A 130,542-nucleotide genomic window follows, 5' to 3' on the forward strand; every position below is an offset into this window, starting at 1 on the left:
GGATATCCGCAAAACACCTGGCTAAGATCATGAAATTTCGCAAAAATAACAATATAATATCAGTAATTAAAGAGGGGGAGAAAGTATACACTAAATCATCAGAAATCAGAGAAGCATTCCTTAAATATTACCAAAAACTATACTCCAGAGAAAGCATAAATAGGGAAACTAAAGAGCAATTCTGGAAAGAGATAAAAGTTCCTGCGAATAACTCAGGAGGCACTGCAACAGATCAACGCATCAATTACCGAAACAGAAATTTTAAAGGCAATTCAAAAAGCCAAATCTAGCAAGGCGCTGGGGCCAGATGGCCTCTCAGCAGAATTCTACAAAATGACATCAGAGTTAGTAGTAGAGACATTAATTAAGCTGTATAATGATTATTAACTTAAAAAATAAATGAACTCACCTTTTTTTTCTGATTTGGGAAATTACATACATTTTTAAAAAAGTGAAAGAGGCAGAAAAATTATCCTCATACTGCCCAATCTCACTGCTAAATCAAGACTATAAAATATTGATGTCAGTTATTGCTGAAAGACTTAAAAAAATAATTAGTGAATTGATAAGTCCAGATCAGGCAGGGTTTATATCTGGAAGAAACTCAGTTCGCAATATGAGTATTAACTACGCTGGATTACTTTTATCAGGTCGACCGGGATAGTTGGAGGCAGTCCAAATATAATAAGGATAGAGACATCGCAATAGTGACAGTAGATGCAGAAAAAGCTCCCTGTGTGTCTTATCTGTCTATTTGTGGGAACCGAAGTGTTAGTGTGACTGCTCATCGGAGTCTAAAAAATTTATTTGAGATCATGGGAGAAGCTGGCAGTCAGAAGCTGAGAGTGTGGGAGATGATCTGCGAAAGTAGAAGCTTCTGGAGTGGTAGCTGTTTCAGATGTGTTTCAGTGCATGATGTGTGTGTCGTGAAATACTGCAATAAGGCTACTTAACCTTCTGTCTGGCTAAAGTCCTCTAGAGAGGGTATAAAAGGAGTTAGGCAGCTTAAAGGGTGAGAATAGAGGCTGAGAACAGTGCCGTAGGTGTAGTGAAGGCTGAGAGGCAGATACAGGAGTGTGTGAGTGAGATGCTGAGGACAGTGAGGCTGTAGTTACTGGAGTGTGAGTGAAGTACTGAGAAGAGTGAGGCTGCAGTAACTGGAGTGTGAGTGAGGTACTGAGAATAGTGAGACTGCAGTCAGTTACTGGAGTGTAAGTGAGGTACTGAGAAGAGTAAGACTGCAGTCAGCTACTGGAGTGGGAGAGAGGTACTGAGAAGAGTGAGGCTGCAGTTACTGGAGTGTGAGTGAAGTATTGAGAAGAATGAGGCCGCAGCTACTGCAGTGTGAGTGAGGTACTGAGAAAAGTGAGACTGCAGTCAGTTACTGGAGTGTGAGTGATGGTACTTGACATTGCAGAGGAAACTTTAAAGGGATATTAACAGTAAATAACTTTAAAGGGATATAACCAGTATAATACAGTATATATAAACAGTAAATTATGTATTTAAAGCAAAAATCAACCTTAGAATAATATGTACAGTAGATGTATTTTTACAATTATAATAGTTGTTTAAATATTGCAGATATGAGTGAAAATGTTTAATTTCTATAAAGTACTCAAGTTTATATAAAGTAATTGGGGCTCCAGTATTTGAACTAGTTTTCTGTTTATCTCTTTATTCGGCTGAGAACAATTAGGGACAGATACACATTAGGCAATAAAATAATTTGTGTGGAAACCCTGTTAGAAAATCTTTTGTTCCACACAGCCTTGTTTGGACAGTCTCTTTATTTCCTGTTTTGTTTCTTTCCCTATTTGTCCTCAGCAGCAGAGTGAGATTTTTTCTTTTTGCTTATTAGTCTGTGCTTCTTTGTGCCTGTGTGTGTATCTGGGTCTTTCTCTGTGAGTGTTTTTGTATTTTTGAATGTGTGTGTGTGTCTTGAGTTTTTTGAGTGTGTGTGTGAGTATTTCTGAGTTTCTGTTAGTGAGTACATCTTTCTGTGTGTCTGTGAGTGTTTGTGTGCTTTTGAATGGTTCTGTTTGTGTGTGTCTATGAATGTGTGTGTGCCTTTGAATGTTTTTGTTTGTGTGTGCCTTAGTGTTTCTGCAGACTTTTAAGTATCCAACAATTGAACCTCTATTTGGTTCATATGTGTGTTTAAATTTAATTGCGCTCGAGCATTTACTTTCACCTTGTAATCCGCACTTCCAACGCGTGCAAACACCCGTGATAAACCCCTTATCGCTGGCCCGCAACTGTTAGAGTGTCACTCGTAAACTAGCCCTTAAAGTGTAAACACCACCTCTTGTTTTAGAGAAGACTCTATAACCCGAAACCATATCACTTCAGTAATGTTATGCTAATTGCATACGTCCTAATAACACCGCAAGAATATTAATTATATCACAGAGGATTACAGTTTTATTTAATGTATACACTATGACAATGTGAACGGAAAATACAGATCCCACCCTTACACTATAATATAAGCTAAAATATTTTCCTCATTTCTCATGGCAGCAAAAATATTTCAAACTGAGGAAAGACCACAATCGAATCTGTAGCCACATATGTCTGTTTTTCCTGATTCCTCATTCATCTGCTTACCAGGACTTTCCATTTGGCAACCACAGCTAATGCGGAATAATTTCCTCACTGTATCTGCTCTGAAAACCACAAACTGACTGCACACTCCTGTTTATTAGGCATTGAATGCTGTGCAGTTTTGCTGAGATTTAGCCTTGAGCTGGACTTTCCTGAGGAAAGTTATACAGTTATATAGATGCAGCAATTTATTTGTTTTCATTGGCAGTTTGTACAACTATTAATTTTTCTACGTTTACCCTTAGGATTTAGGTTTTGTTATGCACTGGAATCTGTGCTGTATGCTAAGTTTGCCTTACTGAAATGTCATCAGTCCTTCATTATATAAAGCATGCTTTCTTTTTTAATTATTCCCAGACAGATATCTTGTGACCATAATGCATAAAGTCACTCACATGTGATGTTACTTTGCTTTTTATACTCAATAGATACTAAAAAGTTAATAAATTAAATGTTTGCTGACTAAATGTTAGCTTGTACTGTGTTACTGTGCTCATACTGTACATAATAACAGTTCATGAGACCAAGGCATACCGTAATAAAACATCAGCTGGATTACTGTTCAGTGCTGCCAAGATTATTACACTAATATCCAGCTCCCCATTTCATGGAGTTTAGGCAACCCAGTGGTGTATCTAGGTTTTGTGCTGCCCTAGGCACTCAAAATTCTGCTGGATCTCCACCACCACCACCACCACCACCACATTTTAGGCCTTTTACTTTAGGCCTTTTATGGACATAATATTTTTTGGTGAGGGTGTAACGTGAATTTTTTTTTTAATGACAATAAATGTTAATGTTGAAGTGGGTGTGTGTGTGTATATATGTGTATATTGTGAGTGTGTGTGTTTATGGTATGTGAGTGTGTGTAGTGCAGTGTGGGTGTGTAGGGCAGTGTGTATATGTGTGTGTGTAGTGAGAGGGTGTGTATATGTGTATATGGTGAGTGTGTGTACTGCAGTGTGGGTGTGTAGTGCAGTGTGTATATTTGTGTGTGCAGTGAGTGTGTGTGTTTATGATGTGTGTGTGAGGGAGTGTAGTGCAGTATGGAATGTTACTGCAGTGTGTAGTGAGTGTGTGTGTGTATACAGTAAGTGCGTGTGTTTATGGTGTGTTTCTGGTGTGTGTGTGTGAGTGCGTGTAGTGCAGAGTGGGTGTTTATGTGTGTGTGTGTGTATAGGGTGAGTGTGTGTGTGTGTGTATAGTGAGTGTGTATATATATATTGTGTGTGTGTGTGTTTATGGTGCATGTGTGAGTGCGTGTAGTGCAGTGTGGGTGTGTAGTTCAGTGTGTATATTTGTGTGTGTAGTGATTGTGTGTGTGCGCGTGTATATGTGTGTGTGTATATATTGAGTGTGTGTATTTATGGTGTGTGTGTGTGAGTGCATGTAGTGCAGTGTGGGTGTGTAGTGCACTGCTTATATTTGTGTGTGTGTCTGTATATGTGTGTATGTGTATATGTGTGTGTATATGGTGAGTGTTTGTGTTTATGGTGTGTGTGTGAGTATGTGTAGTGCAGTGTGGGTGTGTAGTGCAGTGTGTATATTTGGGTGTGTGGTGAGTGTATGTGTCTGTGTATATATGTGTGTGTATATGGGATGTGTGGGTGTTTATGGTGTGTGAGTGCGTGTAGTGAAGGGTGGGTATGTAGTGCAGTGTGTATATATGTGTTTGTGTATGTATATGGTATGTGTGTATGGTGTGTATGTGTGTTTATGGTGTGTATCTGAGTGCATGTAGTGCAGTGTGGATGTGTAGTGCATTGTGTATTTTTGTGTGTATTAAATAAAAAAAAGAAAATATAAAGTACTAGAGAAAAGCACTCTTGCCTCAAACCTTAAATAGAGAAAAACAATGGCCATATATTGCTATGACCATCCATACTGGTGGAGTAAAATATCAACACACATGATACATGTGTCAAAATGATTGGTTTATTGCACTACAAAAATAAAATAAATAGTGTATGTGAACTTACATACAATACATTTTATAGAAACCCCTGATGAAGCCAATTTGGTGAAATGATCGTAGGCAAATTTCCTTTCAAAATCCCTGGAGCAAGTGTTATCAGTGGTATCATCACTGAACTGGGACACAACTGTTGCTGAATCACAGTAAACTTATGTGGCTATCAGGTTCTAGTTACCAGCTTTATTGGGTCTGTTTTTTGCATGGTAGTATTAGCAGTTTAGTTTTGGTATTCCAGAAGCTCTCTGGCTGCTCAGCTGTTCAGTTTGGCGGTTGTATACTGCTAGCTTTTCCGCGTAAGTAGCAGAGCCTTACTTTACAGTCTCTCTCCTTGCTTAATGGATTGTGAGCCTGGTTTAAATCTAGACCTGTTTTTATATGCCCATAAAGAATGAAGATTGAGTAGTGCTTAATTACAAGCAGGAACGATACCAGGATTACAATTGTTTTTGTCACTATTTATTTCCTTTATCACAACTGGGAAAAAAGGACATTAACAAAAGACTTTTTGTTTCTCTTGGGACTTACCAACACAGCATTCAGGAAAACAACACTTCAGTGTGGTAAACTGTTTATGGACATTTTATTTAGAACACTTATTATTATTTACAGGGTTCTCTTTGTTTAATTCCTAAATTCACTGCTTTATTTAAAATGTATTGTATGTAAGTTCACATACACTATTTATTTTATTTTATAGTGCAATAAACCAATCATTTTGACACTAGTATCATGTGTGTTGATGTTTTACTCCACCAGTATGGATGGTCATAGCAATATATGGCCATTGTTTTTCTCTATTTAAGGTTTGAGGCAAGAGTGCTTTTTTCTAGTAGTTTTCATTTTCTTTTTTTAATTTAATATTTTATAAATTTACTAGACCACAGGTTTTTTATGACTCTTTGCCTGACTACACTATACGTGTGCCCAGTTATTTTGTTATTTTGTATATTTGTGTGTGTAGTAAGTGTGTGTGTGTATATGTGTGCGTGTGTATATGGTGAGTGTGTGTGTGTTTATGGTGTGTGTGTGTGTGTGTGTGTGTGAGTGCATGTAGCGCAGTATGGGTGTGTAGTGCAGTGTGTATATTTGTGTGTGTGGTGAGTGTGTGTGTGTGTATATGGTGAGTATGTGTGAGTGCATAGAGTGCAGTGTGGGTGTGTAGTGTGTATATTTGTGTGTGTAGTGAGTGTGTGTATATGTGTGTCTGTGTATGTGGTGAGAGTGTAGTGCAGTGTGTATATTTGTGTGTGTATGTGGTGAGTGTGTAGTGCAGTGTTTATATGTGTGTGTATATGGTATATGTGTGTATATGTGTGTGTGTGTGTGTGTGGTGTGTATGTGTGTTTATGGTGTGTGTCTGAGTGCGTGTAGTGCAGTCTGGGTGTATAGTGCAGTGTGTATATTTGGGTGTGTAGTAAGTGTGTGTGTGTGTATGTGTCTGTGTTTATGGTGTGTGTGTGAGTGCATGTAGTGCAGTGTGGGTGTGTAGTGCAGTGTGTATATTTGTGTGTGTAGTGAGTGTGTGTGTATATATGTGCGTGTGTATATGGTGAGTGCGTGTATTTATGGTGTGTGTGTATATGGTGAGTGTTTGTGTTTATGGTGTGTAGTACAGTGCGTAAATTTGTGTGTGTGGTGAGTGCGTGTATATATGGTATGTGTGTGTATATGTGTGTGTGTATGGTGTGTATGTATATTTGTGTGTGTAGTGAGTGTGTATGTGTATATATGTGTGTGTGTATATGGTGAGTGTGGGTGTTTATGGTGTGTGTGTAGTACAGTGCGTATATTTGAATGTGTGGTGAGTGCATGTGTGTATATGGTTTGTGTGTGTATATGTGTGTGTTTATGGTGTGTGTGTGTGAGTGTTTGTAGTGCAGTGTTGGTGTGTAGTGCAGTGTTTATATTTGTGTGTGTAGTGAATGTGTGTGTGTGTATATGGTGAGTGTATATATTTATGGTGTGTGTGAGTGCATGTAGTGCATTGTGGGCGTGTAGTGCAGTGTGTATATTTGTGTACGTAGTGAGTGTGTCTATATGTGTGTGTGTGTGTGTATATGGTGAGTGTGTGTGTTTGAGTGCATGTAGTGCAGTGTGGGCGTGTAGTGCAGTGTGTATATTTGTGTATGTAGTGAGTGTGTGTGTATATGGTGAGTGTGTGTGAGTGTATGTAGTGCAGTGTGGGTGTGTAGTGCAGTGTGTATATTTGTGTGTGTAGTGAGTGTGTGTGTGTGTGTGTATATGGTGAATGTGTGTGTTTATGGTGTGCGAGTGTGTGTATTGCTGTGTGGGTGTGTAGTGCAGTGTATATATTTGTGTGTGTGTATATGGTGAGTGTGCGTTGCGAGACTTAAAAAGTGCTGCCCAAAAATATGCTGCTGTCCTAGACAAGTGCCTTGCTTGCCTAGGCCAAAAAACGTCCCTGCAGCAACCATTAATATGTTTATTCCATCCAGCAACAAAGCCAGTCATTTTCTAAGGCAGAAGTATCTCTCCTTTCATAAACTTGGAAAAGCAAAGATTTATTTATTTTATGTTCCTGAGTCTAAGACCAACTCATCAGGAATTTCAACTACAGACTAAATTTATCTTTAGATGCTGCAACTTGAGGAGAGTAGAAATATGGTTACAAACAGGTTGTTTATTATTTAATTGCAATTTGAAAGACCTATGAATCAGCTCCTGACTTTTAACATTATACAGAATGTTTCACTCTACTGAATAAAGTTAAAACTAAGGGGTTAATTTATCAAAGGCTTCACATGCCTTTCGACCCCATACGACTGCATGTTCTCACAAGAAAACATTGCACCCCATATTTAACAAGCAGCGGTCATCAGACCACTGGTTTCCTAACCTTTCGCCACCTCTAAAGTGACAAATTTTATATTCCGACTAGGGAGATTGACAGTTCCTGCCTGCGTTCGATTGGCTGTGTGCGGGCAGGGGGCGGGATTGCACGCAAGCGCAAAATAGCGCTTGTGTGCAATGCTGAATTCTGCCAGGGGAATTCAGCCTGCCAGAGGCGAGCTGTGGCAGATGGGGGCACGTATGTGCGCCCCTGTCCGCCTCAGCTTGATAAATCGTCCCCTAAGTAAATTAGATTGTCATGCCATTCTTTATTTGTACCAAAATGTTGTGTCAGCATTCAACAAGGATGATGCTTTCCATCCAGATTTATCCACGTCACCTGCCTACCATTTCATGCCATTCCTGCATTATTTACGCCAATATTGCACTCCTGCCAGTGCCTTGTTTTGGTCTCTACTATTAAGTATATTGGTGCATTCTACCATGATTACCTTACTGTTGCCCATCTTTGGGCTAGATTACTAGTGGAGCACAAACGTTTGCGTCCGAACCATAATGGGTATATCTTGATTGTTTGTGCTCATCAGGCTTACCGCTCGTATTATGAGTTGAAAGTAAATGCGATCGCTTGAGTGCAATCATGATTTATGCTAGAATGATTACAGCGACTTTAGAGCTCTGGTTAACTGTTTTGCAAAACTATAAAGTTGCACAAAACGCATAAAAAATACATTACAAAGTACACTTTCACTCATAATAACACTAATAAAAAATATTGGAAAAAAAATATTGCACAGAAAAGTTATAAGGGCTCAAACATATGAGGTCTCAGGTGTTAGAAAAAAAAGGCAGGCAAACATAGAGATACATAAATATACATGTATATGTTTATGTGTATATGTATTTACAAACATATATACACATATAAACACATAAATACATATGTACACACATAAGACATATATATAAGTGCATTGGAGCCCTTTGCCGTGAAAGGGACAGTCAACACCAGAATTTCCGTTGCTTAAAAAGATAGATAATCCCTATTTACCAACTCCTCTGTAATTACCTTGTATCTAAGCCTCTGCAGACTGCCCCCTTATTTCAGTTCACTTGACAGACTTGCATTTTAGCCAATCAGTGCTCCCTTGTTGGTAAATTTACGTGCGTGAGCTCAATGTTATCTATGTAAAACACATGAACTAATGGTGAAAAACTGTCAAAATGCTTTCAGATTAGAGGCGGCCTTCAAGGTCTAAACAATTAGCATATGAACCTCCTAGGTTTAGCTTTCAACTAAAAATACAAAGAAAATAAAGCAAAATTGGTGATGAAAGTAAATTGGAAAATTGTTTAAAATTACATGCCCTATTTGAATCATAAAAGTTTTTTTGGACTTGACTGTCCCTTTAAGCAGATGAAAACATGTAAAAGCATATTTATACAATATTCATTTTTAATAAAGGTTTGTAAAATGTATTTACTGTAAATTTTTCACATTCCAATGTTCTGCACATAGCAGAATATGTTCTATGTATTTATAAATAGATATTCCTATATATAAATATATAGGTATAGATATATATTTTACCAACAAAAAACACATCAGAAATATGTAAAAATATTTATTTATGAATTAATAGAACATATTCTGCTATGTGCAGAACAATGGAATCTGAAATATTCCTATTTTCATGTCGGTTTAGCGCAAATAAGAATATGTGATCAGGTTTGCTCGAGAGTAAGGTGTGTTTTTTTTGTTTTTGTTCTCCAATAACAGCTACGTGGGAATACGTGAACACGCACATGACATTCTAACATTGGATTTTTGTGCTCGTCAGGTTAGCGTGAGAGCGTTATCGGTTTACTTTAAAATCCAAATACGAGCGCAACCCCACGAGCGCAAAAATCGTACTTCTAGCGCAATTAATGCTCAAGCGGAAGCATTAATTTGCGCTCCACTTGTAAACTGGCCCATTGTGTGTTTATCTGACCGGCCCTTGCCTGGTGATTCTGCTTTATTAATTGTCTACTGTCTAAGATCCCTCCTCTACCTGACCTGTCTTTGCCTGAACAGATACACTAATACTTGATCTCTTGCCTGCATTAAATATGCTTCTGTCAAATGACTAAATCTATAGTGAGTCGCTAGCCACGAGAGCTATTGCAGACTTTTGCCTAATATTTGAATTTACTATAGATAAGATCATCAGAATTATGGAAATGTATTTGTTTCCAGTATCAAGCTCACTATATGCAATAGTGGAAGTTTATGGGTAAATATAAGGCTAAATTTTTATTTCAGATGATCATATTGTACGCGGAGAAGCTAAATATCAGTTGAGCAGTTTTATAATAAGTCAACATCCAACAAATATTTAAATTGATAAAATAAAAAAATGAACTATAATTAAAGAAATATTTATGAACAAAATAGCAGTGACAAAACACAGTATATAGCGCCAATACTTGGATGTTACTTTGTAAGGGATATTTATAAAACTTAATCCCTTACCAAACTGCTTTAAGGAGAATAATATAAAACTTCTAAACTGTGATTACATTAGGAAAATATACCTCAGCCTCTTAACTCAACATTAGGTGATAAAGAGTATGTACATCTATATATATAGGCTTATTTTTTATAAATCATCTGATTGTGAAAGAATAAATTATTATGTTTTTTTCTTTTGTGATTCAGATAGAGCATGCAATTTAAGCAACTTTCTAATTTACTCCTATTATCAATTTTTCTTCATTCTCTTGCTATCTTTATTGGAAAAAGAAGGCATCTAAGCTAAGGAGCCAGCCACTTTTTGGTTCAGACCCTGGACAGCACTTGTTTATTGGTGGGTGAATTTATCCACCAATCAGCATGAACAACCCAGTTTGTTCACCAAAATTGGGCCGGTGTTCTAAAATAAGATGTATACCATAAGAATGCGGGCACTACGTCACTTACGGTGACGTAAAATCAGCTGTTGAAGGCGTGTGGCGCTCACTGCGCATGCGCAAGAGGCCCAACCTCCCTCAAACAGCTGTTTAAGGCGACTTATTTTAGAACAACAGGTCGAGGAATTCTATGGTCCGTAATCTTCATTGCGCATGCGCAAACAATGCCTTTGTTGTCAAGACAGTGACTACATGGACCAATCAGATAATGCAGTAATGCTTTTTTCTATGTATTATCTGATCGGTCCGTAGTCCGTTTGATTTGCCCACCTCCATTCAATTTCCAAATTGGTCAATCCCACCCCACCGACTTGCCGTGCCGAGGGGGTGCTTATGGGGATTGCAGGGGGTGCTGATGGGGCTCCTCCTCCTTTAAACGCTCCCTAAAGGCTTTTTTGTTGAGGGAAGCCTATCACGAAATCAGTAACAAATTAATTCTACTTGCCTAATAGTTGCCCTCTTCTAACTCCACACTAACATCATTATCACATTTGCAGTCCCCACCTCCTGTTTCTCAACCTCCTACCCATCTAGATTGTATGTTCCCACAAGAACAGTGCCCTCAATTCCCCCTTAATTTGTTTGTTTAATTTTGTCCGGTGTCTTATATTATATTATATTATATTGTATCACTGTTGTACTTTTATCTTTGCACCCATGGACAGCGCTGCGGAATCTGTTGGCGCTTTATAAATAAATAAATATTAATAATAAATAGATAGATAGATAGATAGATAGATAGATAGATAGATAGATAGATAGATAGATAGATAGATATAATTATATATAGTTATAGATTTGTATAGGATTATTTATTTAAAAATGCATAGAACATATTCCCTTATGTGAAGAACTCTGGAATGTAACATATTTACAGTAAATACATAGTTAAATATTTCTTAAATATGAATATTGCAAAAATATGTTTTTCCATGTTTTTAGCTTATTGGCTGAAAAGGGCTCCAATGCACTTATATATATGTTTATATATGTATACATAGTTATGCATGTGTTTATATGTATATATATATATATATATATATATATATATATATATACTATATGTCTTTAAATACATATATGCGCATTTAAATACATAGATAAATACGTACACACAGATGAATATATATATTTAGACATATATGTATGTATCTCTATTTTAAAACCCTTTGCAGTCCTTTTTTTCTTAACTCCTGAGACCTCATATCTTTGAACCTTATAACTTTTTTATGCTATTTTTTTTTAATCAGAGTTATAATGATTGTTACTACTTTTAAATGTATTTTTGATGTTTTTTTGTAACTTTTTAGTCGAGCGTAACAGTTAACCAGAGCTCTAAAGTCATGCTATCCCAGTGCAACACACTTACTTTCAACCTGTAATACGCATGCTACTTCTAAGGCACGATAAGAGCTGCGATAAACCCCTTATCACTTGCGCACGACAGTATCGCTTGGTCGGTGTATACCATGTTAATTCTGTATCTAGGTTCTGAAGCAGGCAAGGACACTTTGGACCCCTGTCAGTTCCTGTTGATATTATGGGAACGTTAGTATAATTTGTATGTCATATATAATGCCACCACATAGGTCATTGATATTTATTTATTTCTTTATTGACTGTAACCAGTGGCATATTTAGGTTTTGTACTGCCTTAGGCATTCAAAATTCTGCTGGGAAGGAAGAAGCGAGGGGAAAGAAGAATGGAGGGGAAATAAGAAGGGAGGGGAAAGAAGAATGGAGGGGAAGGAAGAAGGGAGGGAAGGAAGAGGGGAGGGGAGGGAGAGGAGGAAGGGAGGGGAGGGAAAGGAAAAAGGGAGGGGAGGGAGAAGAAGAAGGGAGGGAGAGGAAGAAGGGAGGGGAGGGAGAGGAAAAAGGGAGGGGAGGGAAGAGGGGAGGGTGGGAGGAAGGGAGAAATGGCAACTGTGGTCCATCATTTAGTAAAGCTTGCCATCCCCGCTTTTACTGTTAAATGATGTCAGATGATCATACTGTACGCGGAGAAGCTAAATATCAGTTGAGCAGTTTTATAATAAGTCAACATCCAACAAATATTTAAATTGATAAAATAAAAAAATGAACTATAATTAAAGAAATATTTATGAACAAAATAGCAGTGACAAAACACAGTATATAGCACCAATACTTGGATGTTACTTTGTAAGGGATATTTATAAAACTTAGTCCCTTACCAAACTGCTTTAAGGAGAATAATATAAAACTTCTAAACTGTGATTACATTAGGAAAATATACCTCAGCCTCTTAACTCAACATTAGGTGATAAAGAGTATGTACATCTATATATATAGGCTTATTTTTTATAAATCATCTGATTGTGAAAGAATAAATTATTATGTTTTTTTCTTTTGTGATTCAGATAGAGCATGCAATTTAAGCAACTTTCTAATTTACTCCTATTATCAATTTTTCTTCATTCTCTTGCTATCTTTATTGGAAAAAGAAGGCATCTAAGCTAAGGAGCCAGCCACTTTTTGGTTCAGACCCTGGACAGCACTTGTTTATTGGTGGGTGAATTTATCCACCAATCAGCATGAACAACCCAGTTTGTTCACCAAAATTGGGCCGGTGTTCTAAAATAAGATGTATACCATAAGAATGCGGGCACTACGTCACTTACGGTGACGTAAAATCAGCTATTGGAGGTGTGTGGCGCTCACTGCGCATGCGCAAGAGGCCCAACCTCCCTCAAACAGCTGTTTAAGGCGACTTATTTTAGAACAACAGGTCGAGGAATTCTATGGTCCGTAACCTTCATTGCGCATGCGCAAACAATGCCTTGGTTGTCAAGACAGTGACTAGATGGACCAATCAGATAATGCAGTAACGCTTTTTTCTATGTATTATCTGATCGGTCCGTAGTCCGTTTGATTTGCCCACCTCCATTCAATTTCCAAATTGGTCAATCCCACCCCACCGACTTGCCGTGCCGAGGGGGTGCTTATGGGGATTGCAGGGGGTGCTGATGGGGCTTACATAATTTACACAGGGGGTGCTTATAGGGGATATGGGGGTGCTGACGGGGCTTATGTAAGTTACACAGGGGGTACTTATTGGGGTTACAGGGTGTGCTGATGGGGCTTATGTAGGTACCCCCTGTGTAACCTGCATAAGCCCCATCAGCCCCCCTGTAACCCCCATAAGCCCAATCAGCACCCCTTGTATCCCCTATAAGCACCCCCAATAGGGTCGAGTTGCCTGCCAGTGTGCCGCCTACGCCTTGTCTCTGATGAGTGAGGAGTAGGGCCGTGTGCGCATGCACAGCATTGTTCACGCCTACGCAATGAAGATTACGAACCATATAATTCCTCGACCCGTTGCATAGTTTTAATCAGCTGTTTTGAGGAGGTTGGGCCTCTTGCGCATGCGCAGTGAGCGCCACACACCTCCAGCAGCTGATTCACGTCACCGGAAGTGACTTAGGTCCCGCATTCTTATGCGGTATACAACTTATTTTAAAACACCGGTATCTAAACTTACATTCTTGCTTTTCAAATAAAGATACCAAGAGAATGAAGAAAATTTGAGAATAGGAGTAAATTAGAAAGTTGCTTAAAATTGCAAGCTTTATCTGAATCACGAAAGGAAAAATTTGGGTTCAGTATCCCTTTAACGCTTGCAAAAAGCCTAAGTCCAAATATTGCAACCACATTAAAGTATCCCCCCCCCAGTGGGGGGTGCTAACACCCTTACTCGCAAGCAAACCAGATTGCCAGTGCGCTAACCTGACAGAAAATATTAATATTTCATATTCCAATGTTCTTCACATAGAAGATTATGTTCTGTTTATTTATAAATACATATTTATATATATATATATATATCTGATGGTATTTTGGTACAATATATAGCTATACATATAGATAGATAGATAGATAGATAGATAGATAGATAGATAGATAGATAGATAGATAGATAGATGATAGATAGAGATATATAGATAGATCTATAGATAAATAGATCTAGAGCTCCCTTGGGCTATGTGACACTGCCCTGTCCTGGATCCACTCTTATCTCTCTAATAGGTCCTTTTCTGTCTCATTTGCTGGCAACGCCTCCTCTTCACTGCCTCTGTCTGTTGGAGTACCTCAAGGCTCTGTTCTGGGTCCTCTACTCTTCTCTATTTATACTTCCTCACTGGGTAAACTTATCAGTAGCTATGGCTTTAACTATCACCTCTATGCTGATTATACTCAGATTTACCTATCCAGCCTGCACTCTCTCCTTCTGTCCTTTCTCACATCAGCAACTGCTTATCTGGCATTTCTTCCTGGATGGCCTCTCGCCACCTAAAAATCAACATGTCCAAGACTGAGCTCCTTCTAATCACCCCCCCCCCTCTAATTCTATTCCAGTTTCTAACTTTTCTATCACTGTTGGTGACACCACTATCTCCCCATCACCCCAAGTCCGCTGCCTAGGAGTTACACTTGACTCCAATCTGTCCCTCATACCCCACATCCAATTGCTCTCGTCATCCTGTTGCAACCCCGTTTATGAGTGCTGAAACTACTAAACAGCTAATCCACTCCCTAGTAATTTCCCAGCTTGGCTACTGTAATAACCTACTAACTGGCCTTCCTCTCTCCTGCATCTCCCCCCTTCAAACCATCCTAAATGCCTCTGCTAGACTAATCCACCTCTCCCAACGCTCTGGATCTGCTGCACCTCTCTGCGAGTCCCTTCACTAGGTCCCAATTCACAGCAGAATTAAATTAAAAATTTTCACCATGACCTACAAAGCCCTTACCAACGCAGCCCCCCCTACCTGTCCTCACTCATCAACAAATATACTCCAGCCCGCCTCCCTAAGATCCATCAATGACCTGCTCCTTGCATCTTCTACCATCACCTCCTCCCATGCTAGACTACAGGACTTCTCTTGTGCGGCACCAACCCTCTGGAGCGCACTTCCTCAAGCTGTCAGACTTTCCCCTAACCTCTCCTCCTTTAAACGCTCCCTAAAGGCTTTTTTGTTGAGGGAAGCCTATCACGAAATCAGTAACAAATTAATTCTACTTGCCTAATAGTTGCCCTCTTCTAACTCCACTCTAACATCATTATCACATTTGCAGTCCCCACCTCCTGTTTCTCAACCTCCTACCCATCTAGATTGTAAGTTCCCACAAGAACAGTGCCCTCAATTCCCCCTTAATTTGTTTGTTTAATTTTGTCCGGTGTCTTATATTATATTATATTGTATCACTGTTGTACTTTTATCTTTGCACCCATGGACAGCGCTGCGGAATCTGTTGGCGCTTTATAAATAAATAAATATTAATAATAAATAGATAGATAGATAGATAGATAGATATAATTATATATAGTTATAGATTTGTATAGGATTATTTATTTAAAAATGCATAGAACATATTCCCTTATGTGAAGAACTCTGGAATGTAACATATTTACAGTAAATACATAGTTAAATATTTATTAAATATGAATATTGCAAAAATATGTTTTTCCATGTTTTTAGCTGCTCCTCCTGTCCATAATCCTCTCCCTGCAACTCCCCTTCCCTCCTCCCCCCAGCCCTAGCTCTCCCTGACATCCTCACACTACACACACTCACACACTCACACTCACTCCCACTTCAATCACACACAATCACAACCAGACACTCAGCCTTTCAAACTGTAAAAGATAAATAAAATGTGTAAGGTGTTATCAAAAGAAAGTGTTGTGTATTTTGTATATGTGTGTATGCAAAATGTGTGCAATATGTAAAAAAGTGACAGTAAATGTACAAGCTTATCAAATCCTCCAAATCCGACCTAACTAAATATTATGCAATGCGCCTCTCTCTCTACTCTAACAACTTTCTCCTACTCACTGTAGTGTGCTGTAGCTCCAAGAACCAACCAAACACACTAAAGAAAATGGCGGCTGCGCAGGGGTTTAAGTCTGAATTTTGAATCTCGTCATTACGTGGCGCATCTCTTAGAACTGGCGTTATTTTTTACGAGTCATAGGCTAATTTGCATAAAACTACACTTTATTGAGACTTTACGTGAACAAAATACAGGCGCAAGTACTTGCGACGACTAAAATGTGTATTTGCGCACATTTTGCCTGCTCGCCGGTTTTTCCTACTTACGCCAGTTTAGCATCTGACGGCGCTGAATATTGGATAGCTAGAGTTGCGAGCTGAAACTGCGGGCGACGCGGGTTACCTCGCTTGCGCCGCAAACTACGATCTATATCGGATCGCGCCCTCTATGTGCTACCTGGTAATAATGGGCCAAAATAAATCTTCAATGTAGAATTGCACACAAAATAGAATCACAGCTCCTAATGGCACTCTGCTCTACTTGCTACTGACATAGGTGTGGTTAAAAAATTATTGTTTTATCTGTTACTAGCAGAAAAAGGGGTTATATCTCTGGTTTCAGTATATGTTATCCCCAGCCAAGAGGAATAAAATGACTGCAATTTTCCATATAACTGGCAGTTAAAGAGTGCATTAATCTCTGCTCTGTGTTTTATTACCAGCAATCAATGAGTAAAATTGCTACTGGCGGCAAAGGGAATACATTTCAAAAATATTTATAACATGACTTGGGATGTGGTTGTCAAGTATTTTGTGGAAGACAGATAAATTGACTAATTGCTTATATACCTGTTATTCTCAGCAGATATGTTTGGTGTAATGGCTGATAAAATTTGTATTTTTGTCCTTGTGATTAATATGGTGCGCCTTGTTTTGCCACAGTGTAATCTGGTTATGTTCTGTTTCATCATTTCAGATGGGAATTATTCATCCTTTTTTGTAATAATAAAGTTTTGCAATAAAAAACACCATATATCATCTGAACATTCTATGCTTAATAAAATTAATGTATTAAATGTTATGTTAAAGCATATTTACGTGTCTGTCTCTAATAGAAGGTTTTATTGTCAATTTGTAAAAACTGAGCTCTGTAGCAATAATTATTTTTTCAAGGTTCAAACATCCACATTAAGGTAGTAGTATTTTGTATGGCAGGTGTATTTTTTTTTAATTACTTTTTATACTCTTGTTTCCAGCATTTAAAAAAATAATTATAAATGTAATAATCAGTAGTAGAAAAAAAACATATTTAGACATATTTAAATTAGATAGATTAATATGTATCTTATACAGAATAAAAATGTTGCCATTGAAATACCCAAGTGAGATATTAGATCAGATTATAGTGTCTGTATCCCAAATGAAATAGAGCCCAATCAACCATAACTACACCAACTAAAAGAACACACCTGCAAAAGACAGAATACTTTAATGAAAATACAAGACACAAGTACTGTATAATATAAAATATTTTTAATTTAAAAAAAAATAAAGAAATAAAGAATTCGACCAGTTAGGACCATTGCCAAAAGTGATCGGGTGCATTCTCTACTAACCTGTGCCCAGACTGTAATAATAGAGTTGCACATCATGGCCAGGTTTTCCTGGACACATAAGTTAAACATGCTGCAGGGTGTGCAGGGATAAATATGTATATTGTTGTGTATGAATAGTTTTGCCCAGAAATGCAATACATGTTCCTTCCTGCACTCCCTGCAACATGTTTAACTCATAGGTGTCCAGGGGAAAAAAGGGCTAAGGTGGCAACCCTATGTAATAAGCCCCACTCAAAATGTTATTGAACAAACTGTCATATTGTGCTGGTCATTTACAGAGTGGTTGGTGGCTGTGCTCTGGCAGATGTGAGTCAGAGGCTCACAAAGGACCTTCACAGCCCATTATATCAAGGGGCAACGGAAATATCCTCTTAATTCACATGTATTAGCTTAAATACTTATCAGGGACAGAACAGAAGGCAGACAGCTGAATTGTGAAGGTTACATCGTCTTCTGGTGTGTTTATATAAAATGTACAGTAAAAGTAGTGTCTAAAAAACCATGACACAGCACAACAAAACAGCAATATCTAATGTTTATAGAGAACTTTCCATGCAGGGAAAGTACTTGACAGTCATAAGAAGTGATGTGGCCTCTGCTGGCAGCGCTATCTTGGCACTTGTGTTGTCTGTTTTACATCCAAGGACAAGTGATTATCATCAACAGTTTTATAATAATTCGTCCAATAAGATAAACTAACTGTCTTTCCTCCTATTCTGCTCTGAATTATAATATTAAATAAGCCTGAGCTGTTTTAAAAGGACTGCACAGATTAACCAATGCATTAATGCAAGACACCAATCCTAATAATATACTGTTTTCATGTATTAGTTAACCAGGCCACTTTATCTTAAGTATATACTGATAAAGCAAAGGTGACATTTGCAATGTTTGGATTCCTTTCTTGGACAACTAACATGTTTCAGATAACTTCCAGTATGTGTTGTGGACTAATTTTATTTTGCTACAACATACACATATATAGTGTATGAACTTTGTATTGAGTATGATTGTGCTTTTCTCTCTTTAATGTTTTAAAGGGCACTACATTTTTTGAGAGTTTGCGTCATTGTTTTGGTAAATAAATATTTCTGTATTAAAATAAAACAACTTTTAGGTTTTATAGAGGTGTGCCCCTGTTCACCAATAGAAATGTGCAAAAATAATATTACCTGCTAGCTTCTGTATCAGTTTAACCAGCTTTATTTTTATTGTTTTATTCTCCTATGTTTAAACATTGTTTTCAGATGCAGGATATTATTGTATGTCTATTTGAGTATGGACTTGTTTATTATACAGGAAGGTTAACAAGAATGAAGGCTTTTAGGCTACTTTTACTCCAAGGGTCACCAAAATCCGTGTAATTTTGCCCCAATGCACAACCAACAGACAAACCATCAATTAACAGATAGTTCCTTTTATTCTTAGTTACAACAGTTTAGGAAAAGTAATGAAGACAGAGGTTTTGAACTTAGTAACCGCTTGCATTTTATTTATAAAGTAATAAATATGATGACATGTAAACAAACTGTACAGGGGCAGCCCATGTCTTGCTGTTTGATTTGGAGGTACTCGGTATGCTGTACAAGATGGATGGAAGATTGAGTGGGCTTTTTAGAAGCATTTCCTGTGAACAATGGAGGGACCAGCCTCATCGTACTCCTGTTTGCTAATCCACATCTGCTGGAAGGTGGACAGAGAGGCCAAGATGGAGCCTCCAATCCAGACAGAGTATTTACGCTCAGGTGGGGCAATGATCTAAGAGAAAACATAAAGAAGAATGAGATTTAAAATGGTTGGTGCAGATTATCTAGGACAGACGGACCGTTGCCTTTTTAATGTCTAACATCATCATGGTATTGTATAAACATTCTTTATATTGAAGGGTTTTGGAATATTTTTGGCAATTGAGGTACAAGAAGACAAAAATCTAAAGTTCTTTCCTAAAGGGCTGTAAGGGGCATTATACCCACTGACCATGCATCTGTCTGTTTAAGATGTGAAACTTTGTGGGTGGTTTTATATTGAAAACATAATCACAGACATATCTAATTAGACATGTGTAATTATTATTTTTAGAATCATTAGTTTGGCATTGGATATACTGTTGCTAAGTGGTTTATCCTTAGGAGATTTTTATTTCACATGATAAGGAATTATTTGTATAGGGCTTAGCTCAGCCAGATATCTCACCTTAATCTTCATGGTGCTGGGGGCCAATGCGGTGATCTCCTTCTGCATTCTGTCAGCAATACCTGGGTACATGGTGGTACCACCAGACAAGACGTTGTTTGCATACAGGTCCTTGCGGATATCAATGTCACACTTCATGATGCTGTTGTAGGTAGTCTCATGAATACCAGCAGATTCCATACCTGTCATTGACACAGAACATGATTAGTTAGCTGCAAGTGTCAAACTGAGAGAGTGCTAGCAACAGGTGGCAGAGTAGCTACTGCTGTATTTAACATATGCTGACAAATGGAGAGCAACTGCTACAAGCAAGCGTCACCCTAAACAGGTGCAAATCTTAAAACCAATATAGAAAGGTTCTGATTTTAAGCTGAAGCTATTGTTGGCAAGAGGGGTTGGTATGAAAGTCTTTACTGTCTCTTCAAAATAAATCTGCTCTTAATGAGACAGGAGTGTCTTTAGCCACAATATTCTTTGGTCTGGTAAAGTTTCAATGTTTAATGAAACCTACATGTTGGCCTTGTGTCTGGTGTAAGGGAGTTTGCTTAAACACATAACCAAAATCTTCCATTTAGTCTGTGTGATGCTATTATGGTTCCCACTATGATCTTGTGGCTACAGAGTCAGGGGTCAATAGTTAAGCTCTGGGGCTAACAGTTCATCTCAAGGGCTACTTACCAATGAAGGATGGCTGGAAGAGAGTCTCGGGGCAACGGAAACGTTCATTTCCAATGGTGATGACCTGACCGTCAGGCAACTCATAGCTCTTTTCCAGAGAAGAGGAGGAGGCAGCGGTGGCCATCTCGTTCTCAAAGTCCAAAGCCACATAGCACAGCTTTTCCTTGATGTCACGGACAATTTCACGCTCAGCTGTTGGAGGCAATTTAATTGTAATGTTGATTATAAAAAAGGTCTCACAATTATATACACCCTGAATTCCAATCTACTAAACTACATATTATTTATCTTGATTAAAATATAGTATTATATACCAAGTCTGTCAATGAAATCATTAGGTTGTAATTCAGCAACTGGGTTTGTTGGCACTAAGTATTAAGGTTTGCTAGTTGTTTAAAGCAATTGTATATCTAGCATGTCCCAGATAAGGATATATGAATAGAATGTATAGCATGCAAAGGCTAATTGTTTATGTAGACACAAGTGTAATGGACTTGCCTGTGGTCACAAAAGAGTAGCCACGCTCAGTCAGGATCTTCATGAGGTAATCAGTGAGGTCTCTGCCAGCCAGATCCAGACGCATGATGGCATGGGGAAGAGCATACCCTTCATAGATGGGGACATTGTGGGTGACACCATCACCAGAGTCCAGGACAATACCTAAGCAGTAGATAGAGAATTGTTTAGAATTGAGGAGCTTATTGGTTGCTCTTTTCTTTTACTAGAGTAGACATGTTTACTGTGACACTTAAAGGGTTAAAGCCTGAGCCATAAGGATTAAATACAGATACAAAGCGCTGAATCCTGCATAGTAGGAGAAAGTGGTGTACAGAAATAAACCATGGTATCTGCTAGAGAGCTGCCTGCAGACACAGGGATTATTACACCAGCAGCCTTCCTACATTCTTATCTGCTCACTGGTTTCAGGGATTTAAAGTAATAAAATGTGCAGAGTTATCAGTGCCACTTGTCTTCCCAGTAGACAGATGTTTCTACCCCGCCCAGAGGTGCCATTCCGGTGAATATAAGCTCACATTTATGTGCTTCTAAATAGGCTGATTCTAAGCCCAGACGCCCGACTCACAGCCTAAGAAGATTAAGCTCCCATCGCAGTCTGCCTGAACTTGCAATGAATTAGTGTGACTTTAATGTATTATTGGAAATTGCTTAGGAATAAAGGAGGATTTGCTAGCAGTTGTAACCCCTTTTTCCCTAGAGAAAACTGAGTGAATCTGTTTTATGGGATTTATTAAAAGATAAAACACTTCATTAAACTAGGAATGTGGCCTTTAAATGCAAAAGAGTTGTGTATGCATGGAACACCTCCACGAATAGATGGGAGCAACTACCAAATGTTTAGAAAAAATATATCCTATAACATTTATAATATATATATATATATATATATATATATATATATATATATATATATATATATATATATATACTGTTAGATGAGAAAATAACAGGTGTATAAAGCTTTATCTCACAATACAAATTAAGTCACTTGTTCTCACAGTCTGAACGTGATTAAAAACCATAACATGGAATTAGTGTTTGATTTTAACTGCTTGGGATGGGCATAGTGCTACTTTAAACAAAGATTGTCAAATTTATACTGTATCTGCTCTTAACTGACTGCTATAAAGTATAAAAACTACAGTACAGGGATGAAGACATGGCAGATGGTTCCGGCAAATCATTATCTATCAGGGTAAGAGAAAATAATAGAAATCCGGGCCCTGCAACACTGAGGATTCATTTTAGTAATCAATACCAACCGCCCTCTCCATTTCCATTTCTCTTCTTCCTCATAGACTAGGACCTAAATGCTCTAATCTGAGACATAACCCTTTACTACACATCTGTGGTCCCCTTTTATGGTGGAAGCCCCTTTTTCACTTACAGAAGTAATGGCTGTTCAGAACAACATAGGAATTGTAATGTTTATATCACTAGATTGAAAGCTTTGACCTTGAGCTAATGAGCTAAATGTCAGATCTGAATTAATAGTAACTTAATGCAACAGTGACACTTCTTGCTAAATATTATTAGTGATTAGCATTTAAAGCTCTAAGTTCTCACTGGAAGAAAGAAGTCTTAATGTGTGTGATACAAAGTTGCATCTATAAGGAACTTGTGTGGTTGTATCTAAAATGTACTTTCTCTACAGGGGGTTTGTAAATAGAGCGCTAGAAGGACAGAGACTGAAGCAAGAGTAGTAAAAAGGTGTTGCTGGGTGATGAAATGGATGGTTATTATGTTTTCTTAGTGACATGTTCTCTCACCTGTGGTACGACCAGAAGCATACAGGGACAGGACGGCCTGGATGGCGACATACATGGCTGGGACGTTGAAGGTCTCAAACATGATCTGGGTCATCTTTTCACGGTTAGCCTTGGGGTTAAGTGGGGCTTCAGTGAGCAGGGTGGGGTGTTCCTCAGGGGCCACACGCAGTTCGTTGTAGAAGGTGTGATGCCAGATCTTCTCCATATCGTCCCAGTTGGTGATGATACCGTGCTCAATAGGATATTTCAGGGTCAAGATACCTCTCTTGCTCTGAGCTTCATCACCCACATAGGAGTCTTTCTGACCCATACCAACCATGACACCCTAAAGAAGAGAGGGAAGCAGAGGGGTTATAATTGGTCCAAACAAATGCACTTATACTTTATAGTAAAATGATTTTATAATGGCACAATTCCTAATGTCTAAACGTCTTTACACGCAGTTATTATTTCGTTCATCCAGACTTAGAGTTCAAGGTGACACATCATCACTACTAGTTGGCTTCACAAATGCCAACTAGTCCCATTTTAACTATGTGGACATGATATTGGAGCCAATAAATTCCTTGGCATGGCCCAGCAGTAAGTGAAACTGATGGGCTATTGGCAAAGCTTAATTTTAATGTCTTTCGCTTCCCTTCGTGAGTATTTGGGCTTCAGTGATACTTCAGATAACATTTCAGCAATGGCAAAACCCATTCACTCTTTGCCAGCAATGACAGGGTAATGAGACCAGCTTTAGACATACAGAAGGGGAATGTGAGAAGTCTACAAACAGTTACGTTGCTACACAAGTCTAATAATATCTGGCTCATCTGATTACTGGACCTCCCAGGATCTCTCTATTTATATTTCCAGATAGAGAAGAGATAGGGGACATGCTATGTGGAGCGAAGAACCTGTTAGGAAAGACACAATATGCTCTTCTAGGAAGAAGCATCGTTTGGTGATCAGTGGCCACCAGTCTACTTAGGAACTGGATGAGTTGGCTACACGCATTTTAATTTTACAGTTGAGTTGCAACCTCATTGGACTTGGATAAATCATGAACCAGAAATCATATTTAGGGTGTCAGAGAGGCTATTGATAAGACTTTCAATATTTGTATAATTTATAGCAGATACCTGGTGACGTGGACGTCCAACAATGGATGGGAACACAGCACGTGGGGCGTCATCCCCAGCAAAGCCAGCTTTCACCAACCCTGAGCCGTTGTCGCACACCAAGGCGGTAGTCTCCTCGTCGTCACACATGGTGGCAGGTTATGTTCTGTGGGAGAGAAGAGCAGTTGCAAACATCACATCACTATCTGTAGGTGTTCGCCTTTTGTCCTCAGTAAGGTGTATATATATATGTGTGTGTGTGTGTGTATAGATAGATAGATAGATAGATAGATAGATAGATAGATAGATAGATAGATGATAGATAGATAGATAGATAGATAGATGATAGATAGATAGATAGATAGATAGATAGATAGATAGATAGATAGATAGATGATAGATAGATAGATAGATAGATAGATAGATAGATATATAGATGATAGATAGATGGATAGATAGATACATAAATCGATATTTAGATAGATAGATAGATGATAGATAGATAGATAGATAGATAGATAGATAGATATAGATAGATAGATGATAGATGATAGATACATAAATCGATAGATAGATAGATGATAGATATAGATAGATAGATAGATAGATAGATAGATAGATAGATAGATGATAGATAGATAGATACATAGATAGATAGATACATAGATAGATACATAAATCAATAGATATAGATAGATAGATAGATAGATAGATAGATAGATAGATAGATAGATAGATAGATAGATGATAGATTGATCCCCAGTGTCATTGCATAGGTATATAAAATTAAAATGGAGGTAAATTACTATATAGTCTAGTACTCCTCCCTTTTCTAAATACAATTATGAATCTCTGTATTATGATGCATACTTCACTCTGTGGCAAATAGGCATTTCTGATAAAAGTGTGTTTTTAATGCCTCACTTTGCATGTTATCTGTGTATTATATGTCACTAAAATACCGTAAGATATTTCTCCTAAATTCCTATGTAAACAGTGTGCGAGTAGTATCCGGATTTTAGTAAATCATCTTCTTTGGGTAATATAGAAATTGAAGCTATGTATCATATCTAAGTGTCCTCTCTAATTATTAAGGATCTTAGCCAATTTAATGTGCATTGTTTTGAATGATAGTGTAGTGTTTTGCTTTCTATAATATTCCCCAGTGTGATGTGTGTCAGTGCACAACATTATGTATAATTTGCACTATTGATGTCTTCATATATTTTATAGAGTTTAACCTTATGGTTGCTAAAGAGGGCTCTGCAACAAATTATAATGAGCATTCTGCAGTCCAATGCGACAGCTAATGGGTTAATACATGAATACAGTATGTAGTGCAAAAGCTGTCCTTTGTGTGAATGGTTAAAATATCCTGCAGATCGTCCTGACCTCCCTTCTCAATATCACCGCACACTTTCTGGGAACAGCTGTCTCACACATAAACGCAACCCACCCCCAACAGTTGCCTGCAAGACAAGTTTCATATGACCCCCTTCCTACACACTACATTCTACAGCTGCCACACCAACAGCACCAACTACAGCTAAATAGCTACTGAAATAAAGATAAATGCTACAATATTTAGTCTTGGGGATTTTTTTTTGCCATTTAACGATGGGTCCCTCAACATTTATAATGTGTAACCTTCCTTTTTATCAGGAGACGGAATAAATCACTGTTCTAGGTGCCTACTTATAAGACCACACGCAATGCTAATTTATTTACTTAGAGCAAGGTGAATATAGTGAATGCTTGTGCCCCCTATCGGCAAGCTAATAGTGAGACACCAATTGTACAAGCCACAAACACATATATGCTGTGTTTCTCTAGCAGGGTGGAAATATGTTTAGAAAATACAGTGTTTTATAATTCTACAGTCCATTTTGTCCCCTTCATTTCCTTAGGGCAAGAATATTAGGGAAACAATGTATCTGAAAATGAAATAGTGATTCCTACTGAGCCCTGTGTTGGTCCAGAAATTGTTTCCGCCTGCTAACCCATTAACTGAAAGAACTCATATAAAATATTGTACTGGAGCTGGATAACTTCCTCTCTGTAGAAAGTTCCATAGTAGCAAAACATTCCAAATAGTTAGGCTAGATTCTATATGCTTACAAAAATGTAGGGGTAAAAAAAAGCAAAAACATCAGTGGTATGGTTGTCTAGTCCCAAAAGTGATGAAATTATCCAGCAGGAAGAACATACACCATGTCTCTGTAGTACTCACCTGGTCTGCACAGGAGAGCTGCTTGCTGTGATTGAATTGGCTGGGTGCTGCCTAGGGGACTGAGTGCCAATTTATACTATGCCTGGAGATCAGTCAGTGGGAGCTCTAGAGGGAAAGGCAGGCAGTCTGTCCTTATTTGGTAGCTTTGGGGCCATTGAGAAGCAAAGAAGCCATTAATGGAGTAGGTAAAGGGATGGGCTGGGTCCTTGGACCCCTTAGTCCATGTATGGATGGTGTGGAGGTGGGGGGAGCACTACAAGGGGTGGACAAATAGGCATTCCCAAAAAAGCATGCTTCTATGAAGAGTGACAAAAAAAAAAACAGACAATGAAATTGTTTGTACAGCAGCAGGGTCTGCAAAGGGAGTAGACAGGTGCAGGGGGGGCTGAAGTCTGCAAGGGATCTTCATAGCTCTGCCAAAGTTCTGTTATGTTTATGTATATTGTACGGGTGCTTCACAGTAATATTGTTCCATTCTGCACTATTCACAAATGTATATTGAAGGGTTTAATGTTACTGTATGTTATTATTTGCAGAGAAGTCCATTACAATTTATTGATTGTCAGGATACAGTGTGTGTGTGTGTGATCAGTGATCACATAATCAAAATAATAAAGAAAATATATAACTGAAATAAAAAAAATCTATTTTATTAAAATGTGAATGATAAGAATCCTCAATCTAGCGTACAGTCTAAGAGTTAGTGTAAGCTCTTTAGTGAGCTGGGCCCTATATCTTTATGTATGTATGAGATCCATGTCCTGTCTTTATTTATTGTACCCTTTGTATAGTGCTGTACAATCTGTTGGCATATTACAAATATATATATTATTAATAATAATAATAGAGTGAAATATGAGTTAATGTATCCTAACCTTAAGAGCTGACTATCTAAGGGAAACAAAGCAAATATGAGCAGCAGTAACAGCATCATATATGGAAAAAAAGTTGTGTTCTGGCAATATAAAAGTGAAATTTTGCCTTAGGAGAGGAAGTTATGCCAGGTTTTTTTTCAGGGAATTTTATCCCTTCCCTCCCTCCCTGTCAGGGAGGGTTCTGGTTGCTTTACAGCATTCAATAAAGATCTTGTTTTTCTGCACAACTGAAGCATTCTGTCTGATATCACAGGGCTTGTATTCACTCATATTTATTGTAGTCACATTTTATTATCACATTTGAATTATGTGCTGTAGAAATGAATTCAGTAATTAATTATTGGAATCATTAAGACACAATGTGCTAGCAGTACAGAACCAATTGTACTTCCTGCACAGTCAGTGCTAGCCCACTAGAGCAGAACTGCTTGTCTTCTAATTCTGCAGCGCTATACAAATAAACAATAATAATGCTCAAGCAAACTTTGCACCATTTACCAGGGCCCTCTGAAGTCATGCAGTTAGACCTATCCATTCATGATTACAGCTGCCCATTTAGCCAAGTTCCCACATCGGACATTCCTGCTCACTCTTCACAAAACTTCCCTCTCTACCCCAGGTCTAATCTGGCCAAACAAGATAAAATCAGCCCAGAACTGTGAATATGCCTGGATCACACCTGTACTTCCTAATAAGTCACAAGTTACTGTCATTTGCTTACTCACAGTTTTTCTGGGCCTTCAAAATATCACCCTCACATTTAATACAGTAGAAATGTATAATTAACAAGTGCAGAATAAACAGACAATGCAATGACACTCTGAATTTCAAATAAGCAGTATATTTTTTATGACAAATGTATTTGTTTTTCTATTATTTGTCCCTTATTTGGTCCTTGTATAACATGACAACCACCAGACAATCATAGACTAAAAAACATACCCAGTGAACTTGTGCATATGCTCAGTAGGAGCAAAATTAGATAATGGAAGAAAACTAGATTTAAACAAAAAAAATGCATGTTCTATCTGAATCATGAAGTTTGACTTGAGTGTCCCTTTTGATCCACCAGATAACCAAGCAATCTCTGCAGATTAGATCTGGCATCCCCTGCAGACAGGATTCACTGGTACTTGACACAGAGTTGTGGGTACCCTGATAAGATCATATTTTTCTTGCCTGCTGTGATTAAACTGTCTCTTTCTTCCTCCCCAATCAAACCGGCCTATCCTTCCATCAGAAACAAGAGCCATGGTATTGTTATAGGAGCCTATACACCATGTGTGGCTTTGCACAGCCCAGAGACTCTTCAGAACGTCAGCATGTGTGTGCATAAGTATGTTATAAAACATAGGTACATCATACCTATTGTTGCATGTGATTAAATGCTGTGTATGTTGTATACAGACACATTTGTGTCTGACATAGGATGGGAATGTGTAGCACTATCTTTAATTTCTCACAGAACTAATCATGATAACAAAAGTCAAACTCCACCACATGAGTCCAGCAAGTACCCCAGACAGTGGCATATTTAAGTTTTGTGTTGCCCCCCACCCCTGGTTTTAGGCTTTTTTTGGCCATAATACTTTTGGGTGATGGTCTACCATTACTTTGTTTTTCATGGCTTTTCCAAAGTAAATGTTCATGTTCAAGTGCGCGTGTGTGTAGTGCAGTGTGCATGTATCTGTGGGTGTTTTGAGTCTCAAAAAGTGCTGCCCCCCAATCTGCTGCCCTAGGCAAGTGTGTCTAGGTCAAAATACACCTTGACCCCAAATCAGACTTGTCTGCCCTTCTAATACAAGTAGCCTGTAACCCTGAACATAAAAGCTTGAACAGCTCACTTCCATCACCCAATCAGACACGCATGTTCCCATCAATCTGACTCTCAGGTTAATCAGATCAGACTTGCCAGTACCACAATGTTACCAGTCTTTTACCTAAATGGAAGTGTCTGTACTGGTCAGTCAGCCTTTTTCTTGCCTAATCTGTCTCCCAACCACTGTTAGAACAGTTGTCTAGTTTTTATATATAATGTAGACTTGTCTTTCTTGTCACATTCTTGTATATTTTTTTTTCCTCATAGATTTTAAAATATAGGGTAAATATCATACAGTGACTGAACTTAATCTTGTCATTTTACCTGCACAGATAAAGTTCTGTTTGTGACACAATAAATGTGGGTACTTTATTATGATTATTATTATTATTATTATTGTTGTTTCAAGCACCAAAACTTTGAGTTTTGTAGTTGCATGATAAGTTTTATCTTGCATTTCTCTATTATTTAAGAATCAACGATATAAAAGAAGAGGCGCCGCATTTGTGTATCAATAAACAACACAAATGTATAATTCCAAATCGAACCAACTCAAAAGATCATATAAAGGTTAAAACAATGCAAGGCGTTTCTCGGCAAACTGCCATTTCATCATGCATCTTGAAATGGCAGTTTGCTGAGAAACGCGTTCTTTTTGCATTACTATCCACCCCCATCCTATTATATAAAAGGCCAAGTGTGTTTGTCCGAAGCTGTCATGCACAGTAGAGACAGCACAAGGACAAACACACCTGGCCTTACCTGACACTCCATGCTGTTTGCGTCAAAAGTGGGCGTGGCCGGGCAGGAGCATGGGGACCATAGGCGTGGTCGTACGGAACCGGGCATGGTCGGGGGACATGGTCGGGCGTGACGGGGGGCGTGGTTGGGCATGGTCGGCGCGACAGAGAGGGGAGAGAAATAGAAAGAGGGGGGATAGACAAAAAGAGATAGGAAAGAGCTAAAGAGATGTGTCAGGTGGGAGGCTGATCTCTACACTAAAGCTAAAATTAACCCTGCAAGCTCCCTACAAACTACCTAATTAAAACCTTCACTGCTAGCCATAATACACGTGTGATGCGCAGCAGCATTTAGCAGCCTTCTAATTACCAGAAAGCAACGCCAAAGTCATATATGTCTGCTATTTCTGAACAAAGGGGATCCCAGAGAAGCATTTACAACCATTTGTGCCATAATTGCACAAGTTGTTTGTAAATGATTTCAGTGAGAAACCTAAAATTGTGAAAAATTTTAAGTTTTTTTTTAATTTGATCGCATTTGGCGGTGAAATGGTGGCATGAAATATACCAAAATGGGCCTAGATCAATACTTTGGGTTGTCTACTACACTACACTTAAGCTAAAATTAACTCTACAAGCTCCCTACATGCTCCCTAATTAACCCCTTCACTGCTGGGCAAAAAACATGTGTGGTGCGCAGTGGCATTTAGCAGCCTTCTAATTACCAAAAAGCAACGCCAAAGCCATATAAGTCTGCTATTTCTGAACAAAGGGGATCCCAGAGAAGCATTTACAACCATTTATGCCATAACTGCATAAGTTGTTTGTAAATAATTTCTGTGAGAAACCTAAAGTTTGTGAAAAAGTGAACAATTTTTTTTATTTGATCGCATGAAATATACCAAAATGGGCCTAGATCAATACTTTGGGATGTCTTCTAAAAAATATATATATACATGTCAAGGGATATTCAGGTATTCCTGACAGATATCAGGGTTCCAATGTAACTAGCGCTCATTTTGAAAAAAAGTGGTTTTGAAATAGCAAAGTGCTTCTTGTATTTATTTCCCTATAACTTGCAAAAAAAGCAAAGAACATGTTAACATTGGGTATTTCTAAACTCAGGACAAAATTTAGAAACTATTTAGCATGGTTGTTTTTTGGTGGTTGTAGATGTGTAACAGATTTTGGGGGTCAAAGTTAGAAAAAGTGTGTTTTTTTCCATTTTTTCCTAATATTTTATAATATTTTTAATAATAAATTATAAGATATGATGAAAATAATGGTATCTTTAGAAAGTCCATTTAGTGGCGAGAAAAACGGTATATAATATGTGTGGGTAAAGTAAATGAGTAAGAGGAAAATTACAGCTAAACACAAACACCGCAGAAATGTAAAAATAGCCCTGGTCCTTAAAGGGACATTAAACACTGAATACATGCTAGATAGAATGATGCATTGAAAGAAAAGATTAGTCCATGACTAACATGTAGATGTATTTTTTAAAGTTTCATTAGTTGTTTAAAAAGTGACAAAATAAGTGTAAAGTTTTAGTGTCTATAAAACACTGGGAGATGCACGGGAGGGCGGCTGGGAACCGCTACACTACAGAAAAAGTTGGTGTACATTTTTTTTAAAAAAAAAGGAATAAAAATTTAAAAAAAAAAATCAGGCAGGTGGTGGGGGTTGGTCTGTGGAGGGGGGGGGGAAGCTACACTACAGAAAAAAAAATAAAAACAGAAAAAAACGACTTTTTTTTGCAAACTGGGTACTGGCAGACAGCTGCCAGTACCCAAGATGGCCGCCAAAAAGGCAGATGTGGAGGGTTAGCGAGCTGTTTTGGGGGGGATCAGGGAGGTTCGGGGCTAAGGGGGGATGCTACACCACAGCATATGTAAATATGCTAAAAAAAATAAAAAATAAAAACCTTTTATTTTAGTACTGGCAGAATTTCTGCCAGTACCTAAGATGGCGGGGACAATTGTGGGGTGGGGGAGGGAAGGGAGCTGTTTGGGAGGGATCAGGGGGTCTGATGTGTCAGGTGGGAGGCTGATCTCTACACTAAAGCTAAAATTAACCCTGCAAGCTCCCTACAAACTACCTAATTAACCCCTTCACTGCTAGCCATAATACACGTGTGATGCGCAGCAGCATTTAGCGGCCTTCTAATTACCAGAAAGCAACGCCAAAGTCATATATGTCTGCTATTTCTGAACAAAGGGGATCCCAGAGAAGCATTTACAACCATTTATGCCATAATTGCATAAGTTGTTTTTAAATAATTTCTGTGAGAAACCTAAAGTTTGTGAAAAAGTGAACAATTTTTTTTATTTGATCGCATTTGGCGGTGAAATGGTGGCATGAAATATACCAAACTGGGCCTAGATCAATACTTTGGGATGTCTTCTAAAAAATATATATACATGTCAAGGGATATTCAGGTATTCCTGACAGATATCAGGGTTCCAATGTAACTAGCGCTCATTTTGAAAAAAAGTGGTTTTGAAATAGCAAAGTGCTTCTTGTATTTATTTCCCTATAACTTGCAAAAAAAGCAAAGAACATGTTAACATTGGGTATTTCTAAACTCAGGACAAAATTTAGAAACTATTTAGCATGGTTGTTTTTTGGTGGTTGTAGATGTGTAACAGATTTTGGGGGTCAAAGTTAGAAAAAGTGTGTTTTTTTCCATTTTTTCCTAATATTTTATAATATTTTTAATAATAAATTATAAGATATGATGAAAATAATGGTATCTTTAGAAAGTCCATTTAGTGGCGAGAAAAACGGTATATAATATGTGTGGGTAAAGTAAATGAGTAAGAGGAAAATTACAGCTAAACACAAACACCGCAGAAATGTAAAAATAGCCCTGGTCCTTAAAGGGACATTAAACACTGAATACATGCTAGATAGAATGATGCATTGAAAGAAAAGATTAGTCCATGACTAACATGTAGATGTATTTTTTAAAGTTTCATTAGTTGTTTAAAAAGTGACAAAATAAGTGTAAAGTTTTAGTGTCTATAAAACACTGGGAGATGCACGGGAGGGCGGCTGGGAACCGCTACACTACAGAAAAAGTTGGTGTACATTTTTTTTAAAAAAAAAGGAATAAAAATTTAAAAAAAAAAATCAGGCAGGTGGTGGGGGTTGGTCTGTGGAGGGGGGGGGGAAGCTACACTACAGAAAAAAAAATAAAAACAGAAAAAAACGACTTTTTTTTGCAAACTGGGTACTGGCAGACAGCTGCCAGTACCCAAGATGGCCGCCAAAAAGGCAGATGTGGAGGGTTAGCGAGCTGTTTTGGGGGGGATCAGGGAGGTTCGGGGCTAAGGGGGGATGCTACACCACAGCATATGTAAATATGCTAAAAAAAATAAAAAATAAAAACCTTTTATTTTAGTACTGGCAGAATTTCTGCCAGTACCTAAGATGGCGGGGACAATTGTGGGGTGGGGGAGGGAAGGGAGCTGTTTGGGAGGGATCAGGGGGTCTGATGTGTCAGGTGGGAGGCTGATCTCTACACTAAAGCTAAAATTAACCCTGCAAGCTCCCTACAAACTACCTAATTAACCCCTTCACTGCTAGCCATAATACACGTGTGATGCGCAGCAGCATTTAGCGGCCTTCTAATTACCAGAAAGCAACGCCAAAGTCATATATGTCTGCTATTTCTGAACAAAGGGGATCCCAGAGAAGCATTTACAACCATTTATGCCATAATTGCATAAGTTGTTTTTAAATAATTTCTGTGAGAAACCTAAAGTTTGTGAAAAAGTGAACAATTTTTTTTATTTGATCGCATTTGGCGGTGAAATGGTGGCATGAAATATACCAAACTGGGCCTAGATCAATACTTTGGGATGTCTTCTAAAAAATATATATACATGTCAAGGGATATTCAGGTATTCCTGACAGATATCAGGGTTCCAATGTAACTAGCGCTCATTTTGAAAAAAAGTGGTTTTGAAATAGCAAAGTGCTTCTTGTATTTATTTCCCTATAACTTGCAAAAAAAGCAAAGAACATGTTAAAATTGGGTATTTCTAAACTCAGGACAAAATTTAGAAACTATTTAGCATGGTTGTTTTTTGGTGGTTGTAGATGTGTAACAGATTTTTCAGGGCCTGCCAGGGCACAGTGTCACACCAGTGCAACTCATATCTGGTGTAACAGTAGTGTACATTAAAAAAAAAATACAATTTTGACTGTAATAGATTGAATAGCAGTTAGTTGTCTTCAAGCGTGTGTGTCAGGCCTACAGCGTCTACTCTGCCAACTTCTGCCAGTGCACAGTGCCACTCATATCTGTTGTCACAGTAGCTTGCACGCATAGTACCACTAATCTAAAAAAAAATGACAGGCAGAGGCAGGCCACCCCGTAGGGGCCGTCGTGGTCGTGGTGCTGTGATTCCCTTTGGCCCTAGAATAATGCCCAGTGTTCAAAGGCCACGTACCCTGAACTCGAAAAGTTCTGAGGACATAGTTGACTGGCTAACACAGGACACCAAATCTTCTACAGCTTCCGCTCGGAACCTTGACGCACCATCCTCCTCCAGCTTAGCTTCGGCACCTCTCAAGTTACCACTCGCCTGCCTGCCGCCACCACCAACACTAGCACCACAGCCGCTTCACTTGATCTGTCAGAGGAGTTATTTACACATCAGTTGGAAGAAATGAGTGATGCGCAACCATTATTGCCAGAGGATGTAGATAACAGGGATATGTCTCATTCAGGCAGCATTACACACATGGACGTACGGTGTGATGATGATGATGTTGTACCCGCTGCGGGAGTTTGGTCTGTCACTGTGAAGCGAGCGTAACCCTTACACTACCTGATCGATACAACATCATACCTGATGTTTTAAAGCACGTTATTCCAAACAATTTAGGAATGTTAGGTGATTTATGCCCTTTATGGATTAAAACCAGACTCTGCATCAACTATGTAATTTTCCATGGGAGTTTTGCCATGGATCCCCCTCCGGCACGCCACAGTCCAGGTGTTAGTCCCCTTGAAACAACTTTCCCATCACTATTGTGGCCCGAAAGAGTCCCTGTGGGTTTTAAAATTCGCCTGCCCGGAGGGGCGGAGCCAGCTACTACTGAGGCAAGACGTGTGTGCAAGAAGCTCCTGACAATTCAAAGATTATTAGATTGCTAAGACTCTATAAAGAAAAACTTTTATGCTCTAAATAAGGTGCCATATGGTGCCCAGTGATATTGATCACCCCAGAAATTTAACTAGCCGTTTTGGATCGGGGTCTACTGCAGAAAGCTAACCATGTGTGCGGCCTCGAGTGACTGGCAGTCGACAATGGCGCATCTCCTTGCTGATCATTTTTCCAGCCTGCCGCTCATATTATGTAAGTCAGGTGAATCCACAGTGGCTAGTGAAGCTACCTACACTGGTGGGGCTGATTGGCTTATGGATCCTAAATATGAAGACCATGTGATTACCGCATCTAACAGCGGTTATATAGAAGCAGATGTTTCCCAAAGTACGGGCAGCCATATTGGGCAATTTCAGCATGCAGATGAGACAGCATACAGTGGTGGGGAAAGGCTACACCGTGTTGCTCACAACCATACCTGCAAAGAAAACAACTGCATAATTGATGAGAATTCTGCACTCTGGCAGCCAAACATAGTGTCTTATCCCATCGGAACCCTAGGAGCCGCATTCAGCAACTTCTTCAGTAAAGACCTTACTTTGGACACAGCGGCGGACCTAACTGAAACACACAAGCTACGATATGAATATAGAGGATCGCATCAATCACTGAGGCTGACAACAGAAAATATATAGAGCTAGCTTCTGCGGTGACCCCTATTCAGTGTCAGAAAACCGTAGGAGACAGTGAGGTGCCACGCGGCTTTGACTTTGATCATACTGCGGACGCAGTTTACTGAAGGGGGGTGATCGAGAGAAGGATCTTGACAACTAGCTCCTCACAGTTTGAACAAGGATTGCTCTGGTCCCGCAAGTTTTCAGTGCTTAGTGGGATGGAGGCCACCTCGGCCCGGAAGTTTCTGAGAGAGCCTGAACCTTATTGCAATAAGTCCGGAATTGGCTAAAAGAACTTTCTCCTGGTTATACTCTTTGCAAGGGCCGTGTTTACCTTACTATTCTGGATGAAGGCACCACACTTGACTTTTGAGTATGTTAACCCTTGGAACCCAATTAATCCGTTACTTAGCTTGCTAAATTAAGACTCTATCTAATGTGAACTTGTGCAATTGTTTATGTTTTAAATGTTTTATATTATTGCTCCTTAGAAAATTTGCTTGCTCCCTGATGTGTCTAGCTTAACTTTTTATATTTTTCAGTGACAGGCTCTCTTGTAAAATAATCCTTGCAAAGGGAATAAGATATATTGTGCACCCTTACTCACATACACCGTGGTACATTTATCTTCTGTTGCAACCTGGTCAGTTCTATGTCTAGTATAGTTATATATGGTATGGTGGAACACCTGCTTTGTAAATAATGTTGACCCTAAGCTTTGTTTTAAAATTGTATGCGCTCATGGCCTTCTTTATTACACCTTTATTTATTTTGCACTAGCAGTTTGCTATTGGTCCTTGGTACAGCTATTTTACACCTAGGGATCTGTCCTATACATATATAACCTGTCAAGTCTGTTATCATATCCACATGTCAACAGTGCTTATTTAATGTTATTCATTGTTTTGAATTTTACTACTCTAAACACTATGTAAAGTTGCCCCTGTACTTTTTATTTGTGGAGGCTTTCTTCTTATCGAAACAGCCAGCTGCCACTGGGTATTGGGCCCATGCCCAGTCGGCAAGACTGGACCAAGTGAGCTGAAATTGACCTTAGCCTATAATATTTAACGACAGGGATACATTCTCCATAATATAAAAGCATTACCCTTGTGTATCATACTCGTACAGGAGTTAATGTGTATTTCTGAACTTTTTTTTAGAAATAGTGGTATTGCACTTTCAATTTGGTTTTGACCCAATATCAACTGCCTCTTAATATTTTATGTCATCTTAGGAATGGTCTATGGCTGTGGACTTCTTTAGAGGTAATTTTTACTCTGTTCACCATGCTTTCATCTCCAGCATCTAAACATATGTTAAGCACCAGTCCTGCCATATCTCCATTATTGTTCATAGGACATAATTATCTTCTAGATTTATGGTTATGCCTTAAATTTTGGCAATTTAGCTAAAAATAGCAGCTCGCACTACTACACAAGAGAGGGTTTTATATCTATAACTATATATGTTAATATGCTTAATGAAAAACTCTTCAATTTCATTTAAGAATACCTATAGATTGCTTTAATCTATGTTTGATTGTTTGCAACTTAGCGAAAAGTAGTAGCTTACTTTAGTATATAAAGAGGTGTATTACGCATATATCTATATCTACTCATATATTTAACGTAAAAAAAAAAAAAAATCACAAATGTTGTTGTAGAGTATCTATAGATTCTATAATTGCAATCAAGCATTGAGAAAAAATTGAAAATTGCGAGGCTCACTTTATACTCAAGGCACCTTAAATGTCCGAAATTTGTATTAAGAATCTCTATCTTTATATAGCTCCCCCCCTCCCCCATACACTCCGACATGCGTAATTATGCTTGGAGTGTTCTAATGCGGTTTCCCTTGATAAATACCGCAAATGTAATTATATTTTTTTTCCTTTTCCTTCCTTACTGAAGTTTGAACCTTATGCTCTTGTTTATATTAAATCTTGTGAATTCTGTAATAATAAATTTTAAAACCACATGGTGGTCTTACCCCTATACAATTATTTCCTTCCCCTTGTTATATACAACTTATATGTTATTCTCCCTTTATAATGTGGGAAAATGTTCTTTCTTACAGTTTCAGCATGATCTTACTTATATTATATTCTAAGGTCTATATTTTGAATATCTGTAATTTAGCTAAAGGTAGCAGCTTGTACTATTATATAAAATAGGTTTTGTATATACTTCTATATATGCTCATATGGTTAATGAATAATTCCTTAACTTTACTACTGCTACAAAATATGTCAAGATTACCTACAGATCGTTCAATAGCAACCAAATATTGGACAACACTAAAAAAAATGCGAGGCTTATTCTTTATTTATGCCATGTGACTTATGGGATTTTTTATTTTCTGGAGATAACCGCAATCTGTATAACAGTTTTATTTTTGCTTCATTGTTATCTGTTTTATTGTTGTTATATTCTAAGCCTCAATAAAAAATATTTAAAAAAAAAAATTTGCCTGCCCATTGAAGTCAATGGGGGTTCGCCCGGTTCGCCGGTTCGCAAACTTTTGCGGAAGTTCGCGTTCGCCGTTCACGAACCCAAATTTTTATGTTCGCGACATCACTAAAAACAAACAATAAAATATTTGTTAGACAGAGATTCTATCATTGCAGATTTGCAGAAGTCTGAGAAACATAATAGTGATATTGTTCCAGTTTACCCCTTTCCCCATATCTCAAGGTAAGTTGGTGGGAGCATTTTTTTTAAAGGGACAGTCAACACCAGAATTTTTGTTGTTTAAAAAGATAGATAATCCCTTTATTACCCATTTCCCAGTTTTGCAAAACCAACACTGTTATATTAATACACTTTTTACTTCTGTGACTAACTTGTATCTAAGCATCTTCTGACCGCCCCTAATCACATGACTTTTAGTTATTATCTATTGACTTGCATTTTAGCCAATTAGTGCAGTGTCTGCCACTAGCCACGGGTGTGATCACAATGCTATCTATATGGCCTACATGAGCTTGCTCTCCCCTGCTGTGAAAAGCAAATAAAAAATAGGCGGCTTTCAAGGGCTTAGAAATTATCATATGTGCCTTCCTTGGTTTGCTTTCAACTAGAATACCAAGAGAACAAAGCAAAATTGTTGATAAAAGTAAATTGGAAAGTTGTTTAAAATGACATGCCCTATTTGAAAAATGATAGGTTTTTTTGGACTTGACTGTCCCTTTAAGCCTATGAGCCCAGCTGTCTGTAGATCACCTTTAAAGAGCTACAGTGCAACTCTCGACAGGGCCCTCTACCCATTGGATCCCTATAAATGTTATCTTGTATACTGCCTATGTTTATAGCGCTGCGGAATCTGTACAAATACCTGGTAATAATAATAATAGTTAGATGAAATCCCCAATTTTATTTTGGGATTCAGACAGAACATACAATTTTTAAAAAGTTTCCTGTTTACTTTTATTATCAAAATTGCTTTGTTCCCATAACATGCTTTGTTGAAGAGACACCTAGTTAACTGTCTGCAGCACTATATGGCAGGAAAACTGCAATAATGCTCCAGACACGTGCATGCTCCTGAGCTTCTGTCCCTGTTTTTCAGCAAAAGATACCAAGACAACGAAAGAATACCAAGACAAAGAAAAAAATTGAAAGTCATATTTTTATGTGGGAGCTAAATAAGATATTTATAACATTGAGAATTTAATCCCAAAAGGGTGTTAAAAATTCAATCCCAACTTTCGAAAAGGAAATATTTTTATTATTAAGCAGGGCCACCCTTAGCATTTACCGGGTCCTAGGCAAGGCAAATTTGTGGGGCCCCTCAGCCCAGCATCCTTATTCCCCTCCCCCAGTATGGCCCACCCCTGTCTTGACATTCAGCGTTACCTAGATAAAGAATAACACTAAATATTACACCTCCAGAACCCATGAACAACTCTTCATAAACATTGCACCTTCTCATAATCTCACCCTTGATATTGTGGGGGCCCCAAAGTGTGAGACCCTGGGAGTGGGCCTCTCTCACACAGCCCAAAGGGCAGGCCTGTTAGCAAGTAATCCTTTGTATTCCATTGAAAACGTTACTACTTCTTATTTTAATACTTTATCAATCTTCTCAAAAAGTTGCAAAGTCTGTGAATATTGAACTAAATCGTGAGGTGTTGTGAGATGTTAAAAAGAGCATTTATTTTACCAAGTGATGATGAATCTGTTTTGTAGTTTTAAATGTATTGCTTTTAGAAAATAGAGAAAATCTAAATGTAGAAGCTAAGTACTGTTTATGAAATCTAGTGACACAATAAGTATTACTTTTCAACAAACAAAAAACTTCCTAGTCTAGGTTATCACGCAGGAAGTAATTGCACATTTTTTATTTCAGAGTGCGATTTTATTGATCATAATGCCCCCATTTAAGAAGCTGGGGCTGAACAAGATTCCCAGGAAGGTATTCATGGCGGTAATTATAATTGCACAATAACTCCCTTATCCAGCTTTTGTGCAACCAATCGCAATATAGCTTCTTAACTTGCAGTTGCAGGCTCACATGCACGAAGATTACAAGCTGTGCGCTAAACCTGGTGCGTAAATAACGCAACAAAAATTAGCAGTACCGCACTTTCCATAGCGCTGCTATTACAAGTTACGAAAAAATACTCTTGTGCTGTGCGTTATGGTGCATTAAGCTCCATACCGCACAAAAGCCAAGGCCTGACTTGACGTGCTCGTTCACGTTTTCCCCCACAGACATCAATGGAAAGAAAGTGTTAGAAAAAAACTAAGACCTGCAATCGCGGAATGGAGATCGCTATAACGCATTCCCCATTTATGTCTATGGGGAAAAGAAAGTTATGTAAAAACCCAACACCCTAACATAAACCCCTAGTTTAAATACCCCTAATCCGCCGCCCCCTGACATCGCCGACACTAAATAAACATATCAACCCCTAAACCGTCGGCCCCCCACATTGCAACTATTATAATAAAGCTATTAACCCCTAAACCGCTGGCCCCCCACATTGCAACTACTATAATAAAGCTATTAACCCCTAAACCACCGGCCCCACACATCGCAACTACTAAACAAAACCTATCAACCTCTAAACAGCACACCAAATTAAACTATTAACCCCTAAACCTAACACTGCCTAACTTTAAATTAAACCTACAATATAACTACCATAATATAAATAAAAACTTGCCTGTGAATTAAAAAAAACAAAGCTTAAACTATAAAAAACCTAACATTACTATTTTAAAAACTAAAATAAACGAAAAATAAAAAACCTAAGTTACAAAATGATAAAATTCTAACACTAAGAAAAAAATAATAATAACATTACCAAAAAAACACTAAAATTACGAAAAAATAAAAATAGGATGAGAGCTGCTTAATCCTATTGGCTGTTCAAATCAGCCAATAGGATTTAAGTTGCTCTCATCCTATTGGCTTATTTTAATTTTTTTGCCCTTTAGTGGCAATGGGTAGCTTAGGTTATTTTTAGACTTAAGTTTTTTTATTTTGGGGGGTTGTTTAGGTGGGGGGTTTACTGTTAGGGGGCACTTTGTTTTTTTAGGTAAAAGAGCTGTTTAACTTAAGGTAATGCCCTACAAATGGCCCTTTTAAGGGCTATTGGTAGTTTATTGTTAGCTTAGACTTGGATTTGGGGTTAATATGTTTTTTATAGTATTTGCGATGCGGGGTTGTGGCGGTTTAAGGGTTAATAGGTAGTTTATAGGTGTTAGTGTACTTTGTAAAATTTTTGTTATGAGTTTTATGAAACATTTTTGTTTGTGCAAAATCCATAACTACTGATCTCTGATCACGGAATGGATCGTGGCGGTATAAGCTATAACGCTAGCGTAATAGCCTGACCGGTCAACTTACAACGAACAATACGGGCGCAATGAAAATTCCACACTCAAAAGCCATTTTTCCAATGTGGAATTGAGAGTTGCGTTAAAGGCTAAAACGCTAGCGGTATAGTTGTATCGCCGTGACTTGGAATATAGGAGACCTGCTTTTCCGCTCGCAAAGGCCAATTTTTCAGCAGTATAGCCGTACCGCAAAACTTGTAATCTTACCAATGGACAACTATGGTTACAAAACTGCATCTGATCAACATATCTGGAGAACAGACCTGACATAGTGTGTCACACTGTCTCATAGTCTAATGTGACAGGTCTGTTTTAGTGATACCTATTAGTGTTACACTATTTCCTCCTTCAATGGGACTTTTTTCCTCTCTTTCTTGTGTCTCCATATTCTAACTGTGGCTAATACGCTTACTTATCTTTTATTTATTTTCTTTGACAGAGAGCCCAGACTTGCTCTCTGGTGAATGTTTCTACCTGGGTTGAATCATTACTTAAATGTGTCATGGCTCCTGCTTAGTATAATATAATATAATACATATAGATTAATATAATATATTTTAGTTATGATTATATTTTTATTTTTGAGGCGCATTGTAAAGGTGTTGTAAGGCTTTGCCTGTTATTACCTGTTTTATGTCATTGTGTGCACTACATGAGTGCATTAATATAATAAGATAGTCTCATATAACTTGATACAGTTCTTATACACTGAGGCACTATGGAAACATTCTCATGCTGTTGTTACCCTCTGTAACAGTTGTTTGCCTGTGTGTGGCAGGTTTGCTTCCTGAGTGGTAGTTTTGACCCTTAGTGGCAGCTGTACTTTATTTTTGCATGTTGTAAGCGGTTGTCATCTTCATTTGTTTGGCACTTTATATTCTCGTGAAGAAGTTATATTTCTGGGTGACAATTATGTCTCAGAAGATAGTTGTGGCACCATATGGATGTTGTTTGCCTGTGTGCAAAGCTGCCAAGTCACACTGTGAGACAGTGTGACACATTATTTGAGGTTTGTTCTCAAGTTCCTATGAATAAATAAAATCACACTATAACATAAAAAGACAATTGCTGTTTAATGAACCAGACTCAGAAATCTGCAAATTGCTTACATACCTAACCTTTAATATAGCCCAACACATTTAAAACATTAAACTTATACAGGTATACCTCACTTTACAGCGCTTCACTTTACAGCGATTCGCTAATACAGCGCTTTGTGGAGCTGAAGTTCAACCTCCAAGGATTTTGAAACAGTGCTGTAATCATTGTGAGATTGCGAGAAAAGTGACTGGCACCATTTTGTTATGCTTAGTTCACTCTGTTAACAGCATTGCAATGCAATCTTTGACTCAGTGCTAGTCTGGTAAATTTTACTACAGTAATTGTCACTATTTTACAGGTACAGTATTTATTGAATACTAATTGAATACTTGCTGTGCTAGTGTTAAACTAAACGTAGCACTATTGCACCCCTAATATATGTTAGTTCAAACATGTTTTTAAGGTTTTAAACACTGAAAAGAAAGCTATAACTGCCTTGTTTCACTTTAAGGCGGTTTTCACTTTACAGCGGGGCTCCGGTCCCTAACCCACTGTATGAGCGGGGTATACCTGTACACAAATTTTGTGCAGCTCTTATTGGGTCCATAACGCTTTGATTGTTTCTGTTTCTGAATATACAGTATTGTTTATCTCTATTGATGGTTAAATAAAGATTTAAAAAAAAAACTTATACACAAATCGTTAAAGGGGCATTTCAGTTTTGAATAAAAGTATTTTTCTCAATATAATTGTAGTTTCTAGTGAAAATTGTTACTGTTTCAATGGCATTTGTACATATTTTGAGTGTGCCTATAGTGAACTTACATGCAAACATTGCACAATTATGTCCTTTCAAATAAGTTTACAGAAATTAGGCTATAAAAAAGTATCCACTTTTTGTACACATAACTACTAAATTTTCTAAAATCTGCAAAATAGATTTCTCAAAATTACAGTAACATTACTATGTTACTTTTACATTTGTAAATTATGCATTTAAAGGATATTGTAACAGAAAAATCCACCGCTCTAATTCATTACAGCATTAAAAAATATGGGTGAGTTTACATTTGTGGTGTTAAAAGGATATAAAACCCAAAATTTTTCTTTTATGATTCAGAGAGCCTGCGATTTTAAACAGCATTCCTTTTTACTTATATTATCTAATCTTTTTTGTTCTCTTCATATACTCTGTTGAAAAGGATACCTAGGTAGACTCAGGAGCTGCTGATTGGTGGCTGTGCATATATGTCACCTAGTCAATCAGCAAGCTCCAAGTAGTGCATTGCTGCTTCTTTAACAAAGGATACCAAGACAATAAAACAAATGATAAAATAGAAGTAAATTGGAAATTATGTTCTATCTGAATCATGCAAGAAAAAAAAATTGGGTTGCAAAAATGGTAAATTCCTATAGGCTGGTGTGTTATCAGGTTCTATTTTTCACTAGACTTACATACTTTATAAGTGCACTTGTATATTTTACAAGTGCACACAAATTTCATCAGGTGTGATACACAACCCCACCCTATTTTCAATTAACGTTTAGCAACTTAGTAGTTTTTAGAAAAAAATTTGAATCTTGGAGTATCTTGCCTCTTTCACATGTGATCAACTCAATAGACTCAATAGATTTAAAAATATTTAACAAACTATTTAATTAATGCCAGACTCCTATGTTTAGTTAATATATTTTTCTTCATGGTTTTTAATAGGGGTGAGCATTCCAAAGTTTTGTTCGCAGGGGGCCCACTCCTGCTATTCGTCTCTTTTCGGAGCCATATTTATTCTGTGGAAAGTGAAACACACAAAGATCTCTGCAAATCCATATCTCAGTTTTTTTGTACTTTGACCAGAATAAATGCGGCCCCAAAGAGAGCCGAATGGCATGAGTGGCCCCCTACTTCCATATTAGGATGCTAACGAAACATCCGAATGCTCATCCCTAGTTTTAAACAAAGTAATTATAAATTATTACTATATATATATATATATGTATATATATCTATATATATATATATATATATAAAAAATATTTCAGGATTTAATATATTGAATATTCATAAGTATCTTTTTTATACAGAACATGAGTCAACATAATGTTTAATCATTCATATGATTTTATTGAATATGAGTGTGTTTTATATGTTATATAGGTTATTTTTGACAATTTGCAGCAGTTGTGTTACCTTGTATGGGGTTTTTACAAACCAATGTGGTGTCATTGTGTTACATATTTTAACTTAAATAATATCTGTATCACTGGGCAAATGTATACCAAAGTATTATTTGTGTTCCTATATGGGAGTGTTGTTTCTCGGTTGGTTCAAGCAGTATGGACTAAAAGTCCTATTTTATCTGTAGTTCTTTTTTTTTCCCTCTGGCTATAAATAGCCTGTGCTAGAGTAGCATTCCTTACGGGACGTTTGGCTATATCTAGGTACAGATTGTCAGCTAAAACTCTGCAGAAGTGCAGGAGATAGTGTTTCTGCACTCGAGGTGGCTGTCTGAGGTGGGAGAATGATGAGGTGTGTTCACAACCAACTCCAGGTTGACCTTGGACAAATATCAATCATATTGTGTGGATTAAATGAAACATTAATACACAGTTATTAATTTATCAGTGTTAGGTGTGTGTCATTGTTAAGCATAGATAAGTCAATTTGACTTCTGGTAATTAAATTTATATGGTATCTAAGACAGTGGTTTATGGTGACAAATGATTTGTTAGAAAGAGGGGTCATATGTATCAGAAAAATAGAGTCCATGATGTATTGTAAGAATTGTAGATACATAGATAGATATAAACACATACATATGTATATACATAGATATAGTAGTTCCCCACCAAGACAGCTATTTTATGATTTTCTGCTCTCTTTAATTTTGAAACATCATATATGTCATTTGATGTACACACCACTCTAGAGTATAATACCAAAGAATCTAGGAGCTAGCTTTGCCAGGCTGTGTGGTAACTGTGGGGTTAACAAAAGGGTGTGCAGCAGAGGGCTCATTGTGTTATCACAGCTGTCCTGCAGTTATGGGGGGGGGGAGCAGATTCTTATACAAGCCACTGAGATTCTATCCCCTACTTAGAAACATCCCAGTCACAATCTGCATTCCCTGGGAGGGGAGACTGATAAGGAGCAGAATCTGTAGCTATGAGAGAGATAGACTAAGAGAATGAGAGGAATTGGAAGTGTGTGGGGGGGGGGAGAGAGAGAGAGACTTGGAGGGTAAAAAAGTAAGAAAGTGGAGGAATGGATGAAAGGGGGAGAGTATTGGAATGAGAAGGGGGGGGGGTGAAATAAACACCAAATGCAGGACTGGAAGTGAGAAAGAGTGAGAGACTGGGAAACAGAGAGACAGATTCAATACAAAAATCTTGTGGAATTGATACAGTAAAGCATGAGGTAATTTCCACATCATATTCATAGTCATCGGTTAATTAGTATATCAGGAAATAGATTGACCTGTACCTTAGTGAATCACATCAGTCAGTGGGGTAACATGATTTGAAGCTACTCTATAAAGAAAGTCTGTTTAAGAGACAGGACAGCTTCAGGAGTAATTGCAGGAAAGAAAATGTTGTTGAGAAAGAAAAGCACAATGGAACAGAGATTGGAAATGGAAGATAAATATAAGGACAAATAAGAGAGGTTGACTGGTAAAAAAAGAGACTAAAATACAAAGAGGAGATAACTTAAAGAGGTAAATTCAGATGATACATTAAATAAGTAACCAAAATTGTTTATTTATTTTATTCCAATTTAATAGAAAATATCCAAGGCAATAATTAATTTCAATTCTATGGGGCCTAGTTATTAATGTGCAAGCGGACATGATCTGATATTGCGGATCATGTCCGCCGCACATCGATAAATGTTGTGAACTGCTGGTGCAATACCATCTCCTGCAGCACGGGGTGTCAATTCATATTGGATCGGGTTGATTTCCGGCGATATCTATCTGCCGCCTCAGAGCTGAAGGCTCGCCAGAAACACGGGGCATGAAGCTCCATACTAATTTATTAGTTACACATAATAAAATATTACACATAATAAAATGGTATAAAGCTGAGAAAAGTGTACAAGAATACTAAAATATTCATAGAAGTGTTAATGACCTTGTATGACTTTTTGAGCGGGTACACTGTTCAAGGCAATAAAAATGAAACAAAAAATAATCCATAATAAGAATAAAATGAGTGCAATGAATAAAATCCAGTTTAGTAATTGTGATCTGCATGATCTCAAAGAGGCAGCTCCCTAGATTCACTAATATTGGAAGGACCGCTACAATCTTTCAGGCTCCTTCCTGTGTTACTCTAGGCAGCCATGTCCCTAAAGCTCATTTTGTAGTAAACAGATTTCATAGAATTACATAGTAGTTATAAAGAACGCAAAGTGTGTGTGTGTTTATATGTGTCTGTGTGTGAGAGTGTTTGTGTGTGAGTGTGTGAGTGTGTGTGTTTATATGTGTGTTTATGTGTGTGTATGTGTGCGTGTATGTTTGTGCATATGTGTGTGTGTGTGTTTATGTGTGTATGTGTGTATGTGTGTGTGTGTGTGTATGTATGTATATGTGTGTGTATGTATATACAGTATATATGTGTGTATATGTGTGTTTATGTGTGTATATGTGTGCCTGTATGTTTGTGCATATGTGTGTGTATGTGTTTATGTGTGTGTGTGTATGTATGTATGTGTGTGTGTATGTATATACAGTGTATATGTGTGTGTATGTGTATGTGTGTATATGTGTGTATGTGTATATGTGTGCGTCTATGTTTGTGCATATGTGTGTGTATGTGTTTATGTGTGTATATGTGTGTGTGTATATGTGTGACATTAAAAAATATATATACTGTATGTTAGTGTTTCAAGCCTAAAGCCTTGAGCCATAATGTATCCTCCCAGTGCTTTTTATGGTGTTTCCTACTTCCTAGCCCAGATTTATAAGCAAGACACAAAAAGCTAGATAACAAATCTGTCACACTTTTTTTCTTTTTTTTTTTACAGCTCAACAGCAAGTAAAATACTGTTGCTAAAAAAGCACCAGCAACCGAAAACCAACAGGGTGCAATTAACTGCAGCTGTCATTATTTATATGAGTGTTTTAAAACCAATTACCAATTGCAACCTATTTGTAAACACCTAGTAGCCCCATTTTAATTGCAGATACTCAAAGCTGACAGCAACTACTCAGCATAAAAAATAATATATACTTTTTAACCTCTTCAGTGCTTGGTGTTTGAGGAATTCTTCTACCACTGGAGGTAGTGTGTATTGATTTGGAGTTTATTCCTGATTATAAATTGAATTGCTCATACTCCTCCATACTCATTTTTCCTCTTGCATTGAGATATGATGCAACATATCTGAAAATAAACAAAAAGGTCATTTTTGATATTTAACATATTCTGTCCTCTCACTGAAAGTATTATTATTATTTTTAATAAAAACAGTAGTTACCCTGAATATTCTTGTACCTATTATATACAATTATGTGTTTGCTCATTTTTGTTTGTTTTGACATAGAAGTACTAAAACTCTGCATTTTTTTTCGTTTTACTAACCACAAAATACCAGTTACCTGGTTTATACCAAAAATTACTTCACAGACCCGATTTAACCCTTTGGGCAGTAAGGCAGCAGTAGGTGCCGCTAGACACTATCAACTATGCTGCAGATAATAACCACACTCTATTTAAATAACCTAGCTATTATTGGTTGAATTTGTGGTGATAATCTTTTTGTACAACCTTTATTGACATTTATGACTTGTATGCCTTTAAACGAATCTCAATAAAAAAAAAAAAAAGTATTGCCCTAATAGAAAAAATAAAAAAAATAAAAAAAAATAAAGCAACTGTAATGCTTTATTTAATGGTTGAGTATATTTATATGATTGGATTTTAAGTCCAGAATTTAATTAAATATTAACCTCCTATGTTTAAGGTTTTTAATAAAATAGGCTTTCTGTTTAATTTAATATGGCTACTGAGCAGCTTCCTGTTTGTGAGCCAATCCAAGATAAGCACCTAATATGAAAAGTCATGATTGCAGGAAGTCTATGGGGTCAATTTATTAATGTGCGAGCGGGCATGATGCAATGTAGCGTAACATGTCCGCCACACATCGATAAATACCGACAGCATAGGCTGTTGGCATTTATTATTGCACCAGCAGTTCTTGTGAACTGCTGGTGCTATGCTGCCCCCTGTAGATTCGCGGCCAATCAGCCGCTAGCAGGGGGTGTCAATCAACCCAATCGTATGAATTCGGGTTGATTTCTGTCCGCCGCCTCAGAGCAGGCGGACAGGTTATGGAGCAGCGGTCTTTAGCAGCTTGATAAACTGACCCCTTTGTCAGTCTGGAGGACCTCTTCTGCTCGGCTTGGATGAAGACTTCCGCCCATCTGGAGGACCACTTCTGCCCGGTTGGGTGAAGACGTCTCACGGTAGGGTGATCTTCAAGGGGTTAGTGTTAGGTTTTTTTAAGGAGGGATTGGGTGGGTTTTAGAGTAGGGTTGGTTGTGTGGGTGGTGGGTTTTAATGTTGGGGGGTATTTGTACTTTTTTTTACAGGTAAAAGAGCTGATTACTTTGGGGCAATGCCCCGCAAAAGGCCCTTTTAAGGGCTATTTGTAATTTAGTGTAGGGTAGGGCTTTTTTTTATTTTGGGTTTTTATTTTTATTTTGTTAGGGGATTAGATTAGGTGTAATTTGTTTAAAAATTTTGTAATTATTTTATTATTTTCTGTAATTTAGTGTTTGTTTGTTTTTGTACTTTAGATAATTTTATTTAATTGTAATTAATTGTATTTAATTTAGTTAATTGTATTTAATTATAGTGTAGTGTTAGGTGTTAGTGTAACTTAGGTTAGGTTTATTTTACAGGTACTTTTGTATTTATTTTAGCGAGGTAGTTAATAAATAGTTAATAACTATTTAATAACTATTCTAGCTAGTTAAAATAAATACAAAGTTGCCTGTAAAATAAAAATGAACCCTAAGATAACAATGTAACTATTAGTTATATTGTAGCTAGCTTAGGGTTTATTTTATAGGTATTTAGTTTTAAATAGGAATTATTTAGGTAATTGTAGTAATTTCATTTATATTTATTTAAATTATATTTAAGTTACGGGCGGCAGATTAGGGGTTAATAAATGTAGTTAGGTTGTGGCGACATTGGGGGCGGCAGATTAGGGGTTAATAAATATAATGTAGGGTTCGGCGATGTTGGGGGCAGCAGATTAGGGGTTCATAAGTATAATGTAGGTGGCGGCGGTGTCCAGAGCAGCAGATTAGGGGTTAATAATATAATGTAGGTGGCAGTGATGTCGGGGCGGCAGATTAGGTGTTAATAAGTGTAAGATTAGGGGTGTTTAGACTCGGGGTTCATGTTAGGGTGTTAGGTGTAGACATAAAAAGTATTTCCACATAGGAATCAATGGGGCTGTGTTGGGAGCTTTACGCTGCTTTTTTGCAGGTGTTAGGTTTTTTTTCAGCCGACTCTCCCCCATTGATGCCTATGGGGAAATCATGCACGAGCAAGTTTTACCAGCTCACCGCTAACATAAGCAGCGCTGGTTTTGAGGTGAGATGTGGAGCAAAATTTTGCTCTTCGCTCACTTTTTTGCGGTTAACGCCGGGTTTCTAAAAACCCGAAATACCAGCGCTGTCTGCAAGTAAGCGGTGAGCTTAAACTGCTTGTTAGCACCGCACCCCTCCTAACGCAAAACTCGTAATCTAGGTGATAGTTTGTTAAGAGTTTTGTACGTACATATATTATATATGCTTAAATAATGGCAAATCCTTTGTTGAAAATTATTGTTACCAGTGTTTCCAGTTATTTATTATTGTACTTGTTTGTACTTGCACATAAATTATCTCTAATTAAAACTAATTATTTGTTACAAAAAAAAAAAAAACAACAACAAAAAAACTATGCTGCAGATAAGTGAGCTGGAAAAGATGTACAGTACAGTGAATAACTAGTTCCACCACGTTTCTAGCTTCATCCAGTCAGTCCACACCAGACCAAACCCTGCAGAACATAAAAGTTTAATTAAAGGGACAGGCTAATCAAAATTAAACTTTCATGATTCAGATAGGGCATGTAATTTTAAACAACTTTCCAATTTACTTTTAGCACCAAATTTACTTTGTTCTCTTGGTATTCTTTATTGAAAGTAAAACCTAGATAGGCTTATATGTTAATTTCTAAGGCCTTGAAAGCCACCACTTCTTGCATTTTGACAGTTTTTCACAGCTAGACAGCACTAGTTCATGTGTGTCAGTCATATAGATAACATTGTGCTCACTCCCGTGGAGTTATTTATGAGACAGCACTGATTGGCTAAAATGCAAGTCTGTCAAAAGAACTGAAATAAGGGGGGAGTCTGCAGTGGCTTAGATACAAGGTAATCACAGAGGTAAAAAGTATATTAATATAACTGTGTTGGTTATGCAAAACTGGGGAATGGGTAAATAAAGGGATTATCTATCTTTTTACAATACAAATTCTGGAGTAGACTGTTCCTTTAATGGATCCTCCATCATCTTATTTCACTCACTGTTCCCTGTTCAATAGGAACTGTACTTCCCGCTTGCTGAATAACATTTGTTTGTGTTTTGTTTTAAACTTCTCTTTGCTCTTTTCTTTACCAAATGGCAACAAAGATTTGTAACATTACAGTTAATATGGCATTGTTTTCTAATCATGCATTTCTCACAGGTTACTTCCAGTAATATTTAAAACATTTTACATATAGTTTTACCATATTTTGTTTTATTTGTCCAATGCACAAGGCTAGTTTAAGTAGCAGCTAATTGCAGTACCTCCTGTCATACTGCTATTCTATCATTATCATGCACATACTGATTTTAAAGGACATATATTAATGCATAAACAGAATTTGTTACAGTTTTATCACAAGTATGAGTAATATAGTTGGGCTGTATGAAATGCACAAACACATTTATACAAACATCTACCTCTATTATAGGTCTATAAATGTGGCTGAATTTAAATGCATCATATTATTATAATTTATTTGTAGACATATGTAATTATTTGTGTAGGTTTCTAATGATATGTGCATGTGAGTTTATATGCAGCCAAAATATAGCACTAATACCTCTTTTTCATATTAGACTGGGGACTTCCACTGTTACAGTTCACAGTCTTACTCCAATGTAATGTTAGGATTAGGGATTGTGGTAAAGGCTAGGACTATGGTTAGGAATAGGGATTATTAGGTCTAAGGGGCCAGAACTGCTTGTGCAATGCTGCACCCTGCAGATTCACGGCCAATCGGCCACTAGCAGGGGGTTTCAATCAACCCGATTGAATAGGATCGGGCGGATTGATGTCCGCAGCCTCAGAGCAGGCGGACAAGTTATGAAGCAGCGGTCTTAAAGACAGCTGCTTCATAACTGCTGTTTCCGGCGAGCCTGATGGCTCACGCAGAAACAGGGGCATCCATTCGGAGCTTGATAATTCGGCCCCTTAGAGTATGAGGCTGCTGATCCAAGGGTGTGATCTGAGCTCTGATTTGAGTAAAGAGATGCAGGGTAAAAGGTCTGATTTTTTTATTCCAGCACTGCACCCTCTCTGGTATCCAAGTGGTTAAAGGGCCATAATACCCAAATGTTTAAACACTTGAAAGTGATGCAGCATAGCTGTAAAAAGCTGATTAGAAAAAATCACCTGAACATCTCTATGTAAAAAAGAAAGATATTTTACCTCAAAATTTCCTCAGTAGCCACCTCCCATTGTAAAGGATTTCTAAGCAGCATATTAGTATGTCTGTCCCGGGACATCTGAAGGGATGAGCATCGTGCACTCTCATATTATTTCACCAATCAGGTAAAGGAAGCTTACTATGAAATCTCATGAGAGTTAAGTCAAATCTCATGAGATCACAGTAAGAGTTCATGACCTCAGCACTGCTGATGCTGATTGGCTGCTGTTCATTTCTTCATTTTTTTTATTTTTTTACCTGCAGCTGGGAGCAGCTGAGTATAACTTTTTACACAGAACTTGCTCTGCTGAGCTGAGGAGATTGTGAGGTAAAATATCTTCCTTTTTTACATAGAGATACTCAGGTGATATTTTCCTGTCAGCTTTTTACAGTTATACTGCATCAGTTTCAAGTGATTTAGCATATGAGTATTATGTCCCTTTAATAAGAATTTCTAGTAGCATTGCTGCCTGTAAAAATTCCTTCACTGGTTACCTTGTTGTGGCCACATTGTGACATTGTCAGACCAATTACAGAGAAAAACATTCCACCACTATAGGTTTAAGAGTAACTAATAGTACTAAAATAAGTGTATACACTGATTTATATATAAATACAAATAGCAATCAATATTTATTTACTCAACACAAATTGAGACATAGCAATGTTTTTTATATGCCTGTTTGAAAACATATCAAATATGTGCCCCAATAGTTTGCTTTATGCCCCCTATTTACCCAAAAGAGACTTTAAATTAGATACATGACCACTCCAGCTCTGTTTATGCTAAATATATGCCCAGAGTAGGGTACAAATCAGATAAATGTCAGTCTTTATGTAAAATTTAGGCCAAGGAGAGACCAACACATTCCTTAGATCAGATGCTATGCCCATGTAATCAAATAGCTTCCATTATGTCAGCTACACATTTAAATAAGGCACAGGATCTGAAACAGGGTTCCTGCAGCCTCTGTTAAGCCAGCAATGTGCCCAAGTGAGACCTCAGAGCAGATGCTCTTACCACTAACTTAATGTTTTCATATTACTAGACATATCATATGAGTTTTAGTTATGTTTATATAGTGTCATGCCACTTAAAGTAGATAGAAGCATCCTTTAGGAATCCTCCTATTCTCTTTACAAAACACTTCCACTTCTGCCAGCTTCAGTTAATGTATAGCCAAGCTGTAACCTATTTAGAGAAGTGAGGTAAAATAACAATGATTTAGAGACAATGATTTAGAGAAGAGAGCACACAAAAAAGGTGTGTGCTTGTAGGCCTTCCTATTACACAAGTTTCAAGAAGAAACTGATTTAGCTGTAAGTTCAAATACTGCTCTCTGTCACGCTAACTGTGATGTCACATGATGCAGAAGATGATTCTAAAAAATTGGGTCAATAACAAGCCTATATCATGGAGATAGATACAAACTTCAGGCAAACTGTTCAGCAGAAAAATCCCTCTTCTTCATGGCCACTTCCCTCATCTTCCAGGTTTGTCTGCTTAGGAAGTGGAGGCTGCTTTTTTGCTCTGCAACATTTTCAACATTATCTTACTATTATTACTGATGGGTTCTTACCAGGTCATTCTTATCTCTTTGAACCATCTTTTTTTCCATCCATGTATAAACTTATAAACTTATCTAGTTTGTAGGATAGCCCTATGCTTGTCCCATGCATTTTTAAAGTCCCCCACAGTGTTTGTTGCTACTACCTCTTGAGGAAGTTTATTCCATAAATCAATCACTCTTTCTGTAAAGAAGTGCTTCCTCAAATTACTCCTGAATCTACTACCCTTTAGCTTGAGATCATGACCCCTTGTTCTTGAATTTTCCATTTTATGTAAAATACCCACAGCCTCAAGATTTTATTTGCTTACAAAGATTTTATAGTACACGTTATATACCAGCTCTTACCTTCTCTACAAGGTGTACCTAACTCCTCCTCTAACAGTAAGTATGGTAAGTAGAGGTCTTTCACGTGCCATTCCCATATGGTTGAGACATTGGATAAAGATTGGCAACTTTTTGCACTCTCTCTCTCTCAGGGCTTCAAGGGCACCATTATATCCCTCCTGCTACTCAGCTTCAAGCAGTTTACTTTATGGGCCACACGTCTGTATTTTGGCTTAAATGGATATTTTACTTTAAGGAACATGAAGAAGCAATTAAAAAATGCTCTTATCTGCTAGAGAATTTTTTTATTGCACTATTTTTTGAACATAATTATTGGTCTGATTCCATTCTATTTGCCAATTTGTTTTTAGCGGAAAAAGGGCACTTTTCTTTTTGATGCAATCAAAACCATGGGGTTTTGATTGTTTCTCTGAGCTGATAATGCATTTTTAATTTGCGGGAAAAAAACTGTTTTTTTACATGGAGACGAAAAGTTATTTGCAATTACAATCCATTTTCTGGATACTTTTAACAGGTTTTTGAGACCATTTAACACTTACAGAATTTGATACCTAAAAGTATTTGATAAAGTCCAGAACTGGCCTTTTTAACATATTTGCAAGTATTCCAAGACAATATGGAATGATTCTATTATGTTTCACATGTGCAAGACTCTGAAATGGCCACATACATCATTTTAGAGGTGAATTTGTATACATAGTCTAGATTCATTAAAGCTCTATTCATTGTTATTGTATAGTCTGCAGTGTATATGTAAATGTACATAAGTAGATACATTTAATATATGAATTCTCGTACAGCTAACGGGCTCTGCAAGAAAAGTGAGATATTAGAAATCACAACCACAACATCTATAAATGGTATGTAGAAGTCATATTCAGTAAATGTTTGTTTCTAATTCACACTCGCATTGTCATGATTGTCAGTTTCAGTACAGTCGTCTTCATAGAAATTTCAAACAGGGATCCTGTGTTTGTGAATAGGATTTCGATCAAAACCACCATTATGACTGGGATTTCGAACTGAAACTGCAACTTTGTGACCAGAATTTCACAGTTTGCCAAGATGACTGATTTAAAAAAAAAAAAATCTAAATCAAAAGGTGCAACAATCATGTTTTTAAAAAACAAGACTTCCAATATCAAGAACCTTGTGTTGCATTGCGCAATTTTTGCGGCAACATTGTTGCAGTAAAGGAAACTTCTTTACTTAGCAGTTACACAGTTTACAGTGGAAGAACTGTTAAAATCGCATTTTAGAAGATGATATAAGTTGCGACCAATTCCTCCTTTTGTTTCAGATGTATATTTCTCCAAATGGGAAAACAGTGCTCTCTCAATCAATAATTGAAAATCATGCAAAATAAAACAACTTTTACATTTTTTTAAAGTGTCAATATAATTATGGAGCAAGCATGCCCAGTATACCATTATGCCAATATACAAATGGCATTTATATTGTTTACCAGATATCAGGATAGATCCGGACTACAATAGGTTAATCTCATACATGTAAATGATGGTTTCCCTTACACACTGTACAAAGAGCTAATTCAAAAGAACTGTAATATAAGACATTTGAAAGGGCCATTGTATATGTCAGTTTGATTCCCAGCTTTGATCGTGATAATAGGTACTTAACAACAGAAAACATGTTTTTCAGGAATTTTTCTATTGAAAACTCTTTTCTGGCTGTGGGCTTTTAGTGGCCAAATCCAGTCTGCTTCCCATATCAACTGAAACTATTTGGAAGCTAATATAGGAAAGACTGGAATCAACCCTCATATATTTAACCCCAGAAAATGGTCTGGGGCTGTTTTCAGGTTTTGGGCTAGACCCCTTAGTTCCAATGAAGGGTCAACTTAATGTTACAGGACACAAAGATATATTAGACAATTAGGTGCTTCCAACTTTGTGGCAACAGGTTGGGGCCCTTTCCTGTTCCATCATGACTGTGCCCTTGTGGACAAAGCAAAGTCCATGGAGATATGGTTTGACAAGTTTGGTGTGGAGGTACTTGAGTGGCCTGATCTTAACTCCATTCAACACCTTTGGGATGAATTGGAACGGCAATTGCAAACCAGACTTTCTCATCCAACATCATTGCTTAAACTTACAAATGCTCTTTTAAGTAAATTGTCAACGCTTGAATAAATCCATAACAAAACACTTCTGATGAAGTGAGCTGATACGCTCACGAAACGCGTAAGGCACGTGACGCATGTTCGTGACGTCACATCCAGATATCCGATTGCACAACTAATACACCAGGATGCTACCAGCTAGCGGTTCTCATCACTAATAGTTACTTTATCGAGTAAGTGTTTTTACTTCATCACACTTAACTTAAGCGATTTTTTAACGGGCTCTCTCTTTTTTGGTAATCTATATAATAATCTATATTGGATTTTATTTGCAACAAGCATTTACCTTATAGACATACTGTAGAGCCGCACACATTTTTTTAAATTACACTACCCTAGAAATATTTATATTGTACATGTTGTACATTTAGGTATTTTACCCTGCACATCTATTCAGAATTGTATCTCTTCTATACCATATACACTGTTTGTGTACTTATTTATAGTCTGATCTTTAGACTTATTCCAGTGGCATACTCTTCTTCTGGGATGGTACTATGAGTTACCCTATGTTTTACAAGCTGTTCGATGGAAATATGTTGAATTTGAATTTGATCGTATATATTTTCTTGTTGCATTTGCCGTAACATCTTTGTTTAATGTTACTATGACAACCATTTGCTGCATGTATTCCCGTGGACTGCGTGGATTGGCTTTGGAGTATCACATGACCTGCTCGCTATATTGTTTTGGAAGGCTGCTGCTGCAGCTCAATGCGGTTTATGTGATAAAACCAATATCAATTACACCTTTTTTCACTAAATGTATTGATATGTTTAAATGAAGTATGGTCCCCCTGGATTGGCTGATTTAGTGCCACGTGTCATGTACGTCTCCTATTGTTTATGTTGGTTGCTATAGCAACCCGGTGCGCTATATGGGACACTTCAGACAGACAATCCAGTTTTCCAGTTCTGCCCAATAATGTTTTGTTCTACATTCTCGGCCTATTTTGTGATTCATTGTTATTCTTAATGTCTTATAGGGTGCACTATTTTTGTTTATTGCTGACCGGATTCACGTTGCCCGGGATGATGACGTCACCTGTTTGGGGGCGGAGCTACCCGGGAGAGCGTGGATGCCCGGCCAGTCTCACTCTGGTGGTATGCTGTACTTAAGGGGTGTTTGGTGAGTAATGTGTTACACTTTTTTGGTCTGAGGACGGACTATATTTGTCCGAAAACGTTCACTTAATAAAAGTGCCTGGTTAAGGATCCCTTGGAGTGCGCTCTTTTCTACTTGCCTGTTTGCCTGTTTTGCTGCACCTAGGGCATCTTAACACTTTGGGGGCTAGTTATCAAGCCGTCTACTTTTCTGGCTTCGCCGGCCCAATACGTCCGCCTAAGCTCGCCTACCTTCGCCGCCGCGGACCTGAAAAAAATACGCCTAAGTTATCAAATAAAGCTGTCAAAAAGCCGCGGGGCGATGAGCAGCGGACTGTGACAGTTATCACTCATCCGATCTCGCTGCCCTTCGGCTTTTTCCCAGCTTTATTGCTAGCCTGTCACTAAGCACTCACACTAAACTGCACTGTTCTATCCCTATACCGGCGCCCCCGGAGCCCCCCGCAACTAAATAAAGTTACTACCCCCTAAACCGCCGCTCCTAGACACCGCCGCAACTCTTATAAATGTATTAACCCCTAAACCGCCGCTCCTAGACCCCGCCGCAACTCTTATAAATGTATTAACCCCTAAACCGCCGCTCCTAGACCCCGCCGCAACTCTTATAAATGTATTAACCCCTAAACCGCCGCTCCTAGACCCTGCCGCAACTCTTATAAAAGTATTAACCCCTAAACCGCCGCTCCCGGACACCGCTGCCACCTACATTATACCTAGTAACCCCTATCCTGCCCCCCCTATACCGTCGCCCTCTATTATAAAATTATTAACCCCTATCCTGCTGATCCCGCACCTCTCCGCAACTAAATAAATAGTTTAACCCCTAAACCGCCGCTCCATGAACCCGCCGCAACCTATAATAAATTTATTAACCCCTATCCTGCCCCCCACTACACCGCCGCCACTGTAATAAAAGGATTAACCCCTAAACCTAAGTCTAACCCTAACCATAACGCCCCCCTAACTTAAATATTAATTAAATAAATCTAAATAAATTAACTCTTATTAACTAAATGAATCCTATTTAAAACTAAATACTTACCTTTAAAATAAACCCTAATATAGCTACAATATAAATAATAATTATATTCTAGCTATCTTAGGATTTATTTTTATTTTACAGGTACCTTTCAATTTATTTTAACCATGTACAATAACTATTAAATAGTTATTAACTATTTAATAGCTTACCTAGCTAAAATAAAGAGAAATGTACCTGTGAAATAAATCCTAACCTAAGTTACAATTAAACCTAATACTACACTATACTTTAATAAATTATTCCTATTTAAAAATAAATACTTACCTGTAAAATAAACCCTAAGATAGCTACAATGTAATTAATAATTATATTATAGCTATTTTAGGATTTATATTTATTTTACAGGTAACTTTGTATTTATTTTAGCTAGTTAGAATAGTTATTAAATATTTATTAACTATTTAATAACTACCTAGCTAAAAGAAATACAAAATTACATGTAAAATAAATCCTAACTTAAGTTACAATTAAACCTAATACTACACTATCATTAAATTAATTAAATAAACTACCTACAAATAACTACAATTAAATACAATTACATAAACTAACTAAAGTACAAAAAATAAAAAAAGCTAAGTTACAAAAAATAAAAAATTAAGTTACAAACATGTTAAAAATATTACAACAATTTTAAGCTACTTACACCTAATCTAAGCCCCCTAATAAAATAACAAACCCCCCCAAAATAAAAAAAATCCCTACCCTATTCTAAATTACATAAATTTCAAAGCTCTTTTACCTTACCAGCCCTTAAAAGGGCCATTTGTGGGGGCATGCCCCAAAAAGTTCAGCTCTTTTGCCTGTAAAATAAAAATACAACCCCCCCCCAACATTAAAACCCACCACCCACATACCCCTAATCTAACCCAAACCCCCCTTACAAAAACCTAACACTAATCCCCTGAAGATCATCCTACCTTGAGTCGTCTTCACTCAGCCGAGCCACCGATGGAACTGAAGAGGACATCCGGAGCGGAAGAAGTTAATCCTCCAAGCGGCGCTGAAGAAATCTTCCATCCGATGAAGTCATCATCCAGGCGGCGCTGAAGAAGTCTTCGATCCGGCCGATGTCATCTTCAAAGAGGTGCTGAAGAGGTCTTCTATCCGGGCGAAGTCATCTTCCAAGCCGGGTCTTGAATCTTCCTTCCGCCGACGCGGAACCACCTTCTTCACCGACGGACTACGACGAATGACGGCTCCTTTAAGGGACGTCATCCAAGATGGCGTCCCCTCAATTCCGATTGGCTGATAGGATTCTATCAGCCAATCGGAATTAAGGTAGGAAAATCTGATTGGCTGATGGAATCAGCCAATCAGATTCAAGTTCAATCCGATTGGCTGATCCAATCAGCCAATCAGATTGAGCTCGCATTCTATTGGCTGATCGGAACAGCCAATAGAATGCGAGCTCAATCTGATTGGCTGATGGACTCAGCCAATCAGATTTTCCTACCTTAATTCCGATTGGCTGATAGAATCCTATCAGCCAATCGGAATTGAGGGGACGCCATCTTGGATGACGTCCCTTAAAGGAGCCGTCATTCGTCGTAGTCCGTCGGTGAAGAAGGTGGTTCCGCGTCGGCGGAAGGAAGATTCAAGACCCGGCTTGGAAGATGACTTCGCCCGGATAGAAGACCTCTTCAGCGCCTCTTTGAAGATGACATCGGCCGGATCGAAGACTTTTCTTCAGCGCCGCCTGGATGATGACTTCATCGGATGGAAGATTTCTTCAGCGCCGCTTGGAGGATTAACTTCTTCCGCTCCGGATGTCCTCTTCAGTTCCATCGGTGGCTCGGCTGAGTGAAGACGACTCAAGGTAGGATGATCTTCAGGGGATTAGTGTTAGGTTTTTGTAAGGGGGGTTTGGGTTAGATTAGGGGTATGTGGGTGGTGGGTTTTAATGTTGGGGGGGGGTTGTATTTTTCTTTTACAGGCAAAAGAGCTGAACTTTTTGGGGCATGCCCCCACAAATGGCCCTTTTAAGGGCTGGTAAGGTAAAAGAGCTTTGAAATTTATGTAATTTAGAATAGGGTAGGGATTTTTTTTATTTTGGGGGGGTTTGTTATTTTATTAGGGGGCTTAGATTAGGTGTAAGTAGCTTAAAATTGTTGTAATATTTTTAACATGTTTGTAACTTAATTTTTTATTTTTTGTAACTTAGCTTTTTTTATTTTTTGTACTTTAGTTAGTTTATGTAATTGTATTTCATTGTAGTTCTTTGTAGGTAGTTTATTTAGTTAATTTAATGATAGTGTAGTATTAGGTTTAATTGTAACTTAAGTTAGGATTTATTTTACAGGTAATTTTGTATTTCTTTTAGCTAGGTAGTTATTAAATAGTTAATAACTATTTAATAACTATTCTAACTAGCTAAAATAAATACAAAGTTACCTGTAAAATAAATATAAATCCTAAGATAGCTATAATATAATTATTAATTACATTGTAGCTATCTTAGGGTTTATTTTACAGGTAAGTATTTATTTTTAAATAGGAATAATTTATTAAAGTATAGTGTAGTGTTAGGTGTAATTGTAACTTAGGTTAGGATTTATTTCACAGGTACATTTCTCTTTATTTTAGCTAGGTAAGCTATTAAATAGTTAATAACTATTTAATAGTTATTGTACCTGGTTAAAATAAATTGAAAGGTACCTGTAAAATAAAAATAAATCCTAAAATAGCTAGAATATAATTATTATTTATATTGTAGCTATATTAGGGTTTATTTTAAAGGTAAGTATTTAGTTTTAAATAGGATTCATTTAGTTAATAAGAGTTAATTTATTTAGATTTATTTAATTAATATTTAAGTTAGGGGGCGTTAGGGTTAGGGTTAGGTTTAGGGGTTAATCATTTTATTACAGTGGCGGCGGCGTAGTGGGGGGCAGGATAGGGGTTAATAAATTTATTATAGGTGGCGACGGTGTAGGGGGGGCAGATTAGGGGTTAATAAATGTATTATAGGTGGCGACGGTGTAGGGGGGGCAGGATAGGGGTTAATACATTTAATATAGGTTGCGGCGGGTTCAGGGAGCGGCGGTTTAGGGGTTAATACATTTATTATAGTTGCGGTGGGCTCCGGGAGCGGCGGTTTAGGGGTTAATATGTATAGAGTAGCTTGCGGTGGGCTCCGGGAGCGGCGGTTTAGGGGGTAATAACTTTATTTATTTGCGGCGGTGTAGGGGGGGTCAGATTAGTGGTGTTTAGACTCGGGGTACATGTTAGGGTGTTAGGTGTAGACAGCTCCCATAGAAATCAATGGGATGTCTGTCAGTAGCGAACTTGTACTTTCGCTATGGTCAGACTCCCATTGATTCCTATGGGATCCGCCGCCTCCAGGCTGGCGCTTTGAAAACCAGGTACGCTGGGCCGTAAAAGTGCCGAGCGTACCTGCTAGTTTTTTGATATCTAGCAAAAGTAGTGAGAATGTGCCGCACTTGTGTGCGGAACATCTGGAGTGACGTAAGAATCGATCTGTGTCGGACTGAGTCCGGCGGATCGAAGCTTACGTCACAAAATTCTACTTTTGCCGGTCTCGAGCCTTTGATAACTAAGGCGTATCAGCCTCGCCACAAATACGCTGCGGAATACGCAGCGTATTTGAGGTTGACGGCTTGATAACTACCCCCCAAAGTCTGCTTGGAGTGCAATCCTCTATTGATTTATATATATATATATATATATATATATATATATATATTATATATATTTTAACCTATTTTGCTTAACCATTTTTTACATATATCAAGTAAAGTATTATATATATTATATATTTTATACTCACAAATAAACTTTAATATCTTTTATGATACACATTAAATATTTGTATATATTTTTTGAATTAGTTATTTTTTAAATTTGATCTTAAATATTAATAAACATTCTTCAGCTAATAACAATTTGGAGCACCCTTTCGCATATCCCTCCATCCAACTATATGGAGTGGAACTAGATTAAGGGGGGTCCTACAACACAAAACACAGTCTCCACTTTGACTGTTTTTGAGAACCTCCACTCCTGCTTAAAAGTTAAAAAGTTAGTTAACTCAGACAGTATCTACTAAAAAAGATTCACGTTGCTGATCACTGGACCCTGTGATTCTACAGGTGAGCTATATATTACATCATTTGCTATTGCTGATAATATAGTTGTACTCATATGGGATATATTTATCTCTTTGTATCCACATGCACATGAGGAATCTCTCTTGTAAGCGCTGTTAGAAACACCATCCCTACAAAGTATATATATTTACTATATATATAGGTCATGCGGTACGAAGCCCATTGGTCTGTGTCACTGTCTGTAACGAACATATGTTTGTGCCGGTGGGAGGTTCGGGAGTGATGGAGGGAGGCGGGTGGGTGGCACAGCAGTGGAGGAATTTTGTGTGTGTGATTGTGTGCGTGTATGAGATTGTGTGTGTGTATGAGATTGTGTGCGTGTGATTGTGAAAAAAAAAAAAAAACAAAGTCCGGAGCTGCAGTTAAAACTTTTCCTTGCTTTATTAATTCTTTAAAAACGGTACATGTATACACACAAAAACATGCCCTTAGTGTCCAAAGCTTACGCGTTTCGGCTGAACCGCCGTACTCATAGCTTCCTCACCACCCTCTCACTAATGGGCTATTTAAGAGGAGTAAAAACATTTGATTCGCTAGGGTTCCATGTTTAAATTTAACTGTTTCATTGCTGTCCTGTTTAGCTTGGGATGTTACTTGACTGGTTAGCCCTGTATTCTAAACTCAGCTAAATAATTGACCATAGCAATTTTCATGACACACTTAAACAATAATTGCGACATATTGAATTAACAATTAATAGAAAAAAGCTACAATAAGCAACACATAGTTAAAGTACAACTTGATTACAATTGAAATTTCAAAATGTATCAACAACACATTAGCTCTTTTAACAAATATAAGATAGTGGCATAACTGCTCACTTATACAAGAAATCTTTTGTCATCAAGCTATTTAATTAATTCTGCTGTGTTCTACCCAAATTTGACACAGTATGGATATTAAAAAATATGAACCTAAACTTGCCGGCTGCTAGGTTAAATTACAATTTCCAATATAATTACTTAAATGTGTATTTACTCAAATATATCAACTGCAAAATCCCAAAAAGAATGGGGTTTATTCATATACGGCAGTTGAAAGCGTCCATTTCGTTTGTTAATTTATTTGAGTGTTACTTTGTACAATGTAGCTTATTCTAATTGAATTTTATCCTAAGATTGGAGTGGAATACTTATGTATCTAATGCACATAAATTGATTCTAAAATATGCTAACAGGAAAGTTTTTCAAATACCATCCTGTCTATAATTTAGGGTATCATACACCTAAAATGTCTCCCAGGGTTATCAAAATTTGTGCCTTACCAATATATTCCACTCCAAACTATCTGTTTCTGATGTTACATATTAGTTCCAAAAATGTATAAGATCGTAAGATGAGTTTAGGCCTTTTGGGTGCCTGGTCTGGAGATGAAAAATCCAGAACACCTACCGCTTGGCCAGTGCCTGATCTCTATCCCCCCCTCCTTGATTCGTACTAACTATTTCAATAATAGTCAATTTAAAACTCTCCACTTGTTTATTATGGACTGTATTGAAATGTTGCACCAGGGGGGTGGTCAGGACACCAGTTTTTATATCCGAGAGGTGTTCCCTAATGCAAACACGTGTCTCTCTGGATGTCATTCCTACGTATTGTAGGTGACAATCTTCACAGCCTGCCAGATAAATGGTATATTTGCTTCTACAATTCATACACCTACTGTGTCTATATATTTTATTAGTTACTTCACTTTTAAAACCTTGACCTATTGTAACATGCTCACAGGCCTTGCAGGATAGATTATTACATCTAAAAACCCCTTTAAAATGTAGCCATGAGCTCTGATCACCCATTAGCATTGTTTTAAGCTGTGTGGGTGCCAAAATGTTGCCCAGTGAATCTCCTTTCCTGAAGGAACAATTACATCCCTTCTTGACCGTTTCCTCTAAGGCCCCATCTGCTGCTAATAGTCTGAAATTTTTCTGTACTATATGACAGATTTGATGGTATTGCATACTGTAATCTGTAGTGAAGAAAATTCCTCTATTGTCTTGTTTATTAGCTGCAGATTTCTCTAACAATGTCCGTCTGTCAATAGTAGCAACTTCCTGTCTTGTCTTTGCAACTACATGGTGATTATAGCCCCTATTTAGTAGGCGTTCGGTTAATTGATTGGCATGTGTCTCATACTTTAGAGGATTGCTACAGTTCCTCTTAAGCCTTGAGAACTGTCCTTTTTCCACTGACCTAAAGACCTGTTTAGGATGACTGCTCCTGGCATGGAGATGTGTGTTACCGGTTTTCTATAAACCTCAGTTTCTATTCCCACCTCAGGTATGCCAATTAAGGTCAGGTCCAGAAAGTTAATTTTAGTCTTATTGAGTTCAAAGGTGAACTCTAAGCCTATATCATTGGTATTTAGCCAGACAACAAATTCCATTGCCAGTTCTTCTGTACCTCTCCATACCAGGAGCAGATCATCTATGTAGCGTTTGTAAAAATGTATAGACTGTCAGAAGGGGTTTTCACCCCCATAGATAAGGGACAGTTCCCACCACCCCATATATAGGTTGGTGAAAGAGGGCGCATACTTCGCGCCCATGGCTGTCCCGCATCTCTGAAAGTAAAAAACCCCCTCAAAAGAAAAATAGTTGTGTGTCGCTGCCTTACAAATCTGTTCAACAGAAGCCTCATTTTTGAAAGCCCATGTGGAAGCCACTGCTCTGGTAGAATGAGCAGTAATTCTTTCAGGAGGCTGCTGGCCAGTAGTCTCATAGGCCAAACGGATGATGCTTTTCAGCCAAAAGGAAAGAGAGGTAGCAATCGCTTTCTGACCTCTCCTCTTACCAGAATAGATAACAAACAAGGAAGATGTTTGTCTGAAATCCTTAGTTGCTTGTAAATAGAACTTTAAAGCACGAACTACATCAAGATTGTGTAATAGACGTTCTTTCTTCGAAGATGTATTAGGACACAGAGAAGGAACAACTATTTCCTGGTTAATATTCTTGTTAGAAACAACTTTAGGAAGAAAACCAGGCTTGGTACACAAAGCTACCTTATCTGCGTGGAACACCAGGTAAGGTGAATCACACTGTAAGGCAGATAATTCTGAAACTCTTCGAGCAGAAGAGATAGCTATCAAAAACAAAACTTTCCAAGATAACAACTTAATGTCTATGGAATGTAAAGGTTCAAACGGAACCCCTTGAAGAACTGAAAGAACTAGATTCAAACTCCATGGCGGAGCCACAAGTTTATAGACAGACTTGATTCTGACTAAAGCCTGAGCAAACGCTTGAACGTCTGGTACCTCTGCCAGACGCTTGTGTAACAGGATAGACAAAGTAGATATTTGTCCTTTTAAGGAACTAGCTGACAATCCTTTCTCCAGTCCTTCTTGGAGAAAGGACAATATCCTGGGAATCCTAATCTTACTCCATGAGTAACCCTTGGATTCACACCAACAAAGATATTTCTGCCATATCTTATGGTAGATTTTCCTGGTGACAGGCTTTCTAGCCTGAATCAGAGTATCTATAACTGACTCAGAGAACCCACGCTTTGATAGAATTAAGCGTTCAATCTCCAAGCAATCAGACGTAGAGAAACTAAATTTGGATGCTTGAACGGACCCTGTATTAGAAGATCCTGCCTCATTGGCAGTGTCCATGGTGGGACAGATGACATGTCCACTAGGTCTGCATACCAAGTCCTGCGTGGCCACGCAGGTGCTATCAGAATCACCGAAGCCTTCTCCTGCTTGATTCTGGCAACCAGACGCGGGAGGAGAGGAAACGGTGGAAAAACATAAGCCAGATTGAAGGACCAAGGCGCTGCTAGAGCATCTATCAATACCGCCTTGGGATCCCGGGACCTGGACCCGTAGAGAGGAAGTTTGGTGTTCTGACGGGACGCCATCAGATCCAACTCTGGGGTGCCCCATAGCTGAGTCAGCTGGGCAAATACCTCCGGGTGGAGTTCCCACTCCCCCGGGTGAAAAGTCTGATGACTTAGAAAATCCGCCTCCCAGTTGTCTACTCCTGGGATGTGAATTGCTGAGAGATGGCAGGAGTGATCCTCCGCCCACCTGATTATTTTGGTTACTTCCGTCATCGCTAGGGAACTCTTTGTTTCCCCCTGATGATTGACGTAAGCTACAGTCGTGATGTTGTCCGACTGAAATCTGATGAATTGAGTTGAGGCCATGCCTAAAGAGCGTTGAATATCGCCCTCAGTTCCAGAATGTTTATGGGGAGAAGAGTTTCTTCCCGAGACCATAAGCCCTGAGCTTTCAGGGAGTCCCAGACCGCACCCCAGCCTAACAGACTGGCGTCGGTCGTTACTATGATCCACTCTGGCCTGCGGAAACATATTCCTTGAGACAGGTGATCCTGAGACAACCACCAGAGAAGAGAATCTCTGGTCTCCTGGTCCAACTGAATTTGAGGAGACAAATCTGCATAATCCCCATTCCACTGTTTGAGCATGCATAGTTGCAGTGGTCTGAGGTGTATCCGAGCAAAAGGGACTATGTCCATTGCCGCAACCATTAGTCCGATTGTCTCCATGCACTGAGCCACAGATGGCCGAGGAATGGAATAAAGAGCTCGGCAAGTAGTTAAGAGTTTTAGCTTTCTGACCTCCGTCAGAAATATTTTCATTTCTACCGAGTCTATCAGGGTTCCTAGGAATGGAACTCTTGTGAGGGGGGGAGAGAGAACTCTTTTTGATGTTCACCTTCCACCCGTGAGACCTCAGAAAGGCCAATACAATCTCCGTGTGAGACTTGGTTCTTTGGAAAGTTGACACCTGAATTAAGATGTCGTCTAGGTAAGGCGCCACTGCTATGCCCCGCGGTCTTAGAACCGCCAGGAGGGACCCTAGCACCTTTGTGAAAATTCTGGGAGCAGTGGCCAACCCGAAACGAAGAGCCACAAACTGAAAATGCTTGTCCAGAAAGGCGAACCTGAGAAACTGGTGATGATCTTTGTGGATAGGAATGTGCAGATACGCATCCTTTAGATCCACGGTAGTCATATATTGACCCTCCTGGATCATAGGTAAGATTGTCCGAATGGTCTCCATCTTGAATGATGGGACTCTGAGGAATTTGTTTAGAATTTTGAGATCCAGGATTGGTCTGAAAGTTCCTTCTTTTTTTGGGAACCACGAACAGGTTTGAGTAAAACCCCAGTCCTTGTTCTGCAATTGGAACTGGGTGGATCACTCCCATTGTATGTAGATATTCTACACAGCGTAAAAACGCCTCTTTCTTTGTCTGATCTGTAGACAGACGAGAAATGTGGAACCTTCCCCTTGGAGGAGAGTCCTTGAATTCTAGAAGGTATCCCTGAGCTACAATCTCTAATGCCCAAGGATCGTGTACATCTCTTGCCCAGGCCTGAGCGAAGAGAGAGAGTCTGCCCCCTACTAGATCTGGTCCCGGATCGGGGGCTACCCCTTCATGCTGTCTTGGTGGTAGCTGCAGGCTTTTTGGCCTGTTTACCCTTATTCCAGCCCTGGTAAGGTTTGCAGTTTGCCTTGGGCTGTGAAGCGTTACCCTCTTGCTTTGCAGCTGGAGAGGATGAAGCGGGGCCGTTCCTGAAATTGCGAAAGGAACGAAAATTAGCTTTGTTCTTTGTTTTAAAGGCTTTGTCCTGAGGGAGAGCATGGCCTTTTCCCCCGGTGATATCTGAAATAATCTCTTTCAATTCAGGCCCGAATAGGGTCTTCCCTTTGAAAGGAATGTTCAAAAGCTTGGATTTAGACGACACATCGGCCGACCAGGACTTTAGCCATAGCGCCCTGCGCACCAAAATGGCGAAACCTGAATTTTTCGCCGCTAACTTAGCTATTTGGAAAGCGGCGTCAGTGATAAAAGAATTAGCTAGCTTTAGAGCCTTAATTCTATCCATAATTTCCTCATATGAGATCTCCGTCTGGAGCGAGTCTTCCAGCGCCTCAAACCAGAAGGCAGCTGCAGTAGTTACAGGAATAATGCAGGCAATAGGTTGGAGAAGAAAACCTTGTTGAACAAAAATTTTCTTAAGTAAACCCTCTAATTTTTTATCCATAGGGTCTTTAAAAGCACAACTGTCTTCAATTGGTATCGTTGTGTGTTAGCTAGTGTAGAAACAGCCCCCTCCACCTTAGGGACCATCTGCCACGAGTCCCGCATGGGGTCAGATATGGGGAATATTTTCTTAAAAACAGGAGGGGGGACAAAAGGGACACCTGGCCTATCCCACTCCCTAGTAACGATATCCACAATCCTCTTAGGGACCGAAAACGCATCCGTGTAAACAGGGACCTCTAGGTACTTGTCCATTTTACACAATTTCTCTGGGATCACCAAAGGGTCACAGTCATCCAGAGTAGCTAATACCTCCCTAAGTAAAACACGGAGGTGTTCTAGTTTAAATTTAAAAGCCAATGTATCTGAATCTGTCTGAGGAGGAACCCTTCCTGAATCAGAGACTTCTCCCTCAGACATCAAATCCCTCGCTCCCACTTCAGAGCGTTGTGAGGGTATATCGGATACGGCTACCAAAGCGTCAAAATGCTCATAATCTGTTCTTAAAACGGAGCTATCACGCTTTGCAGGTAACACGGGCAGTTTAGATAAGAAGGCTGTAAGAGAATTATCCATGACTGCCGCTAAGTCTTGTAAAAGGGTTAGACGCACTAGAGGTACTAGGCGTCGCTTGCGCGGGCGTAACTGGTTGTGACACTTGGGGAGAGGCAGATGGGTTACCCTCGTTACCTTCAGTCTGAGAATCATCTTGGGCCACATTCTTAAGTGCAACAATATGATCTTTAAAGTGTATAGACATATCAGTACAAGTGGGACACATTCTGAGAGGGGGTTCCACCATGGCTTCTAAACACACTGAACAAGGATTTTCCTTAGTGTCAGACATGTTTAACAGACTAGTAGAGTACACAAACAGACTTGGAATCACTTTAATCAAATAAAAAACACAATTTGAAAAAAACGTTACTGTGCCTTTAAGAGATAAAAAGAGCACACAATTTTACAAAATGGTGAAAAATGCAGCAATCTTTCTGAAATGTAGCTAAAGCCTTAATAAGATTGCACCCCAAGTTTCAAAACGATTAACCCCTTAATGCCCAAACCGGAGCAGCCTAAAGCCAACACCTGGTTAAATCACTACAGGACCTTGCCACAGCCTTGCTGTGGCCCTACCTTCCCTTAGGGATCAGATTTGGGGGAATATAGCTTCTTTTAGGCCCTCAAACATCAGCAGGACCCTCCATGTGAAACAGCATGAACTTCTCTGCAATTCTAACTGTGCATCTGAGGCAATTAGGCCCCTCCCACTCTACTCCGGAGCTGTGAGGCCTAGTAAATAAAAAAAATAAAAAAAAAACAGCCATGTGGTAATAACCCCAGAAAAAAAAACCCAAAGGGCTTTCAAAGTGTCTTGCAAAACAATTTTTCCTTAGCCAAACAATTGATTGCCCTGAATAAGTGTCAACCAGTATATTAGCCCTATTATGTAAGCATTCAATTCCTTACTAAGTCTGTGAACATAGCTTACCCACCCCTCATGGGGATATTGTCAGTCCTTCTAGCATTATCTCAGTCTTGTCTAGAAATAAATGACTGAACATACCTTATTGCAAGTCACCCTGCAAACTGTTCCCCCCAACTGAAGTTTTCTGGTACTCCTCAGTCCTGTGTGGGAACAGCAGTGGATTTTAGTTACAACATGCTAAAATCATTTTCCTCTCAGCAGAAATCTTCATCACTTTTCTGCTAGAGAGTAAATAGTACAAACCGGTACCATTTAAAATAACAAACTTTTGATTGAAGATAATAAAACTACAATTCTAACACCACATTCACTTTACACTCCCGAGAGAGACCCTAATGCTTAGAGCCAGCAAAGAGAATGACTGGGGGGTGGAGCTAGAGGGGGAGCTATATGGACAACTTTGCTGTGTGCTCTCTTTGCTACTTCCTGTAGGGAATGAGAATATCCCACAAGTAAAGGATGAATCCGTGGACTGGATACACCTTGCAAGAGAAAAATCCTATCTCCACATAAATACAATATAAGGTGTAATAGGCATGATCCAATCTAACCTTAACTACAGAAATGTCTATCTAGACACCCAGAGTATATACAAATAAAAGGGATATGGCTAAAGCTATTGTCAAATGCCACAAGGGAAAATGTAATTGAGAAAAATACAAAGAGTGTGAAAATAATTGCACTTGTCAAAGATATAATGGTAACAAGGAGGAAATAAACATCAGCAAACCTACGAGGGATACACAAATTTTTCTATAACAGGCTACAAATATCAAAATTACTTAATTTGGTAAATGTAAAAACCAATAGAACTATATTTTTTTCCTTTTAACTTTTTACTATAGTGTGCCGTATCAATAAGCCACAAGGTAAGTCCCCTAAAAATGACTAAATAATCGATGTTATAAGTGAGTATATTCTCACTCCTTGTATTGGCTTAAAGGTACAGAACCAATAGTTATTTAAACATAGATATGAGTGTTCAATTAAACCAAGAAGACACACACAACATTTGTACTCCAAAAATCATCATAGGCAACTGACAAACGTGAAAGTATATGAAATAGAAAAATCTTAGATGTTAAAGGATGAGCAAAGCACGTCCATAAGAAAAACGGACAGTTCAAATTTACTTGATCGAACAAATAGGTGTAGTTCATATCGTGAGCAAAACCTGTTGAGGCGTGCTGTAATGATCTCAAAAGTTAATAGTCTATAGGAAAACAAATTCAAATTCTATTGCAATCCATATGTGATTCTTGTTCCTGATTAATGAAAGTTAAAGTGCAAGTAAATCCTCAATGGGGCAAAAGGAGGGCACCGTTGTGTATAAGTTCCGAAGGTCCCATGACAGGACAGCCGGTCTCTGGGTCTAGTGTAGCCAAACACCAAAAATGAAGCAGAGAATTAACCCAAATAAAGCGGAGACCCTTTGTAAAACACGTATGTGCCTCCTGTGAAAATTAAATCAAAATACTGCGTGCTAAATGCACTGCTTGTTAAGACCACACAGAGATCCAAATCTAAACTTCCAAAGTCCCCGCTTCTCCTCTTTATCCACAAAGGACTTACCCTCTCTTCACGGCCTTCCTTTACTCACTGGGTGGAGAGCCGTTTGGGAGACCTTTCTCCTGGGCTCTCTGCAATCCACCGTTTCACAGCTTGGAGTACGCTCCTACAAGCATGCAGCCGCAACACGCTGCACTGGCGTCCGCCCAAACACTTCAGGGCTCAGAGAAATGACGTCAAGAGACGTGGCCGGCTTGCGATGAGATTGTGTGAGTGTGTGTATGAGATTGTGCGTGCATGACATTGTGCGTGTATGAGATTGTGTGTGCATGAGATTTTCTGTGTATAAGATTGTGTGTGTGTGTGTGAGAGATTGTGTATGAATGAGATTTTCTGTGTATATGTGGTTGTGTGTGAGATTGTGAGTGCATTTGTGCATGAGATAGTGTGTTTGTGTGTATGAGATTGTTTGTTTGTGTGTATGAGATTGTGTGTGAGATTGTTTGTGGGTGTATGAGATTGTGTGCATGTGTATTTTTGCAAATTTAAGAAATACATTACAAGCATTTCAATGCACACTGTTTTAAAAGTGTATTAACATCTATTGTGTGTGTGTGTGGGGGGGGGGGGGTTCTCATCTTGAAGATTTCGCCAAAGGTGGAGACCCACTGTCTTAGACTTTGAAAACCTCTGCACTATCATGAAAGTCTCATTTTGACTAGACTGTCCCTTTAATTTTACTGCAGACTCACTACTGTTTAATTGCAGCAGACCTGCCTTAAAATAAATGCTTTTGCTGTCAGTGGCACTGGTCGTGAATAATTGTGTCGATCTGGAATGCATCTCGGTAATTGATTGTTATAGAATATCTTTTTCAATTTGATATGAATATCAGTTTACACGTGCAGCTTTGCTATAATTACTAAATACTGCAGTTAGAAGGTGCAGTGTATACATCCTGAAAGCACCAACTTTATCTATCAAGTTAGATGGATTTGACTTCATTTGCAAGCTAGTTATTTGTAGACTGCTGACTTGCATGTTTGTTATTTCCGTTTAATAACAGATTTGTACTTGTATTACATGGTGCATACTAGGAATAAACCCCTTTATTAACAAAAATTAGAAAACATTGTGATTGATCTAACAGATTACACAAATACTTTTACTAATTCAAAATATGAATCTTTAAGTTATCCTAGTAACCTCTTAATCTTACATATCTAAAATACAATTTTGCATAGTGTAATCATAGTTTACATAGTATAATTATCTGTACTCTTTGTATTACTATTATTTATAATAATTATATTTATAATATTATTTATAATAATAATTAAGCATCTGCCTATTGGTGACATTGATTATTTATAATAATAATAATATTTCTGAAAACATAGTACTGGATGTGTACAAACATAAATGAGAACACTGACTTTCATTTGAATTTTTAGTGTTATCTTACATTTAAAGTTCACTCTCTTCATCAATTCCAGCAGCCTGAATCCATGAGCAGGAGACAGAAATCACAGAAAATAAAGATGACGTTGGTCCTTTACTGTACTTACAGTCAGATACATTATGGAATTTCCCCAATGATATACAAGTGCTAATTATATTATGGTTTCTTTACCCTTTTGTTATTAAAAGATTGTGTACTATTGAATATATCTTGTGTTTGTCTTCCTTGCGCTCTGTTTATACACCAGCAAGTATTGCTTTGCATTGAACTACGGTAATATACACTGTTTGGAAATTACATTTACATTCTCTAATTTGTTCACACATTTTTTGAAGCATTATCTATGGTTTATATCTGTGGATGCTGCAGGAGTCCCAGTTATAGCATGTCGTGAGGCACTGCTGCATGTGTTTAATTTGGTCAGCATTTATCTGCACTTACCCCACCCCAAACAATTTTGCACCTGATATCCTGGAGACTAGTTTGTTCAGCTGTGCAAGAGCAGTATATGCATTTATACAAACAAAAATAGATAGTGAACACTATAACTGTTAAATTCAAAGTGACAAAAAAAGCCATAAAAAATACATAAACTATGAAAGTGAACAACAACACAGTGAACAGAAAGTGAAACAAGGTGATGTGGTCAATGTGCAATAAATCTAGCAGATGAATCTCTAAAATCTTCTTAGAAGTTAGGATCTGCTTGATAAAAGTTCAACCTCAAACAAAAAATCTGCAGTTGAGAATTTACAAAAAACCAATGGCACTACTTTTTATGTAACTTTGTAGAAAAAGCTCTTCATAACTTCAATATTTAATAATGTTATTATAAACTCTGTTAATACAGAGTAAATGAGTCAGTGGTGCTGTGTATTAGTCTAAACTTGAAGCAATTTTTTTTGGTGGATTTAGAAAATCCGCCCAAAGAAAGAATACACTTATAGCACTCAAGAGCTATCAGTATATCTATAACATCACTTGGGTGATGAAATGATTATCAGTACTTTACAACAAGTCTTTAATAGGTAATTGTCAGAGGTAGGTAGAAAGGAATGATAAAATATAACTTTTATTTTATTATATTAAAAGGGGGGAAAAAAACCCACACACAATTAAAAATACACGCAATCTAGACTCATGCGTAAAGTTACCCAGTATGTCTAATATTGTTAGATGAACTAGGAGCCGATATAAGAATCAAAATAGACACTAGTACAGGGAAAAGTAGATATCCAGTTGGATGGATTAATTAGATGTAAGATTATGGATATACGTACGAAATTTGTGAATCTATTGATCAAAATTGATCAAAATTCGATATCTACACCATTAGTAAGTTTGGTTGATATCTAGTTGTATGCGTATACTGTTAGTATTAATCCGGTACAACCTAACTGAGATCTGACCTATATTGGTTGATTGTATCTGCTACTAACCAATACAGTCTATATGTCAGTTGGTGATATTATGGTGATACGACTAATATTTACATAACAAATTTGTGTTTTGTAATGTAAGTAGCAGTTTGATGTAATATATTGTTAATTATAGTTTCACCTTTATAGTAGCATATTGTATAGGTGGATTGGTACTGAAATATATTGGACTTGTATTACAAGCTTCAATAGTATCTATATATGTTACTTATTGGTATACACCTATAAGTGAATTGCACTATCAATATTACTATTTGTGCTCCTTGTCAGCAATGTTGCAACTATGTGTTTAATAGTTGTACTATTTATGCTCTTTATCAGCAGTGTTGCAACTATGTGTTTAATAGTTGTATATTTTTTTTTGTATATTAGCCACACATAGAAAGTTGAAATATTTTGATCTGTTTTAGTATTTTCCTCACAGTCTTTTGTGGGTTATTATTTAGGTATATAAAGATCTTTCAAAAATGTTTTAGATCTTGCAATACTTTGCAAGTGATTCTATTTGTATATGAAGATCTTACAAAAATATTTAAATTCCCATATGTATTGGTAAATGTACATATGTATATGTATTTAATATGTGATACCCTGTACAGTTAAGGAGATCTTCAGCAAAAGTGAGACCAGGACCCCAACATCTAGAAATGATGGGTAGCAATCACTTTCTGTAATGTTTGTTTCTTATTCACACTGTATTTCAGTACAGGCATCTTCATAAACAGGGTTTCAAAGGGATTGAGCCTTTATGATCAGGGTTTCAAACGGGATCACTCCTTTATGACTGGGATATCAAATGAATAAGCAAGAAACAATGATTGATTCCACATTGAGCATCTGCTTATTGGTGACATTGATACATCTCTGCAAAACACCCCATATATCATATTCTGGGCTAGATTACAAATGGGGTGCAAATTATTACAAGTGGATGGCTAAATATTTTAATAAAGCATCTTAACAAGGCCGACATTATTTTTACCTTGCCCTATACTTTTAATAGATAGCAAATGGAGAGCTTATTTTTCTGTGCACCCCCATAGAAATCTATTATGTGAGGGATTTAGTGCACCTGCACTATTTCTGAGTTCCACACTTTGATTCCCAGTACAGCCAGTACCTCCTAAACAGATACATTTTTTGGACTGAAAACAGTGGGTGCATATTGTAACTTCACATACCAGAGTGTATAAAAGTGGGATTGTGTCTCATTAACCTAGGGGCATCAGCAGCCTGATACGGAGTAATAAGAGGAAGTCTATGAAAGTGCTAAATGAATCAATATGAGTTTTAATTATACATTATATATAGCACTAGAAGTAAAAAAAAAACTGAATAAATCCATATATAGAATAGCTATAATTATATATATAAAAAAGAATTATACTTATAAGTAATGCAGAGCAATATGAACTAAGGGAAGGTTATTATTGGTAATCATAGGGGATTATATAGAAATGTTACATAACATAATAGCAAAATTTAAAGGGAGATTATATAGAACAATATAAGCAGTTATAAGGAGAAAGTATTCTGGGTGAAGAATGGACGAAAAAAAGGTGGCAGTTATAAGGACAAATTAGAATGAATGGAAAGTTATTATATATAAGCATGGCACAAGTATACAGAGAAGATGAGAAGAAATATCAAATATTATAATGGATCAGTGATATGGTGTAAAATATTAATGTATTACAGTTATATGGAGCATACACAAGTAGGTATTTAAGTAGGTATATAATATGGGGCAGTAGCAGGGTACAAGGCAATACTGAGGAATAGTACATTGTAGAATTACAATAATAGTTAAAGATATATACTAGGCTTTGTAATATTTGAATATTTATTGTTTTTCTATTATGAACATTATGGACTGTATAAAGGGATATTTGAAATCTGACATCAGGTAGAATAAGGCCTCTGTGAGCTTGTAGGATATATGTTCCTTTGATTCCTCCTGAACAGCAGACTTATGTTGGTTATGTAGCTCTAGTGTGAGAAATCTCCAAAGTCTTTTGCCTATATATCAGAGCAATGGTGTAAGAATCCAAATGTTGTTATGATGGGGCATTCCATTTTTTTAGCTCCATTCAGCTCAGCACAAATTTTTTCCCACACGGGCATTTTCTGCACAGGTCCTGCCCAGGTTCACTCCCTGTAGCAGAAGGTCTGTCAGTTTGTCTAGCCCCACACAAGTTGTAAGAGGGGCCAGGAACCCATACAAAGCTCCAAAGAAGATACTGAGAGGCCAGGCCAGAAAAATCAGGACCACCAACCAAAATATGCACCACAGAATACAAGAACAATTGGCCATGCTGAACCTGCAGAAGTAAAAGAGAGAAAGGACATTAGCAATGACATTAAAAGGGTATACAAGTTATGACCATGTGGGTCACTTATGCACCATTTTACAATGTTCTTTACATTTTAATAGACCTTAAGAGTATTCAGCAAAACATTTTAAATTTTTGTTGATACATTTATTAAACTTTTAAGACAGTATGTGACGGATACCGGCTACCCGACTGGATAGCTCCTCCAAAGGGTCCTTCTTATACCTGGAACATGCTGCTAGGTAGCGGAGAAAGTGAATATAGCATAGCCCACCCAAATGACTAGGCAGACTAGTATTCAGGTGAAACACAAAGAACAACTTTATTGTGGAAACACACTGTTTTTATACACAAACTGATCAAGATAAAGAGCCTTATCAGATCCTCAGATCTCCCGCCATTCATGCCCCTTCAGACAGGCTGGCGCCCCCCATAGTGTCTATTGTCCCATAGAGTCCCAGCGGAACATTGGTGGCTATGCCGGGGGATCCCGAGAGAGTGGCGGCACTTCCAGGGTGTCGTTGGAAAGCCCTTGGTCCCCAGATGCTTCAGTCCAAAAAGCGACATGATCCATGGCTGGGGGCCGGAGCTACAGGTGATCAAACATACACCGGGAAGGCCAAAGGGAAATAGGAGTTGTAGGGGGATCCAGAACCCCCAGTTCCCAAGGGAGCTCTCCTCCGACAATCACCCCACCTCTTGCCCTCCCTAGGGATTACCCATCTCCAAAAGAATGAAACTCTGGGGTGAAGGGCCGCTGAAGCGACCAGGTGTAAATGTCAGCCGGTATGCGGGGAGGCACGGACAGCCGGTAGTTCCAGGAGCCTGGCCAGCCAGAAAGGGGTTAGGCGGTCAGAGATCAGCTCTTCCAGGAGGATGTAAAGCACACAAAATAAACAAAACCAAGTGTCTGGGAGATCATGAAACCTCTCCAAAGTCCAAATCCGGTGAGAAAAGGTGAGGGGCTAGGTAGTAGGGGGTGGAGGTTTAGCCTGGTATCCGTGATACAGTATATCTGTTAATACTTCTTATATTTTATTATATACTCGTCTCTACATTGATAATAACTTGCTGTTGTTAGCTGTTAGTTATTTACTTATAACTAACGATTAAGCAAGGCATATAGATAAAATATTGATATATATACTGCTTGTTTGTTTTTGGATTGGATTTTTTTTTCTATTTTAATTCAGGCCTGCTGACTCTTTATTTTGTGAATGGAACTTTTATAGCTTGTGTTTGCTACATATCTGGTCCATATCCTGATATATCTTAATTTTAACCATACATAACCATACCATATATCAGAATTTTTCATGCTCAGATTGTTTCTTACTGCTAAAAGCCATACTGACTAGGTCTGAAATCTATATTTTACCCTATCTTATATGCCCTATCTCTATGTAGCTTAACAATTGGTTTCCCTTAAAGGGACACTGAACCCACATTTTTTCTTTCATGATTCAGATAGAGCATGCAATTTTAAGCAACTTTCTAATTTACTCCTATTATAACATTTTCTTCATTCTCTTGGTATATTTATTTGAAAAGCAAGAATGTAAGTTTAGATGCCTGCCCATTTTTGGGGAACAACCTGGGATGTTCTTGCTGATTGGTGGATAAATTCACCCACCAATAAACAAGTGCTGTCCAGGTTACTGAACCAAAAAAATCTGGCTCCTTAGCCTAGATGCCTTCTTTTTCAAATAAAGATAGTAAGAGAACAAAGAAAAATTAATAATAGGAGTAAATTAGAAAGTTGCTTAAAATTGCATGCTCTATCTGAATCACAAAAGAAAAAATTTGGGTTCAGTGTCCCTTTAACAAACTAAAAGCAACTTGAATAAACTATACATAACCATGGCTTTAAGGCATATAGGGGATAAACAAATAGGTAAAGTCACATATGGGAGCTGAAAACCTTGCAGTTGCCAATCAGAACACGGCTAGTGAGACAAGCAAGTGTTGCTTTCACATTTAGTCACCCATAACAAGCAATTATTTTTAATTTTATTTTTTTGCTACCCTTTCTGTCTTTTCATTCCATATTCCGTTTTCATACTTTCTTTACTTTCTGTTGCATAATTTTATCTTCCTATTAACAGCATATAAGCAACCAACGATGTGTTGGAAAACCAGATACTATAAAGAGGTCGGGGATCGTCTTTTAAATTAGAATATAAATAAGTGTTTAGAAATTGCTGCTGTGTCATATTGTCCCATTTGCATGTCAGCTTTCTTACTGGGTCAGTTTGTAGTAATATTGTATAATTATTAAGCCAGATATATTCTGAACCACAAGTGGAGATCTGAAGAGTGGTGATGATCTGTGAATATAAGAAGCACCTGTGGTGCCAAAGATGTCTGCTTTTCAAAGTCCTCAGCAGTAAGTGAGAAAGAAGCCAGCTCCAGGCCATCATCCCCAGAAGGGTCCAATAACATGGCTGCCACATGATGATAGGACCAAACATAATGGGCCCAGTTACACATAAAAACTTTAGGTTACTTAGGTTAAGCAGTGTTCCTTTAGAGAAATAAATTCACCAACCGTGATATGTTGTGCCTTTCTGAGTTTCTGTTGAGCCCACAATAGGAAGTCAGTTGCAGGTTCTGTAGGGTGAGATCAGTCTGGGCTGAACGATATGGGCTGTAAGGCTGAGGCAGTTTTATGATCTGGAATGTCTAAGGTCGCTGGAGGAGAGGCATGTGATGCGTCTGGTGATCTTGTACTCTCAAATAAGCTGTGTAGGGACTGGCTGCACCTCAATGGGATGTAAAAACGGAATCTATGCATTTCTATTACAGAGTGTGTTAGAGCAGGGTAAGCTAATAAAACAGAAAAGAGGGGAAAAAAGTGGCAGAAAATATTCTAGACGTATAAAATCTGTTTTTTTTTAAGATGTAGCTTGGTCTGCCCCAACTAGTTTTTAAGTAAAAGAAGAAAAGAATAGCTTCCACCATTAGACAAAAAAACTATGCACCCTGAGTCACAGTTCATTATGAAGAAACTGATATTACATTTATTAGTATATTTTTGTTTTTTTGTGTGTATGTTGTCACAGCACACTCTCTACCTTTTGGGATTGTACCAAAACAGCTATATAATAAAAAAAAAGGAATGCATGGGGCTGAAGACTATTTCCTAACTCTGTAAGATTGTCTAAATGCTGCTTATGCTAAAGCAAACAGTTTAAACCAATAAATATGTTTGAATGTGTTTAAGAAACCATGTGGCTGTCTTACATAATTGTTTAACTGAAGCTTCATTATTCCTGCCTCATGATAAAACCACAGCAGCAATATAGGCTTTTATAGCATTCTGACTTAAAGGGACACTGAACCCAATTTTTTTATTTTGTGATTCAGATAGAGCATGCAATTTTAAGCAACTTTCTAATTTACTCCTAGTATCAATTTTTCTTTGTTCTTTTTCTATCTTTATCCAAAAAAGAAGGCATCTAAGCTTTATTTTTTGGTTCAGAAACTCTGGACAGCACTTTTTTTTATTGGTGGATGAATTTATCCACCAATCAGCAAGGACAACCCAGGTTGTTCACCAAAAATGGGCCGGCATCTAAACTTACATTCTTGCATTTCAAATAAAGATACCAAGAGAATGAAGAAAATTTGATAATAGAGCATGAAATTTTAAGCAACTTTCTAATTTACTCCTATCTGAATCACAAAAGAAAAAAATTGGGTTCAGTGTCCCTTTAAAGTTAATTCTTATTTTTATTTATGAATAGCATACATTGGCAATAAGCCACTGCAATGCAAAATACCTCTATAAAGAAGAAGTTGTTTTAAATCATTTAACAGTCATTTATACGTTTTTGCAAATCAAGAGCAGTCCAGGGATACACCACTTGATGCAATCCTTGGTGGTTTCCACTTTGGTCTCTTTTGCTGTAGCCAGTAAAGGCCAAATATAAATGAGCTAGTACTCTAATCTATCCAATCACTATGTAGAATGTTGAATGGTCAGGTAACTTTTACCATAGTTTTCTTCCCTGGGGGAGTGGAGCAAGCAAATTTCAGAGGTATTTTTCAGCAATAACCATCAAAAATTAATAAATAAAGGGACAGGAAACTCCAAATAATGATTTTGTGGTTTGGCTAGAACATACAATTTTAAACAACTCTCCAATTTACTTCTATTTTCAAATTTGCTTCATTCTCTTGTTATCATTTTCTGAAGGAACAGCATTGCACTACTGGCAGCTAGCTGAACACATCTAGTTAGCCAATCACAAGAGACAAATTAGCCAATCAGCAACTAGCTCCCACTAGTGTAGCATATGTGCATATTCTTTATCAACAAGGGATATCAAGAGAACCAAGCACATTTGAAAATAGAAGTGAATTTAAAAGTGTCTTAAAATTGCATAATATATCTGAATCATGCAAGTTTAATTTTAAATTCCTATCCCATTAATGGAAATAACAAAGTTGTTTTGTTATATTTTCTGTAATTAAACATTTTATGGAATGATTTTTTATTAAAAACAATACACGTTGTGAAAAAACCACTGCACAAATTTGTTAATAAAGGATATAGTCCTTGTGCTGTTAACCTTAAATATGGATAACAAAATTATCTTCAAGATTGTTCTTCCAGAATAACCTCAAAGAAATAAAAATTTGATGGTGAAGTTATATTAGCAACAGGGTATAACACAGGAAAGAACTTTACTCATACTTTGCGGAGCTATAACTAAGCTCCTAGCAATTGTTCATGGTTATGTCTAACACGGTAACTTCAAGCAGGAATCAAAAAAAGGATTTGGTTTGTTGTGCATAGTCTCTAAAAATATTGAGTAGTTATTATAATGTCCTTGATTTTCATTATTTAATAAATATTTTTAATTGGACTCTTTTTGATTCCTGCTTGAAGTTACAGTGTTAGATGTAATCATGCACATATACTAGAAGATTAGTTATAGCTCCTCAAAGTATGAGAAACATTCTTCCAATATATTCTTCCAATATATATTCTTATACCCTGTTGATAAAAGAAATTCACTATTAATTCTTCATTTTTTTAAGTTGTTTTGGAGTAAGAACAATCTTGAAAAGAAAAACATAATTTATGTAAGAACTTACCTGATAAATTCATTTCTTTCATATTGACAAGAGTCCATAAGCTAGTGACGTATGAGATATACAATCCTACCAGGAGGGGCAAAGTTTCCCAAACCTCAAAATGCCTATAAATACACCCCTCACCACACCCACAATTCAGTTTAACGAATAGCCAAGTAGTGAGGTGATAAAGAAAGTAGTAAAAAGCATCAACAAAGGAATTTGGAAATCGTGCTTTATACAAAAAAAATCATAACCACCATAAAAAAGGGGTGGGCCTCATGGACTCTTGCCAATATGAAAGAAATTAATTTATCAGGTAAGTTCTTACATAAATTATGTTTTCTTTCATGTAATTGTCAAGAGTCCATGAGCTAGTGACGTATGGGATAGCAATACCCAAGATGTGGAACTCCACGCAAGAGTCACTAGAGAGGGAGGGATAAAAAAAAAAAACAGCCATTTTTTGCTGAAAAAAAATTAATCCACAACCCAAAATATAAGTTTTTTCTCATAAATGAAAAGAAAAACTTAAAACATAAGCAGAAGAATCAAACTGAAACAGCTGCCTAAAGAACTTTTCTACCAAAAACTGCTTCCGAAGAAGCAAATACATCAAAACGGAAGAATTTAGTAAATGTATGCAAAGAAGACCAAGTTGCTGCTTTGCAAATCTGATCAACTGAAGCTTCATTCCTAAAAGCTCACAAAGTGGAGACTGATCTAGTAGAATGAGCTGTAATTCTCTGAGTCGGGGCTTGACCCGACTCCAGATAAGCTTGATGAATCAAAAGCTTTAACCACGAAGCCAAGGAAACAGCAGAAGCCTTCTGACCTTTCCTAGAACCAGAAAATATAAAAAATAGACTAGAAGTCTTCCTGAAATCATTAGTAGCTTCAACATAATATATCAAAGCTCTTACCACATCCAAAGAATGTAAGGATCTCTCCAAATAATTCTTAGGATTAGGACACAAGGAAGGGACAACAATTTCTCTGTTAATGTTGTTAGAATTCACAACCTTAGGTAAGAATTTAAATGAAGTCCGCAAAACCGCCTTATTCTGATGAAAAATCAGAAAAGGAGATTCACAAGAGAAAGCGGATAATTCAGAAACTATTCTAGCAGAAGAGATGGCAAAAAGAAACCACACTTTCCAAGAAAGTAGTTTAATGTCCAAAGAATGCATAGGCTCAAATGGAGGAGCCTGTAAAGCTTTCAAAACTAAATTAAGACTCCAAGGAGAAGAGATTGATTTAATGACAGGCTTGATACGTACCAAAGCCTGCACAAAACAATGAATATCAGGAAGTTTAGCAATCTTTCTATGAAATAAAACAGAAAGAGCAGAGATTTGTCCTTTCAATGAACTTGCAGCCAAACCTTTATCCAAACCATCCTGATGAAACTGTAAAATTTTAGGAACTCTAAAAGAATGCCAAGAGAATTTATGAAAAGAACACCATGAAATGTAAATCTTCCAAACTCGATAATAAATCTTTCTAGAAACAGATTTACGAGCCTGCAACATAGTATTAATCACTGAGTCAGAGAAACCTCTATGACTAAGCACTAAGCGTTCAATTTCTATACCTTCAAATTTAATGATTTGAGATCCTGATGGAAAAACGGACCTTGAGATAGAAGGTTTGATCTTAGTGGAAGTGGTCAAGGTTGGCAACTGGACATCTGAACAAGATCCGCATACCAAAACCTGTGAGGCCATACTGGAGCTACCAGCAGCACAAACAATTGCTCCATGATGATCTTGGAGATCACTCTTGGAAGAAGAACTAGAGGCGGGAAAATATAAGCAGGTTGATAACACCAAGGAAGTGTCAATGCATCCACTGCTTCCGCCTGAGGATCCCTGGACAGGTACCTGGGAAGTTTTTTGTTTAGATGAGATGCCATCAGATCTATATCTGGAAGACACCACATCTGAACAATCTAAAAAAAACACATCTGGGTGAAGAGACCATTCTCCCGGATGTAAAGTCTGACGACTGATGTAATCCGCTTCCCAATTGTCTATACCTGGGATATGAACCGCAGAAATTAGACAGGAGCTGGATTCCGCCCAAACAAGTATCCGAGATACTTATTTCATAGCTTGAGGACTGTGAGTCCCACCCTGATGATTGACATATGCCACAGTTGTGACATTGTCTGTCTAAAAACAAATGAACGGTTCTCTCTTCAACAGAGGCCAAAATTGAAGAGCCCTGAGAATCGCACTGAGTTCCAAAATATTGATTGGTAATCTCGCCTCTTGAGATTTCCAAACTCCTTGTGCTGTCAGAGATCCCCAAACAGCTCCCCAACCTGAAAGACTCACATCTGTTGTGATCACAGTCCAGGCTGGACAAACGAAATAGGCCTCTAGAATTATACGATGGTGATCTAACCACCAAGTCAGGGAAAGTCAAACATTGGGATTTAAGGATATTAATTGTGATATCCTTGTATAATCCCTGTACCATTGGTTCAGCATACAAAGCTGGAGAGGTCTCATATGAAAACAAGCAAACGGGATCGCGTCCAATGCTGCAGTCATGAGACCTAAAACTTCCATGCACATAGCTACTGAAGGGAATGATTGAGACTGAAGGTTCCGACAGGCTGCAACCAATTTTAAACGTCCCTTGTCTGCTAGAGACAAAGTCATGGACACTGAATCTATCTAGAAACCTAAAAAGGTTACCCTTGTCTGAGGAATCAAAGAACTTTTTGGTAAATTGATCCTCCAACCATGTCTTCGAAGAAACAACACTAGTTGATTCATCTGAGATTCTGCAGAACATAAAGATTGAGCGAGTACCAAGATATCGTCCAAATAAGGAAATACCGCAATACCCCGCTCTCTAATTACAGAGAGTAGGGCACCGAGAACCTTTGAAAAGATTCTTGGAGCTGTCGCTAGGCCAAAAGGATGAGCAACACATTGGTAATGCTTGTCTAGAAAAGAGAATCTCAGGAACTGATAATGATCTGGATGAATCGGAATATGAAGATATGCACCCTGTAAGTCTATTGTGGACATATAATGCCCTTGCTGAACAAAAGGCAGAATAGTCCTTATAGTCACCATTTTGAAAGTTGGTACTCTTACATATCGATTCAAAATCTTTAGATCCAAAACTGGTCTAAATTAATTTTCTTTCTTTGGGACAATGAATAGATTTGAATAAAACCCCAGACCCTGTTCCTGAAATGGAACTGGCATGATTACCCCTGACAACTCCAGGTCTGAAACACACTTCAGAAAAGCCTGAGCCTTTACTGGGTTTATCAGTATGCGTGAGAGAAAAAATCTTCTCACAGACGGTCTTCCTCTGAATCCTATTCTGTACCCTTGAGAGACAATACTCTGAATCCAATGATTTTGGACAGAATTGATCCAAACATCTTTGAAAAATTTTAATCTGCCCCCTACCAGCGTAGCTGGAATGAGGGCCGCACCTTCATGCGGACTTGGAGGCTGGTTTTGATCTCTTAAATGGCTTGGATTTATTCCAATTTGAAGAAGGCTTCCAATTGGAAGCAGATTCCTTGGGGGAAGCATTAGGTTTCTGTTCCTTATTTTGTCGAAAGGAACGAAAACGGTTAAAAGCTTTAGATTTACCCTTAGGTGTTTTATCCTGAGGCAAAAAAAAACTCCATTCCCCCCAGTAAAAGTTGAAATTATTGAATCCAACCGGGAACCAAATAATTAATTACCTTGGAAAGAAAGAGATAGCAATCTGGACTTAGAAGTCATATCAGCAGTCCAAGATTTGAGCCACAAAGCTCTTCTAGCTAAAATAGCTAAAGACATAGATTTAACATCAATTTTGATAAAATCAAAAATGGCATCACAAATGAAATTATAAGCATGTTGAATCAACTTAACAATGCTAGACAAATCATGATCCAATACTTGTTGCGCTAAAGTATCCAACCAAAAAGTTGAAGCAGCTGCAACATCAGCCAAAGAAATTGCAGGCCTAAGAAGATGACCTGAATATAAATAAGCTTTCCTTAGATAAGATTCAAGTTTCCTATCTAAAGGATCTTTTAAAGAAGTACTATCTTCCGTAGGAATAGTAGTACGTTTAGCAACTTTGGGGATCTTTTCCCAAAACTCCAATCTAACTTCTGGCAAAGGATACAATTTTTTATTTTTTATTTTTTTTAAATATAATTTTTATTGAGGTTATTAAATGGTACAAAAATGAAATATACATGTAATACATCTGTTCAATGGCACTTTTTCCAATTAAGGCAATGAGATGGGGTACAAAAATATTGTAAACAGATATCACAGTAATTATAATAATAAACAATCAAAACTGAAACCTCTTTTTTGAGTACTACCATATAATAATATACACTAAAATATGATATGTCTCTCTCAAGTTACCTTGTGCCACTCAAGGACCACACTATTTTAAAATTATCTGTAAGAGAATATGATAAGTAGTAGTTTAGAATTAAGAAGCTTTAGCTCAATTTGGGGGTAGTATTGAAAATTGTGAGAAGAAATTTTAAACTCAGCTGATAAGTGGTGCTAATAGATTTTGTTAACCAAGGTGAGAAACATTACATTGACATATTATAACAGTTGAAGAGTTACTATGAAATGTATAAGTACAGAGATTAGGACGGGTTGCGGTATAGACAAGATAAACCACCTCAGCAGTCCTCCTAGTCAAGGAGGCACATTATTTGGTGGGGGGGGAGGTGATTACTCAAGCAAAGCAGATAACATGAACTAACGTAAATAGATTACTCAATGTTCAATGTGCTTAGGAAAAAACATAATTTATGCTTACCTGATAAATTCCTTTCTCCTGTAGTGTAGTCAGTCCACGGGTCATCCATTACTTATGGGATATTAACTCCTCCCTAACAGGAAGTGCAAGAGGATCACCCAAGCAGAGCTGCTATATAGCTCCTCCCCTCTACGTCATACCCAGTCATTCGACCGAAAACCAAACGAGAAAGGAGAAACTATAGGGTGCAGTGGTGACTGGAGTATAATTTAAAATTTAGACCTGCCATAAAAAACAGGGCGGGCCGTGGACTGACTACACTACAGGAGAAAGGAATTTATCAGGTAAGCATAAATTATGTTTTCTCCTGTTAAGTGTAGTCAGTCCACGGGTCATCCATTACTTATGGGATACCAATACCAAAGCTAAAAGTACACGGATGACGGGAGGGACAGGCAGGATCTTTACACGGAAGGAACCACTGCCTGAAGAACCTTTCTCCCAAAAACAGCCTCAGAAGAAGCAAAAGTGTCAAATTTGTAAAATTTGGAAAAAGTATGAAGAGAAGACCAAGTTGCAGCCTTGCAAATCTGTTCAACAGAGGCCTCATTCTTAAAGGCCCACGTGGAAGCCACAGCTCTCGTAGAATGAGCTGTAATTCTTTCAGGAGGCTGCTGTCCAGCAGTCTCATAGGCTAAACGTATTATGCTACGAAGCCAGAAAGAGAGAGAGGTAGCAGAAGCTTTCTGACCTCTCCTCTGTCCAGAATAAACGACAAACAGGGAAGAAGTTTGGCGAAAATCTTTAGTTGCCTGTAAATAAAATTTCAGGGCACGGACTACGTCTAGATTGTGTAGAAGTCGTTCCTTCTTTGAAGAAGGGTTAGGACACAATGAAGGAACAACAATCTCTTGATTGATATTCCTGTTAGTGACTACCTTAGGTGAGAACCCAGGTTTAGTACGCAGAACTACCTTGTCTGAATGAAAAATCAGATAAGGAGAATCACAATGTAAGGCCGATAACTCAGAGACTCTTCGAGCCGAGGAAATAGCCATTAAAAACAGAACTTTCCAAGATAACAGCTTGATATCAATGGAATGAAGGGGTTCAAACGGAACACCTTGTAAAACGTTAAGAACTAAGTTTAAGCTCCACGGTGGAGCAACAGTCTTAAACACAGGCTTAATCCTGGCCAAAGCCTGACAAAAGGCCTGAACGTCTGGAACTTCTGACAGACGTTTGTGTAAAAGGATTGACAGAGCTGAGATCTGTCCCTTTAAAGAACTAGCAGATAAACCCTTTTCTAAACCTTCTTGTAGAAAAGACAATATCCTAGGAATCCTAACCTTACTCCATGAGTAACTCTTGGATTCGCACCAATGTAAGTATTTACGCCATATTTTATGGTAAATTTTCCTGGTAACAGGTTTCCTAGCCTGTATTAAGGTATCAACTACTGACTCCGAAAATCCACGCTTTGATAAAATCAAGCGTTCAATCTCCATGCAGTCAGCTTCAGAGAAATTAGATTTTGATGTTTGAAAGGACCCTGAATTAGAAGGTCCTGTCTCAGAGGTAGAGACCAAGGTGGACAGGATGACATGTCCACTAGATCTGCATACCAGGTCCTGCGTGGCCACGCAGGCGCTATTAGAATCACCGATGCTCTCTCCTGTTTGATCCTGGCAATCAATCGAGGAAGCATCGGGAAGGGTGGAAACACATAAGCCATCTTGAAGTTCCAAGGTGCTGTCAGAGCATCTATCAGAACCGCTCCCGGGTCCCTGGACCTGGACCCGTAACAAGGAAGCTTGGCGTTCTGGCGAGACGCCATGAGATCCATATCTGGTTTGCCCCAACGCCGAAGTATTTGGGCAAAGACCTCCGGATGAAGTTCCCACTCCCCCGGATGAAAAGTCTGGCGATTTAGGAAATCCGCCTCCCAGTTCTCCACGCCTGGGATGTGGATCGCTGATAGGTGGCAAGAGTGAGACTCTGCCCAGAGAATTATCTTTGAGACTTCCATCATCGCTAGGGAACTCCTTGTCCCTCCTTGATGGTTGATGTAAGCCACAGTCGTGATGTTGTCCGACTGAAACCTGATGAACCTCAGAGATGCTAGCTGAGGCCAAGCTAGAAGGGCATTAAAAACTGCTCTTAATTCCAGAATGTTTATGGGAAGGAGACTCTCCTCCTGAGTCCATGATCCCTGAGACTTCAGGGAATTCCAGACAGCGCCCCAACCTAGCAGGCTGGCGTCTGTTGTTACAATCGTCCAATCTGGTCTGCTGAAGGGCATCCCCTTGGACAGATGTGGCCGAGAGAGCCACCATAGAAGAGAATTTCTGGTCTCTTGATCCAGATTCAGCATAGGGGACAAATCTGAGTAATCCCCATTCCACTGACTTAGCATGCACAACTGCAGTGGTCTGAGATGCAGGCGTGCAAAGGGAACTATGTCCATTGCCGCTACCATTAAACCGATTACCTCCATGCATTGAGCCACTGACGGGTGTGGAATGGAATGAAGGACACGGCAAGCATTTAGGAGTTTTGTTAACCTGTCCTCTGTAAGGTAAATTTTCATTTCTACCGAATCTATAAGAGTCCCTATGAAGGGAACTCTTGTGAGTGGCAATAGAGAACTCTTTTCTTCGTTCACCTTCCACCCATGTGACCTTAGAAATGCCAGTACTAACTCTGTATGAGACTTGGCAGCTTGGAAACTTGACGCTTGTATCAGAATGTCGTCTAGGTATGGAGCTACCGATATTCCGCGCGGTCTTAGTACCGCCAGAAGAGAACCCAGAACCTTTGTGAAGATTCTTGGAGCAGTAGCTAACCCGAAGGGAAGAGCTACAAACTGGTAATGCCTGTCTAGGAAGGCAAACCTTAGGTACCGGTAATGATCCTTGTGAATCGGTATGTGAAGGTACGCATCCTTTAAATCCACTGTGGTCATGTACTGACCCTTTTGGATCATGGGTAAGATTGTCCGAATAGTTTCCATTTTGAACGATGGAACTCTTAGGAATTTGTTTAGGATCTTTAAATCCAAGATTGGTCTGAAGGTTCCTTCTTTCTTGGGAACCACAAACAGATTTGAGTAAAACCCTTGTCCGTGTTCCGACCGCGGAACCGGGTGGATCACTCCCATTAGTAAAAGATCTTGTACACAGCGTAGAAAAGCCTCTTTCTTTATCTGGTTTGTTGACAACCTTGAAAGATGAAATCTCCCTTTTGGAGGAGAAGCTTTGAAGTCCAGAAGGTATCCCTGAGATATGATCTCTAACGCCCAGGGATCCTGGACATCTCTTGCCCAAGCCTGGGCGAAGAGAGAAAGTCTGCCCCCCACTAGATCCGTTTCCGGATCGGGGGCCCTCACTTCATGCTGTCTTAGGGGCAGCAGCAGGTTTTCTGGCCTGCTTGCCCTTGTTCCAGGTCTGGTTAGGTTTCCAGCCCTGTCTGTAGCGAGCAACAGTTCCTTCCTGTTTTGGAGCGGAGGAAGTTGATGCTGCTCCTGCCTTGAAGTTGCGAAAGGCACGAAAATTAGACTGTCTAGCCCTTGGTTTGGCTCTGTCTTGAGGCAGGGCATGTCCCTTACCTCCAGTAATGTCAGCGATAATACCTTGAAAGGTATGTTAAGCAATTTAGATTTAGAAGTCACATCAGCTGACCAGGATTTAAGCCACAGCGCTCTGCGCGCCTGAATGGCGAATCCGGAGTTCTTAGCCGTAAGTTTAGTTAAATGTACTACGGCATCAGAAATAAATGAATTAGCTAGCTTAAGGACTCTAAGCTTGTCTGTAAACTCATCCAATGTAGCTGAACTAATGGTCTCTTCCAGAGACTCAAACCAGAATGCCGCCGCAGCTGTGACAGGCGCAATGCATGCAAGGGGTTGCAATATAAAACCTTGTTGAACAAACATTTTCTTAAGGTAACCCTCTAACTTTTTATCCATTGGATCTGAAAAAGCACAGCTATCCTCCACCGGGATAGTGGTACGCTTAGCTAAAGTAGAAACTGCTCCCTCCACCTTAGGGACCGTCTGCCATAAGTCCCGTGTGGTGGCGTCTATTGGAAACATTTTTCTAAATATAGGAGGGGGTGAGAAAGGCACACCGGGTCTATCCCACTCCTTGTTAACAATTTCTGTAAGCCTTTTAGGTATAGGAAAAACGTCAGTACACGTCGGTACCGCAAAATATTTATCCAGCCTACATATTTTCTTTGGGATTGCAACCGTGTTACAATCATTCAGAGCCACTAATACCTCCCCTAGTAACACACGGAGGTTCTCAAGCTTAAATTTTAAATTTGAAATGTCTGAATCCAGTTTATTTGGATCAGATCCGTCACCCACAGAATGAAGCTCTCCGTCTTCATGTTCTGCAAATTGTGACGCAGTATCAGACAATGGTAATTTAGATAAAACTTCAGTCATAACATTAGCCATGTCTTGCAAGGTGATTTGTAATGGCCGCCCTGATGTACTTGGCGTCACAATATCACGCACCTCCTGAGCGGGAGATGCAGGTACTGACACGTGAGGAGAGTTAGTCGGCATAACTTCCCCCTCGTTGTCTGGTGAAATTTTCTTTACATGTACAGATTGGCTTTTACTTAAAGTAGCATCAATGCAATTAGTACACAAATTTCTATTGGGCTCCACATTGGCCTTTGAACATATTGCACAAAGAGATTCCTCTGTGTCAGACATGTTTAAACAAACTAGCAATTAAACTAGCAAGCTTGGAAAATACTTTTCAAATAAATTTACAAGTAATATAAAAAAACGTTACTGTGCCTTTAAGAAGCACACAAAAAACTGTCACAGTTGAAATAACATGAACCGGATTAGTTATATAAACCAAATTTTCACATTAAATTTATTAATTTAGCAAAGGATTGCACCCACTAGCAAATGGATGATTAACCCCTTATTACCAAAAAACGGATAACAATAAAAATATATATACGTTTTTATCACAGTCAAAGCACAGTCTCACAGGTCTGCTGTGAGTGATTACCTCCCTCAAAACTAGTTTTGGAGACCCCTGAGCTCTGTAGAGACGTCCTGGATCATGCAGGGAGAACAGGAAGACTTGTGACTGAATTTTTACTGCGCAGTAAAAGCGCCAAAATAGGCCCCTCCCACTCATACTACAACAGTGAGGAAGCTCAGTAAACTGATTTTATTCAAAACAAACGACAGCCATGTGGAAAATAATGCCCATGAAAATTTTTTCACCAAGTACCTCAGAGAAAAAACGATTAACATGCCAGTAAACGTTTTAAATATAAATATATGAGATGTTAATAAAAAGCCTGTTGCTAGTCGCTTTCACTGCAGAGAGGCTATAAGTTATATATATACAGTATTTTCTTAGTGAAGTGCCATTCCCCAGAAATACTTCAGTGCAAACATACCACATATCAGCCTGATACCAGTTACTACTACTGCATTTAAGGCTGTACTTACATTACATTGGTATTAGCAGTATTTTCTCAGTCAATTCCATTCCTTAGAAAATAATATACTGCAACATACCTCCTTGCAGGTGAACCCTGCCCGCTGTCCCCTGTTCTGAAGTTACCTCGCTCCTCAGAATGGCCGAGAACAGCAAATGGATCTTAGTTACGTCCGCTAAGATCATACACAACTCAGGTAGATTCTTCTTCTAATGCTGCCTGAGAAAAAACAACACACTCCGGTGCTGTTTAAAATAACAAACTTTTGATTGAAGAAATAAAAACTAATTTTAATAACCACAGTCCTCTCACACGTCCTATCTATTAGTTAGGTGCAAGAGAATGACTGGGTATGACGTAGAGGGGAGGAGCTATATAGCAGCTCTGCTTGGGTGATCCTCTTGCACTTCCTGTTAGGGAGGAGTTAATATCCCATAAGTAATGGATGACCCGTGGACTGACTACACTTAACAGGAGAAAAGAAGCTCCAAACTATTTAAACCAAGAATCGTCCCTGTTGCATGAAGTACTCAATGAGGGTACAAACTATAAGAGCTAAGCGTGCACAGTTTGTTGTATATGAACCATCAGTCAAACATATAAGAGACAAACAGACAAAGAATACAACAGTTTCTCAACGCCATAAGGAGGCGTTTCATATTTTGGTTCACAGCCTAAAGGACAAAACAGTTAAAGCAATAAATGTGGGTAGCGTCCTCTACTATGGACATATGAGAATAGGCAATATCCAAAAAAAACTATTTTGAACCTTCTAACTAACTCTCTCTCTAAAATACTCAAGGTAATCTAGTTGCTAAAAGTATACAGGATTTGGGAGATCAAACAAGGAAATCACTACTCCATATAATGTTGAGCAGGTGAGATCATTGATTAACATATAGTAACCTGCTGCATGCGAGTTCCTATGCTGGACTAATGCTAAGTAGGTGGGAGCAATGGGTGACATGTAGTAATCCACTTTATGTGAACTCGTGAGTTGAACTCTGAGAATGGTAAACTATATCCTTATAGAGCAACCTGTTTGGGAATTAGAACAAGACAAGAACTGATGCAATATACAGCAGGACCCTGCAAACCTATATATCAAATATATTGGGAGGGACAACTGTGGGGATATTGTAGATAACGTGCAAGAGAATTGTATTAAATGTACCCTACTCTGCTAAATGAGAACTTTTGCAAACCCTATGAGTATGCACGCAGTGGATACATAGAGTAGGCAGTATAGATAATTCACTAACATATTCAAGATTATATAGAGATAATCAAAAGCTATACCTAGAGGTAGAGAAGTATAAACATAGGTCTAGAACAGTAACCTACACAGAAAAACAGGCTGTTGGGGGATTAATACCTATTAAGGCAGTAATTAGGGGAACAGCCAAATGTTTCCAACCTGAGTTTATCATGAAATGGCTGTTGTAATGTGGAAAGCAGTCAATAGAAGCGTCCCGAGCTAAATAAAAAAAAAGGGTATTCTGCAAGGGAGCGAAGTCCTTAGCCCATTTTAGCCAACTCCGCATTTCTGCCAATACCTAGGGACATCACATTGGAGCCTTGATGTTACAGAGTGTGCAGGGATTCTTTTTCCAGCAGTAGGAGCCATGTTGTGGAACCGGGATTCGATGGAGAACAGGACCAGCTGCGCTCTCACCGTTACCTTTTCAGAAGCCTGTTCCAGGAGCGCCTGCAACCCGACAACACCATGAACCAGCAGGGCAGGCCTCTCATCTGGCAACCCGCCGGTAGCACATGGGGTAGATGGCTGAACGGCAAAAAGGTTAGTATGTCTATTGGGAGCCGTTGGATCTGTATAAGTCGACCTCTTCAGAAAAGCCGAGCTAGAGACTAGCCGATAGTCCCACGTGGTTCCGTTTTCTCCTGTCGGCTGACCGATGTCTGTAGGGGCGGCAGGTAGCAATGGCGGGGGCCCTTCCGCCCCGCCACCTCCGCTATGCACTCTGATAGCATTGGATCCTAGGGGTATAATTGTCTCTTGCAAGGTTCCCAGAAAGGCTTATCGGTATTCCCGCAGCAGTGAGCCAATCACTTCTAGTATGGCGACAGGGGTCACCATTGTTCTCTGTATATAGTAGGTGCTGTCGGAGTAGTTGAGGCTAAGAGGTGACGTTGCGATCACTAATCCGGGCGTTGTAGTATTGTAGGAGTAGAACAGAACAGTAACAAGCGTGGAGCATCTCACCTCGGGAAAGTCTCAGAAATATATACACATGAGTTACAGATGGCGACTCTCAGACTTTGCGGTAGTTTACCCTGTGATTTTCTTGGCAAGCAAATGCAAAAGGTTCCCATTCATATTTCCACTGCCACAAGGTACTAGTTTCATAGGAGGTGATTTCGCTAAAAAGATTATGTGTTCCTGGGGTAAATTACCCTAAATTATTAAACATTTTTAAGCTTATTTTCAGGAGCTTCAAGGATCTGCATCTTGTCTCATTGCATGTTGTCTCCGCCCCCCAGGATACAATTTTTTAAACCTTGAAGAAAGAATAAAAGAAGTACCAGGCTTATTCCATTTCTTAGAAATCATATCAGAAATAGCATCAGGAACTGGAAAAAACTCTGGAATAACCACAGGAGGTTTATAAACAGAATTTAAACGTTTACTAGTTTTAATATCCAATGTAATCAACACTTCTTTTAACAAAGAATGAATATACTCCAATTTAAATAAATAAGAGGATTTATCTGTGTCAATATCTGAGGCAGGATCTTCTGAATCAGATAGATCCTCATCAGAGAAGGATAATTCAGTATGTTGCTGGTCATTTGAAATTTCATCAACCTTATGAGAAGTTTTAAAAGACCTTTTACGTTTATTAGAAGGCGAAATGGCAGACAAAGCCTTCTGAATAGAATCAGAAATAAATTATTTTAAATTTACAGGTATATCTTGTGCATTAGATGTTAAGGGAACAGTAACAGGTAATGAATTACTACTGATGGATACATTTTCAGCATGTAAAAGTTTATCATGACAACTATTACAAACCACAGCTGGGGGTATAATCACCACAAGTTTACAACAAATGCACTTAGCTTTGGTAGAACTGTTATCAGGCAGCAGGGATCCAACAGTGAATTCTGAGACAGGATCACATTGAGACATCTTGCAAATGTAAGAGAAAAAAACAATATATAAAGCAAAATTATCAATTTCCTTATATGGCAGTTTCAAGAATGGGAAAAAATGCAAACAGAATAGCCCTCTGTCATAGAAAAAAGCAAGAGGCAAATTGGAATGGGGTCTAAAATAATGCAAATATTTGGGGCCAAGTATGACACACAACAAACAGAAAAATATTTTTTGGCGCCAAAAACATCCGTAACGACACACTCGCGTCATAGATGACGCAACCTTGTGAAAGGACCCGACGTCAACTAAGACGCCGGAAATGACGAATTTGCATCAACAAATGTAACTTCGCGCCAGAAAAATCTTGCGCCAAGAATGACGTAATAAACTTTAGCATTTTGCGCCCTCGCGAGCCTAAGGTAAGAAATACATTTCTAAAAAATGCATATCCCAGATATGAAACTGAGAGTCTGCAAAAGGAAATATACTGAAACCTGAATCATGGCAAATATAAGTACAATACATATATTTAGAACTTTATATAAATACATAAAGTGCCAAACCATAGCTGAGTGTCTTAAGTAATGAAAACATACTTACCTGAAGACACCCATCCACATATAGCAGATAGCCAAACCAGTACTGAAACAGTTATCAGTAGAGGTAATGGGATATGAGAGTATATCGTCGATCTGAAAAGGGAGGTAGGAGATGAATCTCTACGACCGATAACAGAGAACCTATGAAATAGATCCCCGTGAGGAAAATCATTGCCTTCAATAGATGATACTCCCTTCACATCCCTCTGACATTCACTGTACTCTGAGAGGAAACGGGCTTCAAAATCCTGAGAAGCGCATATCAACGTAGAAATCTTAGCACAAACTTACTTCACCACCTCCATAGGAGGCAAAGTTTGTAAAACTGAATTGTGGGTGTGGTGATGGGTGTATTTATAGGCATTTTGAGGTTTGGAAAACTTTGCCCCTCCTGGTAGGATTGTATATCCCATACGTCACTAGCTCATGGACTCTTGCCAAATGCCAATTACATGAAAGAAATGTGTTTTTTCCTCCCTATTAAGGGTTCACAACACAAGGACTATATCCTTTATTAACTGTGTTTTTTTACTATTTGTTGTTAGTTTTTATCTAGCTTGCTCATAGTAATTCACTGTTTTTGTGATTGCACTCGTTTTTGTTTTTTCCTTTTTTTCTTATTAACCTAGAATCAGACTGAAGGGCAAAGAACCAATCAATCTTCCTGGGAAATAATATTTTAGAAACACTACCTCAAACTCCCCTCCTAACCCTAGCCCTGTAACCCTATCTGTAGTGTTAACCTCTGGCCTCTTACCTCTGTGCTACATTTTTTTCACATGCAATAATATCCTAGGAAAATCAGTTTTTTTCTGATATTCTCATTTGTGAAGATGTGAAGTAGAAGAGTCTCTTTCACATACCTTTAATCAGGACAGCGGGAACATCAGTATCAATATAAATAATGAAAGTATTCACCAACGTTTGCAGAAAAGATTAAGTAGTTCATGACACTGCTCTATGAAATGTTAGACTTTGTAGAGAAATTATCTGATACAATTTTAGCCATAGATAAACCCAATAATCAGACTGTTTCTAAGAAAATGAATGCTTATAAACTGAGCTTCAAAATCCGGTTCCTTTTACCCCTTCGCTACCGTGAATTCTAGAAAAAAAGTACCAGAGAATTTTTTTAACACTTTGATTAAACAGAAATCATTTTTTGATTTACCTATGAAAAATATATTTTTTTTTTAAAGAAAACAACCCAAGGTATTAATCTAGGCCCATTTTAGTATATTTGATGCCACTATTTGACCGCCAGATACAATCAAAATAAAAAAACAAAAAAACTTTGGGTTTCTTACTGAAATTATTTACACACAACTACTGCAGTCATTTAAAAAATGGTTATAAAAGCTTCTGTAGCATATTCTTTGTTCAGAAATAGCAGAATGCCACTAACTATAATTACCTTATGCGACATTTATGGCAGTGAAGGGGTCAAATCAATTAGCTTGTAAGGTAAATTTTTTGAGTAGAGATTACCCTCCCACCTGACACCTCCAACTCCCTGATCCCACCTGACACCTCCCAAACGGCTCTCTTCCCTCCCTTACTCTCCATTGGTCACCACCATCTTAGGTACTGGCAGTTTAGGGATTTTGTTTTATTTGTTTTATTTTTATTGTTGTTATTGTCCCCACAGAAAGTGATCACTTTCTGATCCCCCCTAAAACTGCTCTTTAACCCTCCCCCTATCAACTGGTGGCCATCTTAGGTTCTACCCAGTTTATTTATTTTTATTACTCTTTTTATTTATTTTGTATTTTTTTTCCTGTAGTGTAATGGAGCCCCCTACCTCCCCCTATAGTGCTGCAGGCACGTGCACGCTCCAGAGGCTCTTGTTTTGCTGTTCGAAAACAGAAATCAAAACAAAGAAAAAAATTTGATAATAGCAGTAACTTGCAAAGTTGTTTAAAATGACATGTTCTGTTAGAATCACCAAAGAAAAAATTGAGGTTTCATGTCCCTTTAAGGAGATTTGAAAACTGGATAAAATCTTTTTAGAGCATGAAAGAATGACAACACATCTCACTAAAGTGCTATACACTTAGGAATTTGGGCTTTACAAATAAACAGTACAATTAAAAAGAATATTTTTCAATAAAGTACAACTAAGAGGGGACCTCCAAGATGTCCTAGAGAAGCGGTGGTTAAAAATTGCATGAGTGCCCAAAGTGACACTCAAAATAAATGTGCGGGCACCTATGCTTTTCAACAAAGGATACCAAACAAACAAAGTAAATGTGATTACAGAAGTGAATTTAAAAGTGTCTTAAAATTACATTTTATCTGAGCCTCCTTCATGTTGAGCCTCCTTTAGCCTTCAAAACAGCATGAATCTGTCTAGGCATGGATTCAACAAGATGCTGGAAATGTTGTGGAGGTATTGTGCACCATGCAGACATGAGTGTGTCACGCAACTCCGTGAGATTCGACGGAGGTGTAGGCCTGCAGCGAATAGCCCTTTCCAGCTCATCACAAGATGATTCAAGAGTATTCAGCTCTGGAGACTGAGCGGGCCACTGCAGCAAAGAAAAGTTATTGTCATGCTCCAGGAACCATCCCATAGTGAGGCGGGCTTTGTGGCATTACATACGCTGTGTCATTCAGACATGAATCTAGGAGTATCAATGGACCCAACGTATGCCAGGAAAACATTCCCCACACCATTAAACCGCCTCTATCACCTTGCAAAGTTTTCATCAGACATAATGGGTCCATGAATTCATGCTGTTTTAGCCAAATTCAGAGCCTGCCGTCAACATCAATCACTAGGAACTTCGACTCCTCAGAACAAGCAACCTTTTTCCAGTCTTTAATGGTCCAGTGCTGGTGTTGCTGTGCCCACAGAAGGCATGCTCTCTTGTTTTTCTCTGATAACAATGGCACCTAACGTGGCCGCCGGCTGTTGTAGCCCATCTGCAATAAAGTGCGCCTAGTGGTGCGTTGCGATATGTTTCTCTCCGCACCAAGGTTGAATTCTGATGTGATTTTTTTAAACTGTGGCCTGTCTGTTTGCTTGCACAAGTCTAGCTATCCTCCTCTGACCCCTCTCATCAACAAGTGCTTTTTCTTCATTGCACCATTTTCAATACACCCTTGAAACTTTGGTGTGTGAAAAGTTCAGGAGTACTACTGTTTCAAATACGCTTGACCAGCAAGTCTTGTGTCTACTGTCATGCCTTGTTCAAAGTCCATTGCTGTGGTTTGTACACTTAACTGATAGTAGGAAGGTTGTTCTGCTGTATTTATACCAAAACTGTGGTCATGTGACGTGCAACGTAGTGGGACAAACCATTTGTGTGCACAGCAGGGTACTTAATAAAGTGGCCGCACAGTGTATATTTAATTGAGTATAGATAGATCTCAATACATCATGTACAATCACTCTCAAAGAGATCCACCGTCGCTATCCTAGAGTACAGTATATGTCCAGTACCTGCAGAACAGATTCGGAAGCCTAGTGGATAGTACTAAATTCACACCATTTAGAAAGGGAATTCATAGCTTGGCAGTAAAAAAATTCTGAACTTGTAAAATGGTGAAAATCACATCAGATACTCATCTATGTTTCAGAAACAAAGACTCTGTAACCAAGCCTGTCAGTGTATCCACTTTATTGGTAAAGAAGTAGAAAACTAGAAAAGTGGGAAGTGGCCATTAATTCTGACCTGACTTTAGGACAGTGAGAAAAAGTAATCCTTGACTTGGCCAAAGGCAGAATAATAGTCCTATTCATATATCTTCATATCTCTTGCAAGGATTTGAAACCAGCTCTGAGAATCATGTGCCCAATAGCCAAGCAACATCCAAAATATTAGATTTTTGCATGTCTTGTTTAACATGACTTTGTACCGTCAGATGTAAGCTATAGGTGCCGACGGTCTCAAAGCATAGCCAGAAACAGACAGAACAGGATACTTTACCAGAGCTCCCAATCCCACAATTTGTGCAATCACCATAAACATTTGTCCTGCCATCACTTACCTTTGTTACTCTCTTATTTATGTCCTTAATGTCCAAAACCTATTAGAGGTCACACAGACTCTGTAACTCAAGAACTCTAACTCGCTCTAAGATTGCCCAGACTCTACTCCTGAGCATTCTGAGTGCCTTCACTTATATTCCATTATTGAGAGCTATGAGGCTACTATTAAAAATCCTTTATCATCATCCAAGGCTAAAATAAACCCTTAAGCAATTTTTTTCTAGTATGTATAAACTATAGAAAAGTAAACTTTACTCTTCTTCCTTCTAACATAAATTGAAATAATAATTGCTTCTGAACCTCTAATTTGGAATTATTATAAATTACTGAAATATGTCAAAAGACAAAGAAAAGTTGTCATACTGAAGATCATAAAGATAAAACGGCAGTTATTTCAGTATTAGTGTTAAGAATCGTAGACATAACAAAGGTTTTACATAGAGAGGGTAAATAATAAATGTTCCTAGAAAGGCAGGATTCCTTCATATATAATAGTCGCAGGTAAGCCACTAAATACATTAAAACAGAGTTTTTGCATTTTATTTTTTAATTTGAGAAAATTTCAGTCCATAAGAATTTTTTAATTTATATAATAATGAAAACTCATCAGCTACTTTGCATTCAGATCCCCCTCCCACACAGTATTCCAGTCCATCAGAAAACACTGGTTGTTTTGCAAAACAAAACTGATTTACTTAAAGGCACATGAAACCCAATTTTAGAGCATATGATTTTAAACAACTTTCCAATGTACCTGTATTTGTTTTTGTTCTCTTGGTATCCCTTTTTGAAAAGGGATACCTAGGTAGGCCCAGGATGATTAGTGGCTGCATGTATAGGCCTCATGTTATTGGCTCAGCCAATGCATTCAGCTAGCTCCCAGTAGTGCATTGCAACTTCTTCAACAAATGATACCAAGAGAATGAAGAAGAGAAGATAAGAGAAGTACATTGGAACGTTGTTTGAAATTGTATTCTCTTTCTTAATTACAAAATAAACATTTTGGGTTGTATGTCCCTTTAGCCTAGACCACTATAGTGTTAAAAACATTGTTACAAACACTGATGCCAAGGCACAAGCACTCTCCTATGCATATTATTTAGGCATTCTCCTTAATTAAGGACACCATGAGAATAAAGTAGAATTGATAATGGAAGTAAATTGGAATGTTGAATGAAATTGCATGCTCTAAGCTTCATTTTAAGTTCAATGTCCCTTTTAAACATATTCAAAATGAAAAATACTGAATCAATTAACCATCATTTTTACTTTTGTATTGGTTGTATATATTTCATCATGTAGGTGTGTGCAAACCAATGAAATTCAGAGCTTGTGTAAGATCACCTGATATTCGTTATATTGTATATAAACATTTGTACAGCTTAACTAATTTAACCCCTTCCTGCCACGACTCAAAGTTCTGATGTAAACAAATGAGTAAAAATTGATAGTGAAAATAGTGATTTTAATGATGGGATCAGGTCAGCGAGAAGTGCCTATGACTCTAAGCACGACCTCCAGCCTGCGATCCCATATAGGAAGCGGCTACGGTTTCAAGATAGCCAAATGGCTAGGACATTCCATGCCGTCCTAACGACTCTAAAACCAAGCGCAGTTAGGATGGCATAGAACATCCTAATGGTGAGAAGGGGTTAAATAGACATGTGTCCAACAGGTTGGAATACAACACAAAAGGAAGCTTCATACCAAAATTGTGTCTTAAAATTACATGCTCTGTCTGAATCATGTGAGTTTAATTTTGACTTTCCTATCACTTTAAAACCGATATTATAAAGGACACAAAAGTTCAAATTTACGGTATTCAATCAAAATTTAGCCATGTCCTTGTCAGCTAATTGATTCATATGTCAGCTAATAATTATGTAAGCTTCACTTTTGTTCCTGGCCAGTCCTGCTGCTGGTGCGTAGCAGTAGCCCTAGCTACTACTTTAACTTTATTGACGTTTAGGCTGCTGTCCAGCTGTTCCTTTGCTGCCCTAAAAACATTTCTCATAGCAAATAGCGGATAAATATATTTTCATTAACAGATTCCAAATAACCCCCTTAAGGTATATCAGACAAAACAGTTTTTTTTCTGGACACATTATTCAGCCAAAAAAAAATTGTATTCTGTACAAAGTTGTTGATTTTGAGCAAACCATAACTGCGTGTCTGTACACATCTGGTTTGTACATATGAGCTCACTGGCTGAGATGGAACACTCCCACCGTTCTATTGGTGGACAGTGATGACACCCCACAAGCACAAGAGCAAAATATATTTCGTTTTCAACACAGGAATGTTCATTTAAGAAAACATAATACATATTACATAGCTCTCCTAAATATGCAATGTAGAAAAAAAATTTGGTCTCCTTTTAGCTTTTATAATGGCCCCACAGCAAAACCGATCAAACCCATTGTGCATTAATGTAAGCAAAGTAGAAGAGAGATATAAGTATTTTTGAGGAAAAATATAGGATTTGTTTTCCAAGAGTAAAACTCGTGCCTTTTTCTGCTCAAGACAAAAATCTGTGCTGTAACTTCCAAGACAGCATGCAGTTCCAGTACAGCCAGCATCACATCACTAATCTACATTAATACAGCAAAAATAATAGTTCTATTTGCATTGCTTAAAGTGAATGTAAATTTTGATGCTAAAGTGCCCGGTTTTTAAAAATTTGATTAAAAACAGGGGCACTTTAATTCATTAAAATTTACATTCACTTCTGTTGTGAAAAATAACTTACCTTTTAATCTTGACAGCTGCTCCAGCTTCCTCCACCCGTCGCAAAGCCTCTTCCAGGGTCTAAAATGAGGAATCCGGCTTCCTCCAATCACGGCATTGACTCAGACACTGATTCCCCCAGGGGGGAAGCCGTGATTGGAGGATGACTTATTCATCATTTCTGACATCAGAAATGGCTTGCAACGACCGGAGGAAGCTGGAGCAGCTGTCAAGTTTAAAAGGTACGTTTTTTTCACAACACGAGTGAAATGTAAATTTTGATGAATTAAAGTGCCCCTGTTTTTAATCGAATTTTGAAAAACCGGGCACTTTAGCATCAAAATTTACATTCACTTTAATTTAAAGCCCTTCTGAAACTGTAGACCCTGCAGTGACGTGCTGTCATAGGAGGCAGGTGAGACAGCGCCTCACCTGTCCTATGTGTGTAATTACACAATGTAATACATTTTAATAAAAAATAATAATAATAATAATTTTTTATAATTTTTTTTAAATTTATTTATTGGTGACCCCCATACCCCCATGCGGCCACCCACTCTCAGCTATCTTATTTTTATTAATTTTGTGTGTCGCAAACAAATACATACATATTGCGCAAGTAGGTAGAGACTATGAGCCCTTCCGTTGCGCAATATGATTGTATTTGTTGGTATGGGCCGCTGGAGACTGCCACCCAGTGGCGAATAAGCTTTATTGTCTCCTCTTTGCGGCCCATACCGCTCCCAATAGAGGCTGGTCTATACTAGCCTTGGGAGCCCTGCCTACCCCTCAGCCAATCAGCGGTCCCAGTCTCACTGACAGTGAGTGACTAGTCAGTGGGTGGGACTGTTGCGGCGGGCGGGAGATCAACATACCAGGCGCGGAGTGAGACTGTGAGAGATGCGGACAATACCCCCAGAACTAGTCAGCCAGCGGGGCATCTTGGTTGGGAAACACCGGGGAATCCGGTTGATGTCTGATACCCCTTTTCGGTTGTGGGGGATAACAGCGAGAGACAAGGTATCTCTCTGGAAACCAGACTTGGTAAGGTATCGCTGTACACCCTCTATAATAATTGTTAAAAGCTGAAAATTGAGGCGGGGATCTCGGCGCTTTCACCGGTTCCATAGTTTGTGATCGGGTGAAGAGAGGAGGGCTTTGCTTATTCTAGTTGTTCTTCGGCCGTCCCCTACCCCTCCTGTTTGCGGTGCCGGGCCATGCTGCAGGGCTCACGGCACATCCTCAGCTATCTCTGAGCCCCCAGATCACTCATAGCAGGTTAAGAGGGTGGGGATGGAAAATCTGGCCTATTGCAATGCAGACCCTTCGTCTGCTCCAGCACATAATTATTTTACTGATATGTGCTGTGCTGTGTATATAATGATATAAGTGGCACTATGTAAAGTCGTGAGTCAGCAAAATAAATGTTTGTGTTGATGTACTTTCTGCTCCTAAATTTGTCGTATTTGCTTATCCCTAGTTCATGCGTATTCGAATTTGTGTTTCAGGGTGTTTTGTTTTCTTCTTCAAGGGGTTAATGACTGCATCGTTATTTCTTTCTATTCTTTATCTGTCCATTCTGTATATATATATATATATATATATATATATATATATATATTATATGTGTGTGTTGTGTGTGCATGTATTTTAGCTTTGGGGGCTTCTAATCAAACAAAAGAAGGGAATGTTATGATAACAGCCTCTGTAATTAGTCAAATGTAGTGTGATAGGGCTGATGTTGACTACTTCAGGTTTTTGTTTTTTTATAATATGCATGTGGAATTCTTTGTTGTATTATATAAACTTTCAATAAGTGACTGGTTACCTTTTCTGTCAAGCAGTAGGTTATTATTTTGTATTGCTGTCAGGGAAACGCAGTAATCTTTCTATTACCTGACTGTGAACACTTGTTATACTTCCTGCTTTTTCACAGTAAGATACATGCTGCTTGAAATGTGACCTTTGTGTGACAGTATGTAGCCATATCTGTTTACATTGTAAGTATGGTGCTAAAGATCCCATTTTGTTTATTATTCCATCTTGTATGCAGATATATTTGTGATGCAAATTATATATATATATATATATATATATATATATATATATATATATCTATATATATATATATATATATATATATATATATGTGGGAATGTCTGCCTGCCTGTGTGTGTGGGTCTGTCTGGCCGTGTGTGTGGGTCTGTCTGGCTGTGTGCGTGGGTCTGCCTGTGTGAGTGTGTCAGTCTGCCTGTGTGAGTGGGTCTGTCTGTCTGTGTGGGTCTGTCTGTGTGTGTGGGTCTGCCTGTGTGTGTGGGTCTGCCTGTGTGTGTGTGGGAATGTCTGTCTGTGTGAGTGGGTCATTCTGCCTGTGTGTGTGGGTCTGTCTGCCTGTGTGTGTGGGTCTGTCTGCCTGTGTGTGTGGGTGTGTCTGCCTGTGTGAGTGGGTCTGTCTGCCTGTGTGTTTGTCTGCATGTGTGTGTGGGTCTGTCTGCCTGTGTGTGTGTGGGTCTGTCTGCCTGTGTGTGTGGGTCTGAATGCCTGTGTGTGTGGTTCTGTCTAGGTCTGTCTGTCGGCCTGTGTGTGGGGGTCTGTCTGTGTGTGGGGGGGTTTCCGCCTGTGTGTGGGGGGGTCTGTCTGCCTGTGTGTGTGGGTATATCTGTCTCTGTCCAGTACTTGCGTTATGTGCTAGAAGTTGACATAACTAACTCTTTTTAGATGCTAAATACTTGTTGGTGACAGTAATTTAGTGATATACGTATGTTTGTGTATATATATATATATATATATATATATACTATTTATATATGCGTTTGTTTCGTGGGTGTTTCATAGCCAGTGCCTCATCAGCATCTGACCTCACCGCACGTCACTGAGACCCTGATCTACCTCCTTGAAATACAAAGTAAGGAAAAGGAAAAAAAAAAGAGTAACAACAGTAACAAAATGAACATTCAGTGCTAAATTACAAGTAGAGCGCACACAAATGGGAAAATTTGCCTGTTTGTGGGCACACAATAAATAATCAGCCATTACAAGTGGCTGGTTATTGCTACGGCAAGCTCGCAGTAGCAATTAGCGCTCAGAAAATTTTCTAAAAAATACCCTCAAAATAAAGAGCATTATAGTTTGTTTATTTAAAAAAAAATAGCATTTTTTTCATAATAAAAAACAACTGCACTAGGCAGTTTTGGGGCTTTAAAGTTGGCGGGAGTGAGGTGTTAGAAAAAAAACGGCACTGAAAAGTGTTTTTTACATTGCGGTCTATGGGTATTGTGTGTTCCCTGTAAATATATATGTACGTGCTTATACACATATATATATTTAAAAATGCTGCAATCACTGTGCTACTTACCCCCTTTGCTGCGCTTAGGTTCTGAAGATTCAGAAGGAGGCTCCCATTGGAGCCTATGGAAGCACGCTGTTGTGAGCGCAATGCTTCCTAGCGATGCGAACGATTTGGCTTACACTTGTAATACCAGAGCACATTAGCGTGCGCTGGTATTACTCAGTGGAGCGCTATTATGGCTTGCGCGCAAGCAATATATAGCGCTCCACTTTTAATCTAGCCCTCAGTGTATAATGTTAAAGAGCATTCTAGTCCCTATTTCTGCCATTAATTTTTACCTGGCAATATTTTTTAATAATACTGCAAAATGTGGGGCCTGTGACAGGTTGTGCGGTGGCCATGACAGGTTGCAATTCTTGAAGCTACTTATGAAATTTCAATAATGTGCAAATTATTTTTGGATTACAGCTACACCCTTTACTAAAGTAGTCAGATACGGCTACAGGAGTAACTGCACCCTAGTCTGGGGCTTTGTGACTCTTGGCAGCAGATTTTATATTTCTCAACATTACCCTACCCCCAGCACTAGCGCTAGACTACTGCAATATGATAAAAATTGCAGAATGTGCTGCTTTTTATATTATCTTGTTTGACTTTGGGAGAAAGTTCTCTGACCTGCAAGATGAGCTTTTACAGCAACTCCAAGTTCCTAAAATGGCACCAGTAAAGAAACTATCTGCAATTGCAGCCAAGAGTACTGGGCTAAGATTTGCTCAGAAATGCCTGTGTGCCCTCCTCTCCTATGCTGTTTTTGTATTGTGATATACTGCTTCACTGCAGTATGTTGCTTATTAGAAGGGAGTTGAGACTACCCTGATACCAGTGGCAGCCTAAGATATGTGGGAAATTGCTAGCAGTGGACACCTGGTCCCCATACATTTCAGGAGACATTGTGGCAGTGGGTTCCGTCCTGCATGTAGAAACCCTTACCCATTAATATCTAATTTTCACAACAAAGCTTGAAGTTGTATGTGGAAGACTGCCTAGAGGTGTACCTGGTTAGTCCTACCCACAACAACAAGAGAAAGGGTCTATTTGGGTGGAGAGCCCTAGCCCTGCAGGGTATCTTACAAGAATTTCACTGCACTTTTCTATTTCTGGCTCTATAATTGGATCATGTGGGACCAATGGACCCAGGTAGCACATAGAGAAAACACATTCTGAATAATGGTGTTTTTTTAGAGAAATGAATCTTATACGATGCCCATCTGCATGTTCTCATGTGCAATTTCAATCTACTGAACTTTAATATTTGAGCAAATGACTCTGGTTTGGTTTAGACTGTAGTGGATGGACAGTTGAGGGGCGTCATTTCATTCTTGGACCCAGACAGCACAATATCTTGAACTTCCCCAGGGCCATTGAGAGATATCTTGATGTGTAATAGGTGTAATTTGCAATTCAAGTGTACGGATGATTCAGTCCCTTTTTTCTGATGGTTATTCTATAACACTGCAAAATTATTTTTATCTGCATCTTGTCACCTAGTCAATTTGTCTAGTTGCTTTCTCAATGTTGAGCAAGAATGAATTGAAATTTAACTGATTTTTCACAGTTCCAGCCACTTAGTATTTTTCATAGAGTTAATATCATTGTTTATGATAATATATATATATATATATATATATATATGTGATATAATGTTTAGTACTCCTGCTGTTATTTGACATGCATGTTCGTGTGTGTTTATCTCTGATAATCATTGCTTTATGCTGGAAATGGATAGACTTACTCACCCGTCAGCATTACTTCCCCAGACGTGCTTATCTACACCTGCCCATAGGGTTTCCCATATAGACAGAGGAGCCAATATTTTATACATAATCTTTAACTGCTGTCTAAATATAAATAATTACAAATATATATATATATTTTTTTCATTATATATATATATATTGCTGTTTATCCCACATTATGCAGATGGATATATCAACCTATACTAGTTACATGTCATTACCACCTTCATAAGGTTGATGTCACATTCATATTAAGAACTTGCTATAATATTAGTAGGAAATATTACACTGATTTAAAGTGATAGTAAATCCTAGCATTTGTGAAAGGCTAGGCTTTACCAGTGGATCAAATAAAGGGGACTTTCAGTCATGAAGTATAAAATACGTCATGCTGAAAGTTTATTTGTCTGAAGCGTTCCTCAGGCAGCACGATATTTTGCTGTGAGGTGACATTTCTACCTCTTAGCCAATAGCCGTGTGGACCAGCTGCCGCCATGCCAGATAGCCAGCCACTATTGGCTAAGATCATCACACAACAAAATTGTGTTCTGCCGTGGGCTGCCTGAGGCGCTCAGTGCGGCGAACGCTTTTGACAAATAAAGATAATTGATAAATCAAGATAAAGTATTTTATACTTCATGACTGAAAGTCCCCTTTATTTGTTCCACTGGTAAATCCTAGCGTTTCACAAACATTAGGATTTACAATCACTTTAAGTTTGGTGTCCTGTAAAATTATCTTTAGTAATTTTTGTAGTTGCAAAGCTCTTTTTCTGATCAATTATGCTGTAGTACATTTCTCTTAAAATATATCCATTCCCTATACACAAAGAACATTTTCATTTCTTTAATTTTTTTATAGTGAACTTAAATCTAAAGGTAATTAATACACTGTGCCCCTGATTGGTCTCAGATTTAACATACATATTTGCCACTATAACTTTTATTGTACATCCTATATGCTGGTATATTTCAGGCCATAATCTCAAGACACCTACCCCATTGCTCCTGTTTAAAGTACATTTCAAAGTTATTGTTTGGTGCACTATAATATATACACACAGTGGCGTAGCGTGGGGGGGGCCACAGGGGCGGCTGCCCCGGGCGCTTAATTCTTAGGGGCGCAAAATTTGCGCATTCACTGCCTCACATCGTCCCTTCTGTACTGCAGGCAGATGCAGCACTAAGGGAGGAAACATTCAAGAAAGGTCTTTTTTTTTTTTATAGATTAAAATGTATTTTATTGTGTGTTAACTTCAGAGGGGGGGCTGGGGGTGTAAGCGCTCTTTCGGCTCTCATGGCTCCGCGTGCGATGTCAGGAGCACTGTTCCCTCTAATGAGCGCGGCAGCGCGGCCGCGCATTAATTTGAGTGACACCGCGCACTTCTTTATTATCCCCGCGCACCAAGATGCATTAGAGCCCTTAGCCGCGCCAAAAATTTCAGTGCGCACTCGCAGTTGAGATCTGGAGTCTGTTTTGACCAGGAGAAACTGAGGTGGAAGGAGCATTGTAATGTAAGTCTAACTTCTATATTGAATCTAACTAGAAATAAATAGTTCCCCTACTTTTAGCCCTGCTGCTGCGGGCTAGCACAGCACCGGACCGGACAGGGAGTTAACAAGATGTTTAAACGTATATGTCTTGGGCTGCAGACACTCTCATTTTATTATAACTTAAAGTAATAAAATGAGACTGCAGCCCAAGACAAATACGTTTCAACATCTTGCTAACTCTGTAACTTAGACACCACACACAAACTTAATCGCTGTGCTCCACTAAAGCAGAGGCGTGTACTGGGGGAGAATATACATTGCTGTCTGACTTCAATGCTGCAGCTGCCGTACGCTGGGGAAATGAAAAATATATGAGCTGCCTTGCCCTTGCTCTCTTTCATCCCTTTGTAAATTACTGAAACAGCCGGCCCCAGAGTCATACAGAAACACTCCCCCCTCTCTATTCTTGGATTATGCTTTGCTTGCAGATATAAGACGTTGACAACGAGTAATATTTACTCATTGCTAGTCTAGTATACATAATTATAAATCATAATAAGACTTAAAATGAAAATAAGATATTGTGGAATAGCCCCACACATTAGGCTGTACAGGCTGTAGTGTTTGTTAGGTGAACATATCTACCCTGTGTGAATTGCACTTTATTAAGTTTAGTGAGCAGATTTGAATTGCCTACCTAAAAATGTTGTGAGACTCAAGTCACAGGCTACTCTAACACTTATACTCCACTATATGTCTGCTTGAGTATCGTTGCTGAGTATAGGTTGCTGAGTATCACAGTGTATGCATGTGTGTGGGTATAGGTGTATGCATATGTGTATGACTGTGTGGGTATAGGTGTAGGGGGCGCAATACTTGCCTTGCCCTGGGCGCTGGCAACCCACGCTACGCCACTGTATACACATATTTGTGTGTCTAATAACAAATGTATTTATGATAGTTTGTTTTTGTATTTAATAGACTTAATAGCGCCATCTATTGATAGTGCATACCATTGAAAAGCTGCCAGCTTTTTCATGAATTGAATGGAGGTCTCTACAGCTATACCTTGTGTAGATTTATTAAAGGCTAAAGCCTTTCATCATTGACATGCTCCAGTGGAGTTTAGAAATGTTCGCATAGATGTTGGCAAAGTAACATAATTTAGAGTTGTTATTTAGTACATATTGGTCTCCTTTTCGCTTACAGGGACACGAAACCCAAAACTTTTCTTTTATGATTCAGATAAATTATACAATTTAAAACAACTTTCCAATTTACTTCTATTATCATTTTTTGCTTCATTCTCTTGGTATCCTTTACTTGAAGGAGCAACAATGCACTACTGTTAGGTAGCTGAACACATGGGTAAGCCAATAAAAAGAGGTATATTTGTTTAGGGCAGTCTAATTTTTGTTTAAACTACAGATGTAGAAACAACCTATGTTGTAACTCTTTTCTATATAAATAAGTTGGAAAAACTGCCCAGAGGGCAGTATTTTGTGGTGACGGAACCACCCTGCCATTTTCGGAATCCACCTGGATGCAGCTTACGCAGCATCCAGGTGGATTTTTTTACCACCCTGCCATTTTTAGAAACCACTTGGATTCAGCTTACGCTGCATCCAGGTGGATTCTTTTACCACCCTGCCATCCAGGTGGATTCTTTCACCACCCCATTTGCTCTCTCTTCCCCCTCTCTTTTGCTCTCTCTCTCCCCCTCTCTTTTGCTCTCCCTCTCCCCCTCCCCCCTCTCTTTTGCTCTCCCTCTCCCCCCCTCTCTTTTGCCCTCCCTCTCCCACCTCTCTTTTGCCCTCCCTCTCCCCCCTCTCTTTTGCCCTCCCTCTCCCCTCTCTTTTGCTCTCTCTCTCCCCTCTCTTTTGCTCGCTCTCTCCCCTCTCTTTTGCTCTCTCACCCCTCCAATTGCTCTGTCTCTCCTCTCTCTTTTGCTCTCTCTCCCCCCTCCATTTGCTCTCTTCCCCCTCTCTTTTGCTCTCTCTCTCCCCCTCTCTTTTGCTCTCTCTCTCCTCCACTCTTTTGCTCTCTCTCTTTTGTTCTCTCTCCCCCTCTCTTTTGCTCTCTCTCTCTCCCCCCTCTCTTTTGCTCTCTCTCCCCCCTCTCTTTTGCTCTCCCTCCCCCCTTTCATTTGCTCTCTCCCCTCTCATTTGCTCTCCCTCCCCCCTCTCATTTGCTCTCTCTCTATCCACTCCCTCTCATTTGCTCTCTCTCCTCCCTCTCTTTTGCTCTCTCTCCCCCCTCTCTTTTACTCTCCCCCCTCTCTTTTGCTCTCTCTCCCCTCTCTTTTGCTCTCTCTCCCCTCTCTTTTGCTCCCTCTCCCCCTGAGAGCTGGCTCTCCTGAAGCTGTCTGTCGCCGCGAGGCGGCTGCGCGCGCATCTAACATTCCTTTGAGGATGTGTGCGCAACTTCTGATGGCAACGGACATTACAAACGTAATTATTATATAGATTCCCCAGTTTTGCACAGCCAACATGGTTATATTAATATACTTTTTACCTCTGTTATTACCTTGTATCTGAGCCTCTTCTGACAGCTCCCTGATCACATGGCTATTTATTTATTATCTATTGACTTGCACTTTGGCCAATTAGTGCAGTGTCATGCCAATTCCAGGGGAGACAGCACAATGTTATCTATATGGCTCACATGAATTAGCAGTCTCTTGTTGTGAAAAGTTAATAAAAAGCATGTGATAAGAGGCTGTCTGTAGTGGCTTAGAAACAGGCAGACATTTATAGGTTTAAATGTTATAAAGTATATTTATATAACAATGTTGCTTGTGCAAATCTGGGGAATGGGTAATAAAGGCATTATCTATCTTTTTAAACAATAACAATTCTGGTGTAGATTGTCCCTTTAATATAATGTATTTTTTAGCTAATTACTGACCCAAGTGACCTATAACAATTTTAAGTCTATCTGGCTATTCTTCCGTTTGTTCATTTTCTATAGGACAGAGGTCCAAGAGTGGCTTAACTCCTTAATGACAGCGACATTCCCTGGACGTTACCTATCACAAGACGTTTAAAGGGCTTTGACAGAGCGGTATGCAGAAATAGAGAGGGTTCTCTGCTATCGACAAGACCCCTGCTATTACAACCCTGTACACCTGCTCTTTAATGCAAATATCTTATCAGCCAATGATGTGGAAGCAAATTAATGAATGAAAGCATTTAGACATGGTTTAGTTGTTGCTCAAACCAAACATCAGAATGGGAATTAAATGTTAAATATGTAACTGTGACTGTAAGTGATTGTTGGTGCCAGAACGAAGGGATTGAGAATCTCAGAACTTGGTGTTCTCCTGGATCTCCTCTACAGTTTACAGAAAATGGTGTGAAGAAAAAAAAAAATCCTGTGAGTAGCAGTTCTGTAGGAGAAAATACCCCGTTAATGAGAGAGGTAAAAGGAGAATGGCCAGACTGATTCAAGCTGACAGTAAGAGAAGTTAGAGAACATTAACACGGTGCTACGTAGAAGAGCATCTCTAAATGCACAGGACGTCAAACCTTGAAGTGGATGGGCTTTAGCAGCAGAAGACCACTACTGTCAGATATAAAAAGGAAATTAAGGCTACAGTGGACACAAGCTTACCAAAACTGGATAGCAGAAGATTAGACATGCAGATGGCAGAGTTAGTATTTGATATAAACATGAATCCATGGATCTGTTCTTCCTTATGTCATCACCTTAGACTGGTGGTGGTAGTGCTATGAAATGGGGAATGATTTCTTGGCACACATTATGCCCCTTAATACCAACTGAACATCTTTCAAATGCCATAGTATACCAGAGTATTGTTGCTGGCCATGTTCATCTTTTTACAGCCACAGCTTATTCATGTTCTGATGACTACTTGCAACTAAAAAACACACCATGTCACAAAGCACAAATCATCTCAAGCTCGGTCCATGAACATGACAATGAGATCAGTGTACTCCAATAGCCATCACTGTCATTAAATCTCAATCCAAAACAGTACCCTTTGGTATGTGCAGTGAAAAATCTGCAGTAACTGCAATGCTATCATGTAAACATGGACCAGAACATTTTAGGTACATTTTTCAGCACCTTGTTGAATCCATGCCATAAAGAATTTAATTTTTGTTTTAGTGTTAGAAATGTGTACCTAATAAAGTGTAACATACTACCTATGCTTCTGTTGCAACCGTATCTAAGCAGTCAGGCAGTGAAGTGTGGACAGATCAATTGCAGGAAGGAAGTTTCTCAAGCACAAAATATAGAAATCTTTTGACAAACAATGGTCTTAGCCCACAAATCCTTTCACTGTCTTGAAGGGAGTTAGCACACATACAACAAAATACAGACAGATTTTCCTTATGTGTACATTTCAGGATTATTCTAGTAAAGAGCTTACTACACAGTCAAACCTGGAAATGTTCTACAAGAAAGTAGACTATGTTAGAAATGTAAGTTTGCTACATATATTTTAGTGACTGAACAAATGAAATGGGAGTATTCAAAAATTGTTTACTTTAATAAAAATAGTAGCTATATATAACACAGGAAGCACTAAAACGAGAGTAACATAAAATATTTCAACAGTGTATTTAAATGCTGCATTCAATACATATCTCTGATTGCCTGACCTGATAAAGAACAGGAGAATACTACAAAAAGGAGGGATCACTTAAGAATTTTTTCAACTTTACAAAACAAAGAAATCCCCATGTTAGAGCAGGATTATAGCACAACTGCCATACTCTAAACAAGGAGAAAATAAAAAAATAAAACTGAGATTCTATGATTGTGTTAAAATACAAGGAAAATAAATATTACCCTACAACATCCCTTATACTAGACACAGAACCACTACAGCATGTCCCTGCACATTTCTTCAGACTTCAGAAGCCATGCTACAAAACTTCATATGTTGCTAATATGCACTTATCAACTTTATTTTTTTAACACATTCATAGCACTAAAGGAAGTAAAGACATATTAATATTGTTTTTTACATGTGCATTGGAAATTAATCCCAGCATTGCAAAAGATCAGCATGCAAGACAGATGTTTTAAAAGCATCTTTATACTGTTACTTTGATATCAACATTTGCAATGTTGTGCTCTTCAGAGACACACCCCAAGGATTATTTCTTTTAATTTGCTGTGACCAATAAGGGAATGATATAAACAAGCCCCCATATGAAGCAATGAATGTGCAGCACAGTGAGTGTCTAGGTTCTGAATTTAAAGGAATATACTACAGTCTCAATTGGGAGGAGTGGAAACACTAAACTTTTTAGAGTCAAATTACAGGAAAAACAGGCAGAATAAATAATGGCCATGTACTGCAGAGTTTTCTCACTATGCATAATTAAAATGTACAGGGGGGGGGGAGAGCTGTTGTTTTAATATAGAAAACCTTTTTTATTTTTTTGCTAGACTTTTATTTTATTTTATTCTTCTATTTGTCCTAATTGTTCAGGGGGGGGGGGCAATTATATTTTGCTTCTATTTGCAAATATCTTTTTTCAGTACATCATATAAAAAAAATGAAAGTCAAAGTGTATGCTTTTGCTATTTAATAGAATTTCTCATACATTTTCCACAAGATCCTCAATCATGACAAATATATTTTAATACAGAGTGAGAGCAAATAAAAAGACCCCCTAAAGACACCTGCTAGACTAGGCTTATCAAATCAAAGGCCCTGTGGCTAGTGGCAATGTGGCCCTCAAGTGAGTGTTGTCTTGTTACAGCTTATTCATCCTACACTATATCGCTAGCTCTCTCCTTTAGAACACGTGTATTGCCATTATAAATATTTCTGGGTGCATCTGTTTATGTTGTTTTGTAGTACCTTCCTAATTATCGGTATTTTGTTTTATTTGGGAGGGCTAAATGTTTCCTCCATTGCTAGTCCAAGAAATGTCTATTATATTCCATGGGATAAATACACCACAGTCACTAGAGGCATATAAATCAGCCATTGCATAAGAATGGGACATCTCTCACAGGACAGAGAATATTGCATGGCAGAGAAGGTGCATTTTATGCACAGGGAAAATATATGTCATATTAGATAAAGAGATAATATAATTAGTATTATTATTTCTTTACAGCATTTTTCAGCTGGAATATCATTTAACAGAATCTAGATTCCTGCCTCTAAGGGTCACACTCAGAGTTTCCATATGGGTACTGAGTCTTACACGACAGCAATGATGCAGCCTTTATTGTGCACTAACAAGTTGCCCACAACAAAGCACAGATTTGAGGGGACCCCATTATTACTGCTGGCAGAAACAGAGAGGTTTCTATAAGCAGAAGTAGTTACTGACAAAATAAAGTGATCGTAAACAGATAAGTAGGTTAGGAAAAGTGTCTTTAAATAAGTATACAGGGAGCTGCATATTAATAGTAGGGGGAGAAAGCGTTAAAGCAGAGGTAGCTCACCAGCTGTGCAGATCGTCTCCAGATATCAAGCAACTTTTTATAATGTAACTCCACAGAGTGTGCGTAAGATAACGAGATACAGCAGACGCGCTAGAGTTGCTTCTTCCTGTAACTTCCTTTGCTAAATTGTCAGTTTCTCATTTGACCAAGCCCAAAACCCCAAAGCACCGTGTGCCCAGCCCAGATTGCTACACAAACTGCATGAGAAGCACAGCAGCGCAAACACGAGTGCTCAGCCAGCGGTCTATTAAACATATTTTTAAAGACAACACCTTATTTACTGTATGAGAGTGTTGCACAGAAAACTGTGTGAGGTGACAGCACTATCACTAAAACGATCGGTATATTATACATCACAGGGCTTGAGCGACCATACAATATTCACACTATAAAAGTAAAATGTATTGAATGCTGTATATCACACTGCTTCAGAGAACCGTCACGTGACTGTGGTACCAGTTTATCCAAACTATCCAGCACAGTCACTTGATTTAGTACCAGTGTGTACCCAGCCCGGGGCATCCACAACGCTCTGTCAATTAATTAAAGGGACAGTCAAGTCAAAATTAAACTTTCATGATTCAGATAGGGAATGCAATTTTAAACAATTTTACAATTCACTTTTATCATCAAATTTGCTTTGTTCTCTTGGTATTCTTAATTGAAAGCTAAACCTAGGTAGGCTCATATGCTAACTTCTAAGCCGCCTCTTATCTCAGTGCATTTGACAGTTTTCACAGCTAGAGGGCGTTAGTTTGTGTGTGCCATATAGATAACACTGTGCTCACGCCCATGGAATTACCTAGAAGTCAACACTGATTGGCTAAAATGCAAGTCTGTCAGAAGAACTGAGATAAAGGGGCAGTCTACAGAGGCTCAGATACAAGGTTATTATAGAGGTAAAAAGTATATTATTATAACAGTGTTGGTTATGCAAAACAGGGGAATGGGTAATAAAGGGACTATCTATCTTTTTAAACAATCTGGTGTAGACTTTCCCTTTAACACAATAACAGTCTCATAAAGATGAGAATACCCATACCAGGTGGCTTAATTCTCAGCTCACGGACTGTCTAGAATACAAATGCAAATACACAATCAGAGCCCACGTCACATAAGTGTGTCCTGCCCAGAGTACTTACTGCTAAACAAAATATGATGGACACTTACCACCTACTCTTTTGATGTAGTGCATCACCCTTTAAAAAACTACTGATTGCCCCTCAGCAATGTGTTCATTGTGAGTTTTCTATGACAAATAAGAATGACCAGTTTCCCAACAGAAGCACCATAAACCAGAAGAAGGGGAAATGAGCTGGAGTATTACAGAATGGTCTCCAGCAGCTGACAAATAGAAAAGGCAAAAGCCAAAAAAGTCAGGGAAGGTTTCCAATGAGACCACTGCACAGAACAGATAGCAGGCAGAACAAAACATAAGCCTTAGCAGCAGAGCGAGGAAGATAACCACATAGCAAGACAGTTCAGGCCCCAAATAAAGTCATAAAGAGAAAAAAACAGCCCATAATAGCAAGGGAAGAGTAAGAAGAAACATGAGGTGAAAGAGCATTGCCCCTAAAATCCCCATAAAAAGGAGAGATGTGATAGGAGAAACCATTATTCAGAAGTTGGCAGATTAGAAGCAAAAGGGAAGCCTCAAATATAGTGATAGATAAAACCTTAAAGGGACAGACAACACTAAAATGGTTATTGTTTAAAAATATAGGTAACGCCTTTACTACCCATTACCCAGCTTTGCACAACTAACATTGCTATATTAATATACTTTATAAGTTTATAGCATTTACACCTCTAAATGTCTGCCTGTTTCTAAGCCACTACATACAGCCTCTTATCACATGCTTTTTTATTTGCTGTTCACAACAGGGGAGTGCTAGTTTATGTGAGTCATATAGATAACATTGTGATCTAGCTCGTGGCTTGTGGCAGACACTGCACTAATTGGCTTAAAGGGACATTAAACACTAAATAAATCCTAGATAGGCTGAGGCATTCAAAGAAAAGTAACGTTTTAATGTCTGTAAAACAATGGGAGGTGCCATGTTGTAACTTAGGTTACCTTCTCTGCTGTGCCAATTAGGGACAGTTATAAATAGGTTACTAGAGTGTGCAGACAATAGGGGCCCCATTACATATGCAGCGTCACCCGTAAAAGCCGGCGACGCCGTTTTTTGCACGTTTTTGGTATCCTATATACAGCGCCGCATATAAATGCAGCACGTATATTTCACCTGTCGCCCGCAATTTTTACTCCCATAAGCTAACATGGGACTGCGTCGTAAATCGATATCCAATATCCAGCACAAGGCCTTACATGGCGAAAATGGAGAAATCTTACTCCATTTTTACCTCTCCATAAAAGGCAACCGTATCAGGCCTTGCACTGAGTATGGGAGCACCATAATTCTCGAAAATGCCTGCAAAAATAAACTAAAACACCTAACGCATGCGCAATGTCTATCTACCTGTCAACCGCAATTCCCCACCGCAATAACTAATAAAGTCTATTAACCCCTAAACCGCCATAGCCCACATAGCCTATTAAATCTATTAACCTCTAATCTGCCGCCGCCAACGTCGCCGCCACTATAATAAAGTTATTAACCCCTAAACCTAAGTCTAACCCTAACACCCCCCTAACAATTATTATTTCAATAAATCTAAATAATATTACTATTATTAACTAAATTATTCCTATTTAAAACTAAATACTTACCTATAAAATAAACCCTAAGATAGCTACAATATAATTAATAATTACATTGTAGCTATTTTAGGATTTATTTTTATTTTACAGGCAACTTTGTATTTATTTTATTTTTTATAATTTTTTATTGAGGTTGGAAATAAAGGCATACAAGGAATATGCAATAAAATAACTTTGTATTTATTTTAACTAGGTAAAATAGCTATTAAATAGTTAATAACTATTTAATAGCTACCTAGTTAAAATAATTACAAATTTACCTGTAAAATAAAACCTAACCTAAGTTACAATTACACCTAACACTACACTATCATTAAATTAATTACATAAATTAACTACAATTACCTAAAATTAAATACAATTAAATAAAATAAACTATAGTACAAAAAAAACAAACACTAAATTACAGAAAATAAAAAAAAATACAAGAAGTTTAAACTAATTACACCTAATCTAAGCCCCCTTATAAAATAAAAAAGCCCCCCAAAATAATAAAATTCCCTACCCTATACTAAATTTTGCGGGGCATTGCCCCAAAGTAATCAACTCTTTTACCTGTAAAAAAAGAAATACAACCCACCCAACATTAAAACCCACCAGCCACACACCCCTACTCTAAAACCCACCCAATCCCCCCTTAAAAAAAACTAACACTACCCCCTTGAAGATCACCCTACCTTGAGCAGTCTTCACCCAGCCGGGCAGAAGTCTTCATCCAATCCGGGCAGAAGAGGTCCTCCACCCGGGCAGAAGTCTTCATTCAAGCGGCATCTTCTATCTTCTTCCATCCGACGAGGAGCGGCTCCATCTTGAAGACATCCGGCGCGGCGGAGCATCCTTCCTGGCCGATGGACTAACGATGAATTAAGGTTCCTTTAAATTACGTCATCCAAGATGGTGTCCCTTGAATTTCGATTGGCTTATAGAATTTTATCAGCCAATCGGAATTAAGGTAGGAAAAATCCTATTGGCTGATGCAATCAGCCAATCGGATTGAAGTTCAATCCGATTGGCTGATCCAATCAGCCAATATTATTGAGCTCACATTCTATTGGCTGATTGGAACAGCCAATAGAATGCGATCTCAATCCTATTGGCTGATTGGATCAGCCAATAGGATTTTTCCTACCTTAATTCCGATTGGTTTTTAGAATCCTATCAGCCAATCGGAATTCAAGGGACGCCATCTTGAATGACGTCATTTAAAGTGATGGTAAACTCATGTAAATTACAATTACATATTTACATTAGTATGTGTACAAATAACTAAACCGCATTATCCTTTTTTTATATTTATATACATTTTATTGTAAATTTTAATTAGCTTCTTTTACCTTTTTGCGCCGCATCTCTCCGCCTCGCTCCGTCCCTCTTATCTTTCTCTAACACTATTCTGTGCTTTGTCCTGTCTCCACCCTCTATTCACGTCACAGTGTTTGCTCGCTCCCGATATTATAATTTTTAACGCATGCACATTGGTTTGCATGACGTCTATCAAGTAAACATTGACTCGTGACATTCAATGTTTACTTTTTCATTGCGATCGCAGAAGTAGTGTGTATCGGATGTGCGAGCGATCTTAGCCATTTCAAAAGTCTATTATTTCCTAATTCCTCAATTATTTTGTAAGTTGTATATAAATCTAGTAATTTATATCACTAATTTGGAGATATAATGTTTTTACAATCGCAATAATAATTATAATAGAAACGATATAGTAAGTAAAGATTTGGGAATAAAAGAATAAATCCAATATACAACAACAATGTACTTACTGGCACTGTTCCAAGTAAATAATGTATTGTATACTAATAGTATACAATACAGTGCTTACTTTAGCGCGCCGTGCGTGCCGTGTGGAAAACAACATAACACGCATGCGTCAAATATAATCTTCTAAGGATTTGTAGACTGTTGATTGGTTCTTACGATCGAAGGATTTGCTCGTTAATGCGCATGCGCCGAAAATTGTATTGCAGGAAGCCTGTCTGGCGACAGGATTGTTCATTGGAAACAGAAATGAAAAATCGGTGTGACGTCACGGTGGGATGGCGATTTTACGGAACGTATATATTAATCATGATTAAATTGTAAGTAAATGGCTATATGATGTTTAAATGGAAATTTCATGTGAATATGTATTGTAGATCAACAATATTGATAAAAGATTATGCCTATACTGAGTTTACCATCCCTTTAAAGCAGTGATTTTTAACCTTTTTTGTGCCGTGGCACACTTTTTTACATTAAAAAATCCTGTGGCACACCACCATCCCAAAATTTTTAAAAAAATCACACATTGTAGCCTAATACAGCATATATATATATACACACACAAACACACACATACTGTATGTATTGTGCTGTTATGCCATGCCTCCTACAAACTACCCCTGCACTGGGAGTAAAAAACAAGCAAAGTTTAAAAAATGTCACACTGTTGTCAGTCTGCCGTGGCACACCTGAGGATCTCTCATGGCACACTAGTGTGCCACGGCACACTGGTTGAAAAACACTGCTTTAAAGGAACCTTCATTCGTCGTTAGTCCATCGGCCAGGAAGGATGCTCAGCGCCGGATGTCTTCAAGATGGAGCTGCTCCTCGTCGGATGGAAGAAGATAGAAGATGCCGCTTGGATGAAGATTTCTGCCCGGGTGGAGGACCTCTTCTGCCCGGATCGGATGAAGACTTCTGCCCGGCTGGAGGACCACTTATGCCCAGATCGGATGAAGACTTCTGCCCGGCTGGAGGACCACTTGTGCCCAGATCGGATGAAGACTTCTGCCCGGCTGGGTGAAGGCGGCTCAAGGTAGGGTGATCTTCAAGGGGGTAGTGTTAGGTTTTTTTAAGGGGGGATTTTGTGTGGGTTTTAGAGTAAGGTTGGGTGTGTGGGTGGTGGGTTTTAATGTTGGGGGGGGTTGTATTTCTTTTTTTACAGGTAAAAGAGCTGATTACTTTGGGGCAATGCCCCGCAAAAAGCCCTTTTAAGGGATATTTGTAATTTAGTATAGGGTAGGGAATTTTATTATTTTGGGGGGCTTTTTTATTTTATTAGGGGGCTTAGATTAGGTGTAATTAACTTCTTGTAATTTTTTTTTATTTTATAAGGGGGCTTAGATTAGGTGTAATTAGTTTAAACTTCTTGTAATTTTTTTTATTTTCTGTAATTTAGCGTTTGGTTTTTTTTGTACTATAGTTTATTTTATTTAATTGTATTTAATTTTAGGTAATTGTAGTTAATTTATGTAATTAATTTAATGATAGTGTAGTGTTAAGTGTAATTGTAACTTAGGTTAGGTTTTATTTTACAGGTAAATTTGTAATTATTTTAACTAGGTAGCTATTAAATAGTTATTAACTATTTAATAGCTATTGTACCTAGTTAAAATAAATACAAAGTTGCCTGTAAAATAAAAATAAATCCTAAAATAGCTACAATGTAATTATTAATTATATTGTAGCTATCTTAGGGTTTATTTTATAGGTATTTAGTTTTAAATAGGAATAATTGAGTTAATAATAGTAAATTTATTTAGATTTATTTAAATAATAATTAACTTAGAGGGGTGTTAGGGTTAGGCTTAGGTTTAGGGGTTAATAAGTTTATTATAGTGGTGGCGGCAGATTAGGGGTTAATAGATTTAATAGGCTATGTGGGCTTTGGCGGTTTATGGGTTAATAATTAAGCTTATTGCGTTGTGGGGGTTGTCGGTCTAGGGGTTAATACATTTATTATTAGTAGTGAGAGGGGGGATTGCGGATATAGGGGTTTTACATGTCGGTCTTGTTTTTGGGAGGCGTGTTAGACTTTTACGGGAAATTTTATATTTCCTTTACTTTTCTTAGGCGCCGGCAGTTTCTAAAGTGCCGTAAGTCACTAGCGACTCCAGAGATTTGTATTTACGCTTATTTCTGGATATCGCTAGTTTATCTGCCTTACGGCACTTTATGAACTGCCGGCGGGGTATATGTAATACCCCGATGTGCAAGGTGAAATTACAGGCGAAGCAGGTTTCCACGCTTGCGCCGAAACCTGCGCCGTATATTTGATAGCGCCCTAGCTGTTTGGAATATATCAGTGTTCTGCACTTCCATTTCTAACAGGAACTGAAAGCTCACAATATCAGAATAGAAATACAGGAAAAGGTGACAAAATAAATAATGAAAGTAAATTGCAGAATTTGTTTTATATGTTCGATTTATCATTTTATATTACCATCTCAAAGTGTTTAATTTCCCTTTAAAGGCAAGTCAATAGATAATAACTATAAAGGCATGCGATCAGGGGGCTGACAGAAGAGGCTTATACACAAAGTAACCACAGAGATAAAAAGTACATTAATATAACTGTGTTGGTTATGCAAAACTGGGGAATGGGTAATAAGGGATTATCTATATTTGTAAACAATAAACATTTTATTTTAGACTGTCCCTTTTAAAGGGACTTTAAACTATGTCCATAAAATATTTACTTATACATAATAAAAAATAAAAAAAGTTGCAATGCACTTTCATGATTTATAGTTTTTCCCCACACGCTATAGAAGGTGGAGTCATTTTACTACTGTCCCAATATTTGCCACAACAAAGAAGGTTAGATAAACAACACTCAAGGGCTTTTTAAGGGGTGTGTCTTGGGCCTTTAAAACAATGCATATTTTTCTATCACAATCACAATTTTAAATGCTTTTTGTGGTGCAGTGAATCATTTCTGATGGGAAAAAAGGACATTTAAAGTTCCTTTAAAGTCTGCTAAGTGTTTAAATGCAACATTATCTACTGTAACCTTGATACAAATACAGAAGTTGATACCCGCATTGGAAAATGTTGCATGTCATTATGTTCAGTTTCTTTTTTAATTGTAATGCTATTATTAGGTCTGGAAGTGTCAATTGCTGTTTAGCAAGGCCATTGTACATACAATACCCTAGGGCAGTGATGGGAAACATTGTCTCTCCAGATGTTTCAGAACTACTTTTCCCATGATGCTTGACTGGACTTCAGAGTGCCTAAGCATTATGGAAAATGTAGTTCTGAAACATCTTAAGTGCCAAGGTTTGCCATCACTGCCCTAGGTGGTTTCCTGGCTGCACATTGCAGTTTTATGTGGTTTCATCACATGGTATATTCTAAGCTGATGTGGAGTCATCATTGTGGTGAAATCAAATTTGTCCTAGAATCTTCATAGCAGCAACAAGCAGCACATTTCAAAATGTGTGCTGAGCAATTGTGTCACATAGCCTGTATCTGTGTGGTCATATAACACATATTTATTTTTTGTTAAGTGATCATATGGAACATTATCTTGTAACCATCACATCATGGTGCATTCATGTTTTGAGTAAAAATATTATGTTGCAAATTCTTAATAGTAGTAAAGTAATTAACCCTTTAACTGCTGAGTCATTTCCACCCCTGTGCTAATCTGTTTTGCAGTTTTTAGATGCTGCTCACATTTAAGCCCTACTGTAGACCATTTCTTCACGGAGAATCCCACATAATGTATGTTTTTATCAGGGAGACCCAGCAGCTTTAAACTAAACTATTATTTTATGTATATGTTTATTAAAATTTTAATAAACAGGTTATAAACTAGTGTGTGTTTCCCCCCCTAAACTCTATAGTAAAATGAAGGGGTTATCCCCTTCTTTCAGTATAGTTATGTAATTTTGATCTGCACAAAGGGGCTTCCATGAACCTCTTCGCAAATAAATCAACATTTATTCAAGTCAGCTGATCACTATTACCACAGTGATCACTTGGTTTTTACAAATGATATATGGATTTTATTTTAAAAATGGGCTTCGGAGCTTTAAAACAAGGGTATTGGGGGTCCCTAGGCAAGTTATAAGGGTATATAAGGGTAACACATATTTAAACAAGTATATATATAAAAAAAATTAAACATTGTGCTTAAACTTTAACCCCAATACACACTGGGCTAGATTACAAGTGGAGCGCTAAATTATCACGTGCCCGCAATAATTAACTGGGCATTATAAGTGGCTGGTTATTGCTACAGCAAGCTCACTGTAGCAATTAGCACACAGCAAATTAACCAGAGATCCAAATCTTTTACTCGGTTAAAAACATGATAAACTGCATTGTCTGTTATGAACATAACACATAAGCGTCAGTAACAAGGAAATCTGAGTAAAATAAATCATTGTTTAAAAGAAAGTTAACCATTTATTCCAGAACATTCAAGTCCATCATAATAATATGGTTGGTATATACTGGTTACCTGGCAGTATAAAACCGGGTGTGCGCCTATACCTGGAGCCTGGTAGGCTCAGCAAAGTGCGAGTAACCCATTGGTGGGACTACGAATGTGAAGATCATATTTCTTTTTCACCAAATTGTATTGCACTATATATTTCTTATTTTGTTTTTGAGGCAAGAAACCACTTGAATCACTTCAATCACTGGAATTGAGGAGGACTCCCACAGATCACGCACATCCTTACACCCTGTATATCATTGTTACTTTTATATTTGTGTATTATTTAGTTTTTTATTTTCACATATTTATTCACCAAGTGATTATTGAACTTTTGTTGAACTATCATAATAATTAAAAAAGAAAACTACAACTTCCCCTTTTTAAAAATATGCACTTAACTAAATGTTTTCTAAGTCAGCACTTCCCAGATATAATCAGGCGATTCTCTGTCAGAGACAACTGACCTCACTTCCCATGTATTTTTTTTTATCATGAAATATGTAATCACATGCATCACATGTTTCTTAAAAATGTTTTCTTCGGCATATTGCACTTGTCCCTCCAATCAATTAAGTGCCAGATGTGGCAGTGTGCATGCAGCTGTAGTGCCGGGTAATTAGGATCCGGTTACATAAGATTTTATAATATTGATTGGGAAGAACTTGTTCCACACATTCCCAACATACTAATTAGTATCAAAAAGACAATGTAAGCTAAAATGTGCATCACTTGTTGGAGAAATGCATTCATTTGGGATGTCTACATAATGCTTCCTGTATTTATATGAATCTCAATTTAAATCTACATTTATGCATTTCCAAAATTCAGTTTCTGTTCTATTTTCTAAATTGTTCTTTATCAATGTCATTTTTTTCCTTGTAGTTTTCTGCATTGGAATTCTTTGGTTTTTTTATGTAATGTAACACATGAATATAATTATATATAAATGAAAATACAGCAAACCAGCTGCACATAAGAACTTTCAGTATTGTGATGTCGTCACCAACACCCAAATTCCATTCCACCAAAATTCCTGTATGAAGAGTATAGTGTGGCTATTTGCACATTTTTCAAATTTGAAGCCTCCCCCCAAGAAAACTCAGTGGTAGTGAGCAATTGTGGTCACAATAACACAACTATATATTACATGGTGGCAATTTGTTACCTGTATTACAATCTATTTAAACTAAATTCAAACACATTTCACACTGTTGTGGGCTTTTTAAATTCTCCAGCTTGAGGCCATCATTTTGACTGTGCACATCCTAGCTGGATCTTTCCCATAGACCCCAAGTAATTCTGTGCAGTCTTTTATACCTTTTTTGGGCGTTTTGGTTAACTTGCAGGTAAGTTTGATTTTTGATACTTTCTTCAATGAACATATATTTTCAGGCTATAACAATATATTTAATATTTAATTAGCTTAATATATTTAAATAGTGCATTTTTAAAAAAATATAACTTCTGCACCCTTTAGTTATTGATCTTCCGGTGACCATATGGTTTTCTTATCCCCAACATTTTGATTAGAGGAGAGCTGTGAATATTGTAGGATATTAGAAAGTCAGATACCTCTTGTTTTAAAATAAATAAATAAATGAATGGGAAAAAAGTGTTGGAATGTTACAATTGTAAAACCATGTTCCATCCTCTGATCTACTTAACCCCTTAATGACCACAGCACTTTTCCATTTTCTGTCCGTTTGGGACCAAGGCTATTTTTACATTTCTGCGGTGTTTGTGTTTAGCTGTAATTTTCCTCTTACTCATTTACTGTACCCACACATATCATATACCGTTTTTCTCGCCATTGAATGGACTTTCTAAAGATACCATTATTTTCATCATATCTTATAATTTACTATAAAAAAAATTATAAAATATGAGGAAAAATGGAAAAAAACACACTTTTTCTAACTTTGACCCCCAAAATCTGTTACACATCTACAACCACAAAAAAACACCCATGCTAAATAGTTTCTAAATTTTGTCCTGATTTTAGAAACACCCAATGTTTACATGTTCTTTGCTTTTTTTGTAAACTATAGGGCCATAAATACAAGTAGCACTTTGCTATTTCCAAACCATTTCTTTTCAAAATTAGCGCTAGTTACATTAGAACACTGATATCTTTCAGGAATCTCTCAATATCCATTGACATGTATATATTTTTTTTAGTAGACAACCCAAAGTATTGATCTAGGCCCATTTTGGTATATTTCATGCCACCATTTCACCGCCAAATGCAATCAAATACAAAAAATCGTTCACTTTTCACAAATTTTTTCACAAACTTTTGGTTTCTAACTTAAATTATTTACAAACAGCTTGTGCAATTATGGCATAAATGGTTGTAAATTCTTCTCTGGGATCCCCTTTGTTCAGAAATAGCAGACATATATGACTTTGGCGTTGCTTTTTGGTAATTAGAAGGCCGCTAAATGCCACTGCGCACCACACGTGTATTATGCCCAGCAGTGAAGGGGTTAATTAGGGAGCATGTAGGGAGCTTTTTGGGATAGTTTTAGCTTTAGTGTAGTGTAGTAGACAACCACAAGTATTGATCTAGGCCAATTTTGGTATATTTTATGCCACCATTTCACCGCCAAATGCGATCAAATTAAATTTTTCTCAATTTTAGGTTTCTCACTGAAATTATTTACAAACAGCTTGTGCAATTATGGCACAAATGGTTGTAAATGCTTCTCTGGGATCCCCTTTGTTCAGAAATAGCAGACATATATGGCTTTGGCATTGCTTTTTGGTAATTAGAAGGCCTCTAAATGCCGCTGCGCATCACACGTATATTATGGCTAGCAGTGAAGGGGTTAATTATGTAGCTTGTAGGGAGCTTGCAGGGTTAATTTTATCTTTAGTGTAGAGCTCAGCCTCCCACCTGAAACATCAGACCCCCTGATCTCTCCCAAACAGCTCTCTTCCCTCCCCCACCCCACAATTGTCCCCGCCATCTTAAGTACTGGCAGAAACTCTGCCAGTACTAAAATAAAAGGTATTTGGCCCTTTAAAAAAAAAAAAAAAAAAGCATATTTACATATGCTGATGTGTATGATCCCCCCTTAGACCCCAACCTCACTGATCCCCCACCTAACAGCTCTCTAACCCTTCCCCTCTGCCTTAATGGGCGCCATCTTGGGTACTGGCAGCTGTCTGCCAGTACACAGTTTTGCAAAAAATTTGCCTTTTTTTTTTAAAAAAAGCCCTTTTCTGTAGTGTAGCTTTTCCCCCCCACCAAGACCAACCCCCAACCCCTTCCAGATCCCTTAGATTATATTTTTAGTATTTAAACTTTCTTAGTTTTATTTACTTTTAACTTTATGTTTTTCTGTAGTGTAGCGGTTCCCACCCGCTCCCGCCCCGTGCACGCGCCTGCCCACCACCCCCCGTGCACACGCGCGCTCCCGTGCGCGCCCCCGTGGGTCCCGTCCCCGATCCCGCCCCCCTCCACTCCATACAGAGCATCGATGGCTGCCCACCCGCCTCCCACGTAAGCTCCCACCCACCAACGATACCGGCCATCGATGTCCGGTGCAGAGAGGGCCACAGAGTGGCTCTCTCTGCATCGGATGGCCAAGGGGGGTTATTGCAGGATGCCTCCATATCGAGGCATCACTGCAATAACCGGAAAGCAGCTGGAAGCGAGCAGGATCGCTTCCAGCTGCTTTCCAGACCAAGGACGTACGCCACACGTCCTCGGTCATTAACTGTATTTTTTTTGAGGACGTGTGGCGTACGTCCTTGGTCGTTAAGGGGTTAAAGGGATAGTCTAGTAAAAAAATAAACTTTCATGATTCAAGCAGATCATGCAATTTTGAGCAACTTTATAATTTACTCCTATTATCAATTTTTCTTCATTCTCTTGGTATCTTTAGTTAAAAAAGCTGGACTGTAAGCTTAGAAGCCGGCCCATTTTTGGTTATGCACCTGGGTAGTACTTGCTGATTGGATGGCTACATTTAGACACCAATCAGCAAGCGCTACCCAGGTTCTGAACCAAAAATGGGCCGGCTTCTAAGCTTACATTCCAGCTTTTTAAAATAAAGATACCAAGAGAACGAAGACAAAATGATAATAGGAGTAAATTAGAAAGTTGCTTGAAATTGCATGCTCTATCTGAATCACGAAAGCTAAATTTTGAATATACTATCCCTTATCTAGTTAAGTTTTAATTTATTTTCAGTATATCAATGAATAAGGCTTAGTATTAGCTGACATACTATCTGTCTGATATTTTACAATTTTTAGCAGTTCCCTTAGCTTTTGGTTATTAGTTATTCGTTGAGATTCCCATGTTTGTAGTATGCATATTATATACTCAATGCAGAACAGTGTTCAAGTAAAGACCTGGGCAGAGTAGACTCACATATTTCTTAGGATAGCCTTATGCATGTACCAGGCATTTTTGAATTATTTTGCAGTCCTTTTGTTTACCATCTCTATTGGAAGTTTTTACCAAGACACCTTAAAAAATGTAGAAGACAAAGGGCAGCATGGTTTTACTGCTGGAAGATAATGTCAGACTAATATAATTGATTTATTTGACCATTTAACTAAATTAATAGACCAGGGAAGAACCGTACATGTAGCATATCTAGACTTTAGCAAAGCATTTGACAATGTTCCACACAACAAACATATTTACAAAATTGTTGTCTTAGGTTAGACAAAAGTCAAAGCCAAAATATCAATCTAGAGTCCAAGGATCAAGACAAGAGTGGTCAAACAGCAAGAAAAGGTTAAACAATGAGTAACAATCCAAATATTTCTACAGTTAGCTAAGAAAAGTGATGACTTAATACAACTCCTTGCATGTGTAGAAAAAAAAAAGCACACGCGTCGCATCTGAAGTTCAAATATTTCAACTCTGAGTGCTCAGCTATGCGCGCAGAGATGAAAAGGCAAGAAACACTGAGCGCACACAGCCGCACCATCACGTTGCGTGCTGCACCGCTTGTGTCACAGCCTTAAGTCTTTCACTGATTTGTTTCAATCACCTATGGCACACACCAATCAAGATTCACAACCAGCATTCTCCAAGGCACTATTAAAAAAATGTTATATCATATGCGCATCCAATACGTAACAAATATGATCCTTGGCAATTAAACTTGGGTGGTTTATAAATCCAATCAAATATCCGTGCATGCATATAATTATTTTACACAGATATTGTACCTGTGATAGAGGTAATACCTAATGAATTTAACATAATTCTGAAATAAATGAATGGGTGAGAGTAATCACACTTTTAACGTGTTATTAAAGGTGGTAAAATTCTATATTTATTTTTTCCTGAACTTATCAGATGCAAGCAAAGACTTCTTTATGCTTACCTGATAAATTAATTTATTTCATGGTGGTGAGAGTCCACAATCCATTACTCCTGGGAATTACTCTTCTCTACCACTAGAAGAAGGCAAAGATTCCCAATCCCCAAAAGCCCTATAAAACCCCTCCCACCTCCCACATACCTCAGTCTAATGTTTAGGTAACAAAAAGGAATAGGTGCCATGAAAGGAAAAAAAAAGATGTTCTAAAGAAGAAATTAACCCTAAAAAATAGGGTGGGGTCTCATGGACTCTCACCACCATGCAATAAATGAATTTATCAGGTAAGCATAAATTATGTTTTCTTTCATACAAGTGGTGAGAGTCCACAATGCATTACTCCTGGGAACTAATACCCAAGCTGTAGAGTATACAAGTAATAACATAAAGGGAGGGATTTAAAAACATGACTGAGAAATTAAATCCACTTAAATGCACTTACAGTAAATTAAACAGGCAAAAAAATCAAACAACTGCCTGAAGAACCTTCCTACCAAAGGCTTCTTCAGAAGAAGCAAAAATATAAAAATGGTAGAATTTTGTAAAAGTATGCAAAGAAGACTTACGGCTAGATTTAGAGTTCTGCGGCCAAAGGGGTGCGTTAGCTACTCGTGCTTTTTTTCCCCCCGCACCTTTTAAATACAGCTGGTATTTAGAGTTCACAGAAGGGCTGCGTTAGGCTCCAAAAAAGGAAGCGTAGAGCATATTTACCGCCACTGCAACTCTAAATACCAGCGTTGCTTACGGACACGGCCAGCTTCAAA

At 38.3% G+C, this 130,542-nt stretch overlaps 1 protein-coding gene and 2 long non-coding RNA genes across 3 annotated transcripts; 1 reads left to right on the forward strand and 2 right to left on the reverse strand.

Annotated features, from left to right (window-relative positions):
• Window positions 1-19,154: 19,154 nt before the first annotated feature.
• Window positions 19,155-26,402, reverse strand: ACTC1 (actin alpha cardiac muscle 1). Its single transcript, XM_053697944.1, has 7 exons — window positions 26,246-26,402; window positions 24,037-24,181; window positions 22,913-23,237; window positions 21,123-21,284; window positions 20,625-20,816; window positions 19,947-20,128; window positions 19,155-19,511 (listed from the first exon to the last, which is right to left on the reverse strand). Exons 2-7 carry the CDS (start codon window positions 24,163-24,165, stop codon window positions 19,368-19,370), a joined length of 1,134 nt encoding a protein of 377 aa, XP_053553919.1. The 5' UTR covers window positions 24,166-24,181; window positions 26,246-26,402; the 3' UTR covers window positions 19,155-19,367.
• An 18,441-nt stretch (window positions 26,403-44,843) lies between these two features.
• Window positions 44,844-73,148, forward strand: LOC128645162 (uncharacterized). The gene is made up of 3 exons (XR_008400081.1): window positions 44,844-44,887; window positions 57,159-57,301; window positions 72,979-73,148. It is a non-coding gene; the product is annotated as an uncharacterized LOC128645162 (long non-coding RNA).
• Window positions 73,149-76,208: 3,060 nt separating this feature from the next.
• LOC128645161 (uncharacterized) lies at window positions 76,209-115,715 on the reverse strand. The gene is made up of 2 exons (XR_008400080.1): window positions 115,486-115,715; window positions 76,209-76,704 (listed from the first exon to the last, which is right to left on the reverse strand). It is a non-coding gene; the product is annotated as an uncharacterized LOC128645161 (long non-coding RNA).
• Window positions 115,716-130,542: the final 14,827 nt, after the last annotated feature.

Source organism: Bombina bombina, chromosome 1 (assembly GCF_027579735.1).
Source record: "Bombina bombina isolate aBomBom1 chromosome 1, aBomBom1.pri, whole genome shotgun sequence".
Taxonomy (NCBI): Eukaryota; Metazoa; Chordata; class Amphibia; order Anura; family Bombinatoridae; genus Bombina; species Bombina bombina.

What these genes read in the sequence shown, in the direction of transcription:
- ACTC1 (XM_053697944.1), bottom strand. Translation starts at nt 24,165, where the DNA reads ATGTGTGACGACGAGGAGACTACCGCCTTGGTGTGCGACAACGGCTCA. An exon ending in TGCTTCTGGTCGTACCACAG is followed by an intron (nt 21,285 to 22,912) that starts GTGAGAGAACAT and finishes TCTACTGCTTAG; the next exon opens with GTATTGTCCTGGACTCTGGT. An exon ending in CCAGCACCATGAAGATTAAG is followed by an intron (nt 19,512 to 19,946) that starts GTGAGATATCTG and finishes GTTTTCTCTTAG; the next exon opens with ATCATTGCCCCACCTGAGCG.